This window comes from Sorex fumeus, unplaced genomic scaffold, assembly GCF_029834395.1.
Source record: "Sorex fumeus unplaced genomic scaffold, SorFum_2.1 ptg000002l, whole genome shotgun sequence".
Taxonomy (NCBI): domain Eukaryota; kingdom Metazoa; phylum Chordata; class Mammalia; order Eulipotyphla; family Soricidae; genus Sorex; species Sorex fumeus.
The window spans coordinates 32,367,717-32,511,895 of NW_026606059.1; the positions used below are offsets into that span (position 1 = coordinate 32,367,717).

Here is a 144,179-nt window from a genome sequence, read left to right on the forward strand (position 1 = left end):
AGCAATTCTTGTGCTTGCTCGGCACCCCTGTCCCATGTCGTTCTCCACTGTACTTGTTATATTACAAGAGCAGACTTCACTGACCACAGGAAAGACCCCCACAGCTGTCGCCATAGTGACGCCAGTGCCAGGCTCCACTCAGTCCTCCCTAAGTTTGGAGAAGGGACAAGTCTATACAACACATCTATTCTGCTGTATTTGGGCACTTAATAATCATGGAAATGTGGCTTACTGAAAATAAATTAGTGTTTTATTTTATGGCATAAGTATCCAGTATGTGCATTATCTAAAAGAAAATACCTCTCTCTATGATAGTTTTGTGAAAGTAACACAGATTTTTGAAGTGTGTGTGTGCGTGTGTCTGTGTGTGTGTGCTTCCACACCTGGTGGTGCTCAAATACTATTCCAAGTTCAGTGCTACGGTCATTCCCTGGTATGATCAAGGGCCACAGGGTACTGGAGAGCCTACTAGGACTTCAGCTTGCAAGACAAGCACCCTAGCTCTTGAGCTATCTTCCCAGCAATTTTAATACTATTGCCTTAGCAACTAAATTAATCTAAATTAATACATGCAAATGGAGCTGTGATTCCTAAGACCATCTCAATCTTTAAGGAAAATCACTAAAAAAAAAGAAAGAAAGAAATAAAGAAAGAAAGGAAGGAAGGAAGGAAGAAAGGAAGAAAAGAAAAAGAAAGAATGAAGACAAAATAAAAAAAGAAAGGGAGGAAAGGATTTGACCCGTTGACTTGGAAAAATGCTTTATTACCTCAGAAACCTCAAACTGGCTTACAGAAATGGGCCTAATTTCGTCTCTCACACTCTTTTGATAGCTAAGAAAGATATATTTTAATATCTTTTTGATAGATAGTCAAGAAACACATATTTCCTATGTTCTCAAGTTTTAAGGACTAAAATGATGGGTATTAAGATAAAAAAAAAAGTCTTCTTAAATCTGTCTGTTTAGATTTGACCTTTAAATTCTTCCCCTGCACAGTCATTAGCAGTCTGAACACCAAACAGTCCTCAGAGTGAGTCATGATTAGACATCTGGCTACTGGTCGTCAGACGTCAAGCATTTAAGAGAGTCAGAGACAGAGACAACATTTTCATATCAAATTATTTTACATTACATTTCCCAAAGTCATACCTCACACTGTGAGTAGGTCATACATCAAATTTAGTCTTTGACATTCAAACTAGAGGCTTTGTTTGAAGGATGTAAGGGTCAGATAGATCAAGGAATTAGAGCAAGGCCAGGGGCCTTGATCCCCAATTCCTAATGTCACATCATTTGGCAAACTATATTACAAATATTTGAACTCTCTCTCTCTCTCTCTCTTTCTCTCTCTCTCTCCCCCTCTGTATGTGTGTGTGTGTTGTTTTTGCTATACACAGTGTATTCAGAGATATTCATTAACAACTTTCATTAAAGTTTCCTGACAGACCTTAGATTGGTATGGTTTTGCTGTTCTATGATTTATTCACATAATTTCCACTTTCAGCACCCATAGTTCTCCTGAAAAGTTGAAGAGAATTTTGATTAGGTATGGTCTACAAGGCATAGCTAAAGGTCTATTGATATTGTCTTATGCTTGCTTTTTGGTCCTTGGTATAAACTATTTAAATGCTATTTAAAAATTAAAAATGTAATAGGACCATATCTAAATAAAGAAAAAGTATCTGCCATATATATGTATATATCACTGTATCACTGTCATCCCATTGTTCATTGATTTCCTCTAGTAGGCACCAGTAATATCTCCATTCATCCTAGCCCTGAGATTTTAGCAAGTGCCAAATTGGAGGCTCTTTCAGGGTCAGGGGAATGAGACTCATCTGTGTTACTGGGTTTTGGCATATCAAATATGCCACGGGGAGCTTGCCAGACTCTGCTGTGCAGGCAGGATACTCTCGGTAGCCATATTAATTCCTATATGCATATATATTTATGCATATATGTATATACATATGTTCATATGTATAAGTATATGAATATACATATATATTCAGAATGACTGGAAAAAGATATCTTTTGGGTGGATATAATATGAACAAATATTTTCTTTTTTATTGACCCATGTATTATCTGTTTTGGGTACTGAACATGTTTTACATTTATGGCTAGAGAAAACTCCCCCCAAATTACTTAAAAGTTGTTCTCAAACAAAATACTGCAAAAGAGAGTACAGCATGTAAGGCACTAATCTTGTATGCAGTAAACCTGGGTTTAATCCCCAGCACCCAATATGTTCACAGAGTCAGGAGTAAGCCCGAAGTAATCAAGTGTGGTCCCCAAATCCAAAATAAAGTAAAATAAAATAAAAGTCATTTTCAAGAAATAAAGACCTTTATAAAGTAGCACTGTAGCACTGTCTCCCTGTTGTTCATCTGTTTGCTCGAGCGGACACCAGTGACGTCTCCATTGTGAGACTTGTTGTTACTGTTTTTGGCATATTGAATATACCAGGGAGAGCTTGCCAGGCTCTGCCATGCAGGTGGGATTCTCTTGGTAGCTTGTGGGGCTCTTCAGAGGAATCGAACCCAGGTCAGCCGCATGCAAGGCAAACGTCCTACCCGCTGTGCTTAAAATCGGCCTGAGCAATTTAAATGGAACATTAATGTCCATTTAAAAAAATCAAATGTAATTATATATACATTGTTTATTTGACGAAGACTTTAATCTGATTTTTAAAAAATGAATAATGGGTGAGAGAAATAGTACAGCAGATAGGGTGCTTGCCTTGCCATATGGTCTCCTGAACACCGCCAGGAGTAGTTCCTGAGTGCAGAGCCAGATGTAACTCCTGAGGATTGTCAGGTTTGGCCCCCAAACCAATAAATAAATAAATGAACAAGACAATAAATAAATGCACAAATGCACTGAGAGCTAGACTGCCAAAGTTAGAGCAGTGTGGTAGCCTTAGTGATGAAAGATGAGTCATTGAAACTTCTGCTGCTGCATCTGGGAATTCAGAGGATCACGTCAAGTGGACCTGCAAGGCTGAAGTCTGTCAAGTGCGAAACTTTTGAATGCTTTTTGAAACTTTTTGCTTTTGAATGACTCTCTATTCTGGAAATTAGAAAAATCTTTCTAAATAGGAAATTAGTATCTAGGCCATTCATATTTTTTCTTAAAAGAGCAATCTATTCAACAGGAGAATCAATTTCTCCTATTTTATATTGTAGAATTTATTTTGCCTTTCAATCATTAGTTTCTCTCGTGTGGATTTTTTTGTTTATTTTTCTCCCTTTGTTTTTGGTCTCTGGGTCACATCTGGCTGTACTCAGTACTTAATCCTGGTTCTGTGCTCAAGGATCACTCCTGGTGGTGCTCAGGCAACTGTATGTGGAATCAGTGATTGAATGGGGGGTCAGCTGCGTGCAAGCCGAAAGCCTTCTATCTCCCCCACCCCCACTTCTCATATAACCCTTATACTCTCTGGCCATAATTACTTGTAATTTTGTAAAATAAGATGACTCTGACCTAAAGTGATATTTATCTCTTTTCTTAGACCTCTTGTAAAATTAGAAAACACACTTTTTTTATAAACAAATCCAAACAATGCTAAGTTCAAAAAATAAGGTGAAAGTAAAAAATATAATAAACATGTCCTCTTAATTTCTATGTTTTAAATTCCATTTCTCTAGTCATGTAACTTAAAATTTTGATATATTTCTTTTCTGTCTACATGAATTTTGATATAATTTAGAAAGTAAATCAGATCATATTAATAAATAATTGGTCTGTTCACTTTTTTCCAATTCAGTGAAGTATCATGAACATATTTCCAATAGATTCACCTCATTTTTTTCTCTCACTCCCTTCTTTTCCTTTTACCTTTGCTGTTAATGTTGTAATGCCCGGGGGTCACCCACTTAGGTTCAGCACTTGCTTGGGGTCACATACGTTGGTTGTGGTCCACAGAGATCATGTAGAACATGTAGAAACTTGTGGAGGTGCTGGGGATCATACCTGGAAGTGCCACTGGCATCATAGCAAGTGCTGAGGGAAGGAATCACAGTCGATCCTGTTAGGTAGGTGCAGGTCCACTGATCCACCTTCCCAGATACTTCCTTCATTCTTATTAAACAGCACTGAAACATTTCATTAATTAATATACTATGATTTATTTATTGCATACTTTTAGTAAATATTTAGGTTCTGTCAATTTGAATTATTGGATACACTGCAGCCAGAAATATCCTTGCCATTTTCTTTACATATCTGTGCTAGTATTTAAATAGCTTATTGGCATAAGATTATTGGTATAGTGTATATGCACTGGAATTTTTTTATAGATGCTGTATTATTACCATTTGGTATATGGTAGGGGAGGTGCAGTCTTCCTGATTGGGGGTAGAAATATGAACCCTTGAAGTCTTGTGCATGCTCTGATATACTGGATATTTCCTTGGCCCATTTTATGGAAGTGAGTTGACGCTGAACATCAGAGTACCTTCTGCTGGGTGTCAGTCACATTCACACTAGTAAGAGATGAGTTATGGATAAAGATGAGAAGACCTTGCTCTGACTAGATCAACTTTTGTTATTTAGTGTTACCATGACCAGTGTTTTTTGGCAACTCCCCAGTAATTCTTTCGGTGAAAATGATAATCAATAAAGTTTCATTGATGCTTCAAACAGAGCAGAAAGGTCCTCTTCTGACTGAGGGCGTGGTGCAAGCTTGGTGACCCTTTCCTGAAACAATAAACAGAAGGAGTTTCTCAGCTTTGGAAAGACAGTTTGTAACCTCAACAAAGTTGTGTAGATTAACTTGGTCTGAAGAATCAATGACTTGATATAGTACATATTTTTAAAAATCATGTTTCTTGTTTCATACTCATCTATTTCCAACTCAGATTTATCAAGTGACATCTTTTTTACAGCAAAGCTTTCAAAAGCCAAGGATTTCCAAATGCCCTTTGCTCTGGCGTTTGAGTTTTGCCCAAATGCGTAGAACCAAACCAACCTAGGGGGGGAAAACACCCCCTATAATGACTGAATTGTGTAGGTCAGTAACCTCCACCAGGTTCTCCCAGCAGAGAGCACTGTCCCAGGTACAACTTGTGCTGCCAAGAAAAACAAAACTACCAGGGACTTCAAAGACTGTTTTTCAACTTGGACTTAAGGAGTATTCAAAACGACTTCAGTAGGACATTACATTTCTGCATATGTACAATTAAGTCCTCTTTTTCTGCCCCCCAAATATTAACTAAGACTTTACCTCTACCTTCTCAAATGAATTGAGTGACTTATTTAATTGCTCCAGGGATTATTGAGTCAGCAAAACCTAGCCAAGCATAGCCTTTTACTACTTCAATTCCTATAATGGTTCCTGGATTCCTATGTGCCAATTTCTGGATCTAAGTGAAACATTTTATTTTATTTTTTTAGCTTTAACCCAATTCTTTTTTTATCCCCCCCCCCTTTTATAGTGAAATACCTTGAGATACAGTTACAAAGTTTTCATGACTGAGTCATAAAATGATCGAACACCCATCCCTCCACCAGTGTACATTTTCCACCGAAGTCCCCAGTATCCCTCCCCCCATATCCCACCATTCCCTCTTGCCTCTACGGCCGACAATTTCTTTCTTACTCTCTCTCTACTTTGGACATTATGGTTTGCAATACAGATACTGAGAGGCCGTCATGTTTGGTCCTTTATCTACTTTTAGCACACATCTCCCATCCTGAGAGATCCCTCCGACCATCATTGACTTAGTGATCCCTTCTCTATTCCAGCTCTTCTCCCCAGCTCATGAAGCAGGCTTCCAACTGTGGAGCAATCTTCCTGTCCCTTGTCTCTACTGACCTTGGGTGTTAGTCTCATATTATGCTATTTTATATTCCACAAATGAGTGCAGTCATTCTATGTCTGTCCCTCTCTTTATGACTCATTTCTAAGTGAAATATTTTAAATGTACAGATTTCTTTGGTACATTTATTCAGTTGGTTTGGTTCAATTTCCAAGGGTCCCTCAGTCTAGTTTCTTGTGATAAGCATTAATTTTGGAGCATATTTCCTAGAAGACGGACATTCTTTGAGGGCAGAATGTATTCAATTTGTGTCCAATGCCTGTCAAAGTGCCCGGCACACAGTACATACATGCTTATCAGTTATTATTATTTGGGTTATTGTAGATGGTAGGGCTGGAGCGATAGCACAGTGGTAGGGCATTTGCCTTGCATGCAGCCAGCCTGGCCGAGCCGGGTTCGATTCCTCTGCCCCTCTCGGAGAGCATGGCAAGCTACCAAGAGTATCTCGCCCTCATGGCAAAGCCTGGCAAGCTACCCGTGACTTATTCAATATGCCAAACACAGTAACACCAAGTCTCAAAATGGAGATGTTACTAGGCCCGCTCGAGAAAATCGATGAACAATGGGAGGACAGTGTTTGTTTGTTTTGTAGATGGTAGAATGGGGGTGAGATGGCACCTCACAATTTGTTTATAGTAGGGAGAGTGCTTTAAATTGGCATCTCCTATCTTACCTACCTTAGAAATAGCATTGAGTCACCCAGGCATAAACCTAGGCATTAAACTTGATTTCTAGGAGTTTAAACTTGATTTCTAAGAGTTAAATTTGATTTCTTTTTCTGTTGTCCAGCAAGTTCAACCCTTCAGTAAAGTTGGCATAAATTCAATCCTAATCCTCAATACCACCACTTACCCACTGGTCCTCTCTAATTTAAATAAAAGTCACCTTACTTTAAAGGTCTTTTAATGGTCTGTGACTACTTAAGAACAGGTCATTTCCTCCACTACAGCCAGTTATTTTTTTTCCCAGTAAAAATATGACCATATCACTCCCTTGATTAATATTTTCTGATGATTTCCACTGCAATTAAAACATGACCATTGAATGCCACATGATCTTTTCCTACTTCTTGTTTGAGCACTAACCCTTTCTCTATCAATTTATCTCATTTAGTCTCATCGGTTCACCCTCAGTCCAATGACAATTCTAATCTTCACACATTCTCAAGACCCTTCTTTCCTTCCTGGAATTCGTCTTCCAAATCTTCATATAGCCGCCTCTGGTTCTACTTAGAAGCTTCCCCTAACTACTCTTCCTGGAGTTCTCTCCACATTGTATCCCATGCTATCACTATGTCATTACTCAAGTTTTTTTCATACCACTGATAATTACCTAAAAGTAATTTTTATCTTTTTATCTTATTTATAGATTTGCTTAAATGTCCATGGTTTGTCTGTCTTCATGAGAATGAAAGTTATATGAGGGAGAGGTTTTTATTTACCTGCTCACACTTTACATTCCACACAATATAGAGATAGCAGAAACTCAATAATTATTTGTCAGGTAAAGAGAAGAACAAAAAGAAGGAAAGATGAGTAAAGAATTTACTCATTATTTACTCAATTTGTCATAGAATTTACTCAATTTTTCATAAAATAGCAGTAGATGTAAAGACCTTAACATAAAAGTTAAAACTTTATAACTATTAAAAACAGACAAAGGAAAATATTCATAGCACTGAATTTTTTAGATATGACATCTCAAACATGGGTAACGGAGTAAAAAATAGACCCAATCAGATGATCGCAAAATGAAGGCGTTTCACGCATATCCACCAGATAAGAAAATGGAAAGATGACTCATGAAATAGAAGACAATATATATATATATATAAATCATACATCTAACAAGGGTTAATATAATGTCAGACAAACTAGTTTGTAAATTGATAAGGGCTTTGAATAGATTTTTGTCCAAAGAAGATATATAAATAACTAATAAGCACAAGAGGAGATGTTGGCCCTCAGGAAAATGCAAGCCCAAATCATAGTGAGTATCACTTCATACCCATAAGGGTGTTTATTTTAAAAAAATTTAAAAATAACCAGTGATGGTGAATATGTGGATAAACTGCAATTGTCATGTATAATTGTTGGGAATGCAAAATGGCACAGCTAATATGGGAAACGGTTTGACTGTTCCCCAAAAGGTGAACATAGAATTACCATATGTCCCAATAATTCTTTTCCTAGGTACAGACCCAAAAGAAATGAAGCTCTGATCCAGAATTCACAGCAGCACTATGCAAAGTAGTTAGAAGATGGAAACAACCCAAGTGTACTTATTCAAAGAATTAATAAAAATAATATGGTACATAACAATAGAGTGGAATATTAGTCAACCACATAAAGGAAAGGAATTCTGACCCACTGAAACATTATATTAAGATAAATAGAGCAGGCAAGCAGTAAAGAACAAATACTGTTATGGTTCCGCTTATATGCGGTACTATAATAGGAAAATTCATAGGAACAAATACTGTAGCACTGTCCTGTAGCACTGTCCTCCTGTTGTTCATCAATTTGCTCAAGCGGGCACCAGTAACGACTCCATTGTGAGACTTGTTACTGTTTTTGGCATATTGAATACGCCACGGGGAGCTTGCCAGGCACTGTCATGCAAGTGAGATACTCTCGGTAGCTTGCTGGGCTCTCCGAGAGGGGCGGAGGAATCGAACCCAGGTTGGCTGCGTGCAAGGCAAACACCCTACCCGCTGTGCTATCGCTCTAACATAGGAACAAAAATAGATCAAAATATAGCAGGTGCTTTGGAAAGGAGTATGGGCGGTTATTTTTTCCATTAAGCAACAGAGCAGAGTTTTTATCTGAGATGATTAGAACATTCTGGAAACGGATCTAGTAATGGTTGCAATACATTGTAAATAAACTTAGTGACATTGAATCATACACATAAAATATATAAAATGGTAAACTTTGTTATATTTCATTACAATTAAATAAGAAAGAATAAACAGATAGGCAAGATATAGTGGACAATATTGATGAGTATAGGTGCAGATAAGGTAAATTCTGATTTATTAGTAGATTTCTAAGAGACCCTAAAGAATACTAAAATCTAGCAAGGCAGAGATTTTTTCTCTTTTTGGTCACACCCAGCAATGCTCAAAGGTTACTCCTGGCTCTGCACTCAAGAATCACTCCTGGCAGTGCTTCAGCCACTATATGGGATGCCAAATATTGAACTTGGGTTGGCCGCATGCAAGGCAAATGTCCTACCCGCTGTACTATGCTCCAGCTTGCAAGGCAGATATTTGTTCATGGTGACCTGTATGTGTATTTGTATGTTAGTGACAGGGTCAGAGTTCAGCTATAGCCAAGGTTTATCATCACATTTTATTTCTTTTGGGAAAGAATAGGGGACACACACAGCAGTACTCAGGTATACTCATGGCTCTGTGCTCAGGGGTCACTCATGGTGGTACTCTGGGGACCATATGTGGACCTGGGGAATCCCAGTTGCAGTTGGCTGTATGCAAGACAAAATGCTCACATTTTCGTATTTAGAATGGAAAAAAGACTTATCTGATTAGCTTAAAGACCTTTAAAATTATCCTGTCCATCACTGATGAAGCAGGTATAGGACTGTAGAAACACTTTGGACTTTTCTTTCACTTTTCCAATCCCCAATGGTTGGTTAAATGCGGATAAGGACATAAAGTATTTGCTATATACCCAGTCGTATCATCTGTCACACAAACGTTTCAGCAATGCTGAAAAAATTTTAAATTATTTATTTATATGTGTTTAAGACTGAAGGACAACTGATTAACCTAGGCATTGAAATAAATTCAAACTAATACCTTTAGCACATTAATAAAATAACCACATTTCAGCTGGCCTGCTCGCCAGGGAGTGGAAGTGCTCATTCTGGTAGACAGCTCTCCTCAGTAGTGCAGTGTTTTGATTTGAAATGTAAATGTTTCTTTCCAGAGGTTTCAGAAATCCAGCTTGGAGGACTAATTTATTCTTGCCTGCTCCCCGTGAGCCTGGTTACGGCAGTTGAAGCCTCTGTACACAGGGCTGCTATTTGCTGCCACCACTATGGGCCGCGGTGTTTGGTCAAGAATACTGGCCTGGTTGTTCTTCTCAGAGAAAACTGAGCCTGAACTGCTGAATGTAAAAGAAGCTTTATCAAATGTTAACTACGTGAAATAACTTCTTTAGTAATGTGCTTTGCAAGAAAATGTGTGTTCCTCTTAAATCTTGTGAATACTTACTAGAAGATACTACTAAGTGAGGATCAGTAAGTTACATGTATAAAATTCTGAAAGTGCCACAGTACTCCTGTAAAAATGTTCAGTTTCCCAAACAGTAAAAACAGTAATAGCAATAGCAGCAACAACAATAATAATAACCACCACTACCAAATACCCCATCGTAGTTCTTCATTTGTGAAATGAATAGTTTATTTCTAAGCGTTCTTCTAAAGTTGATGACATGAACTCTTTCTCTTTCTTCAAAATGGAATCCAAATAGAGCTAGTGCTATGTAATGAAAATAAACTGTTTCCCTTAACCATGGACACAACATCAAAGGAGGAAAAGGCAACACACAGATTAGAGTTGTTTTATGAACACAGCTTGAGGAAATCCTGGTTTCCCACTTTATGCACAAATCTTTCATTAAAAAGATTCAATTTTCCTAGCATTCTTTGTGAAACCAATAAACTAGTTTAATTAAGGTCTTGCTATCTATGATTTCCCAGGATGGTAGTATACTGAGGCATTCAGAATGATGCTTAATTTACTTGCAATGTTAGTGCGTGGTTTCAAATATTAGTCTGGGTTTGTTGCTGTCTGGAACAGGTTCTAAAAAGGAAAGTCTGAGCACAGTAGAGAAAAAACAATGTGGGCCAATGGCTGGAAAATGCATTGCCACGAGCAGTTAAATCAACAATATCATATAGCTTCACCTGAAAATCATGCATATGATTCTTAGGGGCTGACAGACACATTTTCCCTAAACACTTTTCTGGCTAGAAACAACTGAACTTTTCAGAGGACCTCTTGTATCCAGGACACGCTCTTTGGGACCACGCTATAACAGCCAAAGGCAGTGCTGGAATCCCGAAAACCACTAAATTTCTGGTTCACCTGGACAGGCTGTTGTGGTTCCACATTTAGCTGAGCCCTAATAATTATTTGTAAGAAAACTTAACAGGCTGTTACTGCCATTAAGACATCAGTCCTACTAGGATAGAAGTATACCCGTTCAATATATTTGCTACTCCAGGGGCACAGTAAAGGTGATGAACAACAATGAGGTCACTCCCCTCACACAATGTAATCTGTACTTTGGGTACACAATGTTTCTATTCTCATACCCTCATTGTATGTCTAAATGACCTTCGCCTCTACCATTTTGGATAGGACGGGAGATGTAAACACAGTGCACACCGAGCATTTGTAACTCATGTTATAAATTTATAACATTTGTGGCAAGTTGAAATGAACAACAAGGTTTTGGTCTATTAGAACAGGATGCATAAGGGTATCTAGTCTTAAATGGAGGAGAGATCCAAAGGGTGAGAAACTTAAAAAAATTTTTTTAATTGCATTTTATTTTAAGTACTGTGGATTACAATACTGTTAATGGTAGGATTTCTTGAATAAACATGCTGACTCTAAATCACTGTTTCCCAAAGTGGGTGATATCACTTTGTAGATGGTGCTGGAATGATGGGTGTGTGGTGGGGGGGTAGCATAGCCTCAGGTGCAGTTGCTTAACAAAGATAGATTTCCAGGGGACACTGAGTAATTTTTTTCCCCTGAAAATTGAGTGGTAGGCCAAATAACTTTGGGAACTTCTGCTCTGAATCTATTGAGATTCTACCAAATATGGAAGATGCTGGGCTGGAGCAATAGCACAGTGGGTAGGGCATTTGCCTTGCACATGGCCAACCCGGTCAACCCGAGTTCAATTCCTCCACCCCTCTTGGAGAGCCTGGCATGCTACCAAGAGTATCTTGCCCACACGGCAAAGCCTGGCAAGCTACCTGTGATGTATTCAATATGCCAAACATAGTAACAAGTCTCACAACGTTACTGGGCCCACTCGAATAAATCGATGAACAATGGAAAGACAGTGACAGTGACAGCGATGGAAGATGCTGTCACTGGTGGTGGTTTTGGAATTGAAATGTTTTATGTCTTAAATTATGTTATCAACAGCTTTGTAAATCATTTTAAAAGATTAAAAATTTTAACTTTAAATTAGCAAAAATATTTTTACCAAAAATGAAGCTCAGTTGGGGCTGGAGCTATAGCACAGCAGGTAGGGCATTTGCCTTGCACGCAGCCAACATGGCTGACCCAGGTTCAATTCCCAGCATCCCATATGGTCCCCCGAGCACCGCCAGGAGTAATTCCTGAGTGCATGAGCCAGGAGTAACCCCTGAGCATCGCCGGGTGTGACCCAAAAAGAAAAAAAAAAAAAGAAGCTCAGTTAAATTCTTCAACATCTTAAAAAATAGAAAGAAAACAAAACAACAAAGTGCCATATATGTATATACATACATACATACATACATACATACATACATACATGAAATATGCAAAAAAGTGATTCTGTAATTGGCCTAATTTAAAAGCCATGTATAGTCACAAAATAGCAACTTGTAACTCTTCATGATGGAAAATAACCTAGTGGCCATTTTTTAATAACTTCACATAGTTTTATTGGGAACTCTTGAAAGCACAGAAATGAAGGAAAAAAAACTTAAACGGTACCTCAAAATAAATTGGGTTGTTTCTGCTTTGAATTTGTATAAAGGATCCATTCAGTCACATCATAAAAGCTTCATATAAGCCAGTTTTGTGGAGGAATAGGAAGGTGGGGGAGCCTTGATCCTTTCGGGGACACTGCTGTGTGGTGGGGGGAGGAAGCTGCTCGAGGATTCTGGGTTTTCCTCACCCCTAATTCTCCCCAGAAGGAACCACATCTTTCCTGCAGATTTTTGCTTCTTAAAACGGAGTGTGGCACGTGACATCTCTTACCTGGGGCAGTGTTCCTTTCACCAATGCAGGAATATCGGTTGTGGAGTAACCAATGGCAGCCAGACCATTATCAACATCCAGATCGAATAAGAATTTCCGGAGTGCGTCTGCTAAAATAGGCCCAGCATCTGTGCTTCTGGCAGTGCGGGTATCAGCTCCTAGAAGACACAAAGTGCAGACTGTAGAGAGGTGAGGAAGCGGGCCCTGGGGAAACTCAGTCACAAGATAGCTGAATACACAGCCTACTGTCAGCTGCCCAACGCCAGGACAAGGGCGCTGCTGTGCCTCTGCATGGAGGCTGGCCCAGTGGTCAGCCCCGCAGATGGACTCTGCCAGCCTGAGAAACCCCGAGAGCCTCTGTAAGAGAGAAGAGCCTCCCTGATAGAAGGCAGCTGGGGGGAACATTGACTTGGCTCTCAAATTCCCAGTGGGCTGTTTGCCCTGTGCGTGGGGGTAGGAGGAGGCACTGAGCCAAAGAAGCCAGAAAAAGATGGAGAGAAAAGGCGAGATGAAAGCATCGATAAGAGGGAAACAGTTGATGTGCCCAATGCTTGGAATTTGCTGACCTCTAGAGGTTCAGGTGTGGGTTGGTTCTTTTCACACATCGCAGGAGACAGGCCCTTTGCAAACACCCTATTAATTGTCACTGTCACTGTCACGGTCACTTTCCTTCTGTTGTTCATCAATTTGCTCAAGCGGGCCCAGTAACGTCTCCATCATGAGACTTATTGTTACTGTGTTTGGTATATCAAATACAGGAAAACAAGAACTCCAAAATTAACTCCCGAAAAGAAAAAAAAAGCATGAAAAAAATGGAATATATTTGGCCAGGGATGGAAATGGTCCCGCTTGATAGTTACAAAAATTAAGAGTGAAAAAATTAATATTGGGGCCACACTCTGCAGTGATTAGGGTTTATTCCTGGTTCAGGTGTCAATCCTGGTGGGGTTCTGAGAACCATATGTGGTGCCAAGGATGAAATATTGGGTTAGTTGTGTGCAAGGCAAGTGTCTTGCCCACCGTATTATCTCCCCAGCACAAAACTTTTGATTTTGGACTCATGCCCAAGGGAAAGGCAGAGTCCTCTAAATAAATATAAAAGAACAAGTTGGACTGAGTTAAGAAAACAAGGGCACCCCAAAAAGAGTATTTATACTCTGCAGATAACATATTAGTAAAGGAAGAAGGTTGACAAGGGCAAGATTTGAGCATAACACATGGGATTGTAGCAGACAGCAGCCGAGTCAGAGGTCCTGCACTGAGACAGGGGGGTTGCAAGTCCCCAGGTGCAGAGACTGATCACTGGTCCTCCATAGGGTTAGGGAACTAGAGAGAGCACAGGGCAGAACAAACAAAACCTTGAACTAATCTATCATGTCAGTTATGTCATAACAGGAATGCTCTCTCAACAGAACAAAACACACCTGCCAAACAAGAAGGAGAAATCTGGGTGTGACCCAGCCGAGAAGGAGCCACCATCCCCATCCATAATATGTCTGGTCAATTTCCCAGAATCCCCCACGTCAGGATCCACTTCCCCCAAAGCATGTGTGAGCCATCCAGGAAGGAACCTAGGGCTCACCCCTCCGGGGAGTGGTCCCAGCTGATGAGAAGGAAACTCAGATACCAAGGACTGCAAGCTTGGCTCTCCAAACCCCACAACTGCACAGGGCGAGCGAAGCAACTACCCAGGGTCTCTGTGCCCCACTGCCCTCCCCTCCAACACTCTTCTCACTCTGCTTGCTCATTTCCTAGCATCATTTTTTCTTGGAGTGTCAGGCCTACTTTTGTTTCAGACCCTACTTTAATCTTTCTTTCAAGGGATCCTTAGGCAACAGCATAACTCTCTCTCCAACCTTTTGCCTAGCTGAACACATCACTAGGAAATGAAGCACCCTTCCAATGGAATGTTGCATTATATATTATTCAAAATGCCTCCAGTTTCGGGGCTGGAGTGATAGTAGAGCGGGTGGAGCGTTTGCCTTGCACGGGGCTGACCTGAGTTCAATTCCTAGCATCCCATAAGGTCCCCTGAGCACCACCAGGAGTAATTCCTAAGTGCAGAGCCAGGAGTAACCCCTGTGCATCGCCAGGTATGACCCCCAAAAAGAAAAAAAACAAACAAAAATGCCTCCAGTTTAAATCTGTGTCCATGTGCTCTATATTATACAAAGAGAGGTTCCATTGGGGCTAGCTCAGCTGTAGAGCACTTGCCTTGCATGTGTGACACCCTGGGTTCAAATTCCACTGCCAGAAGGTGGGGAGAAAAAGGTGACTATATGGTACAGTTTGTCTCCATACAAAACACATATCAAGTGATTTACTTTTTCTTTTCTTTGATAAACCAGGACTGTTATTGTAATTCAGGAAAAAGTATACATTATAACTAGATATAAAATTGGTTTACCTCATGGTGTCTCACTAATAGAAATTTTAAAAAAATTGGTTTGGAATGTAGCTGGAGGGAGCTAAAACTTGTCTGGCATGGATCCATGCCCCTCTGCATTATATGGAATCATAAGATGGCTAAAATATGGATTAGGTGGCGAGATGTCACATGATACCACACATGTAGGTTTTTATGGATTGTCTGGACTGCAGACGTGACGTATACTATCGAAAGCCCTGGATTTTCCTATGTTGTGTTTCAGAAAAAAATGAGAGGATAGAAAAGAGAATAAATTGGTCTAAAGTTAAGAAAATACAATTATATAGAAACATATTTAATGGTTTAGTATAGAATAATATTCAACAAATTTCCTCTCTAAGTATGAAAGAACTGGTATGAGTTTTTGGCATGGATTTTATCTACCAGAGAAATTGCTTTCTCAAGTGATTTTGCTAACTGCCTGGAATGTTAGCTTTAAACTCTCTAAGAAGTTTCCATCTATCAAACATCTAGCCTACTATTCGTGCTCCTTCGTATTTATTCTGTTTGAATATTGTTAATGGCTGCTGAGTCTCAGACATCTGCCTGAACAGCTGTATAGTCCAAAAGGACTCGGGGCACAAGATCCTTGGGAAAGAGGGCCCCAGGTTTCCAGCAGTCCTTGCTGGGAAATGGAGTCCCTGGCACCACTTGTCTGCAGAGTTTCTCTCATTACCATTTCCAGCCCAGCACCTGGAACTGGGGGAAAGAACAAACCTCCAAGTGTGAGTGCCGCATGGAGGGGGACGCACATATGCAAGGAGGTCTGCGGTCACTTCCACCTTCTTGGAAATCATCTTTCCAACGGTTGGTGCTGGGAGAGCACAAGGAAGTCTTCTGAGCCCTTCCCTTCCTACTCTAAATACTAATCTGGGGGTGAGATGTTTTGGAAGTTGGTCAAATACTCAAATCTACTTCAAAGAGTGCCCCTATTAGAAAAATACCAGAATTATACTTAGTCTTAAAGCTATCCTAACTTAAAATTATTTTAAGATTCAAAAGGTATGACGGGGGCTGGAGTGATAGCACAGCGCGTAGGGCATTTGCCTTGCACGCAGCCAACCTGGATTCAATTCCCAGCATTCCATATGGTCCCCCGAGCACCGCCAGGAGTAATTCCTGAGTGCACGAGCCAGGAGTAACCCCTGAGCATTGCCGGGTGTGACCCAAAAAGAAAAAAAAAAAGGTATGATGAACATTACAGATATTACTTATTCTCAGACTAGTAAATAAATGGTTTGTAGAGGACTTTTTATGGGTTTGGGGGGCAGAGTGGTAACCTGGCTGTACTCAGGGATTACTCCTAGCTTTTTGCTCAAGGATCACTCCTGGTGCTGCTTAGAGAATCATATGAAGTGTTGGAGTTTGAATGTGGGTCAGCCTTGTGCAAGGCAAACCTCATCTGCTATATTATCTCTCTGGACCCTACTTTTTATTTGTTTTTGTTTTGGGCCATATCCAGTCTCCTGCCCCCACGCCTGGCTATCCCTCGCCGGGACCCTTGGAGGGGAGCAGGTTGAGCTTTCCTCCCCGCCCTGGCCAGGGTCCCGGCAGCCGAAGACCTCCAGGACCAGCCACCACCATGCTGAGACCACTCTCCGCACACCTGACGGTACTGGCAGAGGGACAAAGCCACGTGGGTTCTGGGGCCGAGATCTCCAAGCCTACTTGGATTGGAGTCAAGCATCCTCCACCCAGATCCTCCAAATTCCAGTAGGCGGGGGTCACACCCACCAACTGGCCCCCTGGCGCCGTGTAATCCCATCAGTGGCCAAGACTCTGAGACTATAAAAACCAGCTCCCGGAACAGCACGGCCGCATTTGCGGTCGCGTGACATCTTATTATGACATTTCATTCCTACTTTGACAAACTGGCAGGCTACCGAATGTAGCCTGCCCACACGGCAGAGTCTGGCAAACTCCCCGTGGCATACCCAATATGCCAAATACCAGTAACAATGATGGGTCTCATTCTCCTAAAGAGCCTTGAATATAATCTCAGGGCTAGGATGAAGGAGACGTTACTGGGGCCTGCTCGAGGCAATCGACGAATAACAGGATGATCTGTGATCCATATCCAGTGATAGTTAGGGATTACTTTTGGCTCTGGGTTCAGGGATCACTCCTTGAAGAGCTTGGGTTCACATGAAGTGCCAGAGATTGAACCCAAGTAGACTACATAAAGGTAAGAGCCCTGCCTGCTGGCTTCAGGATTTTTAAAAAGGTAAAGTTTCTAGTTGTATAGAATCTCTATAACTGAGGATTTACTGTAACTTTCTGATTTAGATATATTATATGTTAAACATGGCAAAATTCATTTATAAGTTTAAACAAACAAACACTGTACTCCCGTTGTTCATCGATTTGCTCAAGCGGGCCCAGTAATGTCTCCATTGTGAGACTTGTTACTGTGTTTGGCATATTGAATACTCTGAGTAGCTTGCCAGGCTCTCCGAGAGGGGTGGAGGAATTGAACCCAGCTTGGCTGGGCTGGCTGTGCGCAAGGCAAACGCCCTACTGCTGTTCTATCACTCCAGCGCTCTAAGTTTAATAGTATATAAAAAGTTTTATTATTTTAGAGACAAAACCATTGGTAATACTACTATTCCACATTTCATGTAAGCAACATATGGCTGCATTTCATTGCTAACTGATTATTAGGAACAGAAAATGATAGATTTTAGAGTATTTTAGGCAGGTCATTAACATTTTATTATTAAACTATCTCAAAGCAACATTTCCCAGTATTTTTCTTTATGATTTACCTGAAATCTTAGTGTATGTGCTGCTGAAGTGAGCACATGATTTACCTTCAGGTGTACAACTAGGAAACCCTCCATCTATGTAGATTTATGATGGCTCATACCCAGGATTTCTGCTGTCTTCAGGTGCCGCTCCGGAGACATCTGGGCTGTGAACGTGAACACAGCTGGAGATGTGAGCACCACGGAAAGGCCGTGAGGCTGGAGAGAAATATAAATGGTCACCAGTGGAGCAAAACCGGCCTTCAACCTGCAAACTCTAGGCACTGAATTAGCTTATTTTGTACCCTAGGCAATAAAGAATGACAAAACATTTTAGGGCTTCACAGATGGTAAGCGGGAGACTAGAGCTCAAGTCCTTGTGTGTCGAACTGCCAGGTCTGACTGTTTGGGCCACAGCACAGTGGCTCTCTGCTCAAGTGCAAATGACTTGAGGTCAAACCTTTCAGATTTTTTTTCCCCTTTAACCTTTCAGATCTTGTATTCACTACAACTTGGTTGGAACTGGTGGGAATCATGCTAAGTGAAGTGAGTCAGGAAAAAAAAAGACAAATTCAAGATGACTCATGTGTGCAATAGAAAGAAACAAGGCTACGGACTATCAACCTAGTGCAAACAAACCCAGAGACACTGCAACAGAACTGAGAAAGCTAAGGGAGAGGAGGGGGAGGAAAGACCGTGAGGGGGGAGGGCAATCACAGAAGGACAGTGTGCATGGGGTGGGGGGTGCAAGAAGGCAGTAGTGGAAGAATATTGGCACTCTGTGGTGGTATGGTACAGAAGCATGGTAAGTCTAGAACATAAATATTACTACTACTAAAAATCATGGGCTGGAGCTATAGCACAGCGGGTAGGCCTTGCATGAGGCTGAGTTGGCTGACCTGAGTTCGATTCCTCTGCCCCTCTCGGAGAGCCCGGCAAGCTACCGAGAGTATCTCGCCTGCACGGCAAACCTCAATAAAATCATGAAACCTCAATAAAAAAATTTTTTTGGGCTTTTTTGGGTCACACCCAGCAATGTACAGGAGTTACTCCTGGTTCAAACACTCAGGAATCACTCCTGGCGCTGCTTGGGGGACCATATGGGATGCTGGGAATCGAACCTGGGTCGGCTCTGTGCAAGGCAAACGCCCTACCCGCTGTGCTATTGCTCCAGCCCCCTCAATAAAATTTTTTTGACTAAAGTAATGATTGTCATTTCATTTGGTAATGATTGTAGACTCATACAGAGTTGCATGAATTGTACTGAGATCCCATTTATCTTTTCCCCAGCTCTCAATGATGGCATTGTATATGACTCTAATATATTAGAGTATACAAAACCAAGACATTGGCATTGGGACAATACTATTAATTTGAAGCAGGCCTTGCTCACAGTTCACACGCACTCCATTATGTGTATGTCTGAGGTTAGTGGTATAGTGGTGAGCATAGCTGCCTCCCATTATGTGCATGTCTGCAGGAGTGTGTATCTGTGTATGTGCATGTGCGTGTGTGTGTATGTGTGTGTGTATGCACAAAAACTGTGTATGTAAATTGTAGACTGGCATATCCATCAAGATACAGAGCTATTCTGTCACCATAAATAATTTCCTCATACTGTTCATACCAGTCCTGCCTCCATCTTTAATCCAGGCAACCACTGATCTACTCTCTATAAAGTGACACCACTTAAAATTACCCCCTTGTCCTTCTGGCATAAAGGAAATATTACTGTCTCTGCTGATCACTTATGTTCCAAATATGCAGAAACAACAAGGAAAGTAAAGTATATTGCATCAGATGAGATTGCAGTATTTCTCTTATGAGCAACATATATACAATCACAAATAAAGAACATTTTGGTTAGCATTTAAAAATATAATTGACAAATTTATGAAAATTAAAAGAAATTTATAAAAATGTATTATAATTTTACCACCAGTGGGTGATCCACATTATAATCCTTTGCTTTATATGTCTTCACTAAGCCTGAAATTGGGTAAGACATTCCATGGCTAGAAAAGAAAGAAAGTTCTTATATTGACAAATAGCAGAAATTTAAGTTAATGCAAAGATATTCTTATGGGAAAGCTCTTCATAGTCTCTTGACTAATTTTCTTTTGTGTAACAGAGTCATACAATGTATTTTGTTTTCTTTGGTGCAAAGAGATGTTATTATAAACTTTATATTTAGTGTATTCATTAATAAAACCTCTGAAGTGTTCTGTTTCAAATGTTCACTTAGGTTGTAAAGGTGTATACTATTAAAACATGTTTATGCAAAAAACTGCTCCCCAAGTACATTGATTAATTATGGTATGAAAACCCACTTTTGAAATTTCTCTAAAAAACTTCAGGAACTGCTGAAGTTAATTTATTTTCTTTGAACTGCATTGGTGATGTGCTCCTGTAGGAACTGGAGATGTTGGTGGGAGTTTTATCAGCATCATTGTGCTGCATTAGATGTGCAAGAGTAACCTGCTAGTCATCTGTCTCAGCATTAGTTGTTACATTCTGTCAATCACAAATTATTATTCCAACTTGAATAATAAGCTACCAAGGAGTTGAATCATAAATTATTATTCTAACCTGAAGGCTAGAAAAGGCAACATATTTTAATTTTTTATATTTTTGAGGTTTGATTTAATGAAAAATGTTTATATAGTTCTTGAAATCTTAAAATTATATTAGATGAAACAGGATACACATTGTAAGAGGTTAATATTTTTATCATTAGCATGTTAAAATGAAATACATTATAAATGTCTACAGGTCTTTTAGAGGTTATTATTGGATGACTTTGGGCTTATCAAAAAAATTTCAATGATATATGATTATCAATACAGCCTCTTATGAGGAAGCTATCAATAATCTGAGTTGTTGAGCATTAAAGAATGCGGGGTTTTTTTTGGTTTTTTTTTGTGTTTTATAGTACTCACACAATGATTGCTTAGTGTGCTTTTTCATGAAGTGAGATGGTTCATAGTCTTCAAAAGTTAGGTCTCTAACATAGTGAGTTAGTTCAACTTAACAGCTATTTATATATTCTTTTTAAAATTAAAAAAAGATCTACAGTTCTATTTTCTCAAGATAACCACTGGAATACCCTTAAAGTCTTTTATATACATCATTGATTTATTATCATATCATCTATTTGCTTATTTACTATTATTATTTTTTTCGGGCCACACTGAGTGGTGCTTAAGGCTTATTGTTGGTTCATGTGGGAGGCCCAGGTTTGATCCCTGGCACCACATGGTCTTCTGAGCATTGTTTGGAGCAATCCTCAACCAATGAGTTGGCCTCTGAGCATTGCTGGTGTGGCACCAAAACAAAAACAAGTGGTATGTTAGTAAATGGAATGCTATTTGGCAATAAGAAGCAGTGAAGTACTAATCTACTAGTGGGTAAATTATGGAAACATGCTAGGTCAAAGAAACTAGACACAAAAGACAAGATATAACATCATTCCATCTATATGAAATATCCAAGATAAAGATAGAGATAGAAACATAGGGGCTGGGGCGATCGTATAGCGGGTAGGGTATTTGCCTTGCATGTGGCTGACCCAGGTTCAATGCCCAGTATCCTATATGGTCCCCCAAACATCTCTAGGAGTAATTCCTGAGTGCAGAGTGAGGAGAAACCCTTGTGCATCCCCACAAAAAAATTAGATCTGTGTTTCTTACACAGGAGCAAAGACAAGATTAGTGGGTAACAGCTAAGAGCACAGAATTTCGTTCCTAGGGTCATAAAATGTTCTAAATCATTGTGGTAATGGTTGTACACTACTTTGTGAGTAAATTGAAATGCTCTGAATTGCACATTTATTTATTTATTTATTTATTTATTTATTTTTAAGCCACCCCTGGTAGTTCTCAGGGCTTACTCCTGGCTCTGCACCCAGGGATCACTCTTGGGAGGATTCAGGGGACCATACATGGTACTGGGGATCCAACCTGGAACAGCTGCATGCAAGACAAGCATCTTACCTGCTATGAAAGAGCTCCAGCCCTGAACTCTGCAGTTAGTTTTTGGTACTTGAGTTTTAGGTATATAATATTTCAACACCAATCTTACCCTCAATGTCAACTTCTCTCCACCATGTTCCCACACTCACCACCACCCTCCGCCCCCACCAGGCTCCACGCCCCCCCACCGCCTGCAACTCTGACTGGTACTTTACAAAGTTCAGTGACTGCAGTTTAGAGCTCATATTTTCAGTGTCGAGTCTGTGCTTGGATATAGAACTATCCCACTCTCCCACATCAGTAGTATGACTGAAGCCCCGACTCCTGTTCCCCGTTACTTCCCTTTCTCACCTTCCTACTTCCCTTGATTTCTCTCCTTCTCTGACCTCTTCCCAAAGCTCTGGGGTCAAGGATCATCTGGGCATCCTCCTTTTACCACATTTCATTTTCTCATCCATAAACTGTACAATTTAAATGGGTGACATAGAGTACGTAACTTAAAGCTCAATAAAGCAGTTATGAAGGCAAACAAAATAAAACAATACAAACTAAATTCCGATAAAATTAAATTCCTAAAACACTTTTTTTTCCCATCTGAATGAAAGCATTTTAGGGCTTTAGGTTAGATTTCTTTTATTCATAGCTATTCTCATTTTATCACCTGCCCTAGACAAGGAAAATAAGAAAAACATCTAATGCAAGAATTTAGGTGAAGAAATGAATCTCAAATTTGCTCACCACAGATGAACACCAGCATTTCCAAAGCCAATGCCAGCAAAAGCACTTGCCAAATGCATATTAGATCTTGCTTCAAGATCATCAGGATTTCTGACAGCCCTGCAGATGACATAAATACTTAACAATAACACAGTGACATTGGCATTTCCTACTGAATAAAATAAAGCTGCCTTGGGGGAAAGATCTGTTTTTTTTTTTTTTTAAATACAACTTGGTAGAAGAAAAATTGGAAAAATTATTTAAATGACATCTGGTCATCTAAAAGGAAATTGAAGGGAAATATTTTCTTATCAGTGGTCTGAACCATGGCAAAATAAATATGTTGTCATGTTGCCTATGGAATAAAAGTGCCTGGGGAGTCAAAGTTCGTCCCTTGGCTTGTGAGTCCCAGTGTGGAAAAGCACCCGAGACTCATTCCTCTTCTTTCTTTGACCTTAACAGCAAATATGAATGGACCTAGAATAAACATAGACTTTCAATGTCCAGGACCCAGACGGCTTCACTGAAGTCATCCTCTGAGACCCAGAGCTACCTGCAGGCCCAAGGCAGCCTCACAGCCTGTTTCTTTGTCTCACATCAATCTTACAGGAGGCCTGTTTCAGGACTGGGGAAACGGCACATGGTAGCTTCCTGCTTATTAATGTGGAAGTGGGATGCTGCTGTAGAGCAAGACCTTTGCTTGCTCTAGCGATCCCCAGTGCCACGTTGGAAAAGTAAATCCTCAAAGATCCCTTTTAAATGAAACTCAGTCTGCCTGCACTCGCTGCTTAGAAACTCCAGCCCCAGGAGGGTGCCTGTCTCACATTGCCAAGAAAATCACTTCTCCCTGGCCTTTCTGCAAATTTGCCTGGAGTAAAGTTTCCTGTTACGAAACATGAATTTTTGGTTTTTAGTACGAGAAACGTTTCCCCCACACCCTACCCCTTTCATTTGGAATTGTTGGGCTCCTGGTTATCCTTTCTAAAACTCAATTTGTTTCCTTTCCCCCAAATAATAAGGTAAAACTGCAAATGAGGAGATGCCCGTCTTTCCTCTGTCCATTTTACCCCTCATCTGCTACTTTGCAAGTCTACCATCCCCGTTGTGCAAACTGGCAGGCCATTATCTGCATTTGCTTCTACCTAGGCAAAAGCTGTATGGGGTCTCCATGAGCCTGACAAAGTTCTGTGATTTCCCTGCTTTCTGAAAACTGCAAGCCAAGTCCACCTCTCCATGCAGTTTCCAAGCCAAGGAAGGCCGGGAAGGCATAGTGCTCACAGGAGGCTCCACCTCCTAGTGCTCTCCTCCCCTACATGTAAAGACAGAAATGAGTCAGACCTTCCACTGCCTTAATGTATCAGCAATCAGCTCATCTCAGCATCTCTTTGCTCTCTTCGGAGCTTATTATGGCTATGTCATTCAGAATCTATCTATCAAAACTTTTTAGGATGCCTTTTATATCTCCGGGGAGAGAAGAAAAATGTATCAGATCTAGCTCTTTGTGATAATTGCCCACTGGAATGACTCTGTGGGTCTTTGGGTTGGATGGGTACAGTCAACCTCTCAATGACTCTCATTTCTGTCCTTCATGGCTAAATCTCTAAGGACATTACCTAGCTTTGGTTCTGAGGCTTTGATGAAAAACCCTAGTATTTGCACCCATCATTCTCTATCTTTTCCCCTTGCAGTCTTGTTCATTATTGTTTGGGGGTTACACCCAGCAATGCGCAGGGCTTATTCCTGGTTTTGTGCCTCAAGTATTACTCCTGGGAGGCTCAGGGGATCATATAGAGGGTGCAGAGGATTGGACTGGGTCAGACATGTGCAGGACAAGCACTTTCCCCACTGTACTATCACTCCAGCTCCCTTCAGTCTTTACCTTTTCAGGCAGAACGATCCAACTTTCATGAGTCCTCCCATGAATTCTTCATCTCTTATACCTCTTATACCTCCAGAGATTGCTGGGTTCTAGTGCTTCTCTATGTCCACTGACTTGCTCAGGATAATTCAGAATCCTGAGCCACATTGTATGTGATGTTTCTGTTTTGTTTCTCTCCTCTCTGGATGACATACCTTTTCAGATACTTTGCAACAATCCGCAGGGCATGTACTGCCCAAATGTCGCTGATTGGATTGCTGCCCTGGTAGGCTGGGCGAGTGATGGGATTCGAAGGACAGGGGCTCCGCATGTGGTAGGGAAGAGCCGTGTAGGATTCCAGGGCGTGGCTAACAAGAGAAAAGTCAAAACACACGGATTGAAAGTATTGTCACTCTTCCCTTCAATTCAGGTTACAAACTGCCTTGGAAACATTTGTACTCACCCCATGGGTGAATATACTCTATAGCTCTGATAAACTTACTCTTTCCACAACTTAGCCTCTTGCCCAAGATAGTCATCACACTCTACAGAAATGAACACAGGATTATACTAACAGCATTGTGGCATTCTTCTTGGATCTGTGCTCTGGGATCACTCCTGATAGTACCCAAGGGACTACATGTGATGCCAAGAATCAAACCAGGGAAGGCCACGTACAAGGCAAGTGCTTTCACCCCTGAACTCTCTTTCTCTGGCCCAGAACTATGGTATGTATTATTGCCTAGTCTATATGAACACATAAGAATTTTTTTCCAGTGAGAATAAATCTTGGTGATATTGAATTTTTAGACATTTGAGTCATGAGGTTGGGTAACAGCTGAGGACTGAGCACAGGTTTTCATGCAGAGGGCTGGGTTTGAACCCCAGGACCACATGCCCTCCATGCACTGCCAGGAGTGATCCGAAAGCCAAAATGACAGTAGCCCCTGAGCACAGCTGAGTGTGCCTCCCAAGAACAGAAATAAACACAATCACGATGAAAATGTACTGAATGTAAAAATAAATTACCTCCTTATACTATGTTCACCATTTTACACCTGCCATTAATGAAACACCATATCATCCAAGGAGAGTCAAAATCACACTAAATCTACTAAGAATATTGTGTGTGTGTGTGTGTGTGTGTGAGTGTGTGCGCTATTTCCCTACCTCTGACTCAAAAAGGGTAATAAATAATAGTATGTTTTCATGGCATGACCAAGAAAATTAAATTAACACTTGTAGATTCCTTAGATTAGTGCTTGGCACACTGAAAAGTTTTATCATTCACCATTACTACTCATTCTTGTCCTAAAAAATATGATTATCCTTTTTCTCACATGTCCTAAACTCAGGGTCGACTATTTCAAGAATCAGACTTTAGAACTTCCTCCTCCTGGAGGCTGAAGAGATAGTACTGCAGGTAGGGTGTTTGCCTTGATGTGGGACTTACTCACTCAAGGACTGGAACCTGGGGAGTGGGGGGTACTGGCGTAAATGACTTGGGGTTCAGGAGCTGGCCTGTGGTGAAGGGGGCAGGGAGTCATCAGCACATCACAGTCAAGCCAAGAGACCCTGGGCAAAGTTTTTTCCCATCCTGAGATGGGTGGTGTCTCAGGGATGCAGTTAAATGCTGCCCTAGGAGTCCTCACTCTCTTCTCTTCTCTGCTCTTCTCTCTCCCGTGCAGTGGCAGCCCTGGGTCACAGGAGCAGACATGTGGGTTGGAACCATGGCATACCAGCTCTAGTCCTGTCTTTGCCCTGTCCCTGTGGCTGGAGGTGGCTGGGACGGTGTGTTCTGAACTGCAGGGGTGTATCTCACCCGGGCCCTCATCAAGCAAGCTCTGAGTGCTTCACACACACTTCTGGCAGTAAAATACCACCCAACAAATGCAGTACTGAAGACGCCTCTTCACGTGGTCCAGGTACTTACCAGAGCACATCGAAGCCGCTATAGGCGACCACCCGGTCAGGCATGTGCTGGGTGTGCAAAGGATCAATCAGTCCCAGCGTGGGTTTGATGGCTCGGGAAGCAATGCCTAAGTCAGGTAATTTCAACAGAAACTATAGGTTTGGACACCACTTACAGAAATAAATACAACCTTAGAATAATAAATTAGTATCCCCCCAAAAAGGGAGGGAGGCAAGGAGAGAGTTCAGGCTAGAGTGCACCCCTGGCAATTGTGAGGCCTTGAGTTGACCCAGTCATCACAAACCTCTCCCCACCTGCACTGCTGGGAATAGTCCCAGGGGCCACCAGCATCCTGGGTCCTAGCACTGAATATTGTTGGGAGTTGCCCTCGGTCCCCAGTCATTGCTGGAGAGACCTTCTCCAAGTTGAGGAACGGAGATGTGGTTCGAGCGGCAGAGTACATACGTTGCATGTGTGAGGCTCTGGGTTTAATCCAAGTGCCCCAGAGTTCCCTGAGTTTCACTTTGTGTGCCCCCACTTCCACACTACTACAACAAACAAAATAGAAAAGTGGGAGATAAGATTTATTCGCAACTAAGGAAGGTGGAGAAGGAGATTTGGAGTGAGAAACCTGTTTGTTGGATGGAGCTGAAGTCCCTTCTGTTTACAAAGGCCAAGTGTACATATTTTTTTACAACTCCAGACACTGGTGATGATGGGAGTATTTACACTCCAGAAATTGGTAAATGCTACATGTCAGGGCTTATTTATTCCAGAGAGCTGATTTATTAGCAGACTACTGGTTTTGAATTCTAGCTATGAAACTTACTATGTGGCACTGGACAATTTACAAGGACTCTGCGGAGCGATAGCACAGCGGTAGGGCGTTTGCTTTGCACGCAGCCAACATGGCCGACCCGAGTTCGATTCCTCCACCCCTCTCGGAGAGCCCGGCAAGCTACCGAGAGTATCTCGCCCGCACGGCAGAGCCTGGCAAGCTCCCCGTGACGTATTCGATATGCCAAACACAGTAACAACAAAGTCTCCAATGGAGACGTTACTGGGCCCGCTCGAGCAAATTGATGATCAACGGGAGGGCCTTTACTTTACTTTACTTTACTTTACTGTGGTTTAATACAGGGCCTCCAGCTTCACCGAAGGGGGTGGGGGAGAGAGAGAGAGAGAGAGAGAGAGAGAGAGAGAGAGAGAGAGAGAGAGAGAGAGTACAGTGAGTAAGGCACTTGCCTTGCATGCAGCCAACCTGGGTTTGATCTCTGGCACCACTAAGGTTCCCCTGAGCACCTCCAGGAGTGATCCCTGAGCACAGGTCCAGTAGCAAGCCCTATGCACAGCCTGCATGGAAACTACATACCACTCCCCGCAAAGAACAATACTGTAAAGCAGAATTTGTTTGATACTACTATTTTTATCTTGAATAATGTCAAAGGGTGATGTGATTTAATTTATAAAAGATAAATCTTGGGGCCAGAGTGACAGCAGAACAGTAAAACATTTGTCTCAGATGCAGCCACCCCGGGTTCAGTTCTAGGTATCCCATATGGTCCCCTGAGCACTGCCAGGAGTAATTTCTGAGTACAGAGTCAGGAGTAACCCCCGAACATTGCTGGGTGTGACTCCAAAAGCCAAAAAAAAAATTAAAATCTTAAAATAAAATAAAATAAGAATCTTAAATGTGATGAGAATTGAATGTCTAGTTATTTTACATGCTCCTAGAAGAACTGAGCCAAATTTAAAGAGGGACATTGTTAGCACATAGCACAAAAGATGAGGGTCAAAGAAGATAAGATGGGGAAGAAAAGAAAGCCTGGAAGAAGAATAGTGTTTTCTTGGGAAGAGGTGGTTATGCAGAGCAGTCTGGAAAGGAACATGGGGAAACTTCTTGGAACAATAGGAGTGTTCTGTATCCTGACTGGTTTGGTAGTTACATAGGTGTATATCACTGGCATAAGCATAGACCCATCAAATGAAGTTTGCATGTGCATGGCACTCATGACATGGGGGATAAAACCCACATCCTTATGCATGCAAAGTAAGTGCTCCACAGCTGAGCTACAATCCGTGGCCTCTAAATTAGACCTTCCTTCTTTCCCTTGCCCTCTCCTCCCCCCCACCCCCCAGTACTCTCTCCCCTTCCCTCTTATTCCCTTCCCTGTTGGAAATCAAAACCAGCACCTTACACACGCGAGGCATACACTTTACCACTGAGCCACATCCCTTAGCACCCTAAATGAGATTCTTAAAATGTATTTTTTATTGCGTAACATTTTATCTCATTATTTAAATTTATTTAAAATATAAAAAAGAGGTTTGAAAAAGAAAAACACCATCTATTACTGATAAATACAGTTTCTAAATTCAGTAGAAAATGACCACTCAAGGCTCAGGGCATTTCAACATGTTTTGAAGGTAATTGTCAGGGAAAAAAATTATTAAATTGCTCATATTTTTAATAGATATTTGGTAAAATAAAATATTTATATGTACATATCCTTTTCTTAACTTTAAAAACCCTTATTTTTAAGTACTAGTATTGAAGGAAAGGCAATAGAGTTGAAAGATAAAAGAAAATAAATTTATAGAAAAAATTCTCACCAGTTTTCACTTTCAAGTGTTCATAATCAAAAATGGCCACTCCGGTAGTTTCACTTCCAGTTCCTGAGGTAGTAGGGACTTGAAAAAAATAATATAAATTTTTAATAAGGCACCTAAATAATGACCAGTGGAGAAACATAAATCAGTATTTAGAATGAGGAAGCAGAGTTAGGCAAGGAAGATTTGCTGCACCTGATGTTTATACAGGTATTTACATGCATGCACAACAACAAGTCTCAAAATGGAGACGTTACTGGGCCCGCTCGAGCAAACTGATGAACAATGGGAAGACAGAGTTAAAAAAAATGCATGCTCATATATATGTATGATGTATGTTCAATATGCATATTGTGTCTATCTTAATATGCCTTTATGTTTAACATGTATGGTGTTTGTGTGTTACCATGCATGGATATCTAACCTGAACTTGATCTGTGTGAAATGGGTATCTGTTAACATGTATAAATGATGCTTGGTATCTGTTCTAACACATAGCCCAATATGCATCTATGATGCATATGTGTGATGTTTATTTCTGTACTAACAACTCTGGGCCCTCACATTTTTCTAGCACCAGAGTGGAAATAGCTGAAGCTGGGTATTCACGCATAAATTTGCCATCTCTAAAAGACATCTTTATTTCCTGCTTGTCTGCAAGACTGCAACTTCTGCCTTGCTGGGCTTGGGAGTTTTGTTATTCTGTCAAGTTTCTAAACTTTACTAATCACCCCTCTGTGTGATGCTGACACAGTTTCACCAGAGGGTTCCATTTGCCAGACATCAATTAGGCCATTCCCTGCTGATTGTTCATTCATGTCAAAAATAGTTCATCTGCCTTCAGCTCACTCCTCTCCCCAGGGCAGGCAGCCGTTAGCAAAAGGGGGCAGGGGAGGGGGCAGGGGAGGGGGGCAACAAGAGAGGGTGAAACCCTGAATTGATATTTTCCGCTTCCCAGTGAGTAGATTTAGGCCACGAAAATTTTAATAGAATATACTAACAGCTGGAAAATGGGAGGGAAGAAAAAAGGGGAAGATCCCAAGGTCTGAGTGGAACGAGTTATTGTTATTTGGATTAGTGTGCCTGTGCCCCCAGCAGCCACAGAGCATATGTCACAGGGCCAGACTGACCATGTGTCCCCGGGCAGAGACAAAGCCCCAGGTCAGCTGAAGAGCCTTATGCAGAAGAAAGGGTCTAATCAATACCACATAAATAACAGCAAATGTTCCCCTTAAACTCCACAATGGTTGGCAAAGTTGAACAAAGTAGAGAGGGTTGAAGACAAACCTCCCATTATAGAGAGATGCAATAATATGTAAACGATGACCTTGCCCTCCTCCATATAGTGATTTCATTCATGGCTTAAATCTGCAAATTTTCTGCACAGTGATCTCACTTGACTCTACCTAAAAAATGAGCCCCAGAATTTTAAGGACAAATAAATTGCTATCTTGTTCTTTTTTTTTTTTTTTTTTGGCTTTTTGCGTCACACCTGGCGATGCACAGGGGTTACTCCTGGCTCTGCACTCAGGAATTACCCCTGGCGGTGCTCAGGGGACCATATGGGATGCTGGGAATTAAACCCGGGTTGGCCGCGTGCAAGGCAAACGCCCTACCCGCTGAGCTATTGCTCCAGCCCCTATCTTGTTCTTCAAACAAGGTAATACACCAAAATGAAGCAACCATGCAGCTTTGGAATCATAGATCCTTACGTTATGAGTTTACATCTTTCCTGAGACTTTTGAGAACTGTGAAAGGAAGCCAAAAGTCTTTACCTGCGATCAGAGGCTTAAGAGGCACACTAACTGGCTGTCCCTTCCCAATGGGTGCATTGACATAATCCAGGAAATCAGATTGGGGGCTGGACGCATAGAGATTAGCAGCTTTGCAGGTGTCCATGGTGGAACCGCCACCCACAGCAACGTAGGCATCAAATGCTCCCTTTTTGGCAAACTCAATAGCTTCCATGAAGCTAGGAGAAGGGAAAACAGAACCATTAGGTCAAACTTGTTGTAAATAAATTTTGATATAGTGATAGTGTTGTCCTCCCTGAAAATAATAGCACAATCCCGGAGTACCTGCTATCAGTCGGCTCCACTCTTACACTGTCGTAAACCTTAAAGTTGATGCCATTCTTTACAAGAGAATCCATGACGGTTTGTACAGGAGGAAGCTGGGAGAGGTTCTTGTCTGTCATCAAACAAACATTTTTAGCCCCCATGTTTTGCAGGTCCTACAGTAACAGAAATAATTTGTTAGATTTGACTGCACTTGAAATGTGATAGTCTTCTGCCAAGCAACGTGTGTTTCAATTCAAAACTGTACATTTTACAAAACAAAAACAAGACAAGAATAAATACATATGACTCAGTTACTGTCATTTTGCACTTGTTTTTAAAGCTATGCAGTGTTTATAGACTATAGAAATCTCAGATACTTGCCATGCCCACTTCCTTTGTAACTCCGGCTCCATATCTAATATTTGAAACAGCCATCTAAAGAAAAACACAAAAACCAAAACAAAACAAAATCTGATTCAGATGAAGCATGCATTAGAGGGTTGATCATCCTGTTTCTAAAAGTTGAAATGGTTCCTCATTGTCCAGAAAATAAAATATATATTTCTTAGCTTGATCTTCCAGGCCATTCTCATCTGGAAGATCTCATCTCATTCTCTTCTCATCCTCAGACTTATATAGCTTTAAAAAATATATATCTGTTTTCTCTGGTGCTGTGGCTCTAATTCAGGGTCTCACACATATGAGATATGTGCCTTACCACTGAACCACACACACTGTAGTCACATCATCATGTTTCTTTAAACAAACTGAAATTCAGTTACTTATCTTCTCCCAAACACTCATAAACTCTCATCTGTTCTCTCAGCTTGAAACATGTCTTCCTAAAGTTGGCAACTGAGAGACGAGCTTATATATTTATGAATGCTGTGTTCACTTTGGGCCTGAAGACAAGTTTTGCTTGAGCAACATGTTAAATTTTTTTTGAATTCTTTAATAAGTAAAAACCAGGATATGAAAAGTAAAACATAAAAATTCAGATCTCTCCTGAATGATCAGGTAACCCCAGGCTTGCCTTTCCTTATGGCAGCAAACAGAGACTGAGGAGAGGTTGGTCCCTTCAGAGGGTCAAGAAGTAGTTCATTGTCTGGCACATGGTGACATTTTAATTTATGACAGGAGGAAAGATAGGGCATTAAGCAAAAAACTTTGTAATTACAGCATGATGAAAATCATCAGAAATAATCACACTTTTATTCTTGCTTCAAAACATGACCTGAATCTCTTTTGAAACTTATATAGTTACAAAAGTAAAAAATTGTCAACATGAAACAATACAAATTGAAGAGTTTGCAAACTGGAAATTAGTTCTATTTTAGGCTGTACAGAAGACAGCATTCAAGATATTATTTATATTAATAGAAGATTTGTTTTTCATTATTCTAACAAGATACTTTGTTGAACAGGAACATTAATTAATAATATATTTCAAATGAAACAATGCAAAGTTAGCAAAATTGTTCAGTTACATTTTTTAAAGATCTTTCACAAAAGAAAGGATGAATTAAATCTACCTCAAAAGCATAATCTGTTGTTTTTCCAGAAGCTGAAAGTCCAGGAGCTAGAAATGCAAAAATTGGCATCAGAGTAGGCCTCAAATACAAGCAAAAATAGTGTCATTTGATAATAAATTGGTAACTAAGCAGTGAATATAGGCATTTCTCTTGAAGACTTACTTAAAACATTTTAGGTTTCAGTTTTTTCTTATGTCAAATTAAAATTAAACTTTCATTTTAAGAGCCTTTAATGTTAACTTGATTCTGTTTTTGAAAAATAGTTTTTTAAATTATTTCCTCATTGAAACAAGAATACTCTCTTGAAAACATAATCTGCAAAAATTTTTTAAAAACCTTGATGGTCGAGGGTCAGTTTATGGAGAATGACTTGAGTTCATTAACTAGATTTGTGCTTACACTTCCTGTGATCACTTATTTGAATTAATATGCCCTCCCAGCCGCCTCAGTCACACACACACAGAGGTTATCATAATATAACCTATTTCTCAAGCTTAGCACAGTGGTAGAGCATTTGCCTTGCATGCAGCCAGCCCAGCCAAACCGGGTTCGATTCCTCCTGTATATTCAATATGCCAAACACAGTAACAACAAGTCTCAAAATGGAGAATTACTGGGCCTCTGGAGCAAATTAATAAACAATGGGAGGACAGTGGTTTTTTTTTTTATAGTATTTAGTATTTTTTTAATAGAGATTCAATAGAGGTTTATGGTGTCAGGGGCCCATATCTGGGTCCTGGGACTCTTGTACATGCAGGATCCCAGTTTAATTTCCCACCCCTAAGCCCTGCCCCGGTGACCCCAGCACCCTGGAGTTGAGCAGTGCAGCACTGTTGGGTCCCAGATTTGTACCGTCCTGCCAGTCAGCCATCCCTGGGCATCCCCACAAGCAAGCATGGTGGGGTTTGAGGACCAAGGTGTTCCCAGCAAAAATTCTTTAATTCCTACGGGCTGTAAAGAAATAATCTATTACTAAAGTTTAGGAGGAGACACAGAAAACGGTGAAATTATTATCTTTCTCTACTTATTTTATCACCTTGCCCCCATGGGAAAATAGGCTCTTTGTTGAAATCAACTCAAAATTAGAGAAAAATATTTGAAGGCAGAATTCTGCTCATTGAAGGCTGAATTCTGCTCACGAGCATCGAAAACCCTGGCCAGCTTTTGCTGGGTGGAGCGGCGCCTGCGCAGGAGGGCTGGCCTGGCCTATGGGGAGTCTGCCCCCAGTCCAAGGGCCCCTCGCTGGCTGACTCTATTCTACTCCCCATCAGATGTGCTTTTAGGTTTATTCTAGTTTTTTTTTAATGGGTTTCTGCTTTGGAGCCTGTAATGGCAGCCTCATGCTTTCCACCCCTTCTTGTATTGTTTAGATTTGACCTTTTCCTCCAAATGGTGAGATCAGTTTGTGTGTCAGTAATTCAAGTGACAGTGTGGGTGACCAGGCACTTCCTGCAGCTCTGGAGACAAGAGGATCAGTGAGGAAAAGGACATTTGTGAAAACCAAAATCTTGAGCTTTTTTTTTAACTATTAAGAAAAAAATGATTTTAAAGATTAATACAAACAAGTTTTTGTCCCTCTTTAGATATCACTTTATCGGTTAGTCTTTTTTTTTTTTTTTTAAGAAGGATCAGAATCTTCCAAAGATTTCATCTTGATTAATTCTCTTTGATGAATTTACACTATTCTAAAATCCTAATCATGCCACGCTTTTCAATTTTGGTGAATAATTCTATTTAAACAAGAGAAAGTCATTTAAACCGCATCACGGTCACAATCACAGTCCTCCCGTTGTTCATCGATTTGCTTGTGCGGGTCCAGTAAGGTTTCCATTGTGAGACTTGTTGATACTGTGTTTGGCATATTGAATACGTCACAGGGGAGCTTGCCAGGCTTTGCCACGTGGGCGAGATACTCTTGGTAGCTTGCCTGAATCAAACCTGGCTTGGCTGGCCAGCTGTGCGCAAGGCAAACGCCCTACCGCTGTGCTATCGCTCCAGCCCATAACATACATAAAATACAAACACATAATTCATAGCATACATTTGGTTAACACCATATAAATAGACCCATAAGTGACCAATTTCAAGTGAAAAGATAACCATTTTTATCAGCCCTTCTCTCCATGCCTTGATTTACTGGTTTTCACTTTTTGCTCAAATGTATCAGAAACATCAACCGTGGAAACAGAAATTGTGGCTAGTTTAAACACAGAGAACATGTTTTTACCTTGGGAGTAAGTATGAGAATGTGTTGGGCACTGGCATCTACGGAAAAGAAAAAACAGAACAATAATAAAATGAAACCTGAACAGGAAAAGGAGCCTGAGAAGCACACACATGGCATTTTAGTAGCTGCCTTCGGAGTAGGAGCGACTGAAAACGGTAGAATTGAAAAAATATCAGAACTCATAGCCTGAAAGTTCGTTACAGCTATGGATCATTTTTACACAGATCATTCAAACAGAAACAGAATCTACTAAATCCTTCTGGGAGCTGAGCAGAAATTGTGGAGATCTAATGGGTGGGTGGGGGGAAACAGAAGGGAATGCTAATGAAGGGTGTGGTGTTGGAACATTGTATGCATGAAACTCTCATTCACGTTATTGTGAATCACTGTGCCAAAAATAAATCCAATACAATAAAACAGGATGCGGGGTCATTAGCAATTCCATTCAAGGAACTTTGCATTTCTCCATTTTTGAGATGTTTAATTTTTCCTCAGACAGGTTCTAGGCCATTTCCTCCAGGAAGTCTTCCTGGCCTCTCTGGTCACCACTTTTCTTTGCCAAGTTTCAGCAAGAAGCCAAGTGGCACTCAGGCCTCAAAGACCTTTAATTTCAGTACAATTGTCACATTTTTCTCATCCAAATGTCTCTTTTCAGGTCTCGGTCCTGAAAAAGCCCCACATTTCTTCCTGCTTTCTCTCTTTTGACTTCTAGATTTCTTCCCTTATATAAAAGCTTTTTTTTTTTAGGATAGTTCCTTCTCTGAAGTCTTTTTATTCTTCATATTGAACATGGGGGGGGGGGGAAGACTTCCTGTTTCTCTTTATTGCTCATTTATTTCTATTTATTTGCTTTATTTACTGTAAAAGGTTTCCAAAAGTTATATTAAAGCTCTGATCTTTATGCTATTTCTCCTCTATCCCTTTCACATATTGAATTAAGACATTTAAGGGAAGGGGAAAAAAAGGTTATGATTTTCAAGGTCACAAAATTTCTGAAAATTTTGGAGGCGGAATTTTGACACCTGGGAAATGAGTGATGGGGGACTTCCATGAATCAAGACTGCCATCTCCTGGCCATAGCTGAGAATAGCATGTACTTTATTTTCCTAGGCCATTCCCGCTAAAGGCTCTTCACGGGGAATGAAAAGGCCAGGGTGAGGTGCCCCAAGGGTAGGCCTCGCTTTTCAAAACGGTCCCTGCTACATTTCCTTCAAGGTCAAGAAGAGATGTAACTGGAGGAAGATCTGAACTTACAGCTTTTCTACACAGAGGTCTATGGGAATGTGGGAAGTACATGTTTCCTAAGATATGTCCCTTCTCTTTCTGTTTTGTATTTTTCTTTATTTGGGGGTGGGGGTTGGGGATTGAGAGCCATCTGGTGTGCTCACAACTTATTCCTGGCTCAGTGCTCAGGGATCACCCCTGGAGATTCTCGGGGAACCGTATACGGCTCCATGTTGTCTGTGTGCAAGACCTACCCCTGTATGATCTCTCTGGCCCATTACATAAATTTCAAGTTCAGAGCTACCTTAATTCATCATCTCTATTTCGTATTTGGGCTTTGACGCACACCTCTTTTGCCTGCTGGGGGACTTGCGTCTGTCCCTCATCTCTTGGTCTTCTTTCTCACGCAATCCTTGTCATATCGAAGAGTTTGAAACCTTAAGACTCTTTACCTCTTGTCTCTTCAACTTGCTTACACACTAGTTCTGCCCACCCCAGCCTGTATGCTTCGGCTCTCTCCCCTTCACCCCTATACATTCCTTGGTTGTTCAAATCCGGTCTCTTCCTCCACAAGTCCTAGCACTTGGGCGGCCTCCTGACTTTTCTCCCAGGGCTGTGCTCTGCGGAATACCCCTTTCTCAGGTGGGCAAAACACTGCTGGCCCCAAGACTCTCAACTCACCAGGATTTCTCTCATTGTTCTTTCTTCAGCTTCTTTTCCACTGTGCCTGTTCTTATTCTTTCTTTTTTGTTTTTTGCTGTTTTGGGTCACACCGGGCGATGCACAGGGGTTACTCCTGGCTCTGCACTCAGGAATTACTCCTGGCGATGCTTGGGGGACCATATGGGATGCTGGGAATTGAACACAGGTCTGCTGCATGCAAGGTAAACGCCCTACCCACTGTGCTATTGCTCCAGCCCCCAGTTCTTATTCTTTCCATTGTTATGCAGGCACCATGACTGACAATACCATTGCTAAGAGAGTTTTGGGCTCTACGCAGTGTTATTGTACACCAAGTGCCAACTCCATACCACCAATGTGGTCAGTGGTCAGTGTCCCTCTACTGATGTCCCAAGGTCCTCTCCCTCTTCCCCCAGACCCACTAGGCAGACTCTAAAAGAAGAGTTTGATGGCTAGAGTTTGTGTCACATGTTAATAAGAGTGTTATTGCTTATGGTTTTTGATGTACACAGTTCCTTCACCTCTCCATCACTGAAGTGGCCAAGATCCTTGACTATGAATGACCTTAACGAATGACCTCTTTCACCTCATCAGTCTCCTAGCCCAACCACCACCCTTTCCAACACTCTCCTTCTTTTGCTGGGCACTCTCAGTTCTAGGTTCTAGAATCATGTAAGCATATCATTTGGCGCCTTCAGTGCTCCTGACTTGTCTCTCTGTGTACCATAGCTGAGTGAGATCATCTGGCATTTTTTTTCCAATGTACAAAATGAGTTTTATTTATGAATTAAAGCTTTTGGTTATTGAGCTTGTAATTGTTTCACTTCCAGTTTTATAGAGATCCTTTATGGTTTTAAAGTATTCTAGATAATGAAAAAGTCTGACTTGTATCAATTCCAAAGCAAAAAGCCTTTCCGTATTCTACTTTTAATTGTAGTATTGAAAAGTATGATTGATATTTTGTTTGAAAAGACATGCACAATTTTAACAACTCTTAATAAAAATATACATTTAACAGTGAAGTACACTAATGTAAGCCTTTTTTTTTCTCTTTTTTTGTAGGAGTACTGCTATTTATTCAGCCACTGATTAGCTGATTGAATTGTGCATGAACTCCACCTTACTTTTTTTTTCTTTTTCCATTTTTTATAATTTTATTTATTGAATCACCGTGAGAGCAGTTACAAAGCTTTTGGGTCTAAGTCTCATCATACAATGAAACACCCATACCTTCATCAGTGCCCATTCTCCATCACCAAAAACCCCAGCATACCCCATCCCACACCCTCCCCCTGCCTGTGGGGCAGATGATTTCTACATTACTCTCTCTCTACTTTGATCACATTCACTATTTCGACACCAGACCCACCATTATTTGAGATTTTACCCCAACACTCAGATCTGCTGAAAAGGCAACAATAGACAATTTGTGTTCTATTGCTGGTTATGAATAACATGATGTCGTGTGGCTGCAGTAGGGCCATGTGGTTTTGAAATTCTGAAATTTTAACACTTAAATCTGGAGGGATTTCTGCCAAAAGCCACTGGGTTTAGAGATCTGCTCCTGAGTCTCTGGGATCATGGCCGTTGAGCAGCTTGATGAGGAGCCAAAGAGGCCATTCGTGGGCGATGACTTGGGGTCTCATTGGGGTGGGGAAGACAGGCCCGGCTCCACCTCCCCCCCCATCCTGTGATACCCAACAAGTTTCGTCACTGCGGGTCCAAGCCTGACTGTCCAATGGCCTCTGGAGGATGACAGCCACCAAGTCGCCAAGAGGGAGCAGGCGGGGGGGACAGCACCCATTCCCCCCTGGGGTGGCCCGGCGACAGTAACCTACTGCGGGGTCCGGACACATTTCTGACAAAAGCCACTGGGTTTTGAGATTTGTTTCTGAGTCTCTGGGATCAAGGCCATTGAGCAGCTTGATGAGGAGCCAGAGAGGCCGTTTGTGGGCGATGACTTGGGGTCTCGTTAGGGTGGGGAGGACAGGCCCGGCTCCACCTCCCCCCTCCATCCCGTGAGACCCAACAAGTTTCGTCACTGCAGGCCCAAATCTGACTGTCCAATGGCCTCTGGAGGATGACAGCCACCAAGTCGCAAAGAGGGAGCAGGTGGAGGGACAACATCCTTTCCTCCCTGGGGTGGCCCAGCAACAGTAATGTACTGTGGAGTCTGGATGCATTTCTGCCAAACACCACTGGGTTTTGAGATTTGTTTCTGAGTCTCTGGGATCATGGCCATTAAGCAGCTTGATCAGGAGCCAGAGAGGCCATTTGTGGGAGATGACTTGGGGTCTCGTTGGGGTGGGGAGGACAAGCCCGGCTCTACCCTCATCCCGTGAGGCCCTGTGTGTCTCGTCACTGGGGTCCCAAATGTGACTATCCAGTGGCCTCAGATGGATGGCGGCCACTGGGCCGCCAGGGGGAACAGGCCAAGGCACAAAACCTATTCCCACCTGGGTTGGCCCAGCACCGGTAGCCTACTGCAGAGACCAGACGCGTTTCTACCGAAAGCCACTGGGTTCTGAGATTCGTTTCTGAGTCTCTGGGATCATGTCCATTAAGCAGTTCAATCAGGAACCAAAGAGGCCTTGCCTCCAATTATATAGCTGAGCCGGAGGTGGTTTGTGGGTGTGTTCCCCACATACCTAACTTTTGGCTGTTTACTTTCTTCGTAAACTTTGCCCCAAGTTTTTGGGGTCTGACCAAAGGCACAGCAGCAATTTTGGGGTATCTGGAAGTCTGAAGGCGCCATGAGGCTGCTGATGCACTCGCCTCACAGGTACAATTGGACCTGCTGGCGGCACCATACCCCCATAATGTAAGCCTTTTACTTTGCTAAGATTTGTTATATATAAACCTGAGAAATCATCGCAGCAGTCATCATGAGCAATTTGGTAGCACTGTAGCACTGTCCTCCTGTTGTTCATTGATTTGCTTGAGCGGGCACCAGTAACATCTCACAAGAAATTTTGAGACTTGCTGTTACTGTTTTTGGCATATTGAATACATCATGTGGGAGCTTGCCAGGCTTTGCTGTTCGGGCGAGATACTCTCGGGCGAGATACTCTTGGTAGCTTGTCAGGCTCTTCAAGAGGGGCGAAGGAATTGAACCCAGGTCGATTTGGTATTCATAAAAATTTAGTTTTCATATGAGATTTGTTTCTGAGTCTCTGGGATCATGGCCATTAAGCAGCTTGATCAGGAGCCAGAGAGGCCATTTGTGGGAGATGACTTGGGGTCTCGTTGGGGTGGGGAGGACAAGCCCGGCTCTACCCTCATCCCGTGAGGCCCTGTGTGTCTCGTCACTGGGGTCCCAAATGTGACTATCCAGTGGCCTCAGATGGATGGCGGCCACTGGGCCGCCAGGGGGAACAGGCCAAGGCACAAAACCTATTCCCACCTGGGTTGGCCCAGCACCGGGCCAACTTCCTCATACTTCCTCATACCATCCTCTTGGTGACCACTGAAGTTACATAGCCTATATAGCCTATATATTCTGTCTAGCTTCAGTCTCCAAAATCATTAAGATACATTTGTCATTTTGAGTATAATTTTTGATTATTTGCTATGTAATATTATCTCAGATGCCTATAATAATCTATGTTTACCTAGTTCTCTGTCATGAACATTTGGATTGTTTCCAATTTTATTTTATTTTTTTTACAAAGTTGTTCATGATTGGGTTTCAGTCATATAGTGTTTCAACACCCATCCTTTCATCAGTGTACTTTTCCCACCACCAATGTCCCCATTTTCCCTACTGCCCCCCACCTGGCCTGCCTCTTTAACAGTCACTTTCTCTCTCTCTCTCTCTCTCTCTCTCTCTCTCTCTCTCTCTCTCTCTCTCTCTCTTTCTCTCTCTCTCTCTCCATCATCATCTGGCATTCGTATTCCTCCCCTTGACTTACTTCACTTGACATCATGTCCCTAGTTCTTTCCAAGTTACAGTGACCTGCATGATTTCATCTTTACTTTGGCCCAAATCCAGCTATACTAGGAGTTGACTCCTGGGTCTGCACTTAGGGATCATTCCTGGTGGTGTTCTGGGTGCTGGGGATTGAACATGGGTCTACCATGTGCAAGGCAAGAACCTTACATGCTGTCCTATCTCTCCAGGACCAATCTCATCATTTATGCTTGCTCTCCCCATATCTTAGATGACTGCCTCTAGCCATCCTGTCCCATTCTTACCCTTAGAGTCCACGAGGCCCACATGAATAAGATCCCAAATATTTCTCTATCCAAATCTATACGCTTTCTTTAGGCACATACTCTGACCTAGTTCACTGCCTGTGGACATTACTGCTCAGGTTCTAACAGGCTTCTCTTGGCTCCACCTTTGTCGCCTCTATTCCCCAGTGGTCTAGTTTCACGGACACCATTCTCTTGTTTAGAAGTACTTTGAACAGAATTCTGACCCTTTCCTGCCTAACTCCTCAGCTCACTCTATGCCCAGGGTTAATCTCTGAGAAAATTAATTTTGTTCTTTTCCTTAAGTGGGCCACATACACTCTCTCTCCTCTCCTTCTTTCTCCCTCTCTCCCTCCCTCCCCTACCCCCTCTCTCTCACTCTTTCAGGAATATTATTGCTATTTTCTTTGCCAGGAACATGAGTTCCCCTCTCCTCTTTTGGGTGATTATCATCTTTTCTTGGGTCAGTTTAGGCACAATTTCCCCTGGGCAGTGTTCCCTCAGTCCTGAAGCCCACATGAATAAGGTCTAAATTTTCTTCTGAGTTCTAGAATAATGATTTTTTTTCAGTTTCCTGCTAGGCTCTCCATGTTGATGTACCTGAGTCATGTACAGATACAAAAGCTCTACCATCTCCTGCTGAAGCTAATCCTTTGGCACAGTCTATAGTCTATACTTAGGTAAATGGCCCGACACCCTGATATCCCAGTCAGGAACAGTAAGCTTTCTGTCCCACTAAATAAACACAGCTGATTCTAACCCACTCTTCATTATTCTTCATTTTTGCCCCCTGTACTGGCTGTCTCTCCTTGTTGCCTGAATTTCTCACCTTCCTGATGGAGAATGTTACCTCTAGTCCTTCCTCTCTCTCTACTGCCACTGGAAAGTGCTAAGATGTTGTGTGTGACACTGGTTGCAAGGGATAGAATTGGTTTTACTTGACAGAGTTTCTATGATGATTTAAAGCAGAGTTTCAATACAGCTGAAATTGATTCTATTTTGCCTTCAGATCCTCATAGAATCCTGGATGTACGTACCAACATGCATTCTGATTCTCCAAGGGGGCCATGGAACACGACTATCTTCCCAAATTTGTTTGGCTACAGGATTCTTATTGGTTGTTGGTGATTTTAGGGTCACATCTGGCAGTGCTCAGGGACTACTCCAGCAGTATAATCAGTGCTCTCTCTTGATGGTACTCAAGGAACTGGCCTGGTGCCAGGAATCCAGCCAGGGCATCCTCCATAGCAAGCATGCACTCAGCTTGTGGAGCAATCTCTCTGGTCTGGATTGTCATTAGTGTTTTGCCATGAGAACTATTGCTTTAATAACTTTCTATAATCTAAAGGACATGGAAGCATTGGAGCGAGAGCGGTGATTGCAAAGAAGGGCATCTGAGTTCGAATCCTGGCTGTGTCACTTGCTTGCTGTGTCAGATTATTTATCTTATTTATCCATCATATGAGAATAATAAAACACTATGTGGAAGTGTTGTGGTAAAGATTACTATTAACAGTATGTATTAGATGGGTAGTACCTGGCACATGTTAAGTGCCCAGAATTAGTTTCTTTAATGTTCATGGTCTTTCACAATTTCTCCTTTCTACCCTCACCATTGGAGCAATAGCACAGTGGTAGGGCATTTGCCTTGCACGCAGCCGGCCCGGCCGACCCGGGTTCGATTCCTCCACCCCTCTAAGAGCCTAGAAAGCGACTGAGTATCTCGCCCACATGGCAAAGCCTGGCAAGCTCCCCGTGATGTATAAAAAATGCCAAACACAGTAACAAGTCTCACGATGGAGAGAGATGTTACTGGGCCCACTCAAGCAAGTCGATGAACAGCGGAAGACAGTGAGTGCTACAGTGCTACCCTCACCTCCTATGAAGTTAGGCCCCTGGAAACTTATTTTTTCCTCTAATGCTGCTTTTCCCTTTGGCTGAAATTCTACTCCTGAAGTCTCCTTCCTTTCCTATTTTCCTCCTAGAGGGTCTTCCACCCAAGCTCAAAAATCTCCCAGCTGATTTGTGCACTTGCACATTCCACAAGTATATCACGCATGATCATGAGCTCCACAAGTATTTATTACGCATGACCAGACGCATAGGCCGTAACATTTAATTTTCTGCCTCCGCTGCTCACTGCTGGGGTTGGAGCTTCTTGGATTTCTCATACCCATCTTTTCCTTTCACACCCTCGATCCCTTGCCTTCCTTTTTACCACAGTCCCCTCACCCGAAATTCTACTGGCCTGGAAACTGCTTCCCGGCCCACTGATCTTGGAATCCTTAGCACTAGTACCGTTTACGTCTTGGGACACACACCCAGGAGTCTCAATGTGCTTTGACTCGGTGCCAGTCCCTCCATGGTATGTCCCAACCGTGGGACCAGGCATTGTAGTCCCGGGCTTTAGTTTCCTCCACTGCACTGAAGCCGCAAATGCGTGCTCGGATGCACTCACACAGCGTGGGTATCCTAGGGCATGCACTGGCCATGCACTTGTGGTGACCCCACCTCCTGCAGGTTCAGGTTCACGCTCACACACACAGCGTCTGTCCCACTTGGCCAGCGGCGGGTGTCCTAGGGCATGCACTGGCCAGGCACTTGCAGTGACCCCTCCTTTCCGCAGGTACACACACACACACACACACACACACGCACACACACACACACCGTGTCCCACTTGACCAGCGGCCAGTGTCCTAGGGCATGCACTCGCCATGCACTTGCGGTGACCCCCTCCCGCAGGTTCACGCTCACACACACAGCGTCTGTCCCACTTGGCCAGCGGCCGGTGTCTTAGGGCATGCACTAGCCATGCACTTGCGGTGATCCGCCCCCCCGCCCCCCCCCCCCCCCCCGCGGGTTCTTTCAAGTAATAGGCTGGAATGGGCCCAGCCCAAGGATGCTACGTGCGCGCGGTGGCGCCTCTGGTCCTCCGCCCGCCCGCCCGCCCGGGCCCGCACTCACGCTGCCCGCTGCAGTTGCTTCAGCAGGTCGGCGACCCGGGAACGGGCAGCCGCGGCCATGGTCTGTCGGGTCTCTGCGGCCCGCCCCCTTGCCGGCCAATCCGGGCCCCGGCCTCCCGTCCCCGCCCTCCGCGCGGGCGCCCGCTCCAGCTTAACTCTAGCCTAACTCTAGGGAGCTCCACCTTTGAGATTGCCACGAAAGCGAACTGCTTCACTGGGCCTAGGGTAGTTTAAAATCCTCTCTTCATTCTTTAATCACTCCCCTCGCGCTTTTTTTTTTTTTTAAAGAACGCTATTTTGCTTTTTGAAAAAAAAATTGGAATAAGTTAAGATTTGTAATAAACAAGAACTTGGCAAAAATCCCAAGTCCAGGCTGTGTCCAACTGCTGTAGCAAGAACATAAAACCGGGCCAGAGGGACAGCACAGGGGATAAGGTGTTTGCCTTACACATGGGCGACGGGGCTTCATCCTCCTGCAAGCCAGTAATGACTCCTGAGTGCAGACTCAGGATTAAGCCCTGAGCATGGCGAAGTGTGAACCCCCCAAACCAAACCCAACAAACACAAAAAGTACAGTCCCCTCCTCCCAATACAACAAAAACCAAAATAACCAGTTGAGAATCAAAGTTTCAAATGAGTTGGTTGGCTTTTGATGTTTTCAGTAAACCATTTATTTATTTAGGGTCACACCCAGCAATGCTCAGGGGTTACTCCTGGCTTTGCACTCAGAAATTACTTCTGGCGGTGCTTGGGGGACCATATGGGATGCCGGGGATCGAACCTAGGGCTGCTGCGTGCAAGGCAAACGCCCTATCACTCCAGCCCCTCAGTAAACCATTTAATAGTTGTAACAATAGTTTAAAGTATCTCTATCTGGAAGGGCCTAGAAGAATCAGGTACACATTTCCAAGAGGGAAATTTGATTATGGAAATATTCAACTTTATTTTTGCTTTTTGGGTCACACCCAGCAATGCACAGGGATTACTCCTGGCTCTGAACTCAAGAATTACTCCTGGCAGTGCTCATGGGACCATATGGGATGCTGGGCACAGAACCCGGGTCAGCTGTGTGCAAGGCAAGTGCCCTGTACTATTGCTCCACCCTTAGAAATGTTCAACTTTAAACTGGGAAGTATTTTAAGGCAGTAACAAATGAATATTTTTTTTTTGGTAACCAATTATAAGTTCATAGCAACTTTTAAACAAGTGATTCACAAAATAACAAAATTAATTTCCAACTTTCCTATCAAGGTTAGAAGGTATGGCAGAGTGAAACTCATCCAAAGAAGTCTCTGGATTTTTGTATCTATCTGGGTCACACCCAGCAGTGCTTAGTGCTTAGGAATTATTCTAGTTTATGTTCAGTGATCACTCCTGGTAAGGGAACCTAGGTTGTGCCAGGGATTGAACCTGGGTCGGTGTGCAAAGCAAACACACTACCAGCTGGACTGGGTCTTACTATAAAATCTATTCAGAACACATCCTGACGGAGATAAATTAGGAAAAAAAGTCTAGGGTAAAAATACCACCGCTTAATCAAACCAGTTCAGAAAAGGCAAATCAATCACAGATATTTCAATTAAGGGTTTTGTGGATTTCTCACATTCCAAACACCCCAAAAGAAGCTTAAAAAAATCAGGGACATAAATGTTGAGTTATATATTTTCTGGGATGAATAAGGATTGCCATTATTTGGCAAAGTTCAAATTTATCACAACAACTCATGTCTGTTGAAAAGCATGTAATATTCTTTCAGGTATCTACTATTAAACATGTTCAAGATTATAACACACCAAATGAGTGTTTACAATAAAAGTGGCCTTGTTGACACCATTCTTCTGGCTGCTTTTTTTTTAAAAAAAAAATAATCCGTGCCCTGTAATCAGGTAAGATTTCTACCAACAGTCAGAGTTTAAAGCAACATTAGACAGGCTTTTATTAAATAATCTTTACAACAGTTATGTTCAAAACTATATTTTGAAAATGTTCTCTTTCCTTTCCCTGCTTTGATAAACACACAAGTTTGTTATAAAAATAATGCATTGTAATTCAAACCATTACAAGAAATATGACCAACTTTTCCTCAAACCATACCCAAAGTTTTAAAAACAAACAAAACCCACGACTGCTATGAAGTCCTTTTCCTAGTTTAGACACATTCTTGCCCTGACTGTCCATCAAATACACACATAAATCTCCAAGGAATTTTTTTTATGGGGGGAACCCCAATAACTTAAGCGTTCAATAATACACCATCTGAAGAGAGGACAATCCCGTCCCTTCAACCTCAAGGATGTCTATTTTCTCTAGCATCACCCGTGCTCCCTCCCCCAGAACTTTCACAGTGCAAGAGTCCTCGGTGGGCATTTCCGGAGGGAAACTCACTTCCTCCTCTTTCCTCCTTGGTGCTGTCCACCCTTCCTCCTGCCACTCGGCCCAGGAGGCCCGGGATGCATCTTGCCTCCCAAGCCCCCTTTTCTCTTACCTCCCTGACCGGGCGGACCCCCTTTTCTCTTGCCCCCTGGCCCTTGCCTGCCCCCCTTTCTCTTGCCCTTCTGGCTCATCTTCCTCTTCTTGGCCGCCTCCTCCTGGTCCTCCTCCCTCATCTGCTTGTTGGTGGCCCTTGTCACGTCCAGCTGCGGCTTTTTGCTGTTCATGACTCGCAGCAGCTCCAACTGGCTCTTCTTCTCGGCCGCGAAGTCCCCGAAGAGGGGCTGGAACTTCCTCTTCTTGCCGGTGCCCCGGGGGGCCTTCTCCTTGGGCAGGCGCTCCTGGAAGCGCCCCACGGACGCGGTGGACACCTTGGCCACCTGCATGGCGCGGCCCAGCTCCTCCTTACTCTGGTGCCCGGTGGGGTGCAGGCCGGCGGTGCTGGGCAGCTGCGCCTTGTGCGCGCGGGCCAGGTTGCGCAGCCGGTTCAGCTCGTTCTTGGCCACCCGCTCCTTCTTGGCCTGCGCGCGCTTGGCGAACTGGTCCTCCAGCGGGTCGGCGTTGCCGGGCACCTCGATCAGCCACTCCTTGGTGTCGTCGCGGGCGCGCTGGTAACCCCAGCGGCGTCGCCACTGGCCGCTCACCTCGTCCCACACCAGGTTGGTCTTCTTCTTGGGCTGGATGCCCTTGAGGCGCGCGAACTGCTGCCAGCGCGTGAGCGGCCGCGGCCGGGGCAGCGGCTTCTCCCGCGGCAGGCGCGTGGTGGGCTCGGGCAGGCGCGCCACCAGCGCCTCGTCCACGCGCTCCGTGGGCAGCTGCCACAGCTGGTTGAGGAGCAGCTGCGTGTTGTCCCGAGCCAGGGCCCGCAGCTCGCGCTCCAGGGCGGGCCCCGCGCGCTGCACCTCCGTCGGGGGGTTCCGGTCCGAGGCCAGCAGGTTGCCCAGATCGAACTCTAACTCCAGCTCTTTGTGCACCGTAATGAGCTGCAGCTTCTCCGCTTCGTCCCGCTCCGCCTGGGCCAGCAGCTCCTCAACGTTCTGGCCCTCCATGGCGCCGGCTCCCCGCGCTCTCACGGGTGGGAATCAACTTCACCGCGGCCCGGCTCGGTTACACCCACGTGTGCGGCTGCCGGGCGGCTTGACCCGGAAGAGAAGGCTCCGTTTCCGGAACACCCGGAAGTGGTTCCCGCGCAGGGCGAGATGGGACGCGGCCAGCAGGGGGCACTGTGGGAGAGCTAATGGGATTGGAGGCGGCCCTGGCGGCTCCTGCAGGGTACAGGCGGGGGAGGGCGCCAGAAGCTCGTGTCTCGGCTTAGATCCCCTTGGTGCCTTCCTGGGTGCCGCAGGTGGCGCCTCTTCCCCAGGATCGAGTGGTCCCTGCGGGGGCTAGGTTCCAGTTTCTTTTTCTTTTTTTAATTTTTTATTTTTTAATTTTTGTTAGTGAAACACCATGAGGTACAGTTGTAGACTTAGAAATTTTTGTTCTTGGGTTTCAGTTATACAATGATCGAGTAGCCATCCCTCCACTAAGTGCCCATTCAGGCTCCAATTTCAGTGTCAGAGTTTTGTCCTGATGGTTTTTTAACCAGCCCTTGCCAGGACTAGGTGCATTATACCAGACCCGTGGAAGGAGAACCTAGGGATGGGTGGAGTAAGATTCTGCACAGTACACAGACCTGCCACTCAGTGTCCAAACAAAAGGTTTGCTTTCGGCAGTGAACCAGGCTGGTGGTTAGTAGGTGAACATAGTTACACTCCCTCCCTTCCAGCTAGTACCTGGTAGCTGGATCATCATCTCCTGGATGTGGCCCAAAAGCTCTGACCTTTGCAGCTAGCTAATTAGACAGTCTGGCTTTCAGTTCTGACTGTGTCACTGTTTGGGCCTGTTTTATTTATTTATTTTTTTTACTAAATTTTTTTAAATTGAATTACAGTGAGGCACAGTTACAAAATTGTTCATGATTGAGTTTCAGTTATAGAATGTTCCAAACATCTGCCCCTTAAGGAGTGTACATTTCCCACCACCAATGTCCCCAATTTCCCCTCCTGAGTTTGGGCCTGTTTTCTAAGGGCATGATGGTTATGCTAATTGTATTTACGCCCCAACACTATTTTAAAAATTTACAGATCTGTTTACAGATAAATGGGCTAATGTTCCCCTTTGTTAGATTGAGGTTTTTCATACTAAACAAAAGTGTATTTTGTTCAGCACCAGCACCTAGGCACCTGAGAGCTTGTTGGAAATGCAGAATCACCTCACTGAATGTACTGAATCATAGTTTTCACTTTAACAAAATCTCCAGATGATGAGTATGCAGTTTGGGAGGTAATACTGATTGTGTGATTTACAGGAATTATAAATTCTTTAAGCAGAAGTTGTGAATAGTAGAGAGAATTTAGTCACAGAACAGCCAGTTAGAAATAGATTCAGTTCAAGTTTTTTGTTTTTCGACCCCCTCCCTCTGCTGTTGTTGCTGTTGTTGTGATGACCAGGGGGTCAAACACATGCTTTATTGTGCTTGCCAGTGGTTACACATCTGGTTGTAGTGTTCCCTAGGGATCACACATGTTAGTGGTGGTGCTTATGTGTATTCTCTTTGTAGTGTTCATAGGAGGACACTGTGTTGCTCATCTTTGCTTGCGGGATTTAGGGTGTATGTGGGTGACTGACACAGGTCACACTGATGACCATGATGTTCATACATATTTAGTTGCAGTACTCCCACTCAGTCGTCTGTGGTATTTCAGAGGTTGAATGTTTTGTTTTATTTTATTAGTATGTTTTTAGGTTTTTGGGCCATACACAGCATTGCTCAGAGGTTACACCTGGCTCTGCAACAAGAAATTACTCCTGGTGGTGCTTGGGGGACCATATAGGATACCAGGTATTGAACACAGACCAGTTACATGCAAGCAAGCGCTATACCTGCTATACCATCTCTAAAACCCCTGAATGCTTTATTTGGGCACTCGGTATCCTAGAATGCAAAGCCCCTGGCATCATGATTCCTGTATGTCAGCAGCACCAGGATATAATGTGGCTTTGCTTTTGCAAGGCAGTTTTCTATGACACTGAGGAATTGTCTTTTTCTCACAGTTGAATTTCAGCTAGAGCAGATTTTAAGTGCAGCCTCATCTGTTATACCTGACACCTGAATTTGATCTTGTTTTGAGCTCACTGTATTTACTCAAATCTCCTTTGTTCATTCCCTTATCAAAGAGTTAATGAGAATGAGCACAGTGGATATTTAAGGTATTATGCCAAAATCTTCTTACTTACTCTTTTCTAAGAGAATTTTGAATTTTTTTTTTGGAACGTTTGTGATGCCAGGAATTGAACCTACATTGGCCTCATGCAAGGCAATCACCCTACCCACTGTACTATCTCTCCAGCCCCTCTAAGAGCAGTTTTAGATTTATTGGGTTTTGTTGTTGTTGTTGTTGTTCTGAGATTTTGTTGAGTCATCTGGCACCAAGTCTTTAGTACAGATTAATTCTAAACCAAGGGTCAGAAAGATAACTGACTTGAACCCTAAAAACTTTTGGGAATATAATAGAAGAGTTAAGTATTCTGACACTGCTCTTCTGGACTCCCTTAAGCTTCTGATTCATTGAACAAATATTTGAATGTCTACAATGTTCCAGACTCTAGATTCAAAAGATTATAGAGAATTTATGAACAGGAGGGAGGAAAGAAAGGTAAAAAAATTACATTATAGCATGTAAATTTGAGCCTTTAAAAGGAAGTACATTTTTATTTTTATTTTTTAATCATTTTTTTTTATTAGTGAAACACCATGAGGTACAGTTATAGACTTATAAATTTTTGTGCTTGGGTTTCAGTTATAAAATGATCAAGTACCCATCCCTCCACCAGTGCCCATCCTCCCCCACCACGGGTCCTAGCATCCCTCCCACCCCCCATATCCCCCCCCCCCCCCGTCCCACCCTGCCGCTGTGGCAGGGCATTCCCCCTTGTTCTCTCTCTCTTCTTTTGGGTACTGTGTTTTGCCAGAGAGGCATTGAGTGGCAATCATGTTTGGTCTATAGACTGCTTTTAGCATGTCTCTCCCACCCAAGGAAGTACATTTTTATAGGATTTAGCTCCTGTGTCAATTCTGAAGTTTAAAAAAACAGTCGATTTTTATGCGTATGTTGAGTGGGTAAACTCTGATTGGGTAAAATGCTAATGGTTTGACTCATATAGGTCCACTCTTAATTGAAATATAACCATTTTATACTCCATATTTTTTAAATTGTATTAATTGCCTCAATAATTTGGGACTGCTTTTATTCTCACTTTGCTGTGCATGATTCTAGATGCATAATGGGTGCATAATATATGGTTAATTGGAAAAGTAAGTCAAATAAGTAGACATATTTTAATGGAAAAGATTAATGTTGGCAATGTTAGGTTAAAGGTGAGTGAAACTCGTGAAACTGGAACTTTAAAGTATTCTATTGAGGGGCTGGAGCAATAGGACAGCAGGAAAAAAACTTGCCATGCACATGGCTGACCTAGATTCAATCCCTGCTTGGGATTTGAATTTGAACCCCATATGGTCCTCGAAGCTCTGCTGGGATTGATCCCTGAGCACAGAGCCAGAGGTAAACCCTGAGTATTGCCAAACCCTGAGTAAGACCCAAAATGGAAGAGTGAAGTTCTATTGAGACAGGTTGGTAAGCAGTGGTTTCCAACTTCACTTTGTATTGTCTTTGTGTTAGTCAGACTACTCTGTCAGTAATAAAAAGAACTTGTCCTACAGGGGATGTGTAAATATATGTGAAATTATTTTAACGGAACACCCAATCATTATTTTTCCTTTTTTGTTGTTGGCTTCTCTTCATTTTACCATACTTCAGGAATTTCATTTTTTATGTATCTTCTCCGTGCCATTTTGTCCACTCTTGTGGTGTCAGCTACTGATACTGACTTCTTTTTTTTTTCTTTTTGCATCATCGCTGGCAATGCTCAGGGATTACTCCTGGCTCTGCACTCAGCAATTACTACTCCTGGTAGTACTTGGAGGACCATATTCGATGCCGGGGATCAAAGCCAGGTAGGCCGCATGCAAGGCAAACTCCCTACCCGCTGTACTATTGCTCTGGACCCAGCTACTGCGTTTGTGCAGGTGGTTCTTTTTCTTTTTCTGTTTCTTCAAAGATCTAAGATTTAAAAAAAAAATTTTATTAGTGAAACACCATGAGGTACAGTTGTAGATTTACAAATTTTTGTGCTTGGGTTTCAATTATACAATGATCAAATACCCATTCCTCCACCAGTGCCCATTTTCCACCACCATGGATCCCAGTATCCCTCCCACACCCATCCCCCCATCCCACCCCACCTCTGTGGCAGGGCATTCCCTTTTGTTCTCTCTCTCCTTTTGGGTGTTGTGGTCTGCAAAAGAGGCATTGAGTGGCAATTATGTTCAGTCTATAGTCTACTTTCAGCATGCATCTCCTTTCCTGGGAGGATCCTCCAAACACCCTTTATTTGGTGCTCCCTTCTCTATCTGAGCTTCCCTTTCCTCTAGAATACCCGGCTGGCCTCTAAGCCATGGAGTAATTCTCCTGGTACTTATATCGGCTATTCTTGGGTGTTAGTCTCCTATTTTGTTACTTTATATTCCACAGATGAATGCAATCTTTCTATGTCTGTCCCTCTCTTTCTGACTCAACTCACTTAGCATGATACTTTCCATGTAGTACCACTTGTATGTAAATTTCATGACTTCATCCTTCTTAACAGCTACGTAGTACTCCATTTTGTAGATATATGAAAGTTTCTTTAACCAGTCATCTGTTCTTGGGCACTCAGGTTTTTTCCAGATTCTGGCTATTGTAAAGAGTACATACAGGTGGTTCTTACAGGTAGGTACATCTTTATATTTCTTCTTTTCAGACTTAAGGCTCAAATCTTCAAGAGCTAGCTGATCTCTTTTGTCATATTCTGATCTCAATATGTCTGAATCTATATAACACATCATATCTCAAATTCGCTTATACATACCCAAAATTTTTTCCTCCTAAAAATGTTTATAAAGCTATATTTATAGAGCTTTTCATGCTTAAGGCAAGGTGCTGGATATTGGGAATATGATGGTTGGTAAGAGCAAGCTCAGTTGATCTTGTCATCATTCTTATCTAGTAACTAATGTCATCCTTGACTTTTCTTATCTCCTCTCCAAAACTGTTAAATCTAAAAGCCTTGTTAGATTTGTCCTACCTCACCCCTAGTTTGGATCCTTTACTTCACAAGTACCTCTGAACTGCCTGGGCTTCCAGCTGCGTGTGGCCAGTGATGGTGGGTGGTCCAGGGGGCAGAGACAGTGAGGCAAGGCCAGTATCCCTTTCTTGCCTCCATGCTGTAGATTATTATGGGTTGGCTGGTTCCTCTAGAGGGCTATAACTTCAGTCAGGCTCCCATATGGTTCCGGAGCCTGCTAGGAGTGGTTCCAGTGTGCAGAACAGGAGTAACCTGGAGTATTGCTAGGCATGGTGCTGGATATTGGGAATGTGATAGAATACTATGGTCCCCAAACCGAATAGAAACCAAACTAAGCAAACAAACAAAAATAACATGTCCACATCTTTGTCGTATTCCCCTTATTGATTTTGAACTATCCAGATCGATTGATTGCTACCTGCACCCTGGCTTATATTTAGAGAGTAATGCTATAGGAACAGTTACCAGTTTTGTGTTTCCATTCTCTCTTCAGGTCATTCGTGGACCTTTATTTTTCATGGATTCGGTCTTGCTCTCAGAGATCATTCTTTTTCTTGGTCCTTTATATTCACTCTCTGATCCCCCAAAAAACTCTTTTTATTCATGTGGTCGGATAGTGCTTCTTATGCTTACTTTATGAGCATTTCTTTCTTGCTTTTCTTTTCTATCTAGAGCCTTATTCTTTTGCTATAGTTTTTGGTCTTGTTTGTTTTGGGATCACATCTGCCTGTGTTCAGGACTTCCTCCTGGCTCTGTGCTCAGGGGTCATTCCTGGTGGACCTATATGGAATGCCAGGGTGGGCTGTATGCAAGGCAAACACCTTATTGTACTATCTCTCCAGGCCATCACTTTATAATATTTTAATGAATGAAAGAAAAATAGCAACGATACGAAGTCCTTTTGTGTCTTTTTTTTTACAGTAGAGTCTGAACAATGATTGCAAATAATTAAAAAAAAATTCTTGAGTAGGCAACTACATTTACATATGTTTCCTCTCAAAAAGGCAACTAACTTCATAGCCACAAAGCCCTCAGTTTGTCTTTGTAATTGGAGGCCAAATATTGAAACATATAAATTAGGGCTTTCTTCTAAATTTTCAACAGTAACACTCCTAAGTAAAGGAAAGTTAGTGCCATGCCAAAGAAACATTAATTCTTGGTCTTTCTTAACCAAGTATTATTTACAAACATTAATAACCCATTGTGCATTTTAGAGTACATTTATGAAAACTTTATTCAAAACAGTAGATAACAATGGAGAGAAATACTCAAAGTATGACCACATTTCTGGTAAGTTCTGTTTTTAAATTATGTTTGATTTTCAAACTATGTTTGGTAGGTGTTTTCACCTTGCTGAAGGAAGAAACAAAGAAAGAATCTCTGAGTGTTAAGTAGAAGAGTCAGTGAGTGTGTATCCCTTGTGAATATTCAAAGGTACAGTCTCTTCTAGAACCCTGAGGGCTCCCCTCCTCTATTTATTCACATGCCTCATTAATTGAGAGAGTATTATTTTGATTTGGGGAAGCTGACTTCTTATAGTGGGTCTCAACTTCCCTTTTTTGGAAGCCTATGGAGTTCAAAGGAGATGCAGTTTACTTCTTAGACATAAATTTATGCATCTGAAAAGTGAATGTCTCCTTTATGATTCATAGCAATAATCCTTTTCTTTGTTAAAAACCAATCCAGTGCTCTCCAGGGGCTGCAATATTATTTTCTTATAAAGAACATTCTTTCCTGGTTCTTGATTAAAATTTTTGATGGCTATATCCCATCCTTCAAACCTCCCCCTCTTCCTGAATCAGTTCTCTCATTTCCTATGCTAGATGTATGATTCTACCTAGTGAACAGCTCCCTGTGTGCACAAGGAGACTGCTTAAGTGCTAATCAGTCTTTAATAGCATAGAGCTTGATAATTGCGTTTTGTATTATCCATGATGTACTTTTGTCTTTTTTTTTGGTTTAACACTTATACTTTTTTGAATGCGCAGGGAATAATTAATTTCACTATTTGTTAGTTGGATTGGATCACGATCACAATCATCATGTTGTTCGTCGATTGCCTCAAATAGGCACCAGTAATGTATCCTTTGCCTTAGCCCTGAGATTTTCAAAAGTGCCATATTCAAGGCTCTTTCAGGATTAGGAGAATGAGACCCATCATTGTTACTGGTATTTGGCATATTGGGTACACCATGGGGAGTTTGCCAGACTCTGCATGGCAATGTAACCTGTGTGGGCAGGTTACATTCGGTCACCTGTCAGGTTGTTCAAAGTAAGAATGAGATAGTAAGATGTTGCGCAGCCGCAAATGTGGCTGTGTGCTTCCGGGAGCTGGGTTTTATAGTCTCTAGGTCTTGGCTGTTGATGGGATTACACGGCGCTGGAGGGGGGGTGCAGGGGCAGGGGGGAACAGTTGGGGGGTGTGACCCCTGCCTACTGGAAGATGGAGGATCTGGGTGGAGGATGCTCAGCCCCGATCTGAGCAGGCTTGGAGATCTCAGCCCCGGGACCCACACGCCTTTGTTCCTCTGCTGGTACCTTCGTGCGTGTGGAGAGTGGTCTCAGCATTGTTGTGGTTGGTTCTGGAGGTCTTCGGCTACCAGGGCTCTGCTTGGGGCAGGGAAGGAAACTCAACCCACCCCCCTCGAAGGGGCCCCGGCGAGGACAGCCAGGCATGGGGGCAGGAGAGTCTGCACTGTTCTCTTCTGGGAGCTGGGTTTTATAGTCTCTGGGTCTTGGCCATTGATGGGATTACATGGCGCCGAGGGCAGGGGGGCATTTGGTGGGTGTGACCCCTGCCTACTGGAAGATGGAAGATCTGGGTGGAGGATGCTTAGCCCTGATCCGAGCAGGCTTGGAGATCTCAGCCCTGGAACGCTCATGCCTTTGTTCTTCTGCCAGTACCTACATGCGTGTGGAGAGTGGTCTCAGCATGGTTGTGGCTGGGTTGGAAAACTATCTTAAAAGAAGATATAAGATATATTTGTATAAAAACAATCCCCTGGACTTTGACTAGAGGGCAGAGTTTAGTGGGTTGAAAAAGCATACATAGTCTAATGGGTGGTTAGAGGAAAATATACTTGGGTGGTGGGCATGTTGTGGTAGCACTGTAGCACTGTCCTCCCATTTTTCATCGATTTACTCGAGTGGGCACCAGTAACGTCTTCATCGTGAGACTTGTTACTGTTTTTGGCATATTGAATATGCCACAGGGAGTTTGCCAGGCTCTGCCGTGCAAGCGGTATACTCTTGGTAGTTTGCCAGGCTCTCCGAGAGGGGTGGAGGAATCAAACCCAGGTCGGCCCATGAAAGGCCAATGCTCTACCTGCTGTGCTATCACGCCAACCATATGTTGTGATAACATAGAAAATTGTGCCCCTAAAACATGGAGTCTTGTAAACCATATTATTCCAATAAAAGTTTTAAAGAGTTCTTAATAAAGAGTCCGGAGTCTGGTAGTATAGCATTTAGGACATTTGCCTTGCATGTGGTTGCCCCAGGTTAGATCCCAGGCATCCCATGTGGTCCTCTGAGCACTGCCAGGAGTTATTTCTGAGTGCAGAGCCAGAAATAAGCCCTGAACATTGCTGGCTATGTTCCCCACTCCCCCCAAAATGTTCTTAATAAAATAAAGTATCAAAAAATATATCTTTATGGAATATTTATAAAGTCAGGAAAGATTGAAAGATGTTACTTTGTAACATCTTTGTAAGATGCAAGAATATAATATTGGGGATTGGCTTAATTTGTGTCTCTCTTGGTTCAAGATCTAGAACCAACTGTATTGTGTGATTATAGTAGTTACAGAAAAGTTTGTTTAAAAAGCATTAAAACAGACCTCTTCAAATGATAAAAATTGGCAGTTGTGTGTTATCCTAGTTTGTTGCTGCTTTATTTCTTTTTCTATTTCTTTTTTTTATCTTTTTGTTTCTTATTCTTTTTTATTGAATCACAGAGACAGGAGTAAGAGCAGACAGGAGTAAGAGCATTACAAAATTGTTCAGATTGTGTTTCAGTCATACAATGTCCCAACACCCATCCCTCCAGCAGTGTAATTTCCCAGCACCAGTGTCCCCAGGTTCCCTCCCACACCTTTAAGCCACCCCCTATCCCAGCCTGCCTCTATGGAGCACTTTCTCTCTCTCTCTCTCTGCTTTAGAGAAAGCTAGCAAGAATATTGCAATACAAAGAAGGCAAAGTTATTATAATTAGTAATTCTGAGGTTAAGTCTTGGTGACTTGTTTAACCTGAATTACTGAGGAACAGACAAATTACCTAAGGGATTGTCCATCTGAAAAATGGACTGATAATTACTTTCAATTTAGAGTTATGTGCATTTGAATAATAAGTTAACAAAATGATGTTTGTTTTACTTTTTAATTTATCCTTGAGAAGCAGCCAGGGGTAGTTTTTGCTCCATCTTCTTAACACCAAATTTGTGTGTAGGTTTGGTAACTTACTTCTCTATATGTCAGTTTCCTTATCTTTGAAGTGAGCGTCTCTCTGTGCTGTATCTGGCTCCTAGTAGCATTGTAGGTCATTGTTAAGATTTCCTTAAGAGAAGAGAAGAGTGGGTCATGGGGAATCTTTGCTGGAGGTTTAATGCAATGCCCAAAGATGAGGTGCTGCTTGGGCCCTGTGAGCTAGGAATTATCTCAACCATCTCAGTGCTAATATGTGGGGGCTTCCAGGGCTACACCGGATGATGCTCTGGGGACTGTGTGTACTGGTATTGAATTAGTATCAAAGGCATTCGCCTTAGCCCCTAGTATATTTCTTCAGCCTGAGTTACTTATGAATTGGGGTTCTTCTATGAAGAATTTCAAAGAGATACACTTTAATGAATAGATTTCCCACCATTTGTATTCTTGGAGGCATCTGTGACTCTCCCCTAAGGCTAAAAACCACTGTATTATAGAAGAGGGGGAATTAATGAAGACCTCAGGGAGTAATCCGTAAAGCTTATGTAAGAAGATAAACTAGGGATCATCTTTGAACTTGGGTAGAGTTTGAATATGTGGGAGGTAGAAGAGGGGAATTCCAACAGATGATAAAATATGATAAATGCTTATTACCAGTATTTATGAAACAAGTTCAATGAATCAGGCACAAGTAATTCTCTCTCTTTTTTTGCAGGTGAAAATTATTCTTTTATTTGAGCCCAGTAATTTTTATAAATCTTCGTAATACTTACCTTGTAGGTAAGTATTATTATTTTCCTCATTTTATAGGAGAAGATTAAAGATCATAAAGGTTAATTAACTTGTTTAAGAACATTCAGTTTGCAAATAATGGAGCTAAGATTTGATCCTTGGCAGTCTAATCCTCAACCCAAGCACTTAAAAATCCTATATCAAACATCTCTGGGCCACCAGTGGCTTAATTTGCCTGGGAGAGATGATTTACTTTGGTGACAATTTAGAAACAAACTTTTTCTTTTTTTTTGATTTATAGCCAGATGGGATCAGAGCTTACTCCTGTCTCTGCACTCTGGTATCACTCCTGGTGGACCCTAGGAAACCATATATGGTGCCAGAAATCAACCCGGGTGGGCTGCATGCAAGGCAAGTGCCCTTCCCACTATATTATCTTTCCGCCCTACCAGGTACTTCAGGAGAGCTCTTAGTTAATTAACTCATTGCATGTGTATGAGTCTAAATCTTATCAAATAACTTGTGAGGTAACAGAATAGAAGTGGGTGAGAATTTTTTTTAATAGAGTGGTCTCATCAAAGATTAAAAATGTGAAAGTGTATTGTGTGTTTGTAAACACACACTATTTGGAACTGTTGAATCATTAAGAAATGATTTCAGAAAATATATCTATGAAGACTGAGCAGCACCAATTTTTGAGGGGAGTTACAGGTAACATTTTTTCCCCTAAATTTTCAGCCTACTTTTATTGAAGTCCTTCTGCATGCCAGGAGCCAGCACTGGCAATTAAAGAAACAAGAGGGACAGTGTTTCTGCTCTCCAGTAGCTATAGACATCAGGGAGCTGATGAAGTGAAGTGATTTAAACCTGTGATTTGGTGGAAAGTTTACTCTAGATGCACTGAAGGGAAGGGACCTTGAAACCAAGGGTTCAGATAGAAGAGAGTCTGCTGCCTTAGTTTTAGGAGAAGCAGTGTGAGTGATGGATGTTGGTAGAGCAGATAGAGATGCACGTAAGACAGAAAAGAGGTCAAGAAGGCAGAACGTAGAGAAGAAGGCAGGTCAATGACTTCTAACTGCATGCTTCTTTGTCTGACCATAAAAATGGTGTGGAGGGGTGCAGAGTAATATAGTACAATGGGCAATGCACTTCCCTGGCACGAGGCCAACACAAGTTCTAACCCTAGAACCCCATATGGTCCCTGTGGCCTGCCAAGAGTGATCTCTGAGCACAGAGCCAGGAAGCCAGGAATAAGCCCAGAGCTTATTCCACTTAGATGTGGCCCAAAAATTAAAAAAAAAAAAAGATAGTGGTGCATGTTCCTGGGGCTCAACTTTAAGAATCTGACCAACCATCTTGCTCCGCATAACTTAAAACCTTTTATCAGTATTTTCATTAAGCATATGATGTTCTTTTCTAGATTAGAGTTATAGACCAGCTAGTTCATTGTAATTGACTTATTGGGAATGCTTCTGTGGAGCAATTCAATTATATTCTAGATTTTTTAATAGCACACTTAAGAGATGCCTTTGATATAATTCTATGAATGATCTCACATAGCTATTCTAAAAGGAATTGCTAAAATAAAGCAATATTGTATCATTGTATATAAAACTATATATAGCTTGAAATGTTTGGAGGTGATAAATTTTTGTTGTCTTCAGCATCTCTTTACCACTATAAAAAATAAGGGGGGGGGGAACCTTCCCTCCTTTTTTCTTATTATTGGCATCTTATTTATAACTATTTTCTTACACAATTCAACAAAAGAATTCATACCCTTGACAGTATATTTAATAACAGACAATTTAGCAAACACCATTAATATCCTTTAAATTGTAATTTCTTAGTTTCTTCTAAGCAAACAAGTGCTGAGAACATTTTGTTAAATTATGCTTTTCTCACCATTTATAGCTCCCAGATTAGCCGTATGTGTAATCTGCACACTGACTCTTTTCTACTAAGCTTCCACAACAATATCTCATGCTGTTTGCAGCCTTGAGAGTGTTATTTTCCTAGTTTCTATTTTTCATCAATCTTGAGTCAACAAATATGTGGTGAATGCCTAATACCACAGAACACATAGTGCCAGAAAAATACAACAGGATGTCAAGATTGCAGGGACTGATAATCTAATCGAAAAGATAAAGAGACACCAGGATAAAGCAACTGCAGACATCGTGATGTACCCTGATACCTAAATTTGATCCCTTTCCATCATTCTCGCCCCCCATCCCCACCCCACGTCCCACCCCCATGATTCTGGTATCAGTGCAATTTGTGGCCATGTGTTTCCTACTCATTCTGTTTACAAAAGAAAGAGAAATTATGTGCCTCAGTATTTGAGAATAAGACACAGTGCTCCCAAGGAAGAAACAGAATCTGAATTAGTGCCAAATTAAATGTCATCAAAAGCAGCATTCTTTAACCTTTTTACTCCTGTGAACTGACACCTGTCCTGCAGACATTCTAACCAAGGGGGTAGACTCATGGTTTCTGACCTTTCTACTCTTGCACCAGTCCATGAGTGAAGATTGCTGCCCTAAATAATGTGCCTGATCAAGTTTGAAGGCACATCTCTATTTATGAAATCTTTTGTGATCCAAGTGGTAACCAGTGGGGAATAAAAATGATACAACTCTCAGATTTGCTGCCTGCCAAGAAAGTATTAAGCTGATAAATTGAATTTGACAAAGTCAGTGTTTTTTTTTATTTGATGTTACTGTTCTTCCTGGCTTACATTCAGAGATGAGGCTTCTAACTTCCCCAGAGAACCTTTCCACGGTTGTCTTTGAACTGGGACCTTTGCTGTGCTCCTTCCACTAGCACTAGGTGCAGTGGCACTTCGGACGTTACCAGTGAGCCACTGAGTTGGCACTTTCTGCCCCTGCACCCATTTTTCTTCCCTCACTCCTGAGTCTTGTTCTCTTTGCATAATAGATGTCATGCCTGAACTCATGTTGAAGAGCTATGGGGTCAGTGAACTTGGACTCGGGCTCTTTCATTACCAGACGATCATGATTTTTTATGAACTTGTCTGTTCTGGACTCACCAGTCCTTGTACATTATCATTGAATTTAAGAACAACCTATCAATCAAACTTACGGATGTTGTGCATGACTAAATTACAGAAAAATGTCACTTTAGAATTGAGACCAATGAAAGTGACAGCTACAACTTAAAATGCAAAGTTTTTGCCCAGCATAAACATTCAGAAGTTTGGAAAATAAATTTAGCATGTCGTCCAATGCCAGATTCTCTGCCTTTTACTAAGTTAAATAGCTTTTTATTTTTTCTTTTTGATGTAGTAGATTGAAAGTGTAGCTCCAGAATTCTGTCTTAGTAACTCCAATTCATAAAAAGGCCAGGCAGGAAATGTTTGTGAGTGGTACCTACAGCTGCCATATATTCTGACAAAATACTTGCAGAGAGCTTCAGGGTGTGTGTACTATTTTCCTGAAAATTTCAGAAATATTATTTAGTCTTATAGTTTCTTTCAATAGCAAACCTAACTATATGTTAATCAGGACCTAAAAATAATTGCTCAGGAAATCTGTTGGGGGCCAGTGGATAAGGCACTTACCTTGTAACATAGCAGACCTGTGTTTGATCCCCAGAACTCCATATGATCCCCGAGTCTTCCAGGAGTAAAGGAGTTATCCCTGAGCACAAAGCCAGGGATAAACCCTCAGCACTTCTGGGTGTACCCCCCCTCCCCAACAAAAAAGTAAGAAAAGAAGTCTGTTAAATGTAGTTGGCACAATCTCCCTTAACTAGCATTTCCCTGAAAAGGTACTTAGGTAATCCTTTCAAGTATTGTTGTGTTTGTTTCTCTGAGTCTAAATGACTCTGTAAAGTCTTTCCAGTTTATCATACTGTAAAATAGCATTCATGTGCTCATAAACGTCACCATCAAGGAAAAGGTAGTAAAAGAGAAAAACATCAGAATTACAAGAACTAAAAAGCAAGCTGTCATGGAGACACAGGTTTCTAATATTGATAACAGAGAATCAGATGCAATTGAGAAGCAGCAGTGTGTTTCCTGGAACATCTTACTCTTCACATCAAAGTTTTTATCACTCATAGCAAGAGAAATCCATTTTAAAGGAGAAGAATCAAGTTACTATGGAGATGCTGCAGGAAATGATTCAGAAGATTGCCCAGAAATACATTTCCTTGAATACTAATAAATCCCATGTAGTATGTATCAGTCTATAACTCTCTTAAAGTGAATTGAGTATGAGGGATACCTATGACTTTGTCCTTGGCTGTGCATCTTATGTAACATACACTCAGATGCCAGAGAAGAAGAAGAAGAAGAAGAAGAAGAAGAAGAAGAAGAAGAAGAAGAGGAAGAGGAAGAGGAAGAGGAAGAGGAAGAGGAAGAGAAGAAGGAGGAGGAGGAGAGAGGAGGAAGAAGAGGAGGATGTTTGTTATATTTTCTTCATAGATAAACTTATTTTACTCTGAAAACCATTCATTTATCTATAAAATATTAAGACGGGGGGTGGGCAGAATGATAGTTAAGCAGTTATGTCATTTGTCTTTCACCTGGCTGACCCAGGTTTGATCCCTGACATCCCATATATGTAGTCCTTGAGCCCCACCAGGAATAATTTCTGAGTACAGAGCCAGGAGTAACTCCTGAACATCACAAGCTGTGAACCAAAAGTGAAAAAAAAAATTAGAATTCCTTATACCCTGGAGAGGCAAAAAAAGTATAGTCGAAATGACATCTGCACTTATCTATGTTCATTGCTGCACCGTTCATAATAGGCAAAATCTGAAAAAAACCTTAGTGCCTGAGAACAGATGACTGGTTAAAGAAACTTTGGTCCATCTACATAATGGAGTACTACGCAGCTGTTAGAAAAGATAAAGTCATGGAATTTACATACAAGTGGTACTACCTGCAAAGTATCATGCTAAGTGAGTTGAGTCAGAAAGAGAGGGACAGACACAGAAAGATCGCATTCATCTGTAAAATATAAAGTGACAAAATAGGAGACTAACACCCAAGAATAGCCGAGATAAGTACCGGGAGTTTCACTCCATGACTTGGAGGCCAGCTGCACATGCTAGGGGAAAAGGCAGCTCAGATAGAGAAGGGAACACCAAGTAAAGGGTGCTGGAAGGATCCTCCCAGGATGGGAGATGCATGCTGAAAGTAGACTATAGACCAAACATGATTGCCACTCAATGCCTCTTTTGCAAACCACAGCACCCAAAAGGAGAGAGAGAACAAAAGGGAATGCCCTGCCACAGAGGCGGGATGGGATGGGGGGAATGGGGGATGGGAGGGATATTGGGATCATTGGTGGTGGAGAATGGGCACTGGTAGAGGGATGGGTACTCGATCATTGTATAACTGAAACTCAAGCAAAAATCTTTAAGTCTACAACTGTACCTCATGGTGTTTCACTAATAAATTTTTTTTTAATTAGGATTCTTGAACAAAATTATTTTATCATTGTTAAAAGCTGCTTAATCTAGATGGCTTCAGAGTTTATATGCCTAATTAAAAAGTTTTCTTCAAACTCAAGTGTTCTAGATCCAGTTTTATGCTGAATATCTGAATGTCTCATAATCTTATCTTCATACCGTCTCACTCAAATCCCACAAAAGTCTCCATTTCAGTTCCTGGAAATACCATAAAATCAGTGCTTTCTACTGATTTTAGTCATTGAAATATATCCAGTGATTGGCCAGATGCTCTGGCCAGTAAATGTGGAGTTATCCAAGAAATGCTGATTCTTTTTTTTTTTTTTAAATCTCAGTATTCAGTTGATCAACAAATCCTTTCATCTCTGCCTCCCAAGTAATATACAGAATCTAATAACTTCCCCCAACTTTTGTTCTATTCTGGTTCAACTTTTAACTATCTCTTACCCAAATAATTACAGATCTCCTTAATAACTGCCCTGTTTCCATTCTTGTTCTCTAATAACCTGTTCTCAACAGCAGTCAGAGCATTCTAAAACTGAAAGCTCATCCTATGCTCTAAGCCTGGCTCTAAGCCATGCCACTCAGAGCAATGGGCAGAGAACTGAGATTGACCAACAAGGTTTGAAATATCTCTGATCTATTTTTACCACTTTCTCCAACTGCTTACTCCCCTCTGGCCTTTTCACACTTTTCACGCATCAGAATGACTGGAAATCTGAATGATTGGAAATCTGAATGACTGTCTTCCTTATCACCTTCAAGTCTTTTATCAAAGATTATTTTCTCCAAGTGCTAACTCTATTTTCACTGTCACTGTCCTCCCATTGGTTCATCGATTTGCTCAAGTGGGCCCAGTAACGTCTCCATTGTGAGACTTGTTACTGTGTTTGGCATATCGAATAGGTCACGGGGAGCTTGCCAGACTTTGCCCTGTGTGTGAGATACTCTTGGTAGCTTGCTGGGCTCTCGGAGAGGGTTGGAGGAATCGAAACTGGGTTGGCTGGATGGGCTGTGTGCAAGCCAAACGCCCTATTATATATATATATTATATCACAGTCTCGGTCCTCCTGTTGTTCATCGATTTGCTCGAGCAGGCCCAGTAACGTCTCCATCATGAGACTTGTTGTTGCTGTGTTTTGGCGTATTGAATAAGTCACGGGTAGCTTGCCAGGCTCTGCCGTGCGAGCAAGTTACTCTCGGTAGCTTGCCGGACTCTCCGAGAGAGTCGAACTAAGGTCAAACTAAGGTCGGCCATGTTGGCCGCTTGTAAGGCAAACGCCCTACCACTGTGCTATCGCTCCAGCCCCCACATATATTATATATATATTATATATATATATAGGCTGGAGCGATAGCACAGCGGTAGGGCATTTGCCTTATAAGCGGCCAACATGGCCGGCCGACCCGAGTTCGATTCCTCCAACCCTCTCGGAGAGCCTGGCAAGCTAGCGAGAGTATCTCGCCTGCACAGCGGAGCCTGGCAAGCTACCCGTGACGTATTCGATATGCCAAACACAGTAACAACAAATCTCACGATGGAGATGTTACTGGGCCCGCTCGAGCAAATCGATGAACAATGGGAGGACCGTGACTTACCGTGAATAAAGGTGAACAACTAATGTTAGAAGTATGTAGTAATAAATTCTTATTTATTCACTTCTGGCATATGGTTTAGCGTCTATGGAAAACAGTGTGGTGACTTCTAAAGAATAGAGCTCCTATATGATCATGTGCTCAGCCGACCCGGGTTCTATCTGCTTCTTGACATATGTCCCCAAAACACAAAAACACTCATTTGAAAGGATATATGCACACTTAGAATCAGTGCAGTGCTAGGTATAGTGGCCAGGGCATGGAAACAACCCAAACACTACGTGACAGGTCAATGGATAAAGGAAATATGGCATATGCACAGACAGACATATGCACAGAACTCTAATTTATTTACTCGAAATTGTGACCCACTTTTCTCCTGCCCCACTTCTCTGCCACAAGCTCCTCATTGTTCTTTTGTTCTGCTTTGATTTCCCATATCTCCATATACCTGCTGAATTACTTATTTTTTCACTGATTGATTTTTTGTTATTGATTTTATTTATTCCTACCAAATAAAATGAGTCACAAAGAAGTGAATTCTACTGATTTTATTCACTGAGGTGTACTTAGTGCTTAGAAAAGTGCTTGGCTGGGTGTTCAACAAATATTTTCTGATTAAATTTAATGAATGATTTTATGGAGTCATTACTAAAAGCCAAGCACTTTACTAATCTCTAGGAAATAAGCTCTGCCTTCGTAGAGTTAATGTTCCTGGGAACTGACTGCAGAATGACAGAACCACAGAGTGCACGTTTTGTGAGAGGACAGCAATGTGGGGCCATTAAATCAACCCCGGTGGTCCGAGATGGTCAATACCAAGCAGTGACCTTAAGCAAAACTGGAGGGTTTTGCAAAAGGTATGGTGCACAAGAAAGGAGAGCTTCCAGTAGACAGATTATCACAGGAATTACAAAAGAAAGTGAGCATGAAGAAGAAAGCATATGTATGGGGAAGAATATCAAAGTTTAGGTATATATATTTTAATTTAAAATTTTAATTTTAGTCACCATGTTTTCAGAACTGTTAATATTAATGTTAGAAAAAGCAGTATCACAGTTACAAAATTAGTATTCAATACCCTCTATCAGAGTGACCGCTTCCCTCCACCATTGTCTCAGGGTACCCTCCCCTGACAAATCCGAACTCCCACTGTCTCCCTGTCATTTAAGCTCAGTTCTATAGACCAGTTTTCAGGTTTTGTTGCCTTTGGCCATTTGTTATTCCCTCATTATCTCCAATGTATATCCCATACATGAGAGAGAGCATTTCTGTATCTGTTCCTCTTTTAGCTGTTTTCACTCAGTCTGATACTTTTCAGTTCTGTCCATGCAGTGGCAAATAATTCCAGAGTCAGTCAGGTGTTGGATGGAAGCTTTATGAGCTCACCAGAGACCCCTCATCTTATCTCTTTGTTGCCTCCATTTTTTAGCACATGTCCTCTAGCCTTACAATCATTTCCTGAAAGAGGCAAAGGCTAAGTCAAAAGGAACTTTCCACAAAATTCCCATGGACTCAAATTTGATTGTCTATTTATCAAGACAGACTGCAAAAAATCTAAGGAATCATGTCTTTTAAACTGGGACACTATCACCATAGATAGCTTTGCCATAATTATAAATGAATGTGTTATAGTTTGTTAAAAGAGAATTTGAAATTGAAAAACAGAGAATATCAGGGGCTAGAGGGAGAGAGCATAGTGAGCAGGTTTGATCTGGACATCCCAGATGGCCCCCTGAGGACCATCAGGAGTGATTCCTGAGTACAGAACCAGGAATAAGCCCTGAGCATTGCTGGCTGTGATCCTCCAAAAACAAAACAAAAAAGAAAAACAGATCAGAACCTGATTTAAGTATGCTTGGAGAAAGAATGAATTTTCTTGCCAGTTAAAATTGTATTGCTTGAATAATTTTATATAATTTTCTCATTATATTTGTGTGTTGAGGGGATGATTAGGAAGAAAAGTGATATCACAGTTACAAATTTAGTGTTCTCAGAAGAATGGTGAGAGTTTCAAACTGAAAAGTTGTTCAAGTAATATTAACGATTATGACATAGAATTTGACTATTGTTGCACCCTTTTGATAAAAATATGTAGGAAATGGAGATAATTGGTGAATATTTCAGATTACCAAGATTTAGGGACTCATGCAAAGATTAGGAGCCATTTGTTGTAAAAAAAGTATTTCAACATTAATGTTTTAAACAAGAAATATATAAATGTATAGTGAAAATTATGTCATTTCCTACCCCAGTACAATAGATTCCTAAACCACCAAACTTGCTTGCCTGGGCAGAAAGTTCTCTTACTGGATTTTTGCATAAGAAGTCATACAAAACTGAATGTTTGATTATTATCACTGACAGTGAAAAATTCTATTTTTAAGCATTTAAAAGGGGAACAAATGCAAATAATACCAATCTCTGTGAATCTCCTGGTTTTAATCCAGTGAATGTCATTGCTTCTCCAAGTACTTTATATCTTTTTTATGACTATTATTTTGTTTTGGGCTGGAGCGATAGCACAGCAGGTAGGGCGTTTGCCTTGCACGCAGTCAACCTGGATTCGATTCCTCCGTCCCTCTCGGAGAGCCCTGCATGCAACCAAGACTCTCCCGCTCACATGGCAGAGCCTGGCAAGCTCCCCGCGGCGTATTTGATATGACAAAAACAGTAGGAAGTCTCACAATGGAGATGTTACTTGTGCCCGCTCAAGCAAATTGATGAACAACGGGAGGACAGCGCTATTATTATGTTTTAGTATAACAAGTTTATATAACAAATTTTTCATATTAAGTGCACAGTTAGTGACATTAAGTATACTCATATTTTTGTGCAGTTAATAACCACTGTCAATTTATAGAACTTTTACTTATCCCAAACAGAAATTCTATACCTATTTAACACTATTTCCCTATTTCCTCTTTCGGTCCTTGATAATTGTTAATTCATTTCCTGTCTTTATGAATTTACCACCATCAGATACCTTATATCAGTGAAATAACATTCAATTTGTCCTGACTTATTTGACTTAGCTTAATATTTTCATAGTTTGTCCATGATAGGGCATATTCAGAATTCCCTGCTCTTTGAAGGTTGAATAATATTCCATCGTATTATTATATCAGTTTTGCTATCCATTCATCTGTGATAAGTTTTGAGTTGTTTCCATCAGACTATGTTGCTATTAACATCGGTGTACAATGACCTGTTTGAGCTCCTACTTTTAATTCATTTGTATCTTTTAGTGTGTTTTTGTAATATACTGTGTAGAGATGCATTAAGTTTCTTATCAGATTCTAAATTCTTTTTTTTTTTAATTTTTATTGGTGAAACACCATGAGGTACAGTTGTAGACTTAAAATTTTTGTGCTTGGGTTTCAGTTATACAATGATCAAGTACCCATCACTCAGATTCTAAATTCTTGAGAGCAAGGCCCATTTTTTTTTCTCACCAACTTGCTCATTCGGTCACTCAACAGTTGTATATTGGTCATGTATTAAGTACTGACACTGTGGTTTTTTTTGGCTTTTTTTTTTTTTTGGCTTTTTGGGTCACACATGGCAATGCACTGGGGTTACTCCTGGCTCCACACTCAGGAATTACTCCTGGCGGTAGCTCAGGGGACCATATTTGATGCTGGGAATTGAGCCCGCATGCAAGACAAACGCCCGACCTGCTGTGCTATCACTCCAGCCCCGACACAGTGTGTTTTTTTTTAATTTTTTTTATTATTATTTTTTTTAATTTATTTTTTTATTTTTTTATTTTTATTTATTTATTTTTTTACAGTTGTAGATTTACAATTTTTTTTGTGCTTGGGTTTCAATTATACAATGATCAGATACCCATCCCTCCACCAGTGCCCGTTTTTCACCACCATGGATAATATCCCTCCCACCCCCATCCCCCCATCCCCCCCTGCCTCTGTGGCAGGGCAATCCCCTGTGTTCTCTCTCTCCGTTTGGGTGTTGTGGTCTGCAAAAGAGGCATTGAGTGGCAAACATGTTCAGTCCATAGTCTACTTTCGACATGCATCTCCCCTCCTGGGAGGATCCTCCAAACATCCTTTATTTAGTGCTCCCTTCTCTATCTGAACTGCCCTTTCCTCTAGGATACCCGGCTGGCCTCTAAGTTATGGGGTAATCCTCCTGGTGCTGATCTCAGCTATTCTTGGGTATTAATCTCATACTTTGTTACTTTATATCCCCCAGATGAATGCAATCTTTCTATGTCTATCCCTCTCTTTCTGACTCATTTCGCTTAGCATGATACTTTCCATATTGTACCACTTGTATGTAAATTTCATGACTTCATCTTTTCTAACAGCTACAAAGTACTCCATTGTGTAAATGTACCAAAGTTTCTTTAACCAGTCATCTGTTCTTGGGCATTCAGGTTTCTTCCAGTTTCTGGCTATTGTAAAGAGTGCTGCAATGAACAAACAAGTGCAGATGTCACTTCGACTATACATTTTTGCCTCTCTGGGATATATTCCCAGGAGTGGTATTGCTGGGTCAAATGGGAGCTCAATTTCTAATTTTTTGAGAATCGTCCATACTGTTGTCCAGAAGGGCTGAACCAGTGGACATTCCCACCAACAGTGAAGGAGTGTCCCTTTCTCGCCACATCCACGCCAGCATTGGTTGCTTTTGTTCTTTTGAATGTGGGCCAGTCTCTGAGGTGTGAGATGGTATCTCATTGTGGTTTTGATCTGCATCTCTCTGATTAAAGACCTCAACATCAGACCAGAAACCATAAGGTACATTGAAGATAAAGTTGGCAAAACCCTCCATGATATTGAAGCTAATGGTATCTTCAAAGATGCCACGCCACTGGCCGAGCAAGTGAAAACAGAGATAGATAAATGGGACTATCTCAAACTAAGAAGCTTCTGCACCTCCAAAGAAACAGTGACCAAAATACAAAGACAGTCTACAGAATGGGAAAGGATATTCGCCGAATACACATCTGACAAGGGGTTGATATCCAGGATATACAAAATACTGGTTAAACTCCACAAGAAGAAAACATCCAACCCCATCCAAAAATGGGGCAATGAAATGAACAGAAACTTTCTCAAAGAAGAAATCCGAATGGCAAAAAAGCACATGAGAAAATGCTCTACAGTGTGGTTTTTATGCTAAACTTTAGGGACAAAGAATATAATGAAGAATTTGACCTTTGTCCTCTTGTAGCATGTGTCTGGTGAGAATTTTGTTTTTCTCATGATTCTAGGACAATGTTTTGAACTTAGTTTTCAACAAAGATTTGATGACTTATGGTGTTCTTGGTACATGAGAGTGTCAATTTTATGACTGGGTAACAGTAAAAATATTTAGAACAAAATGAAAACTCTGGGAGATTAAGAATCATACTTTTTTTCACTTATATTTCTAGAAAATATGGTGGTATCACTTATTTTATTACTACTCAGTACAGACCTGATGGGCTGGAGAGATAGCACAGCGAATAGGGTGGCCAACCCAGCTGACCCGAGTTTGATTCCTCTGTCCCTCTCAGAGAGCCTGGTAAGCTACCAAGAGTATCTTGCCCGCACGGCAAAGCCTGGCAAGCTACCCATGACGTATTCAATATGCCAAACACAGTAACAAGTGTCACAATGGAGACATTACTGGGCCCGCTTGAGCAAAATCGATGAACAATGGGAGGACAGTGCTGCACTGCTACAGACTTGATAAGTATTTTTGGAGTGGGGAGATGTTCTTAGCCAACTGGACTTTGGTTTGGTGCTGCTTGGACTCTGCAGACCCAGGATCCCCTGGACCACCTTTGGTGGAGACCTCCAAGGGGTTCACCCTGTGATGCTCTGGGAACTACGTGGTGTAGGAATTGGGCCCACGTGGGCACATGCCAGCATACACCCTAACCGCAATCCTATCTCCTTCCTCCTAGACTTGGTAGTTTTAAAATAAATTATGATGACTTAATTTGTTCTAAAAAACTCTTATTAGTTTTAATGAACTCTCCCCATATATTATAGATGGAAAAATGAAGACATTTAAGAAAAATCTAGAAAAGTGGTGACCAAGTCAGAAATAGAACTTTGGGTCCCTTGACCTACAATCTGATGTTTTATGCCCTCTATCACACTAATATATAAATTTAGAACTGATGTTCCACCTTTCTGCGAAAGATGTGAACCTTAATTAAGTGTAATCACACACAATATGGAGAAGGTTTGAGACTTTAATTTCCTAAAAATGATAATGAATCAGATTCTAAAAGGAGCTTGTTAAATGCCGTTCTTAAATAAAAAAAAATATAGTAGCATATGATGATAAATTGCTCTTTCTTCTGTGAGGAGTAAGGTGTTACTGTGCGTCTGCTTCGGACGACTTTCGTCAAGCTGTGTCTAACTTTATAAATCATTTCTCAGCTTACCCCTATTCTTGGGGTTTAGAAATGATATCCAATTTTTACTGAAAATGAATTATTTAGGTCTCTTGGATTTTTTTGAGCAGTCTGGTTTGGAAACATTTAATCTGATGTTATATGAGTTAAAGTTCAAATCACTTTATTTCATTAGGAATTCTACCTAAATTTTTTATGAAGAAAAAGATTTAGGTCTTCAATTATTAAAAAAGTTTTTGGATTATTTGGATAATAAAGTCAAACTATTCTGAAAATTTTAGGTTTTATAATTTCAAATCCCATCCCTGTTTTGAAATGTGTAAATTTCTTTCAAAATAAAACAAGAAAAGCACAGATTAGGAATTTAAAAGTGCTTAGTCTAACTTGATACCCAATTTTAATTGGTCATGTTTCTAAGCTATAATTTGTCCATTGATAATACAGGTGAAATATAATGTAATTTTATTAGGAAAGCAATTTCACGTTTATATATAAAGACTTCTTTATTTTCAGAAAAGTGAATTGAGCAAAAATTCTCCAGAAGAATTTAGAGTGGGTTATTAGTGGTAGCCCCAAATTTTAAAAAGATTTAACTATTGCTGGAAAGTAATAAGTCTGAAGGTAACACTTATTGATACCTCCGTTTTATTTAAAAAATTGAGATATGATTGGCATAATTTAAGGTGTTCAGTGCATTGATTTGATGCTTTTACATATGATTACCTTTTACATATCATTACATAACACCTCTATCTTGTCACATAATTACCTTTTTTTGTGATGAGAAAAATTAAGATCTAATTTTTTTGAAGTTTTCAGCACAGTATTGTTGATTACTATCATTGTGCTATGCATTCGATTTCTATGACTTATCTACCACTTGCAAGCGTGCATCCTTCAATAACTCCCATTTTTTATATTTTTAGCTCCTGGAAGCCACCATTCTGCTAGTTTTTTTTTACAACTTTAGTTATTTTAGAGTACACCTGTATGTGATATTATACAGTATTTCTATTTCTCTTCCTGATTTATTTTTCTTAGCACCTTAAAGATTCATGTTTTGTAAGTGATAGAAATTACTTTTTTCCTCATGGTTGAGTAATGTTTATATTTATACATTATTTGTAAACAGTAGGATATAAATATATAGAATACAATTTCTATAGTATATAAAAATAATATATGTGTTATATGTATCTTAATTCATATAAACACATGTTTTATATCTATTAATATATTTATGGACACATGTTGTTTTCATATCTTGTCTATTGTGAATAATGCAGTAAAAACAAAGAAAGGCAGGTATTTTTTCAATATCACACTTTGATAGTGATTCTCCAATATCACGCTTCTTCTCCAGGTCAGAAGACATAGGATAGTATCTCATTGACTTTAATCTTGTTGATATTTAATTTTTGATCTGGTACCCAAAACACAAAACAATAAAAACAGAAGTAAACAAGTGGTATTTATTACATCAAACTAAAAAGCTTCTACATAGCATAAAAGACCAAAAAAAAAAAAAGTAATGATATTTTTCCCCTTTATGACAAAAAGTGCTCAGAAGCCTTTAGAATAACTATAATTTGTCCCAAGAATGTAAATAAGGGGCCAAGGGTGTGGCAAGAACACCTGTCTTGCATGTTTGAAGTCCTGGATTTGATCCCCAGCTCTGCATAGCCACCTACTGAAAGCATCACTGGTGTGTCCCCAACTTGCATTCCCAACAAGTAAAAAGAATATTATGCAGATATTCCATCAAATTCGTGTGCATTTTCTGTCATATGTTTCTACAGTTATGGATTGGAAGATAAAATGGCCACATGCTATTTCCTTCTCTAATAACTTCATGTGATTTTATATGAAATGTGTATGTATTGTCAAAGGAAAGGACGTAACAATAACTAGAGTCATGTGGTAAAATCAGAGAAGTGAAAAATGAATTTTGGCTAAAAGAACCCATCCTAGAAAGTACTTGGTTTTGATGTTTTGGTTTCCTTGGTGATGCTACTGCTACTGTCTATATTTCAAAGAATGATCGGGTTTCTTCCTCTAACATCTCACCTTTCCTCCCCACACAAGAAAGACTAAGAGCTGAAATGAGAGAATCTCCTTGTTGGTGAGCTTCTTCTCCCTGCTTGCCAGACAATTGTTAGTAGATTCTATCATATAATTTTTTACATATATCCCTTGGAAGAGGGAAGCAATCAGAATGTGGAGTACTGAGTCTGGACATTGAGCACCATAAGAAAGAACAAATCTCGGGGTGACTTTTTATCACCAATACCTAAGACAGTGAATGAAAATCCAAAATCTGGCAGTTTAGCCTCAAATAATAAACAACACACTAAGGACTATACACTATGCTAAGAGTTTTATAGTTAATACCACATAACATTCTTTTTCCCTTTTTTAAAAAAATCTGGGCCACCCCTAGCGGTATTCTTGATTTACTCCTGGCTCTGTGCTCAGGGATCACTGCAGGTGGACCATGCTCAGGGAATGATACGTGGTGGCAGGAATCAAACCTGGGTTGACTGTGTGCAAGGCAAGCACTTGACCCAGAGTACTACTGCTCTGGCCCTGTTCACACAAAATACTTATGACCCCCATGAAGTGGGCAATCTTTCGTTTCCACTTTAAAGGCACAAAAACAAAGAACCACAGTGACACAGTGAGTGAGTAAACTAAATAAGACTAGGCAGCTTGGAAGAGCAGAAACCAGAATTCAAGTATGGGTGTGGCCTGCCTCTACAACCATGCTGCTGTTCCACATCTCCAGAATGGACTGTGCCTTCTCTCCACCCCCAGGGTAGAACTACCGGAAGTCTATATACTGCTTCCTTAAGGTTTGTTAAAATGGATGGCTGGGAATTCAACCCACTGCAATTTCCTAAAAGATTTTGGTAGAAATAATGACTAAGTACAGACCCTGGGTATTTGAATTTTTCAATACACAGTGGGAACGGTCTTAGAGTTATAGTCTCTTGTGTTTAGCAGAGACTGTGACAATGTTACAAGAGAAAAATTGGCTGGATCACCATTTTTAACAGTTCCACATATTCTTATGCAGTTGTCATTAGTTGTTATTTTAATACCATGGGTCAATCATATATAATGTTACAGCAAAAAACACCTGACATGCTCATTAAAACAAATACCACATTTGCATAGTCACTGTCAAAGCACACTCAGAGCCAGCTAGAAAACTGATGAAGCTGATTTAAATCACAGGCACGCTCTCTGTGGCTTCCATGTTCCAGGAACACTCGCGGGACGCCCCAGTCTTTGTCTTTCTGCCCTCATTTTTACTTTTAGTAGCACTGTAGCACTGTCCTCACATTGTTCATTTATTTGCTTGAGTGGGCACCAGTCACATCTCCATTGTGAGACTTGGAGACTTGTTACTGTTTTTGGCATATCGAATATGCCAAGGGGAGCTTGCCAGGCTCTGCTGTGTGGCCGGGATACTTTTCGTAGCTTGCGGAGCTCTCTGAGAGGGAGGGAGGAATCCAACCCAGCTCGGCCATGTGCAAGGCAAATGCCCTACCTGCTGTGCTATTGCTCCAGCCCTACTTTTAGTACAATACTAAAAGTCTTTGGTATTCTACACTGGGAAATAGCATAGGATGATGGAAGGGATCAATGAGAGAAAGTGTTATCACCGAGGAAAAGTAGTATTGAAAATGGGCATGGCACTCAATAGGAGATAGACCAAAGGAGAACCTTTAGTCAGGGCTATCACCTGATATGGTGATCTGGTAGTTTCCTGTATTTGAAGATGGGTAATTCATTCAGCACTGCTTCCAAGGGAATGATGGAACCAATCAAACAGGACCCTTTCACTGTGGGATAGGATGGATTGTTCAAAGCTTGCAATCTGGCCCATGCTCAAGAATGGGAAGTGCAGAATTCTGTAATATTTTCAAAGTAATATCAGGGAGTCACCTCATTTGATCATTCTGACAGTGCAGCAAGATTAATGTTTTTATTCTACTATTTCACACATATGAGGAGTAAAAGCTTCCAAATAGCAAGCAACCTCCTGAGTTCACATAACTAGGAAGAATTAAATTGGGGACTAGAATGATCAAATACCCATCCCTCCACCAGTGCCCATTTTCCACCACCATGGATAATATCCCTCCCACCCCCATCCCCCCATCCCACCCTGCCTCTGTGGCAGGGCAATCCCTTGTGTTCTCTCTCTCCTTTTGGGTGTTGTGGTCTGCAAAAGAGGCATTGAGTGGCAAACATGTTCAGTCCATAGTCTACTTTCAACATGCGTCTCCCCTCCTCCAAACACCCTTTATTTGGTGCTCCCTTCTCTATCTGAGCTGCCCTTTCCCCTAGAATGCCCGGCTGGCCTCTGAGCTATGGAGTAATCCTCCTGGTGCTGATCTCAGCTATTCTTGGGTATTAATCTCATATTTTGTTACTTTATATCCCCCAGATGAATGCAATCTTTCTATGTCTATCCCTCTCTTTCTGACTCATTTCGCTTAGCATGATACTTTCCATGTTGTACCACTTGTATGTAAATTTCATGACTTCATCTTTTCTAACAGCTACATAGTACTCCATTGTGTAGATGTACCAAAGTTTCTTTAACCAGTCATCTGTTCTTGGCATTCAGGTTTCTTCCAGTTTCTGGCTATTGTAAAGAGTGCTGCAATGAATGAACAAGTGCAGATGTCACTTCGACTATACATTTTTGCCTCTCTGGGATATATTCCCAGGAGTGGTATTGCTGGGTCAAATGGGAGCTCAATTTCTAATTTTTTGAGAATTGTCCATACTGTTTTCCAGAAGGGCTGAACCAGTCGACATTCCCACCAACAGTGAAGGAGTGTCCCTTTCTCGCCACATCCGCGCCAGCATCAGTTGCTTTTGTTCTTTTGAATGTGGGCCAGTCTCTGAGGTGTGAGATGGTATCTCATTGTGGTTTTGACCTGCATCTCCCTGATGATTAATTATGTAGAACATTTTCTCATGTGCTTTTTTGCCATTTGGATTTCTTCTTTGAGAAAGTTTCTGTTCATTTCATTACCCCATTTTTTGATGGGGTTGGATGTTTTCTTCTTGTGTAGTTCAACCAGTATTTTGTATATCCTTGATCTCAACCCCTTGTCGGATGTGTATTCGGCGAATATCCTTTCCCATTCTGTACACTGTCTTTGTATTTTGGTCACTGTTTCTTTTGAGGTGCAGAAGCTTCTTAGTTTAAGATAGTCCCATTTATCTATCTCTGTTTTCACTTGCTCTCGTGCCGAGATTTAAAAAAAAATAAAATAATTTAGGGAAGGTTGAATTTTGATTTCCTTTGAAAAGAATTGGTTCAACATTGGGATAGGGATGGACTTACTGTGGCAGTAGTAAGGTACCATCTGCCCCAGAACTGAGGGTATGAGTAGATCATTGCAAGACCAAGGGAAGGTAGATGGGCATGGGTGCTGATATCCCTAACACCACTGCCTTGCAACGAAATGAGTTGTCTGTATATCAGATTGGATTCAGGAAGTTCAATAGCAGAGAATTTGTTGGGGGTGGTAATACATTATATATACATTGAAAATTTCTCAGCAAATCACAGTATTTAGAGTTCTATAAATAAAATGCTGCTAATAAGATCTTTCTTTATCAGGTTTTTTGGACACCTACAGATGCCTCACTATAACCTTACTTAATTCCCCAGCCCCCCACAATCATGTAATGGCTCCTCAGAGGCTCTCAGACTTCTCCAAAGCAAGTTGCCATATAAAAGGTTGATAGCCCCATCCAATCACACTTTTACAGGTCAGTGCATTATGAATGGGCATTTTCCTCTATCTGATAAATTTCACAGGAGCTTGGACCATACCTATGGTGCTCATCACCGACTTATCTGTGCCAGAGCCTGGCTTAAAGTTAAACAATTGGATTGCATGAATGAATGAGTGAATAGATGGATAGTTAGATGGATGAACAAACAGACAAGTAAGCATATAAACAAACAAGTAAAGCTGTTAAAGAAGACATGGGAAAGGCAGACAGTTTTCTTACTAGGTAATTTATCCTTTTAAAAAAATATTTATTATGGAGGAGGGTGGTGTCAAACTCAACACTGGTTGGGAAGTCATACAGTGGTGGAAATCAAATCCACATGCAAATCCTGTGCTTCAGCCTTTTGAACTATCATCACATCTCCCTCTCCTACTCTCCTAAATAATTTTGTCCTTTACAAGGAGCTTATTGAACCCAAATCCAATGATTCTGATTAAAAAAAAGTCATTTTCCCTTTGACTCATGTTTTGAACAGGGAGAGAATAAAAGTGCACTCCTACGTAGAAAGTCTCCCAGGGTAAATCTTGCAAAGTTAAAAGGCTGATCTATTGACCTTTTCTTTATTTTCCAGCAATTGTATAGCAAAGAGGATGTGCTCCACAAATGTATTGTGATGGTTACTTAATGCAAAACGCCTTTGTAGTGAGACAGTTTGATGTATTCATCGATTTTTTTCTGTCAACATTCTGAAGACCCAATACGGTCTAAAATCTATCAGGATTGTGGATATGAAGGCCTTTTCCAAACCTTATACTAAAATGGAAAATAAATTCTCTACTGAGAAGCATTGCAACTGAAATTGCAGAAGTGCATTGTGGCCTTATTTGAAAAGTAATTTTGATCTTTAATAGGACCCTGTGCAGAAGTTTTTCCAAAATTAGTTTTTATTAAAAAAAAAACTGTGTTTTGCAAAGTTCTTTGCAGAATTGAATCTTGCTTTTTCTCCTTTTAAAAACATTATTTATCCAGGTATTTTTTTGTGACTTTCCTCTACAGAGGATTATTCATCTTGTTTTTAAGGCAATTGGTTTTACTAAGATAACCACATCCTGATTTACATCTGTTCCCATTACTTCTCTCTTCTTGGTCACTTTCACAGGCCATGTTTCTATTTAGTTTTGTTTTAGTTGCTGCAATTTTTGAGAGCTTGGAAATCTGCCCTTTTCTTTTCAGTTTCTATACTTGTTCCGTACCATGGTTTGAATTGTCTTCAGTATGCCAATGATTTTCACATTTATTTCTGCAGGTTAGATCTTTTTTCTAAGCCTCAGATACATCTACAGCCATGTTACCCCAATTTAGATATTTTAAACTCAATGTATCCAAAGTGAAACTTGTGACAAATTGAACCATTTTTCTAAAACAATTCTCATCTGCTGTTTTCTCTTCCATTCAGTGGCATGTCTACCCTGCCTGCTGCTTGAACTGTCAATTTAATATATAATTATGTGACCAGGAGAGCAGCACAGAAAACATGAAAGAAATAGTGTATGACAACTTATTCAGCTCTAGTGAAGCCATTAATTTTACTTAATTATGTTCTTTTTAAAAATTCAGGATATGGTCAGTCTTGTAAAACTAATAATAGTGTCATTTGGGGGTCGAAAAGTCTTTAGAATATTTTCAGTCCATGACATCATATTTGAAAAACGATCCTATATTATCGTTGGCTAATAATGGGACGATAATGTGAAGTGAAGATTAAAGGTCAGTTGTCAAATATAACGTTTAGCCAAAAAGTCTTCAGGACAGTGAAAACTTTTGAGCCCTGACATAGTTGATAATCTGAGTGAGTTTGAGCCATGAATCATCAGAGTCCCTGTCAAACAGTGTTGCATTGGGTAGCAGCCTCAATGTGTTTAAGCTCTGAGTTATCTGATGTTCCTTTGTGCAACTCCCTTGCGGTATACTTTGTCATTCTATTATTGATGGAAGCCCAAAATGACAGTACTCAATTTTGAAAAGCTTTGGGGACTATTATGGGGAAGTGCTTATTTCATGAATTAATTCCCTTGATGCCATGGAGACCTGAGCTAATACTTTCACTCAATTGGGAAGATGTGGGAAGTCTATAGGAATGATCTTGAGGTGGGAAATGAAGAAATAATCATTGTCACAGTGTAGTGAATGTCATATTGTGAATAGCTGTGCTCTATTTAAAGAGTCCATGTCCATTAGACATAAGAGAGAAAAGCATTTTTAGTCTCTTTATCCTCAGTTCCTTTATTCTTTTTTTTCCCTTTAAACTCTAGAGTTTTAAAGAAGTATGAGAAATGACCCCACCAAAGTACTTTCTGAGTTTTACAAAGATTACCATGGCAACTAAATTTAACTTGACTCAAGGAAGAATGTATAAATGACGTTTCTTTAGCCCATGGATGAGTTTCCTGTCTATTAAAGAGAAAGTTCCAGGGGTTGAGACTGTCATGTTCTTTGTTAAAGAAAAGGATGCAGATTTTTCTGGAGGAAGTTTATACTCTTAGCAAAACAAAGAAAGTGTATCAAAAGGTTTCATCTTCATCTTCAGAAGAATACTGGACTACATTTAAAGAATGAAACTGTTTATTGGAATACCATTGTTTCTTAAAAGAGAAAGAGGATGATGGAGTTTTAACTATAGGAATCTTGGTATCATATGGTGGTAGCTTCTTTTCTGCATATATTTTTTAGCCTATGCTGTATGCCAAATAGCATATCCTATTGGGTGATTTTTTCCCCTTCCTAATCTGAAAGGGGACAGGAACCCTGTCAAACCTTCTTAGACATTTCCAAGGGCATTATATAATCTTGCCCTGGGGTTTCACTTCAAGTTTCCTAGATTAAGATTTTTCATTTGTCATTTATGTATTTATTTGTACAAGACTCCTTGTTTCTTTGTAATTACAGCTAGTATTTATAATTAATATTATAGTTAAAATATGCCAAGCTTTGATGAAGAGATGGCAACAAAAAGTTATTTGAAATTAAAGATTTTGTTTCATTTTCTAAATTAAGTTTTCATGTCAAGTATAGGTTTGTATCATTTTAACCTAGATTCATTTTATAATATGTCACTTGAGGATTTTTCTTCCTTAACTCTATTTGAAATTATCATACCAATGTACACCTAAAAGCACATATTTAGAAGTTTATATTTTTATGGTTGGTAGGGTGTTGAAAATTAATCCAGTTTGATACTTACAACTCTTTCACTAACAGTGCCATCACTGTCTCCAGAGACTATAAAGCATAATGGTTTAAAAATTATTTATAAAAATTCCTTATTCCTTTGGGAAATTCAAATACAATCTGCTGGTAATAATACATATGATAGATTTTCAATGGATTAATGTCACTAGTTAGAGTATGTTACAAGTTAAAAGCTTGTGCAAGTGAGAGAAGATTCCTTTATACGGAAATTGGGCTTAATTTGGTCTAGAAAGTAAATGAGGTAATATCCTTGTTTTGTGTTCATGGCATTCTCTCAGTCTTTGAAATGGAAAGCAACTGATTATTTCAGTTTTGTAAGAGGAAATAACATCAATTTGCACAGAAAATTTAGGGCTAGGGTTGAAAGCCAAAAATTATCTTGAGAATTGAAGATAATAGGACTTTGATCCTTCAACTTTAATAACCTTTAATTGACTAATAAGTTGAAATGTTCATAGAGCAACCCCACAAAGTAGAGGTGCATTAATAGACTTCCATAGATCTGTAGAGGTGCTTCAACGAGTTCCATAGATCCATAGACAGTCAAGGTAGTTATGGAACTTATTGCTATGAAATTTGCCACTTCCTGTGATAACAGCTTAACTTTTGAAGAACTCAGCAAATAGTTTTTCTGTTGAACTAGAAAACAATTTCCTTCCTGTAACTTGGATGCAATAGTTTTCATTCTTTGACCTGTGTGACCTCCCTTAAAGATGTGACGATAGCAATCCATGCCCTTATATAGATGATCCAGCTAAATCTAATTTCTAATATTCTGTCTCTATATTTCTGTATCTCTGTATCTATCAATTTTATTTTCATCACCATGATTTACAATAAAGTTAATGATATGGTTCATTCAAACAATGCTTCAACACCCACATTCCAACAGGATGTCTGCTTCCTCCACTTGAGTTTCCTTCCCAAAACATTCCTCTCTACCACTTTTTCCTCATCATGGTAGACTCAGTTCTATAGAACATTTCTCAGGGTTTGTTGTTAAAGACTATTACATTACTGATAGACCATGTCTTATTATTACCCAAAGAAAATTTATTGTTTTGTATCACTTATTATAATCTAAAATGTATAAAACATTTTATTTTGGACAGTCTTACTTTTGCTGGGCATTGCACTTAACATATTTTTTTAGAGCACAGTAAACATCACTAGATATTTTCTCATTTAATTCTCACAACAATCCCATGAACTATTGTTAATACTGCCATTTGGATAAATCCTGGAGTGGTGAACCAATATGCCTGAGTTGTTAAAGCTGATATTACATTTTACATCTTTTGAATTCTGGGTTCCATCCACAGAATTCAAAATCTACTGTGGTGATTGATTTAATCACCACAGTAGATTGTTCTAATTTACTTATAAGCTTACTAAGGGGCCTTATATTACATCAGTCATACGGCTCTAGGTATGATTCTACCTGCATATAGCAGAGTAGAAGTCTCTTTATTTTGGAAAAGTTTCTGGTAATGTAGCCAAGATCTTATTGTTATTTGGTAAGTATACCACATTACTGATAGTCAAGCAATTCATTGGTTTTAAAAGTATATAGTTTTAACAGAATGTTTCCCTAGTTATAGTAATATGGATTTTTTTTGGACTTGAGTATAGGAATTTCCAGCTATGTTTATTATCTTTTATCTTGTTATGTTTGGCTTATATTTTAAAATCTAAATTCTTCAACCAATACCGTTAGCTTTTATTCTGTTTTACAGTTATATGCCAGGGTTCTCCCGAAAGTTTTGGTAGTGGGTTTATTAATATATTTTCATTGTAATGACAATTTAAGAATTAGGAATAAGTATTTTGTAACTAATTTGTACTATTATTATCATAGATAATTATACGTATTGCATATAGCACACATATACAATTTCAGAGTATGCCTTTGTGCTAATAATCTAAGTATCATAAGCTGATGAGAAGGATTGGAGGAAGACAATACACAAATGATGCATTTCATTTTATGAAAAAGTCCTAGGCTTCATGGTATTCTGAACAATTGCCATTTTCCCAACTGCTGGAATCCTGTGGATAAACTGAGTGAACAGAACATATAGATAAGGACTTCTTAAACTTTTCCCGCTCACGGCCCATTTCACCTCACAATTTTTAAAAAAAATTTTATTAGTAAAACACCATGAGGTACAGCTGTAGACTTACAAATTTTTGTGCTTGGGTTTCAGTTATACAATGATCGAGTACCCATCCCTCCACCAGTGCCCATTCTCCACCACTACTAATCCCAGTATCCCTCCCCCCACCCCCATCCCACCCTTCCTCTAGGGATAAAGGCAGCTCAGATAAAGAAGGGAGCAGCTCACAAATTTTTACAAGACCTTGGGAATATAAAATATGAAGAGGGGAGGAGAGAGATACTCATTTTCACTTCCCCACTTGTTAAAAAATGCTGAGTTTCTAAGGGATTGGGAAAGGATATAATTCTTCCTGGTTATGACTCCCTTTCTGTGGGCTCTAAAGTTGGAAAACCAGCACTTCTTTTAGACATTTATCTTCTACCTGGTTTTCACCTTCCCGGATTATTTTGAAATCTTTCAGATGCTATTTTCTACCCTTCTGCTCTTACATTCCTTCTGCATAGGTACTATTGTCATTCTTAAAACTTGTATTTAGCAGTGGATGGGGTAGAGGTGGTGGGAGGGATACTGGGATCATTGGTGGTGGAGAATGGGCACTGGTGGAAAGAGGGGTACTCAATCATTGTATGACTGAAATGCAAGCAGAAAAGTTTGTAAATCTGTAACTGTACCTCATGGTGATTCATTGATAAAAAAATTTAAAAAAAAAAGTAAAATAAACGACAAGAAGAACAAAAAAAAACCAAAAAAAACTTATTTATAGGTTTGGAGAAGAAGCAGATATTAGTGAGAATGCTATATATTAGTAGGAATTCTACCACACCTCATTTTTCTGGGGAAGAAAAAGCAGCTCTGGGAAATTAGCAGACTTTGTAGCAGAGTAAAGAGCAAAGACTCTCCTGATACTTATCTTGGCTATATTGGGTGTTAATCTCCTATTTTATTACTTTATATTTCCCAAATGAATGCAGTATTTCTATGTCTGTCCCTCTCTTTATGGTTCATTTCACTTAGCATAATACTTTCCATGTAGTACCACTTGTATATAAATTTCATGACTTAATCTTTTCTAATAGCTGCATAGTACTCCATTGTGTAGATGTACCAAAGTTTCTTTAACCAGTCATTTGTTCTCGGGCACTCAGGTTTTTTCCAGATTTTGGCCATTGTGAACAGTGCAGCAATTAACATAGAAGTGCAGATGTCATTTCCATGGCTTGGAGGCCAACTGCACATGCTAGGGGAAAAGGCAGCTCAGATAGAGAAGGGAGCACCATGTAAAGGGTGTTGGGAGGATCCTCCCAGGATGAGAGATGCATGCTGAAAGTAGACTATAGACTGAACATGATTGCCACTCAATGTCTCTTTGGCAAACCACAGCACCCAAAAGGAGAGAGAGAACAAAGGGGAATATCCTGCCACAGCGGTGGGGTGGGATGGGGGGGATGGAGGGGTGGGAGGGATACTGGTATCATTGGTGGTGGAGAATGGGCACTGGTGGAAGGATGGGTACTCGATCATTGTATAACTGAAACCCAAGCACAAAAATTTGTAAGTCTACAACTGTACCTCATGGTGTTTCACTAATAAAAAATAAATAAATAAAAAGCACATTAAAGGTAAAAAATTAACTAAATAAAGAGCACAGACTCTGGATTCAGTCTTAATTTGGATACTGTATCAGTAGCTTACAACTTTTTGACTCTGGGAAACTTAGTTAAGAACTCTAAGCCTCAGTTTCCTCACCTTAAAAATAGGGATAGTAATAACACCTATTTTAGGGTTCTTATGAAGATTAAATGAATAACTTAGAAAGTGCTCAAATACAATACCTGACTGAATAATATGTACTAAATAGCTGTTTGCTGCAATATTATTATTATTATTATTATTATTATTATTAACTTGTTTGGAGGTTCTACCAGGGGAGCGCAGCTACTTGTAAACCCTCGACCGAAGACCAGTCCATCTCTGTTCGGGGAAGGCCGTCCTCTTCAACCAAGCACACAGCTTCAGGAGGGACGCACATGGGGCGGTGAGAGAGGAAGGGGACACCCGCCTAACCAGCCAGATCAGCCGAATCAACCGGTAGGGCATAGCCAGTAGGGCCTTTGCCTTGCATATGGCCGACCCAGGTTCGATTCCTCCGTCTCTCTTGGAGACACCGGCAAGCTGCCAAGAGTATCCCGCCTGCAAGGCAGAGCCTAGCAAGCTCCCCGTGGCGTATTCAATATGCCAAAAAACAGTACCAACGTCTCACAATGGAGACATTACTGGTGCCTGCTAGAGCAAATAGATGAACAATGGGAGGATAGTGCTACAGTGCTATTACTAACTTAGCCTGATGTTTCTGGCTTAACAATTACTATTAGGAACAGAGTGTTCATAGGACATCATTGTCATTTTTCTACCATTAGCATAAGCAGTATACATTTTCTCTATTTACAGATATTTTTTGGAGGGCAACACACCTGGAGGTTCTCAGGGCTTGCTCCTGGCTCTGCATTCAAGAATTACTTCTGGCAGTGTTCGGGGGACCATCCCATATGGATTCAATTCCCAAATGGGAATTGAACCTGGGTTGACCATGTACAAGATGCATGCCCTACAAGCTATACTATTGCTCCAGTCCTTCCTTCTACTTACAGGTATTAACATAGCTCGAGCTATCCCTTTTATTGAGTCAATAATAATTTATTTTGAACTTTTGTTTTAAGAGTAAATATAGGTATATTTAGGCACACTCTAAACCAAGTGTGCTGAAGAAAACATCAGGCATGAAAGGACTTGGGTTGAAGCTATCCCTCACTTTTAGATTTGAGAAGTGGCCTGCTTTTTTTTCGCAAAGTCTCAAATGAAAGAGGGTGTTTTCTTGTGTAAGTTGTTTCCCAGGTTGAGCAGTCTGAGGGTGTAATAATTAGACACTCTAGGGAGCATACTCGAACATTAGCACTTGAACTCTCAGGGTGTAACTGAGGTTGGAGGAGATCCTGGACACCTAACCGGGAGAATTTATTCAATATTCGTAAAAAAAATAAATAACCGTCTCTGAGACTATCTAAAGATCTAAAACAGAAATAAAATACTCTGACAGTCCACTGAGTCAGGTTTCCCTTTTACCTAAAAAATGTTCTAATTCATTTAATCTTATCAGTTTGCATTGCTTAATGATTCCAATCAGTCAAATAAAATGAAGTTTTAAAGTTCCAAAATCAGATTTACACATCTCATCATTATATCATAAAAATAAAATTAAAATCATATGATTACATTAATACTGTGCATCTAATCTTGTATGAAATTGAAATATTATAGTAAATTGGTAAAATTAATATATAAACATTTAATAATCATTAAAAAAAATGTTTCCCCTCAATGACTCCTTGGGGTTGTTCAATGGATGCAATAAAAACCAGTTTGCTAGGGAATGAAAGTACTTTGGAGATGCAGAAAATGATATGTAAGATTATGAAATCAGAGACTCAGCAAGCGAATTAGGGGTAGGGTACTTTTTGCTCACTTTCTTATTTACTTTTGTTCCCATTATTTGGACTTTATTCATCTTCCCAAGGTGTTTTACACTAGAATGATCTCAGTGTCAGAGTGTTTCAGTATTCTCTTGAAATTGAATATCTATATCCCCACCCGCTCCCCTCAAAAAAACTCAACCCCCCATAAAATAAATATAATATCTAATTTCCCTTTTCTTTGCCAGAATATCTTCTAAAGCCAATAATAAAATTCTAACAAAATCAGAACTTTTGTGTTAAACATGTTCCATATCTTCAAGTAATCTTGAAATAGTCCTTCTAAAATGAAATAATAATTGACATACTTCACATTCTTTGCTTGTCACTTGATATCATGTGATCCACTTGGTAGCAGAATGTACTAATAACCTCTGCATAATAGAAATTTTAACAACTCCTAATAAACTGAGCATCACATCATATTCATAGTATTATTTAGAAATGGGGCTGGAGCGATAGCACAGTGGGTAGGGGTGTTTGCCTTGCATGCAGCCAACATTGCTGACCCAAGTTCGATTCCTCCGCCCCTCTTGGAGAGCCCCACAAGCTACTGAGAGTATCTCGCCCACACAGCAGAGCCTGGCAAGTTATCTGTGACATATTTGATATGCCAAACACAGTAACAAGTGTCACAATGGAGACGTTACTGGGCCCGCTCGAGCAAATCAATGAACAATGGGAGGACAGTGACAGTCACAGTTCTAAATTATAAGAGTCTGTTCCTAATGCATGTGAATTCTTTTCATAAAGTAATATTTAAGGATTGATATTAAGACACTTATCCATAAGGGTCTTTAACCTAATGATTGATAACCGCTCATTTCTACTGTTTTTAAAGACTCTCAATGAAAATTTAGGGATCACTGGAGGTTTTTAGTTTCTGTAGCTTTGAATTTTTCAAGTTTTATTTGAAAACCACTGAGTATATCAAATAAAGCTCTTTAAATTTCATTCATGACCGAATTTGAAAGAATCATACCTTCATCTGAGAAGAGGCAAATTACCAGTGACTATGATACTATTAAATAATCAAATAGGAAGAATTGTTAGAAAAGGAATTGGGAGGGGCAGTGAAGAGATATAAAAAGGAGAATCTGCTCATGATAAAGACAAATTACTTCTTTCCAGTTATTTAGTCACTGAATAAATTTTCTAGTGTCTGCTGTGTCCTAGGCAGGATACAGATACTGTGTGCTTGGAGGAATAGAATATGAATAGAATATGATTTTTTTGGAAGATCTTATGAGCAGTGAGGGGCTGCTGTGGGCACATGTACATACTATTATAGTCATTGTAATAAATGTAATATATAATAATGTAATAAATGTACAATGAGTTGTTTGTATGTTTACATTGAGGTGACATTGATGTGAAAGACTTGCATTTAAACACTGACCTTAGGAGTGGCAAAAAAAGGAAGTGATCTAAGAGACACTTTGGATGATGAACAAAAAATATACTTGATCTTTAATTTATACTCCCTTCAAGCCTACATTTATTTATTGCTATCAATAATCACAACTAATTTTTATTGAGTTCCTTGGTGTAAAAGGAATTGTGTTTATTACTTAATTTTATATTGAAGAATTTTTTGAGGTAGTGCTGTCATTATCTTCATTTTGCTGTATGGTATTGTATCTGATGTTTAGCTGGCTTTGATATTAGTTTTTCTACTTAATTTTTTTACTTGATATGATGTTGGTTTATAAAGCCGTGTATATTTTGGTGAGCTATTTTACCACCCTCTAGATATATACTACCATATTACACCCACCCCCAAAGTTCCAATAGCCCTCAGCACAATAGGCTTCTACTCCTTAATTCTTTCATCCCCCTCTTATAACCTCAGTTCTGGGGTCAGAGTCCAAAGAATTGTTTTCACTTGGCTTTGTCTATTCTTTTGTTTTACTTCTTTATCTCCTGCATGTAAGTGAGATCCTTTGGTATTTGTCTTTCTTCTAATTTTGCTTATCTTCATGTTGTCACAGAAGGAAAGTTTCATCTTATAGTATTTACTGTGTATAAATACAAAAAAAACCATTTTCTTTATTGACATTTGAGTTGTTTCCATATCTTGGTTATTGCAAATATTGCTTCAGTGAATAGGTGTGCAAATGTCTTTTCAAATTAGTGTTTTATTTATTTATTTATTTACATTTACCTTGGAATGAAATTTCTAGTTCATAATGATAGATATATTTTAAATATTGTGAGACCTCATTTTTGAGGGAGGTTGGGGGGTACTGGCAGTGCTCAGGGGTTACTATTGCCTCTGCACTCAGAAATTCACTCAGGGTCCAGGGGACCATATGGGATGCCAGGGATTAAAATTGGCTGCAGGCAAGGCAAGTGCCCTACCTGTTGCATTATCACTCTGGCTGCAAGACCTCTTTTTTGGTTTGTTTTTTGGACCACACCTCAGGGATCACTTTTGGTTGGGTATTGGGGACCTTATGGGGTGCCAGGGATAAAACCTAGGTTGGACACATGCAAGGCAATCAGTCTACTTCCTGTACTATCACTCCGGCCCCTTGAGACCTCTTGATACAGTTTCCAGAAGGCTGGACCAATTTGCATTCTCCAACAATGTAAGAAGGTACATTTTTTTCTGTCACTGACAGGTCTTGTTTTTATCCACTTTGATTGAGGCCGTTCTCACAGGTATAAGGTAATAATTCTGTCATTTTTATTTGTATTTCCCTGATAATGAATGATTGTGATTCTTTTTAAACTTGAGTTGCTATTATATTTAATAAAGTTAAGAGGATTGAGAAAATACTCCAGTGACATGCCCAAGTCCTATTAACAGTTCCTCAATAAATATGTGGGATGAATTGGAACTAAGCACTTCAGCTTAAAAGCAATTTCAGAAATGTTGCTCAAAAATGGGAAAAATGTTTAAAAAGAAAATTTTAATTTGTATTTATTTATTTATTTATTTATTTATTTAGGTTTCTGGCCACACTTGGCAGTGCTTGGGACCAGAAGATACCAGAGATCAAACCAGGATTGTCTGTATGCAAGGCAAGCTCCTTAACCCTTGTTTCATCATTCTGACCCTCACATTCCATTTTTTCTTGTGCCAGCTGTCTGTTCAGCTCTACTCCCCATTTATTGATGGGTATACTGTTTTGTTGTTAAGTTTGTATTTAGATACAGTCACTGTAAGTAATCAGACCATTTAGATAGAAATATATATTAGGCTGGTATGCAGACTTGTGGGAATTCATGCACCAGAAAAGAAAATTAAAAATAAGTTTGCACTGATAAAAATGAAATTAAAGAATAAAACATATTTTATTAAATGACACTTTGAGATAAAATGTGAACTGCAAATCCCAAAGTAAAATTTTCATAATCTGTTTATTACTTTGAATTTTATTCAGTTGAAATGACTGAAATGAACCACATAATTATATGCTTAATGCTTCACTTGCTCGTGTGTCTGGTCTTATTTCTTTACTCTCTCTAAGAGTGACTAAGCTAAAAAGTATTATACCTACTTATTTTAAAAATGCATAAAATATCACTTGCTAGTCAAAATGGAATTAATGGAAAACAACATAGAGTACAGAGTAAAAGGATTTTCTTCCCAGGTCCTGTCCCATATTACCCACCATGGCTAATGAGCATTAGCATTTGGTGTGTATCATATTGATCTTTTCAGTGCAAATATAAATGCACATTTGTTTATTTTATGTAATTGAGTTCATCATATATATTGCTTTGCATCTTACTTCTTACACAGAAGTGTACTTTTTACACAAGGTGCATATTTTGCTTTGTTAAAACATTTTTCTTTTAATATCTTTAATAATATACAATATAAACAAGCACTGTAGCACTGTCTTCCCATTGTTCATTGATTTGCTCAAGCAGGCACCAGTAAAGTCTCCATTGTGAGACTTATTACTGTTTTTGGCATACTGAATATACCACAGGGAGCTTGCCAGGCTTTGCCGTGCGGACGGGATACTGTATCTGATGTTTAGAGAGATTATATATGATGCTAAAGTTTCATGATTAATAAACAATACAGCAGAATTCGAAGCAAGTTAAAACCACTTTTTCTTTTTTTTAATTGAATCACCATGAGATAGTTACAAAGCTTTCATGTTTCATGTCATACAGTGATAGAACACTCATCCGTCCACCAATGTACATTTTCCACCAATGTCCCCGATAGCACAGCGGGTATGGCATTTGCCTTGCACACAGCCAACCCGGGTTTGATTCATCCATACCTCACAGAGAGTCCTACAAGCTACCTAGAGTATCCCGCCCTCACGGCAGGGCCTGGCAAGCTCCCTGTGGCGTATTTGATATGGCAAAAACAGTAACAAGTCTCACAATGGAGATGTTACTGGTGCTCACTCAAGCAGATTGATGAACAACAGGAGGACAGGACAGTGCTACAATGTCCCTAGCGTCCCTCTCCACCATCCCACCCCTCCTTCTGACTCTATGGTAGACAATTTCCCCCTTTCTCTCTACTTTTTTCATTATGGTTTGCAATACAGATACTGAGAGGCCATCATGTTTGGTCCTTTATCTACTTTCAGCACACATCTCCCATCCCAAGCGATCCCTCCAACCATCATTAACTTATTGATCCCTTCTTTATTGCAGCTGTCTTCTCCCTCAGCTCATGAGGCAGGCTTCCAACAGTTCAAACCATTTTGAACTCATACCCTTAATCACTCATAGCCTGTCAAAGACAAAAGACTACAATTCTGCAGGCTGCAGACTCTAAGAACTATTTTTTGGATCCAAATTTGGTTCTTATCTTCTTGGATGTTAAGAAAAAAGTGATATAGCCAGTTCCATTGAACTAATGTTAAAGATTCTCTTTAATTATATTTTAGGTCACATATTTCCAATAATGTTAACACTTATGGTTTTGATGTAGACTACTTCTTCATCCCACCACCACCACCAAAATGCCCAATACCTTCCTCCAGTGTCTCCCTTTTACTTTCAGTTCAGCTTCTCAGCTCTTGACCCCTCATCCCTTGCTCCCCTTACTTGGTATGCTCAGTTCTGTAAGCCAAGACCAATTTATTATGATTTTATATTGTCTATTCCTTAGCATTGTTTCCCACAGATTGTGAGAGCATCTTGTTTTTGTCCTTATTCCTCTGACTTATTGGGCTTAACATAATATCCTCCAGTTCCCATGTCTTCTACTTCACATTGCACTGAACTGCATGATTTCATCTTTTTTTGTTTTTCTTGTGACTGAATAGCATTACACTGTGTATATATACCACTTCTTTATATCCTCACTTATTGTTGGACATTGGGTTGTTTTAATATCCTGTTTTAATATCCATAGTACATAATGAACATGGTTGTGCATATATCCTATTGAATTGCTATGTTTTTTTGGGGGGGGGTAGATGCCAAGAGATGAAGTCTCTGGGTCATAGGGAAGCTTTATTCTTATATTTGAGAAATCTCCATACTATTTTCCATAGAGGCTGAACTAGACAGCATGTGAAAGAGCGTTCCTTTTTTACTACATCCTTGACAACACTGTTTCCAATATTTTTGATTTGTGTTATTCTCACAGATGTGAGATGATGTCTCATTGTCATTTTTATTTTGTTTTTTGGGGCCACACTTGGCAATTCTCCGAGATTATTCCTGACTCTGGCCTTAGGCATCATTCCTGTTAGTGCTCCAAGGACTACATAGGATACTGGGGTCAAACTGAGCTTGTCCACGTACAAGGCAAGTGCCTAAACCACTGTACTATCTCTGGCTCCTCACATTGTCATTTTGATTTGTATTTCCCCGATAATAAATGACCATGAGAACTTTTTCATTTGCTATTGGAAGTATGCATGTACTTTAAGAGCAAATGTCTGTTCATCACTCCCCACTTTTTGATGGGGTTATTAATTTTGATGTTGTTGTGTTTTGTGAGCAGTTTATAAATATTAGATATTAGCTCTTTATCTGACGTATTGTATGCAAATATTTTCTCCCATCCACTGGAGTGTCTTTATTTTAGTCTGTTTCCATTGTCATTTGAAAACTTCATTGATTCATTTATTTATTTTTGAGTTTTGGAGCCATACCTGGCTGTGCTCAGGAATAACTCATGGTGGTGCTTGGGAGGCCATATGTGGTGACAGGGATCAAACCATGGTTGGCCACATGCAAGGCAAGCACCTTAACCAGTGTACTATCTTTCGGTCCCTACCATGTAAACAATGTTTAAATTAAGTTATGCAATAAAGATATAGTAGTCATAACAATGTGGTACTGAAATAAAGACAGACTTTCAGACCAATAATATAGAATTGAGAGCCTGGAGACAAGTCTTCAGATTCATTGATAGTTAATCTATGACAAAGGTACTGAAAAGTATGAAATATAATCCACATTTAACACCATACACAAAAGGTAATTCAAAGTAGATTAAAAACTTAGGGCTGGAGCGATAACACAATGGGTAAGGTGTTTGCCTTGCATGCGGCTGACCCGGGTTCAATTCTCAGCATCCCATTTGGTCCCCCGAGCACCACCAGTAGTAATTCCTGAGTGCAGAGCCAGGAGTAACCCCTGAGCATCACTGAGTGTGACCCCCCAAAAAAGTAGATTAAAAACTTAAAGGTTAGATCACAATCCATAAAATACATTGAGGAAAATATAGGCAAAACTCTCCATGATATGGACATCAGAAGGGTTTTCAATGAATTGATTCCATTGGCAAAGTTAACAAAAGCAAAAATTCACAAAGTACTATATCAGATTAAGGCTTCTTTTGAATCAGTCATTTCTCTGTGCCTATAGCTTTTCAGCTATCTTGTCTTGCATACTGCTTGTGAGAAGTTACAGCAACACCCTTTACTAAACCTCTCCCCTAAAGACCCAGCTTCCTGAGGGACAGCTGATGAAAGCAGCATTGGTCACATTTCCTGTGAATATCTTCAATGACTGCTGACAGTGGCACAGTTTGTATTCGTTATGGTGTGACAGGCCACCTGGGCAAGGGACTGAGGAGAGTACTGTGACTAAGACCCCAGAGCTCTCCTCGTGAATCTTTAAATGCCATTTCAATAGATTTCTTTTTATCCCCTAATTTTCTATGATGACAGCATAAAACTACTTGTCTCATTTTTCAAATCAAAGCTTCCTAAAGCAAAATAGCCTGCAAGCTGAACAGCTCTTGAGACTTTATTAATCACAAGGGAGAGGGTGGGAAGTCCAATAAATTGTTCAAGGACTGGAAAAGTACTCAAGGCTCAATACTCCACCTCTCCTTTCAGCCAGCCTCTTCACACTATTTCTTTGAGGCTGGTTTCTTATGAAGATTATTATTATTTTACCTTAACATCACCTCTGAAATACCATTTTTTAAACACACACACACAGGCATGCATATGCACACAGCTAAGCCCATCTGGTGTGTCTGTTTACAGAGTATGTGACTCTGAGAAAGTATTATGAATTGAGAGCTGTATCCTGCACCATAGCTATTTTCTTCTCTAGCTTTAGGATATGGAGTGATACGGATTGGAATCCTGCCGCAAGTTACTTTTGTGACATTGGGCAAGTGAATTAACTTCTCTCAGTTTGCTCCTGTGAAAGCCTGACTATCCTAACTGCGTGAATAAGAACTGTGTCCCAGGGTTGCTTTCAGGATGAATGATAATAGTTTCTCATTGTCACTGGCAAATCATACCGCAGAGTTGTCGTACATCTACTGCGGCTGTTGTGGAAATTCTGTGAAGTTGTGGCTGGGATGATCATATAGTTATATGGTCTGGGTTTGGCAGGCGTTAGGATCTGAGGGCTACTCTCTTGGACTCTTTATTTAAGGCCTAGAAACACCATTACTCATTTCAAAGCTTGGAGTAGGATGATGATGATATAGGATGAAAATATGCAAGGCCTCTATAATCTCTTTTGTGTGTCTATTACTCATCAACTTTTGCTCTGTAAAACTTGGGCAGATTACTTAAATTCTTTCTCTCAAGGCATGTTTTTTGTTTCTTATTTGTGAAAGAGGATAATAACAGCCTCATACATACAGTTGCTGTGAGGATTCTTGAGGTCCGCCTATCCCCTTGTCAATTTAATTTTTGTGTTTAGATATTTTTCACAATCTCAGTTCCTTGAGTTTCTATTTTTCTATTCATTACTGTTCACACTTTCAGAGATTTGGTGTGTTTTGCTTACTACCTATTATTTAGCTTGGCTTGGTGCCTTGATATAGCAGATACTAAATATTTTATGTAATTAATGTAAGATGTATAGAACAGTACGTAAACTATTAAATATTACATAAGTTTGAGCTTTTTTAACCAAACCCTGGGGGTGGGGGAGGAGAGGGAGGAATGATGACTAGGTTAAGAGGTGACATAGGTTCAGTGGTGGAGGACTGTGGGCACTTTGGTGGTAGTGGGGTGCAGTAATCTGTACACCAACCCCACGTAATTTGGCACTAATATAACCATATTACTCAAACTATAATGAAATTAGTTAAAAGAGAAAAACATTATCTACTATATAGAAACTGGGAAGAATAAAATCTCTTCCTCATGTGTTAGAAGATCACCTAGTAAACCTGCTATAGCACTTAGTAGGCACCCAATAAATGGTAACTAGGTTATGTCTGGCTAGTAATCCTTTTGAACTTAACTCTTTTGTGAGAAAAATATGTAGGAGTTAAGTTTTTTCTAACTCTATGTGTGCACTTACTGTTTTTGAAACACAGGTGCAAGGAAAGGATTGAGCAGGCTGTGTGTGTAAGGAAGTGGTGACTCTTTTTGAACAGAATTTAGTATATGAATAGTGTATTGGCTTAGGGATAATAACAAAAAGAGAAGAGAATTGTTTCTTTCATGGACACTCAGGAATCAGAAGCTTTACAAAACTGAAATGTTAGTTCTCATGACCAGCTGTTAGACGTACTCTTTCCAGAAGACTTAAAGACTTAAAGACAGAGGTTCTCATGTAGAATTTATGCTTTATGTACACACAGTCATCACAACTTAAAAAAAATAATTCAAACTATTAGATGTCCTGAAGGAATGAGATGTTTTTGTTGGAATAATAGGTATTGAATGGTATTCACAATATATTTGTATTTTAAAAGTTACATTATGATATAAATTTTATAAAATATATTTGAAAGTAATTTATAGGCATAGATATTTAAGCGTTTTGAAATTATTTTGTCTTATTTTCTATTTTTAAGTATACATAGATATTAGTTTAATTATATAAAAATTTGAAATAGTATACATCCAAATAGTAACAGAATCAGAAAAATGTTACTGTTGTCTTCTAATGGTTATTTATATTTAAAAACTTTTATAAAATAAAAGTGTTTTCAATATGTAGTAAAAAATACTGCTCTGCACCAGATAAAGGATGTTTGGAGGATCCTCCCAGGAGGGGAGATGCATGTCTAAAGTAGACTATGGACTGAACATGTTTGCCACTCAATGCCTCTTTTGCAGACCACAACACCCAAAAGGAGAGAGAGAACACAAGGGATTGCCCTGCCACAGAGGCAGGGTGGGATGGGGGGATGGGGGTGGGGGGATATTATCCATGGTGGTGGAAAATGGGCACTGGTGGAGGGATGGGTATCTGATCATTGTATAATTGAAACCAAAGCACAAAAAATTGTAAATTTACAACTGTAAAAAAAAATAAAATAAAATAAAGGGAAAAAAATACTGCTCTATAATTTTTCCAAGTAATAATGGAAGAAACAGGTAAAAAATTGTTTCTCCAAGGGAAAAGACCTGGGTGTCTGGGGAACAGTGACATGATAATCTTTTTAAAAGTGTATAATTTAGATAATCATTTATTGTGGAGCACATGTTTACAATATTGTTGTCTCTTAAGCTTTTACTATATATTGTTACCTTATCTGTATACCAATGAAATGTCCGAGAAACTTGATCAATTAAAAAAGGTTTTTCGCTGTATACCATCTATAGTTTTGGAATTTCAAAATACTTGACTCAGCAGTTCTCAGGGCTTGCTCCTGGCTCTGAACTCAGGGATCACTCCTGGTAGGGGTAGGAGGGACCATGTAGAGTGCTGGGGAATGAACTGGGCTCAGAGCGTGCAAGTCTAGCACCTCCTCCTCCTCCTCCTCCTCCTCCTCCTCCTCCTCCTCCTCCTCCTCCTCCTCCTCCTCCTCTTCCTTTTCCTCCTCCTCCTTGTCCCTTTCCTCCTCCTCCTATTCCTCTTTTCTCTTCTTCCTCTTCTGAATTAGAGTGATATTAGAGTTATAAAATGTGTTTGGTAGTGTCCTTTGATATTACGGGATATTATGGAACAGTTTGAGTGAAATAGTTATTAATTCCATTTTGAACAATTTGTAGAATACACCAGTGAAGCCATTTGGTGCTGAGCTTTGTTCTAATGGATTGACTAGTAATAGATAGAGCTTGCTTACTGTCATTGTAAACAAGCTCCAGTATTTCTAGCTGTTTCATATTTCTGTTTTCTCCCATTGTTTCTGCCATTCAAGAGGATGGTAAGTCCCTTCATTTCTTCATTGTTTTTCTTTTAAATGTCTCTGATTCAGATTTTTGTTTTATTGTGACCACGAGGATTATATCATACCATCTATATCCCTCCCAAATATTTTTATATACTTATAGCTGATCTTAATTTGACTGTATCCCTTCTAATCTTTTCTTTATTTTTATCTTTTTATCACATTAATTAAAATTAGTTTGGGACTGGGCCTCCTCCACCCAGCTCCTCCACCTTCCAGTAGCTAGACAGTTACACCCACCAACTGCTGTGTAACTCCATCAACGGCCAGGATCCAGAGACTCTAAAACCAAGTTTCTGGAAGCATTCTTTTTTTAAATTTAAAAAAAATTTTTTTAAATTATTTATTTATTTATTTATTTTGTATCTTTAAATTCTTTTATTTTTTAAAAATTTTTATTAGTGAGACACCACGAGGTACTGTTGTAGACTTACAAATTTTTGTGCTTGGGTTTTAATTATACAATGATCAAATACCCATCCCTCCACCAGTGCCCATTTCCCACCACCACGGATCCCAGTATCCTTCCCACCCCCCCATCCCCTCCATTCCACCCTGCCTCTGTGGCAGGGCACTCCCTTTTGTTCTCTCTCTCTCCTATTGGGTGTTGTGGTTTGCAAAAGAGGCAATGGGTGGCAGTCATGTTCGGTCTATAGTCTATTTTCAGCATGCTTCTCCCTTCCTGGAATGATCCTCCCAACACCCTTTATTTGGCGCTCCCTTCTCTATCTGAGCTCCCTTTTCCCCTAGCATGTGTAGCTGGCCTCCAAGCCATGGAGTAAAATTCCTGGTATTAATCTTGGCCATTCTTGGGTGTTAGTCTCCTATTTTGTTACTTATGTTCCCCAGATGAATGCAATCTTTCTATGTCTATCCCTTTCTTTCCAAGTCATTTCACTTAGCATGATACTTTTCATGTAGTACCACACTCTTAGAGAACCCGGCAGGCTACTGAGAGTATCATATCCACCTATATGCCTGACTAGGAACACCTGTAAAGGCGATTAGAGGCTGCCCCAAAAGCTTCCATCCCTCTCGGAGAGCCCGGCAAGCTACCGAGATTATCCCGCTCACATGGCAGAGCCTGACAAACTAACTGTGGCGTACTCGATATGTCAAAAACAGTAACAATGAATGGTCATTTCCCTGATCCTGAAGGAACCCCCCATATGTCATCGGGCTACACTAGCACATGATAGGGATGAATGGAGATGTTACTGGGCCTGCTCGAGAGAATCGATGAACAATGGGGTGATAGTGATAGTGATAGTGATAATGATCACATTAGTGTTGTTTTTGTTTCAGTTACTATATTTCTATTTGTGCACTCAAAATTTTGTAATGTTCTATTCTTTTCATGTAGAAAAAGAACTCTGTTCAATATATACTTTCTTTTGGGAGAGAAAGTCTGGTAGTGGCAAATTCTATTAGTTTTTGTTTGAAAAAATTTTAATTTCTTAATAATATTTGATGATAATTTTTCAGAATGCAATACTCTGGGGTAGCCATTTTTGTCTCTCAGTATGTTATGTCACTCTACACTATTCTAGCTTGTAGGGTTTCTGCTGAGAAGTCTGAGGAAAGTCTGGTAAAGGTGGCTTTATATATCATCCTTCATTTCTAATACAGTCTTTAATATTCTTATCACTGACTATTGTAATTTAATAAGCATATGTGTCAATATAAGTACTTTTAGATTAAAAATTTGGGTATTTTTTCTGCTTTATGGACATCAATTATTAGTTTTTTCTTTAGGTTTGGGAAGTTCCCAGATATTCGGTTAATATGGTCTCCTCTCTTTCACCTCTCTTCATCTCCAACACTCCCATGACTCTGATCATTTCCTTTCTACAACATCTAATACTTCTTGTTGACTTAATTTTTTTCTGTCTTGTTTCTTTCCCCTCTTTCTTTCATGTCATAGTTGTGATTTTATCTTCAACTTCTGATATTTTTTTCTTTGTGTGATTGTCTACTTTTTATACCTTCCCTGTTAATGTGGTGTTTATTTTGAACATTCCCAAAATTTATGTTTTGAATTTTAAAATATTCTAAATCTCCTTGATGAAATACTTCTTTTGTTTGGTGGCTGTTTTTTTTTCTATCTTTCACTTGTTTCTCTGTGATTAGTTGAGATTCTTTAAGTTAATATCAGATGTCCTTACGGGGGGCCCTTCTCTATTCTTTGTTACCTCCTCCAATTCTGTATCTTTAAGTTTGCCCTGGAGACTTTTTTCTTCAAGAAATGAAGGTTTTCTTCTTATGCATTTGTGTTAGCTTCTTTTGTCACCCCTGCAGGTGGCACTGTGACTTTAGTGTTGGGATTCTCCTTTTCCCTTTGGGCTGGACTGGGAGAGTAAATGTGACTGTGATAGCACTGTAGCACTGTTCTCCAGTTGTTCACTGATTTGCTCGAGCGGGCACCAGTAACATCTCACAACATGAGACTTGTTGATACTGTTTTTGGCATAGCGAAACATGGGGAGCTTACCAGGCTTTGCCATGCAGGTGAGATACTCTTGGTAGCTTGCCGGGCCCAAAGTTAAACACATTCAAACTCTATTTGCCATTTCAGGTAAAGCCGATTGTGTTGATTGTGATAAGGAGATAAAGAGCTCCCAAGGAATGCAGGATTTTCAGTGGAGGGTAAACTGGAAGCAACCCAGAGGTAGAGATACACATGCGCTAGGACATTTCTATGGCCATTCTGGCCCCTCCCCTTGTTGTCAACAGTCTGCCTCACAACCTTCACATCTGGGCTATCTTGATGCCGTGTGTTAATCTCTGATTGGGGCAGGTGGGGTGTGGGGGGTGGAGCATAGGAAGCTGAAAGGGCAATGTCAGGCCACTGCAACTAGAAACTCCAGTACTGCTTTTTATTTTTTTTTTGTCCTAACGCTTGAATTGACAATTTTTTATTACTAACTGCTTTGGACTCCTTTGGATCAGGTCTGCCCATTGTATTGGAAACTTGTATATGCTGTGCCTGTAGGGAAATACTTCACTAATTGACCATATCCTTCCAATTCTTTTCTGCATCAAGATAACACACTTTCAACTAAATGAAGTCACAGTCTTTCAGGTAAACCAGGCTTTAAGTAGGTGAGGCCTTCTGAACATTTAATTTATTGCTGATTGTACTTTAGTAGGGAACTTTCCTTGTCAGCATTTCACTGGAAGTTCTCCATATATTTTAAAAGTCAGGGGACTGGATACGATGTTAAGTTCTTATTATTTGTGATAAACGTAATACTTATGTTCTATAAAGCTGCTGTGAACACTGAATTGGCACTGATTATACCATTGCCCTGAGGGGAAATAAAGTTAGAGCCTTAGCACACATTTTTATACAGCAATTAATACATAGTCTTTGTGTGCGTGTTTGTTTCTCTTTAAAAACATATTATATATCTATAGTTGGATCATTTATATTGAATTCATGGCAAAGAGCACCCAGGACTTAATGAATGAATAAAGCTTAATGAATAAAGCTTAATAAGCTTAATGAATAAAGCTTAAATATTTATGTGCTTAGTCATAGTATATAGCACTATATTTTGTAGTGAATTTTCAATTTTTATAATTTAATTTTTACTTAGGCAGCATAGTTTTCAAAGCTATTCATAGTTGAGTTTCATGAATTTAATGTTATTCCCTCCACCAATGTCTCTGGATTCCCTCCTTTCCAACCAGCCTGACTTTTGATATGCACATTTTTCATGTTTGGTTACTGTAGTTTGGATCTCATACTTTCAGTTTTGTTGCTTCTATGGCTCAGATAGCTACACAGTACCTCTTGACCACCAGTGTGTCCAAGACCTCTGATCCCTCTCCTGTTACCTTCTACCTCTTCTTATTTTAAGGGCAATGTTAAATAGTGAAATAACACGGTCACGGTCACGGTCCTCCCGTTGTTCATCGATTTTTCTCAAGCGGGCCCAGTAACGTCTCCATCATGAGATTTGTTGTTACTGTGTGTGACAACAACAAAAAACCTTAAAGTGCAAAAAATGTGATACTAAATAGACTTTAAAAAATACACTTGTTTATGATATAAGCCATGGAATAAGAAAGAAAAGTGTTACCCTGTTTGGGAATATGTGCATTCTAGAGCACCAATTTTTCACTGTCTACCTAATGTTCAAGAAGGAACATGAAAGTTCTGCGGTATTTATTTTGGAGTTACAAGTAATTTTATTGAGTAGACAAATTTGTACATATGAAATCTATAAATAATGAGTGACTATTACCAAGAGAAACAAGGGGTTTAGTCTTACATTTGCTGTATGCCATTTGTAATAAATTTTTAAATGAAACTGGTATACCTATTCTCTTTTTCTATTATCTTCTATTATTTTTACTATCTGTATTTGCTCATTTATAATCTATCTAATAAGATATTTCAGCACATTAAACAATATAATTCTGTATTTCACTCATTTCTTCAATGAAAATCTATCTATCTATCTATCTATCTATCTGTCTGTCTGTCTGTCTATCTTTTGTTCTTTCAAGTAGTGTTCTGGAGGTCCAGGGCTTTTCTCATTGATTATTGACCAACTGAACTGGAGGTTCAATGCAAAGACCCAAGGATGCAATGGTGCTTGGACCCTATGGTTCTGGGTGTTACCTGGGCCACCCTGGCAGTGCTTGAGATTAGGGGTTCCAGGGTTACTCTGAGAAATGCTCAGGGAACCATGAGGTGCCAGGGAGTAAACAGGAGTTGGATACAAGGCACTGATAAAAGGCATGCAAAGCACATACCTTAACACCTTTGGCTCCTAATGCATATTTTTTGAGCACCTCTTCTATAGTAGACATAGGATGTGCACACTTCAAGTATACTGTATTTTCCCCAAATTTTATTTCATTAAAGCACTGTGAGTTACAAAGTTATTCATAGTTGGGTTTTTGACATATAATGTTCTGTCATCAACCGTGCCACCCGTGTCAACTTCCACCAGTGTTCCCAGATTCCCTTTCTTACTCTCCCACCCCCACCCCAGTCCCAGCCCCCTGCCATCTTGATAGGTATCTTTTAAGTTTAGTTATTAAAATTTGGATTTCATGATTTTAGTATTGTTGACTGTGATTTGGATATTTATCTATTATTCCTTAACACTACTGATGCACATGAATCCCCTTGACTCCTGTCCCCATTGATTTTCATTTTTCTCTTCTCCCCTTCCCCTATATTTTATTTCCTACCTTCTCCCTATATTCTGGGGCCTGATCCAGGTATGCCCCCTTTAAACCATTGCATTTCCTCATCTAACTGCTCAAAATACCATATGTAAGTGATAACCATCTTGTGTTTTCCTTTTCCTTTTTATTTCCTTTAGCATAATATCTTCTAGTTCCACCCATGTTGTAGCAAATTGCATGATTACATCATTCCTTACAGCGGTGTAATATTCTCTTGTGTATATATACCACGTCTTCACAATCCACTGATCTGTTAATGGACATGTAGGTTGATTCCAAATCTTAGCTATTGTGCTCAGTGCTACAGTAAATACTGCTGCGCTATATCTTTTTGAATGAATGTTTTTTTTCCCCTGTCCTGAGGAGGTATGCTAATTTTTAATTAAAGATTACTGCTGATCAATGTGAAACTCAATAGTGAGAAATCATTGGGAAAACACATCCTTTATGACAAAGAACTATGATTTTACTCTCAAGCGGAAGAAAATTAAAAAATGAACAAACAAAACATAACTAACATTTAAATTATGAGAACAGAATGATCATTACAGAGAGGAAGGGGGAAGAGAAAAATGGGCAAAAAAGAGTTAATTGTAAAGTGGTGTATAGAAACTTAGGCTTTTGGTGCTGATTACAATACAATATATACAAATGTTGAAATGCAATGTTTTATTCCTAAAACTTAAGTTCAAATCAATGTTGTATGAAATAAAAGTAGACTTGTAAAAAGGACATGTAGAACATTCCTGAGAAAATTTTACATCCCTGCTCCCAATATCTATGATTAGGGGAATATGATAGCTATTGAAGACATTATAGAAGCATTATGTAATTTACTTTAGTAGGCAGAACAAATGGAGATAAGATCTAAATGACCCTAAATTTACTGAAGTTCAGATAGTATCTGGTCTTCAGAAACAATAAATATAGAATACTGAGAATATCTTGTTGAAATTATAAAAGTTTTCACTTGTTTACTGGTTATTCATTTATTTTTGCAATAGTATCGATTATTTTATACTTGCAGTGCTGCTTCACTATGCCCATCAATTACTGAAACTTAATGTTAAGAGAAGTCTCCTATCACCAACCAAGCAAATAAAAGTTGTTTTTTTTTTTTTTTACATCAGACAAAATTCAAGACTGATCCCACATTGTCCACAGCAATTGCTTTTGTTTTGTTTCAGGGCCACACCTGGCAGTGCTGAGGGCTTACTCCTGGCTCTGCACTCAGTGTACACTACTATGGGCTCAGGGGGAACATATGGGATGCCAGAGATTGAACTTGGGTTGGCCATATGCAAGTCAAACAAACGCCTTACCTGCTGTCCTATCGCTCCAGTTCACCACAGCAATATTAAATGCCAGGAAAGTACATTAATTTCTATAAATAGTGCTAAAGGTAAGAACGTAGTTTCCACCCAAGTTAGCTTTTTTACAAGTAAATATATTATAAAGACACTTATGTATAATCTTGGGTAGTAATGAGTCCTCTTTGTTAAAAGAAAATTAATGATAGAATATGGATCACTAAATGATGCATTACAATTTGAAACAATTGAAATTGGAAACAATTGAAATAGGAAAGCTATGGTACGCACTGACAAATGGTAGCACTGTAACACTCCTGTTGTTCATCGATTTGCTTGAGCAGCCTCCAGTAACATCTGCATTGTGAGACTTGTTCCTGTTTTTTGGTATATTCTTTGGCATATCGAATATGCCACAGAGAGCTTGCCAGACTCTGCCGTGTGAGTGGGATACTCTTGGTAGCATACCAGGCTCTCCAAGAAGGATGGAGGAATCAGAGGAATCAAACGTGGGTCGGCCACATGCAAGGCAAACGCCCTACCCACTGTGCTATTGCTTCAGTCCAAATGGTAAGCACAAAATACATTTAAATAGCTGCCTAAAGCGTTAGAAAAGTAATCCCTTTTTTGACAGGAAACTTCCCATCTGTGTTCTATTGATACATTGCCTAGTGGATCTGGCCTAGTGATGCAGTACTAAGGACCACTAGGGCCACCAATGGTGGTGCCTAGGGAGTGTGCAGTGCTGGAGAGCAAAATTTGAGGGGTATAAAGCATGCAGAGTCTCCTGCCCCCACGCCTGGCTGTCCCCACCCGGACCCCTTAGAGGGGGCCGGGTTGAGTTTCCCTCCCCACCCTGACCAGAGCTCCGGCAACGAAGACCTCCAGAACCAGCCACCACCATGCTGAGACCACTCTCAACACACATGAAGGTACTGGCAGAGGAACAAAGGCATGTGGGTCCCAGGGCTGAGATCTCCAAGCCTGCTCAGATGGGGGCTGAGCATCCTCGACCCACATCCTCCATCTTCCTGTAGGCAGGGGTCACACCCATCAACTGGCTCCCTGGTGCTGTGTAATCCCATCAACGGCCAAGACCCAGAGACTATAAAACCCGGCTCCTGGAAGTGCTGACATCTTATTATCTCATTCTTACTTTGGACAACCTGGCAGGCTACCGAAGGTAACCTGCCCACACGGCAGAGTCTGGCAAACTCCCCCTTGGCGTACCCAATATGCCAAATACCAGTAACAATGATGGATCTCATTCTCCTAACCCTGAAAGAGCCTTGGATCTGGCTCTTTTTAAAAATTTTAGGGCTAGGATGAAGGAGACGGTACTGGGGCCTGCTCGAGGCAATCGACTATGAACAACAGGATGATCTTGATCTAAAGCATGTATTCCATCTCTTTGAGCTACCTGCCTGGCCCTAAAAAGTAATTCTTATTTAAATAAAATGAGTGTAGCAATAGTAATTTGACATTCAAAAGGGATTTGAGGCAAGAAGATGGCTCAGAAGAGTGGAGTGTTTGTTTCGCAAATGGGAGGCATTGCTTGAGTACCCAGCATTGCCTGGTCACCATGTGCCCCAGGGCCAAACCCCAAGCAATGGCAGTGAGCTGCAGTAGCCCCTGAACCCTGCATGTAAATGAGCTCACTCATGAATTAAGAAAGCACAAGGATTTATTATGAGACTCACAATATTTGTTAAATATACACAGAGAGTTAAGAAAATGACGATCACATGTTTTATTGTATCTTTTGCTTTTAATTAGATAGCTTGTTAATTAACAAGTCTCACAATGGAGACATTACTGGTGCCCACTCAAGCAAATCTATGAACAATGGGAGGACAGTGCTACAGTGCTATCTTGTTAATATGCTCTAAATTTATATATTAATCTTTGAATTTTGAATATCTTGAAGAAAAAATGAGAACCAAAAATGAGAAACAGAGCATAAAATTTTCTGCTTTCCAAAAGTTTCTAGAAGACTAACTTTGAAACTGTTTCACTGGAATCTGGTATGTTTACATAGAACCACTTTTCTTAACCCTTTCTCTTCACCCTTGTAATGACATAAGCTCCAATAAAATTTGCAGGCAGGGAACATATTTGTGTATATATCCAGGATTATATGTATTTTCTGAGAACTGTTCATCTGTTTTTCTCAACTTTTGAAGAAAGCCTCTTAAAGTGAAATAGCACATCAATTAGGGTTTCTCAGTTACAAATGTCACTCAAAATTGCTAAAATAATAAAGGTAATTATTATCTCATAAAGTGGAATCTACAGTTAGACTGGGATCAGAATTGGTTACTTTAGCAAGTCAATAATATCAAGACTCAGAGAACCAGCCGCTTGGAGCAGAAAAGCAAATGGACTTGTGTTGATCCGCGCCACCAAGCCTGCCCGGAGGGGGAAGGGCGTTGACCAGCCCGCCCGCTCCTCTCTGGAAAGAAAGATGGCAGCCGCACGGGAGCCTTGTGGAAAGCGGGTTTGAGCCGGGCTCGGGGAAGCGGCGGGGACCTCATGGGAAGGGGGGCTTTGTGGGCCGTCCCCCATGCCCCACCAAGGTCGCCAGCTGCCCCCCACGAGCGGCTCTCCGGCACGGCCACGGCCCCGGAGGCACAAGGACTTAGCACAGAGTACCAGCCGCTTGGAGCAGAAAAGCAAATGGACTTGTGTTGATCCGCGCCACCAAGCCTGCCCGGAGGGGGAAGGGCGTTGACCAGCCCGCCCGCTCCTCTCTGGAAAGAAAGATGGCGGCCGCACGGGAGCCTTGTGGAAAGCGGGTTTGAGCCGGGCTCGGGGAAGCGGCGGGGACCTCATGGGAAGGGGGGCTTTGTGGGCCGTCCCCCACGCCCCACCGTGGTCGCCAGCTGCCCCCCACGAGCGGCTCTCCGGCACGGCCACGACTCCAGGGCACAGAAATCAATCTCTTAACTAGCTAACTTTTAATAGAAATTCTTCCAGGGTCAATAAGTAAAATAGCAGAAATTCAAAAGCCGCGCGACATCATTTTATTCTTAAACCAAGTTGTAGAAAGCAAATCATTTCACAACGCTGTTTCAGCATGTCTGATTGGGGGGGGGGGGTGGGTCGTAAACTCTAAACAATAATTGTGCATCTTCTATTGAAATAATCTATCTAGTCAAAGTAGATAGAGTATTAACTAGAACTCATCTGCCTCATAAGAATTGGGAGGGGTGGGAGGTGGGGGTCTATTGGGGTTCGGGGTTAAAAATGAGTATTGGTAAAGGGAAATGTGTTCGGTATCTACATGACTGAGACCTAAACCCGAAAGCTCTGTAACTTTTCCCACAGTGATTCAATAAATAAATAAATTATATAAAAAAAAAATAAATAATATCAAGACTATGTTCTTTCCATCTTTGATATACTTGCTTTTGTCCTGATATATCCCCTCATAGCCACAAGGTGATTATTACAGTTCTAAACTTTAAATCCTTACATAGTCAGGCCTAAAAGTATAGAGGATGGCTGTTCCTTTTTTGTGTCTCTTTTTGGGAAGAAGAATCTGATGGAATGTCCCCCAAAAGACTCTCTTATATCTCATTGGCTTGAATTCTGCATGGCTTAATTTGTCAATGAAACTTTAGAGGTATTCACATCTTCAGAAGCGAGAAATTTGTTAATAGATAAGAAATAAGTAGGCAATCAATAACGTCTGCTTGAATGAAAGTGACTTGTTGTCAGCAACATTTAATTGACTAATGTTTATATAAATACATGAAAAATGTTCTTTATACCACAATAGTAGTTGTTGCAAACAATATTCTTATATGAATATTAACATGTAGGTGAAACATTAAGATAAAACAAAATATTTGCATAGCCTGAAAGCATTTTATCAATGATATTTATTGATTTCTATGGTTATTTTTGTATACATTCTGGAAATTATCCTATCAGGAAGTAGAGCTTAATTGTATTCCTGATTGTGAATTTGATTTAGAAGCCTTCTTTTAAGGAATATGGTACAAGAAGGGGAAAATAGCACCTCGTAGGTACCACTTATGCAAATTATTAATAGTTAAACATGTTAAGTTAATAGTATTACATGTAATAAGATATATTACTATAGTCACTGTCACTGTCCAATAAAATATTTTAGTATGTTATAAAATCATGTAAATTCTGTGATGTTCTTTTCCCAATCCTACAACCTCAATCTAAAAATGAGAGTGCATCAAACTAAAATTGAACAATAGTCTACAAAATACCCGATATGTATTATTAAAATTTGCCAAGATGATAACAAGGGAATGAGGAAAGACTGAGAAATTTGGAGAAGATTGAAAAGACAAGAAAGCTCAATGAAATATGTTTTCTAGGATTAGATCCTGGAATGCTAAAGAGTTAGTTGAAAAATCAGTGAATAAAGTCAATATTTATTTATTTATTAAAATTTTTTTTGTCAGGGCTGGAGAGATAGTACAGCAGGTAGGGTGTTTGCCTTGCATGCGGCTGACCCGGGTTCGATCCACAACATCCAATATGGTCCCCCAAGCACCACCAGGAATAATTCTTTGAGTGCAAAGCCTTGAGCATTGCTGGGTGTTACCCCCCCAAATTTTTTTTGTCAATATTTATTTATTGACAATAAAATAGCTGCCAATAGGAACTGAAGGATGTGGCTTAATGGCTTACAAGTATGAGGCCCTGAGTTTGATCCCCGGGAAAAAAAAAAAAACAACATATGCTGATCGTGATCCCAGGGCCACAACAAACTGTGATTTTTGGTGCAATGAGACCAACTGTTACCCCCAGTAACTACAACATCAACAATGGGAAGGGGGCAATAAATAAAACTAAGCCTTGATTCCACACCAAAAAGATCTAAACATAGAATGTGATTCACTTCACAGATCTCAAAGTTCAAGCTCTGTTTCTACAGGGGTAGGAAAAAGACTCTGTTTCCAGTTTGGGTCAAAGGACTATGAGTTGCAGACAGACAGGGGCATGATCTTTTCGCTCAGCACACTATAGGTGCTTACTCATGTGTATTGAATAAACAAAATAAGCAGTTCATCTAAACTAAAATGATGTTTACATCATGAAATATAGGAGTTCCATACCTGTTATGAAAAATATTCAGAATAAGGAAAGTCTTTTTCTCTGATAACTAATTCTTACATTTTTTTTAATCTGGACGTGACCTTTTTGTTTAGAGGAATGTTAGCATGACCATAAAGGCAGCTCCATATACCCTTCACCCAGGTTCCTTTAATTTAAAATCTTGCGTAATCATGGTATGTTTATAAAACTAAGAAATTAACATTAATATGATACTATTAACTGTTTAAAAACTTGCCACAAATTGTGAATTTGTTCTCTTTATGTTTGAGTATCTCATTTTACTTTTGCCCAGGAACCAGGGTAGGGATTTTCCTTGCATGCTGCTGACTTGGTTTGATCCCGGCACCCCATATGTCACCCGAGCCATGCCAGGAGTGATCCCTGAATAAAGCAAGGAGTAAGCCTGAATACTACCAGGGGTGCCCCCCCTCAAAAAATTAATTATGGATCATTTTGGCTGAAGTATTTATCATATAGATGAGTGATTGAAGAGAGATAAGAGAGATTTTGATGAAAAGTCTTATGTTATTTGATTAATTACATTGACTGATGATAATAAATATGAAGAAGATTTTTTTTCTTTTTGGGTCACACCCGGTAATGCACAGGGGTTAATCCTGGTTCTGCACTCGGGAATTACCCCTGGGGGTGCTCAGGGGACCATATGGGATGCTGGGAATCGAACTCGGGTTGGCCACGTGCAAGGCAAACACCCTACCTGCTGTGCTATTGCTCCAGCCCCATGAAGAAGATTTTTAAAAGATCAATAAAATGTAATAGAAAGGGAATAGAAAAAGACTTAAAATTCTTATCATCAGAGAGATGCAAATCAAAACAACAATGAGATATCATTTCACACCACAGAGACTGGCCCACATCCACAAGAACAAAAGCAACAGGTGCTGGCGTGGATGTGGCGAGAAAGGGACCCTCCTTCACTGCTGGTGGGAATGCCGGCTGGTCCAACCCTTTTGGAAAACAGTATGGATGATTCTTAAAAAAATTAGAATTTGATCTCCCATTTGACCCAACTATAGCACTCCTGGGAATATATCCCAGAGAGGCAAAAAGGTATAGTCGAAGTGACATCTGCAATTGTTTGTTCATTGCAGCACTCTTTACAATAGCCAGAATCTGGAAAAAACCTGAGTGCCCGAGAACAGATGACTGGTTAAAGAAGCTTTGGTACATTTACACAATGGAGTACTATGTAGCTGTTAGAAAAGATGAAGTCATGAAATTTACATACAAGTGGTACTACATGGAAAGTATCATGTTAAGCGAAATGAGTCAGAAAGAGCGGGATAGACACAGAAAGATTGCATTCATCTAGGGAACACAAAGCAACAGAACGGGAGACTAACACCCAGGAATTGCTGAGATTAGTACCAGGAATTTTGCTCCATTACTTGAAGGCCAGCCACATGTGCTAGGTGAAAAGGAAGCTCAGATAGAGAAGAGAGCACCAAATAAAGGATGTTGTGAAGACCCTCCCAGGGTGGGAGAGACATGCTAAAAGTAGTCGATAGACCAAACATGATTGCCACTCAATGCCTCTCTTGCAAAACACAGTACCCAAAAGAAGAGAGAGAGAACAAGGGGGAATGCCCTGCCACAGCGGCAGGATGGGAGGGGGGGATGGGGAGTGGGAGGGATGCTGGGACTCGTGGTGGGGGAGGATGGACACTGGTGGAGGGATGGGTACTTGATCATTGTATAACTGAAACCCAAGCACAAAAATTTATAAGTCTATAACTGTACCTCATGGTGTTTCACTAATAAAAAAAAATTTTAAAAAATTTAAAAAAAAGAAATAAAAAAAATAACAAAGTAAAGATAAAAGAAGCTCACTTGAGGGGTTGGAGATGTGTCAAGTGTCAGAGGACAGGACTAGCACAGAGCAGATCCCGAGTTCTATCCTTGGCATTCACTGGTCTCCTTAAAAATGTCAGATGATACCTTGGTGGATCCAAACACCACAGGGTGTGATCCTTATTCAAAAACAGGCTAGGGGCTGGAGCAATAGCACAGCAGGTAGGGCATTTGCCTTGCATGCAGCTGACCTTGGTTCGATTCCCAGCATCCCATATGGTCCCCCAAGCACCGCCAGGAGTAATTCTTCAGTGCATGAACCAGGTATAACTCCTGTGCTTTGCTGGGTATGACCCAAAAAGCAAATAAATAAATAAATAAATAAATAAACAAACAGGCTAAGGGTCAGGGTAGTTCAGAAGAATATACTGAATGCCTCGCAGGTATGAGACCTGGAGTCCCATCCTGGACACTTTATGCTGCCTTTACCCTTGGTGTCATGTAGTAGAAGCCCTGGCATCCCCCAGCACTGCTAGGCTGAGCAGCACCATAGGGTTAAGTATTATTGGGAGTGGGACCCGAGATCTTGAGCACTGATGGAATGGCCCCCATTAAAAAAAAATAAGGCTAATTTAAAAGGGACCCAAGAATTCATGGTCTTTTTACCATATTTTGCCTCATGCTTGCTGAATTTTTCTTGCAATTACCTGAATGAAGGATGATCTTAAAATATATGAACAGGACATTGTTGCTTTCCTAAGGCAATGTTGCAGCTATATAAAGATACGTGTAGGAGGTTGTAAAAAAATGCTGGGCCAACTTTTATTCAAAATTTATTTAAAAGTATTATGTTAATTCTTCATAAACAGCATCCAGAATAATATGAAGTTATTTCATGCTTCACTTTGGTTCTGAACATTTAAGAAAAATTTGGAGGCCACACAAATATACACACAAAAAAGAAATAGAATTACTGGAGAACAATTTGTCTCAAAAAATTGTGGTCAAAATTCATCGTTTAGGATTCCAAAAATATTTTCTTGAAGTAATAGAAAAGTTAATTTCAAGGAACATTGCCTGAGTAAGATCTGCAAGTTTTCTATCTACTTTGTTTCTCTTCATTGCATTTTCCCCCAAAATGAACTTTCACAATATTTATCATTGCCATACTATTTATTTGGTGATATTGGACCAATATTTCTTGCTTGTTTCTGGGGCCACCCCCAGTAGCACTTAGGGGTTCTGCGTGGCTAAGTACACACGGGGTTGTTGTGGTAGCACTTGGGGGAACGTGTGATGCCCCACATGAAACCAGGCCTCAAGCATGCGCTCATCCTGCTGAACTAGATTTTGGGCTCCCAGATTTTTTTATTGAGAGTTTTTTTACCTGCAGATGTACATTTCTTAAGTGATTCAGTGAGTTTTGACAAATGTATACAGATATATAATTGCCATACCAATCAAGTTATACAACATTCAGTCACTACAGAAAATTCATGCATGCATCCTGCAACCCCCTACCCTCAAAGACAGTGAGTGTCTTCATTTCTATTTCTATTACCATAGACTGTTTTGCCTGTGTTTGAGTTTCATATACATGAAAGCCTGGCAAGCTACCCGTGACATATTTTATATGCCAAAGACAGTAACAAGTATCACAATGGAGATGTTTCTGGGCCCACTTGAGAAAATCGATGAACAACGGGAGGACAGTGACAGTGACAGTGAAATTATTTAGTATGCATGTATTTATTTATGCGCACTGGCTTCTTTTGCATTATGTGTTTTTTAGATCCATTGGTTGGATGTATATGTATCAACAGTTTGTTTTACTGTTTTGGGATTTTGTTCTTGTTTGTTTTTATTTTGGGGCCACATTTGGCAGTGCTGGGGGATTATGCCTGATTCTGCACTCATGGATCACTCCTGGTGGGGCTTAATGGGTAGATGGGTTGCTGGGGATTTAACCCAGGCTGGTTGCATGCAAGGCAAGCTCTGCATCAACTGTGCTTTCTACTTAGCCCCTATTTCTTTTATTGTTAGCACTGCACTGTAGCACTGTCCTCCCTTTGTTCATCGATTTGCTTGAGTGGGCACCAGTAATGTCTCCATTGTGAGACTTGTCACTGTTTTTGGCATAAACAATACATCACGGTTAGCTTGCCAGGCTTTGCCTTGGGGGGCAAGATACCCTCAGTAGTTTGCCAGACTCTCCAAGAGGAGTGGAGGAATTGAACCCGGGTCAGCCTGGGCCGGGCCGGCTGCGTGCAAGGCAAGTGCCCTACCCACTCTGCTTTTGCTTATCTCCTGAACATTTGAATTTTTCTAGTTTATTTCCTCTATGAATGATATTGCTATAAATATTCTTGTAAGCATCCTTCTGTATATATAAGTTTCAGTTTCATTACATGAATATCTAGAACTGGAATTGCTTAATCATAGAGTAGGTGCATGCTTAATTTTATGAGAAACTGACAACTTTTTCCCCAAACTAGCTGTATCATTTTACAATTCTGCCAGCAGTATATATCTCAGTTGTTCAATATCTTTGTCAATATTTGCTACTGTCATTTTAATTTTAGCCATTCTATAGAGTAGGAAATTGTGTGGCTTTCATTTCATTTCATGAAGACATTGAGGAGAGGCCTGGAGATGGCTGAGAGGAAAGGAGTGGTGGGAGTTGTCCCTCCCAGCAAGACCAAAATAGAGGGAGAAGTTGGGGGCAGACCCTGATTTGAGTTCCCACACATGGATGTAGGCACTCATCTGAGAGTGGAGATTCCCAGGGGAGGTGCAAATTGTGGGGAGACAAAAAGGGGAGCATGGGTGGCTGAGGAAATGGGAGGTGGAGTGCTGGAGAGAGCCAGAGAGGGGAAAGTTTGTATGACTAAGAGCAGTGACAAGTGTCGTGAATGAAAACTTTCCACTGAGGAGTCTCAGAAGACAGAGATGCTGTTGGTAATGAAAAGTATCCTATAGATGCCAGGAAGGTCACTAATGTGGGTGAAATTTGTTGTCTCTGACAGCAAGGCTGGGAGAGGGCAGGGTGGGGGATCCTGCTGCTGCTGTTATTCTGGAGTTGAACACTATTCACTAGAACAAAAGCTAAGTCAAAACTACTGTCTTGGGACGGGAGCAATAGCACAGCGGGTAGGGCATTTGCCTTGTACGCTGCCAACCCGGGTTCGATTCCCAGCATTCCATATGGTCCCCTGAGTACTGCCAGGGGTAATTCCTGAGCACAGAGCCAGGAGTAACTCCTGTACATTGCCTGGTGTGACAGGGCAATGTCACAACACCCGGCAGAGCCCGGAGTAACCCCTGTGCATTGCTGGGTGTGACCCAAAAAGCAAAACAAACAAACAAAAAACCTGCTGTCTTACCCTGCCTAGATAGCTGAATACTACAGTGTTACCTGCTGCTTAGCCTCTAGTAGCTCACCAAGTTCACTAGCACATAAAACCTGATATGCAAGCTCAAAGGGAACACTTTGGGGTACCAGGGATTGAACCAGGTCAGCTGCACGCAAGGTAAGAGCCCTATCTTCTGTACTATCTCTGGCCCTAGCCAACCCCTTCTTGAGTGCAGAGTAAGACCTTTCAATCTGATTTCTGCCCTGTCTGTTGTCCCCACCCCCACCCCATCAAAAACTTGTAAACCAGCACAAGGAACTTATAACTAGATCCAAGAATCATGACAAGGCAGACACCAGACTAATAAGCTTCCCCCCCCTCCTCCCCGGCTCGATCTGCTGTTCAAATCTAGGCTCTGGAATTTGGGGACATTTCCAATTTGAATCCCAGTCATATAAAGTTGGGGCCGAGACCTCCAAGCCTACTCGAATTGGAGTCGAGCATCTTCCACCCAGATCCTCCAAATTCCAGTAGGCGGGGGTCACACCCACCACCTGGCCCCCTGGCGCCGTGTAATCCCATCAGCGGCCAAGACTCAGAGACTATAAAATCCAGATCCCGGAACCGCGCGGCCGCAAATGCGGCCGCGCGACATCTTATTACCTCATTCCTACTTTGGACAAACTTGCAGGCTATCCGAATGTAGCCTGCCCACAGGGCAGAGTCTGGCAAACTCCCCGTGGCCTACCAAATATGCCAAATACCAGTAACAATGATGGGTCTCATTCTCCTAAAGAGCCGTGAATATAATCTCAGGGCTAGGATGAAAGAGACGTTACTGGGGCCTGCTCGAGGCAATCGACGATTAACAGGATGATGAAATGAAATGAAAAAAAAAAAAGTTGAAGAACTTTTGCTTGATGCCACTGTTAGCCACATACAGCTCACATTCTCTGGTAGCCACTATCTATGTGATCCAATACATGAAGAAAGGGCTTTAGTAACTTTAAAAACCAGCATATACGGTAATCTAATAAGACCTTTTAAGACCCAATGTAGGCATGTCATAGAGTCGTAGGAACTATGCACTTCATGGTTATCTTTAAGATCTATTTAAACATGACAACTAAGCATGAAATAGTTCAGCTGTAAAGCAGAAAACTACCCACCTGAACTTGGTGACACATGCTTATGTAGAGAGAATAATGTCAAACCACATATTGCCATCTAAAATGGAACTTTGGCTCTGCTTTTGCAACCTGAAACTGACAAATGGAAAGCCTTCAGTATTTGGAAAAATCAGTTTGCTGACCAGTGGTGACTGGGTATTTGTGACTATAATTCTCAGTTGCTGTCAAGGCTGGCTGAACTATGTATCTGTCTTCTTTATTAGCATTCCCTGGTCTAGAGCCCATATCAGCTAGACCTCAGAGTTACAACTTCAGAGCACTAGTGACCATAAAAACATAGTGGCCACCTAAACCCTGACAAACCTGATGAATGTGAGCCCTGAATTTACTAGTCAAGCCAGCTTGTGCTCAGAACTATAGTCCTAGGCACCAAATAGTACCTGGAATAATTAGAAAAATAAGGAATTCAACCACATTGATGGATGAGAACAAAAGTCCAAGCCAAGCCCTTCTCTACCTCAGAACCTTGTAAACAGCCCAAGGAAGACTTCAAAGCAACAATCATTGTAATGATTAATGAAAAGAAAAAAATTAGTGAAGAGTCCATCAACAAGATTGAAGAAAAGTTAATGGAAATATTTACTAAGCAGAAACAAGGCACTAAAGAGAAAAGTTGCTGAGCTAAGTTACTTAGTAATAGACCTTGAAAGAAACATGAAAGAAACAAAACTGGCATCAGTGATGTGAAGGACAAGGTACATGGCATCATCAATAAAGAAGAGGGAATGATTAGAAACCAAAAAAGATCAATCAGCTAATCAGTGGCTGAATAAATAGCAGTACTCCTACATAAAAAAAAACGTATTTGAGAATTTGATAAAAAATAATATTTAAGAATATAACAATGAACCTACCTTTATTATGGATGTTAATATGTTGCTTAAAGGAATTTTTCCCTTATAGCATTCTTTCCTCTCATTTAAGGAAGAGATTTTTACTAGTTTGTAAAAATGGAGATAAACATACTTAATACAAATCTTTAGTTGTTCCCGATAGTTTTAAGTAAGTTTAAAATATCTTTTTTTTGTCAAAAAAAAAGAAACCAAAAAAAGAAATGAAGATAGCCTAAAGAATTTATATGATAGCATGGCAAGCAGTAGCCTTTGCAACATAGAAATACCAGAAAGATAAGGAAGGAGTAGGGAAGAATTACTGGAGGGGAGAAATAATAGCCAGGGACTCCCCCAACCTTAGAAGAGAGGAATGTGCTCTGGTCCAGGAAGCCCAAAGAATTCCAAGAAAAATAAACCCATATAGAAGAAAACAAAGAAACACTATAATCAAAACTGCAAGAACTGAAATGAAAGATCTACTAAAATCAAGGCTGGAGAAATAGTACAATGAGTAAGGTGCTTGCCTTGCATACTGTTGACCAGCGTTTGATCCCTGGCACTACATATGGTCCCCCCAAGTACTACTAAGATGATCCTTTTGTACGAAGCTAGGTCTAAGCCCTTAGCCCAACCAGGTGTGCCCTCACCAAACAAACAAATAAAATAAAAGTAGTAAGAGAGAATCAAAGACTTCAAAGGCACTGTCTTCGATTTTCCCTGAGATTTTAAAAAGTGCCACATTCGAGGCTCTTTCAGGGTCAGTAGAATGAGACCCATTATTGTTACTGGTTTTTGGCATATTGAATAAGCCACGGGGAGTTTGCCAGACTGCTGTGTGGGCAGGATACTTTTGGTAGTCTGCCAGGTTCTCCAGAGTAAGAACTAGATAATAAGATGTCGCCTGCGGCCTCGAATGGGGCCACACACTTCTGGGAGCAGGGTTTTATAGTTTCTGGGTCTTGGCTGTTGATGGGATTACACGGTGCTGGGGCAGTTGGTGGGTGTAACGCCTACATACTTGAAGACGGGGGATCTGGAGGGAGGAGGCCCAGTCTCAATCCGAGCAGGCTTGAAGATCTAAGCCCCCGGGTCCCGTACACCTGGGTTCCTCTGCTGGTTCCTTCATGCGTGAGGCTGTCCACGGCCTGTGTAATCCCATCAACGGCAAAGACCCATGAATCACGACCGAATCACGACTGTCCTGTTATTCGTCGATTGCCTCGAGCAGGCCCCAGTAATGTCTCCTTCATCCTAACCTTGAGATTATATTCAAGGCTCTTTAGGAGAATGAGACCCATCATTGTTACTGGTATTTGGCATATTGGGTACACCACGGGGAGTTTGCCAGACTCTGCCGTGTGGGCAGGCTATATTCGGTAACCTGCCAGTTTGTCCAAAGTAGGAATGAGATAATAAGATGTCATAATAAGATGTCGCGCGGTTCCGGGAGCTGGTTCCGGGAGCTGGTATTAATCCCATCAACGGCAAAGACCCAGAGACTATAAAACCCTGCTCCTGAAAGAGAACAGCGCAGAGTCTCCTGCCTTCACGCCTGGCTGTCCTCACCAGGGCCCCTTGGAGGAGGAAGGGTTGAGTATCCCTCCCCACCCCGAGCAGAGCCCCGGCAGCTGAAGACCTCTGGTTTCAGCCACAGCCATGCTTAAGACCACTCTCCACATGTTCGGATAAGCCTCTCCTATTTTATCATTATCAAAATAACCCATAAACCAAGGTAATATATTCTAATTCCATTCAATACCTTTTTCCAGTCAATAATTATTGATAAATCTGGCAGATATTTTTTGGCAAGATCTCTTTAGATTTTAGATTCTTGCTTTTTTTTTTCAAGTTCTTTCAAGTTCAAGAGGATATGCTTAAGCTTGTCTAGTTCTGTTCTAATCTCTCAACCTATGCTGTTTCTCCTAAAGAATCAGCAGTAGAGGGAAAAAAAAAACAGAAAGGATTAATTTCATTAGTTGGAAGAATCAGATTATATAAATAAATCTGTCTTTTTGTAGGGTAACACAGTTATATCCAATGATATAAATAAGTTTCAAACCCAGAGTGATGTTCCTTTACCCTCTTCCTTTGCTCCCCCTATTAGATTATATCATGTCAGAAACACTGAGTTAGAACATGATCTCTTGTTCTAGCTCCACTGAAAACAAACTGCACAGGGAAAGCCATAGTTCTCTGTGATATGTTGAGTCCCTGAGCTCTTGAATAAATTATCAGTACAACATGTGAGAAAGAAAGCCCAACTTATTCATTACCTGGTACCCTACACTGTTCAGCTAATGGCTAAAGCTTGCATCAGGCCTAGAGCCACAGTAATGCTTCCCAGTCAGTCATAAATTTAGAGAAGTAATCCCAATGGAGTCTTGAGAGACTGCTTAGTATGTCTTGGCTAAGCTGCTCTCCTAACAGGAGAAAACTTTCATGGCCTCCCAGGGTACATAAAGGAGATAGATCTCAACAGGGCTACGTAACGATTTCCTTTCTGTCCTTAAAACTGAGTTCAGCTTCTCTTTGTGATATACATCACTTCTTCTACCAGCTGTGAGGGCAGGAGAAAATGCAATTAAGAGCATTATTAATCACCAAGATCCCACTGAGAAGGGTCAAACAGTAGCAGGTTTTGACAAATCAACAACAATTCTATCACCAACGGAGTTACAAAAGTTGATAGCCCAATGTCTTAAAGCTATATTTGGACTTACCCTTTCTTAGTTCTAAAAATCCTCACTGAAAGTGAGCATCCCAGAGGTGATTAAAACTTGTTGGCCTTTGAATTTTGGAATCAATTGAATTCTAACAATATTTGAGTTTGGCAAGCTTTAAGTCTCTTGTGGGAAGTTGAAGCAAAACAGCTTATGAAATGAATCTGTGCTTCCTCTGAAGAAAAGGGGAAAGGTCTCTTTTTTATTATAAAGTTTATATTAGAATTTTTTCTTCACTGAAATCCATGGAAAATCATTAAAATGCTTTATGAAATTATTGCTTGTCTCTGTCTCTGTCTCTGTCTCTCTCTCTCTCCTTCTCCCTCTTATTTTTCTTTTAGGTTCTGTGGTTTGCAATACTTTAACTGAAAGAGTTATGTCACTTTACTTCCTTTAAGCACTCAGGTTTTGTTAACAAATGGTCTTGATTGAAAAACTTGTTAGCCTTCTGCAAACAAAATAAAATTGGGCACTTAGACTCCTATCTCACAACCATTAACTCAAAAATTAACTCAAAAGTTATCAAAGATTCTATATTAGATTTGAATCCATTTGAATCCATAAATCAAGGAGCTAGGAAAAACTCTTCATGATTTTATATTTAGAAGTATTTTAAATAATTTGACTCCACTTTCAAGGCAAATGAAAGCGAAAATAAAGAAATGGGATTATATCAAACAAGAAGCTTCTCTTCTGTGAAAGACACTGTGGCAAAATAAAAAGACACCCTACTGAATGATAGAAAAGATTGTCTCACCATATATCTGCAATGATCTAGTATCCAAGATATGCAAAGTATTCACAGAACTTAGTAACAGCAACAACCTTCCCCCCTCCCCCAAAATATACCAAAAATAGAAAGAAGAGCTCAATGATCTCTTCTTTGAAGACATACAAATGGCCAACAGTCATTTGAGGTCCATTATCACTGCTTATCAGAACAAGCTAAAATGATCACTTCACTCCAGTGACAATGTCCTATATCAAAAATCCTTGAAGCAATCAGGGTTGTCAGATGCAGTGAGAAAGCAGTAGTACAGTAGGTAGGGCACTTGTTTTGCACACAGCTGACCTGGGTTCTGTCCCTAAATGGTTCCTCAAGAGTGCCAGGAGTGATTTCTGAGCATAGAGCCAGGAGAAATTCTGAGGAGCATGGCCAGGTGCTGCCCCAAAATAAAAAAGAAAAATAAATTTAAAAAAAGTAACTCACATTCACTGTTGATGGGAATGTTGTTTAGTTTGCCCTTTATGGAAAAAAGTGAAAACTGTATGACCCAACAATTCCACTCCTTGTTATCTGCCCCCAGAATGCAAAACACTAATTCAAAAAGATATGTCCATACAGATGTTCATTGCAGCACTTACATTAAGACCTGGAAACAAACTGAATGTCTAATGACAGATATGTGGGTAAAGAAACTGTAGTATTTATATACAGTGGACTCTGACTCAGCTATAAGCAAAGATAAAATCTTGCCTTCTGCTACAATTTAGATAGAACAAGAAGGTGCCAGCTTAACCAAAATAAGTCAGTAGGAAAAAGCCAAATATTGGATTATCTTACTCAAATGTGGTAGCATTGTAGCACTGTACTCCTGTTGTTTATCAATTTTCTTGAGCGGGCACCAGTAATGTCTCCATTTTGAGACTTGTTGTTACTGTTTTTGGCATATTGAATACATCACAGGTAGCTTGCCAGGCTTTGCCATGTGGATGTAATGCTTTTGGTAGCTTGCAGGGCTCTCTGAGAGAGGTGGAAGAATGGAACCCAGGTCAGCCACGTGCAAGGCAAATGTCCTACCTGCTATGCTATTGCTCCGGCCCACTCAAATGTGGTACATAAATAAAACAAACCAAAAACCCAGTAAATTTCTCTTCTGTGAAAGACACCGTGGCTAAAACATCCTACCAAATGGGAGAAAATATTAGCTCACTATGCATCTGGCAAAAGACTGTTAAAAATATCTATTAGGGAAAGGACAGTTGTAAATTAAAAAAAAAAAAACCCGCTGAAATCTGACAACAGTACTACCAAGAGTGGGTGTTTCCTAAAGGGAGTATTTAACAGGAAGAGGGAGAAATGGGAGGGACTGAAAGTGACATGGGAGAGTATTGAGTACTTTTTGACTCATTGGTTGTGATGGAGGTGCATAACTTTGTACACAAGAAGTATGAACACTAACTTTATTATAAAATTAATGAATTGACAAATTAAGAGAAGTATACAGCGGGTAGGGTGTTTGCCTTGCATGCAGCCAACATGGTCCACCCGAGTTCGATTCCTCCGCCCCTCTCGGAGAGCCCGGCAAGCACCGAGAGTATCTCGCCCCCACAGCAAAGCCTGGCAAGCAACCCGTGACGTATTTGATATGCCAAACACAGTAACAACAAAGTCTCACAACGGAGACGTTACTGGGCCCGCTTGAGAAAATTGATGAACAACGGAAGGACAGTGACAGTGATACACAGAAATAATTTTAAAAATTAAAAAAATATATATTGTTGCATTGATTAAGGGCAGAACCCTCAAAGTAGATTTAATTTTGATGGAACAAGAGGGTTGGTTATTTCCACTATTTCTCAGCTGTGTGATCTTGGGAATGTTAAGTTAGCCTCTCTGTTCCTTGATTTCTTTATTTATAACTTTGGTATCATAATAACTACATGCTATAGAATTATTCTGAAGAAAAAATAAATTGTGTATATTAATATATGAATAGAACAGTGCCTGGCATGTGGACAATCTCTAATAAAGCTTAAATATGATTTCATAAGGACCATTTCACTAGTTTGTAGTTAAGTGTAGTCCGTAGTCTCTTTTAGGACTCACCCAAGATCACTTCAGATTAAGAATATTTATGTGTGGCTAGAGAAATAGTACAGGGTTATATGCCTTGTATGTGGCCTATGTCAGTTCCATCCCCGATACTATGTGGTTCCTTGAGCATTTAGGCTGCAACCCTAGAGACCCCTGAGCATCATTAGAGAGACTCAGATAATACAGCTTGAGCAGCACTGCATCTTTGAACACACACATTGAACTGCTGGCCCGAATTGCCAGGAGCTGCCCACCCTTTTTCTCTATCCCCAACCCCCCAAAATACTTATGTGTTGGGTACTTTATTGGTATCATTTTATTAAATCATCACAATTCAATGCAGAAATATTACAAGCGATAGCACAGCGGTATGGCGTTTGCCTTACAAGCGGCCAACATGGTTGACCTGAGTTCGATTCCTCCACCCCTCTCGGAGAACCTGGCAAGCTACTGAGAATATCTCGCCTGCACAGGAAGAGCCTGGCAAGCTACCTGTGATGTATTCAATATGCCAAACACGGTAACAACAAGTCTCATGATGGAGACGTTACTGGGCCCGCTTGAGCAAATCGATGAACAATGGGAGGACCGTGACTGTGATCCCGCACTTTATATAGTGGAGAAAATAGAGGCACTGGATATTACTGAATTAAGTCCTCAAGTTTAAATAACTGGAAAGTGGTTAGTGTATTTTCAAACAAACACGGATTTTCCCTGGGTTAAAATCAAGCTGTCAGTAGAACTATGTCAATTCTGAGACTTTAGGCAGGACTATCTATTTCCTTATCTGTTCCATCTTACTAGGGTTCCTGTGATTAGGAATTCCTGTTTAACACAGGGTAATTTCTTAAAGTCAGGGTCCTTAATTTTAAACAAATCCCGTTGTCATGGAAATTACTATAACCTTGGGTTCCAGGGATTAATGCATGGGTTGGCCATGTGCAAGGCAAACACTCCACTGTTCTGGCTGCTGGACAAGGACACTTTTGAGAGGCCTTTATTCTTTGACTGCCCGGATGAAACTGAAACTGAGCATCTGGTAGCATTAGTTTGGAAGACATTCTCCAATTAATTTGATCTACAATCTCCTTTCCTGATGTCCCCCTCCCCCAATTACTCAGCACCCCTTGTCTCAAATATGCCTTCTTTAATCACACTAATAAAAAGCGAATCATCACCACCACTGCATCTTACACTGGAGGCTAATATTGCTAAAAAACCTCCCAGGGTTTGAATGCTCCTCCCTTGTATGTGGGGGAGTGGGATGGGTGTGGGTGGAGGGGTGAAAATAGCTCCCACCTCTTGTTCAGCTGGAAGACCTAGGTCTGGGATCCAAGTTGGGGAGGATTTTCTCCTGTGCTTAATCCACGAACCCTAGAGACTTAATTTAGAGCCTAACTTCTCAAACTATGGGTCATAACCCCATGTGAAGTCACATAACTGAATGTGAGGGTTGGGAAAATATTTTGAAAAAAAAATAATCCAATTGATGTCGGTGGGCCCCACGGGTGACTTATGTGAAGTGGGGAGGAGAAAGACAGCCACTTTCTCCTCACCCGCCTCTGCCACCCGGAACCCTGGGTAGGCTAGGACCGGTAAAGTCTGCAGTGAGCACCTGCTCGGCACGGGCCTGAGCCCCGCCAGCCCCACGAGGTGGCCGTCAAGCCACACCTGAAGTCCGCTTGATCTTCTCGGCACGGGAGTTAATCCCCGCCACCCGATTGCTCGGGGAGCCACGGACTCAAGCTGGGGCGAGAATTTGCTCTTTGCAGGAAAGGAGAGACCAGTCCCAAGCCTTACCCGAGGTTTCTGGGGTTCTTGTCTCGCTCGCAGAAAAGAATTTCAGGAGTAGACGAGCAGTGAAGTAACAGGTTTTATTTGGAGGCTTTTGGAGAGGGAGAGGAAGGGATGAATGAGCAGATAAGCGGGGGAATGGAGAGTAAGAGAGAGAGAGTAACGCGTCCAGAGGGAACGCGGGCTTCTTCGAGGGTGGAGAGAGCGCCAAGTGGGCTCTCGAGCTGGTTCTTATAGATCCTTCCGACTCAGAATGTTCTGGAATCTCCTTGGGGCTGGGTCACTGGAGTCAACCGGATAGAAAAGCGGGTTTCGGAAAGGAGGAATTTCATGGGGAGGAGGCCCATATTTTCAGGGTCTGGGAATGGTCTTATCAAGTCTTTATTCTCTGTGTCCACAGAGTGGGTTGGTCCTAGAATTCTTCTATGAGACTTTGTTTCATTGCAGAGAGCCTTTCCCTATCTACCTGCCTACATCACAATGACTGATTATCAGTAAATGTTTGATTATAGCACAGCAGGTAGTTTGCCTTGCACGCGGCTGACCTGGGTTCGATTCCTCCGTCCCTCTCAGAGAGCCTGGTAATCTACCGAGAGTATGCCGCCCGCACAGCAGAGCCTGGCAAGCTCTCCGTGACATATTCGATATGCCCAAAACAGTAACAAGTCTCACAATGCAGATATTACTGATGCCCGCTAGAGCAAATTGATGAACAATGGAGGACAGTGCTACAGTGCTACCAGTTTTACATACCTGGGGTCACATAATAATTTATTCTTGGGTGAAAAGGGGTCAAGGGTGATGGTTAACCTTGGTTAATATTGTCTTGTAGGGAGGAATGTGGTCATTTCCTTAAGAGTACTTTTCAAGCCTATTACTGCTACCACGCCCTAGCATATCCCTGTGCCAGCAGTGGCATCTTACCCTCTTCTGCAAGGACTGTGCTTCAGAAAGCATGTGGGATTAAGTTGCCAAATTCAGAACTCACTGCCCTCTGCTACTGCTGCTTTAGGGGACTGGGGACTTGGGGACTCAGAGGAAAGTAAATGCCTCCCCAGACAGCTACAAACTTGGTGATTTTGTTGAATTGAATTGCCTTTTGGTCTGTTGAGTCCCCATTTTAATAACCTGACTTCAGAGTGAAGGTGACAGGTACTGTAGAGCATCCCAGCCTTCCAGCAGAGTTTGACAGTTAGAACTTTGAAGCCAGAAGAAAAGAGATGAGGATTTCGGTTTTTCCTTCTAGGCCCCCTCCCAACCCTCATTTACAACCCTTATTATGTAAATTTACTGACCTTCCTGTGGGAGGGTGATAACTAATCTTTAAGCTTCCATGAGGGAAGGAAGTGAGTTGGGACCCTATAGCCAGAACTCAAAGGCTTTTGGTGATTTTCCAGGAAAAATGAAGACTTCAAGGCAACTCCATGTTGCTGCTAGCAGAAATAAAACAATATTAAAAAATTCCAAATAGTAATTAAAGCACTGTAGCACGTCCTCCTGTTGTTCACCAATTTGTTTGAGTGGACACCAGTAATGTCTCCATTGTGAGACTTGTTACTGTTTTTGGCATATGGAATATGTCATGGGTAGCTTGCCAGGCTTTGCCGTGAAGGCAAGATACTCTCGGTATCTTGTCAGTCTCTCCGAGAGGGACGGAGAAATTGAACCCAGGTCGGCCACACGCAAGGCCAATGCCCTACTTGCTATGCTATCGCTCCAGCCCAATAGTAATTATAGTTATGAAAAAATATTTATGATCCCATTTTGCTAAACATCATACAATGGTAACAATGTTCAGATATTTTTCAAACCTCTGCTAAATTCGTAAAAATTATTTAGTCTCTAGCTTATGGTTTATGTGGAATTTTTCCAATATTTTGTATGTTAAAACATTTATACATGAATTTATATGAAACTATGCATTAACCCATGTATTAATAGACCCATTACATATTAATATAAAGAATGCATTTTAATGAAAACTATTTTTTTGAGAGAGAAATCATCTTGTGGCTTTTTTTTTGGTTAGTGTCTTATACTTTGCTTAATAGAAGATGGTTGAGTTTTTATATCAACGACTTCTGCCTTCACAGGCTCTGTTATCACACTTTGGAATGGATACCCTGAGGTAATTTCGAATCATATGTGTGAAAATGCTTTGGAAATGGTAAAGCACCATAAAAAACAGTGCTTGCTGTTTCTATACTGGGATGCTAAAACAGGAATTAACAGGAAATTCCTCCTTTGAGGCTCATCACACCTCATTGACTTAGACAAGACAGAATTCTTGAATTCAGAATTCCAGAAATGAGGTATTTGTTTCTTTATATGGAATTTAAGAAATAACATTCTCATAGAAACTTGTAGCACTGTAGCACTGTCCTCCCGTTGTTCATCGATTTGCTTGAGCAGGCCCAGTAACGTCTCCATTGTAAGACTTGTTGTTACTGTGTTTGGCATATCGAATATGTCATGGGGAGCTTGCGAGGCTTTGCCGTGCGGGCGAGATACTCTTGGTAGCTTGCTGGGCTCTCCAAGAGGGGCAGAGGAATTGAACCTGGGTCAGCGGAGCCAACCACGTGGAAGGCAAATGCCCTACCTCAGTACTATTGCTCGGGCTATAGAAACTTATGTTTCTAGCTTATAAATGTATGTTTATAGCTCAGGCTATAGAAACTTATGTGGAAAAAATTTATTATTTTACCAAATACCCAAACATATATGAGTTCATACTTGACAGACCCCAGAAGTCTACAAGATATAGTTGGGAAAGCTGTATATGACCTATAATACACTAAAAATGTTCTCACACTTTTAAAAAATATCTAATCTTTATCCTTTTGCTAGCTGGGTTTTCTGAGGCTCAGAGAAATTAATGAAATAATTGTCTAATGTTATACAGTAATAAGTGGTGAAACTGGGAACCAAGCCAAGTTTTATGCATCATGGGGCTCTAAAGAAGAGGGAAAGAAAGATGTTTCTTATTTAGGAAAGGAGCTAGGAAGATATAGGTAAATTATTTTCATTAATTCATAGACCATAGAGCCATAAGAACTCTTTTAAAGATTATGATGGAATGAGATGGAATAAGAAAAATGTAGAATATGAGATACTTATCAAACATTAGAAGATAAGGACCCTTCAGTGAAAGATATCTTCCACAATTTTATTCGGCTCTGTCTCTGATTATAACATGGTTTCTTTAGACATCTTTCACAGAGAAAGAACCAAAAGAGAAAATTAGTTCATTATTAGATATCATTATTTGAATTCCCCTAAAAAAAGTTGAAAATATCCTTTTGATGCATCTGACACCCAAAGATTAGAAGGGACTTACTATTCATCCATCCAGAGAATATGAGGAGCTTATTATTCATCCAATCAGATCTAGTATAGTGCAGACAAGAAATGATTGCTTGATGACTTTTTCTCTTATTTGGCTCCCTGTTGTCTATTAAAATAGTCCTTAGAAACAAGCATTTGCCTTTCCCATGTAGAATTTAAAAATGTGTGTTTAGTAGTTACTGTTTTAACTGACATGTTCAGAACACAAAATTGTAAAAACAACTTCTTTTAGTTTTGCTTGGGTTGCATGGTACCCACTTGCTTGAACTCTTTACTATCTCTCTAAAGTATTCTCTCAAGTTTAATCACTTGCTCTTTTCAGTGAATAGTCTCATCCTAAGGTTTTCTAGGGGCCCATTCTAAGCAAAGCAGGTGTGCTTGAAACAGGCTTCTTATAAATAACAAAATACATATTTGTGGCTCAGGAAATTTGAAACTTTTAAGAGCACTATGGCAAGAACAAGGGCAAAGACTCTCTCTATATATATATGAAATATATATTTTATTTTTATTGTTGCTGGTCATACTTGGCAGTGTTTGAAGCCACTCCCAGTTCTGTCTTGTTTACTGGGAGAGGGTCACTACTAGAGGTCATCAGGAGACCACACAAAACTGAGGATTGACCCTGGACTTCCTGCATGCCAACCATGCTCTCAGCTTATTAAAACAGCTCTCTGGTCCCAAGACATAATTTTTTCTATAACACTTATTTCTTATAGTCATTCACCAAATTGAGTTCTGGACTCCATCATATTAAGCTAGTTTAAAGCAGTGACTCCTAGGTTAGAGAAAGGATCTCTTCAATCTTCCTCCCACCAATCTGGCATAAATATTTTTGCATTCCTAGGCAAATCTTTCTACTCTGCTTCCTAAAACTGAATAGGTCTTCTTTACTTTTAGGATATATTGTTTTCCCACTACAAATCTTACCATTCTATCCTTAAATTCTATATACCAAATCATACTTTCTAGAATAAACCATGGTTTTTTGCTTGCCGTCTTCTTTCACAAGTACTAGTATCCCCCTTTAAAACAATTTCCCTCTTTCCTCTACCTGTGCACCTATCCTACTCATTTTTAGGTGTAAACCAAAATATCAGTTTTGAAAGTCTCTTCTGCATTAGAAAGGAAGGTTAAATACTGCTTCTAAGTGTTTTCATAGTAATTTAGTCTTTTCTTTTTTAATTGAATCACCATGATATAGTTACAAGCTTTCATGTTTGGTTTACAAACACACAATGATCAAATACGCATCTCTCCACCAGTGCACATTCTCCACACCAATATCCCTGGTATACCGCCCCCCTTTCCCACCCTCCTCCTGCCTCCATGGCAGACAGAATTTAGTCTTTTAATGGACTCATTTCATAGTGGGTTGCAACTAGCTATTTAGTTGTGTGTTTTTTCTTTTGGTGTATGTTCACTAATGGCAACATACTTCATTAACTGGTTTATAGTTGTATCTCCAGAATTTAGCACTAAGTTTGAGATACATTATAAATGACCTTGGCAAGTTATTTAGCCTCCTTGTGTCTTTCAGTTTACCATACTGTAAAATGGGAATAGTAATAGCATTGATCTTTGCCTACATATTTAGAACTTATGGTAGAATACTTACAGGTGACCTTAATAACCAGGTTTATTTATAGACAAAGTCAGTCATATAACTTTTGAAATATCCCATCTTGGTTTTTAATCAATATAGAGATAGCAGTGCCTTCTGGTTAGCTCATGGATTCCAAAACTAGGTTGCCTGGTTCAAATGTGTGTTCTTCCATTCACTAGCTGTACAGCTTTGGGTAAATCATTTAATTGCTCAATGTTTTCAGGATTATCTTTATACAAAATTGGAATAGAATTTGTATTAATCTCATAGAATTCTTATGCCTGGCACATGGTGAAAGTATTAAAACGAGTTAAAATAAAAGTAGATCAAGAATATATAGTCATTAGGAACCATTGGGGATTACCAGTGACAGTTGAGACAGAATTACTTTTCCCTGAATTAGGGCCTCCAAACATGATACAAAGCATGCCAACTTCAGTGGCATATTTTCCAGCGATCCACATCTGCCAATGAATTGTTTCTAGGAGACCCCAACTGCCTACCAGAAGCAGTCTATTCTTTCAGAAGTAAAATGATTTTGAATGGGGTCCCTGAACATTGATGACTTTTAGAGCAGAATTCACATAACTGCTATAATTTGGAGTGCCACGAAATATGAATAAGTGGCCATGGCAGCAGGCAGAGAGGTTAGGATAGATTTGAAAAGTCTAACCACAGGTGGGTTCTCCACAGATGTGTGTTTTGTGTCTGGAGTCTGACAGACTTTGGGATTACTTATGACAGTGAGAAGAACAAACAATTGCCCTTTGCCTTGTCACACTTTCTGAAGGGAAATGTTGACAAATTTATGATACTCAATTCATTTATCTTGCAAAGCACAAATGTCCATGGTTAGACCCCAATTTAAGCATGTAGGTTCTCTGCTGTTCTTCCTGCTGCCTGGCTTTTGACAGCTTCTATATTAGGTCATGCTTAAGAAGGGATCAAATAAAATATGTTTATTCTACTAATCAGTAAACTCCCTGAGAAAAGAGTTCTAGGCCAGCAATCTGCAACTATTGGCCAAAACAAAATGTTTAAACTAATCTTATGTTATGGGTGGAATTATGTCCACCCCAAAGATATGCTCGGATTATCACACCAGTACTTCAGGATGTGGTTTTATTTGGAGATAGAGTATTTATAGAGGTAATTAAATTAAAATGCAGCTATCAGAATGGACACTCAGTCAACATAATAAGTCCTTAAAAAGGAGAAATTTGGGACTGGAAAGATAGTGCAGCAAGGAGGGCACATTCTGGGCTAAAAAACAACAACGACAACAAAAAGAAGGGGGTGTATTTAAATTCAGATGCAGACATACTCCACACTCAGAGTAAACACTCTTCAAAAAGACACAGGAAGAAGACAATCATATATAAGTCACATACAGAGGGGTAGAGTAGTTATTTTACTCATAGCCCACAGAAGACATCACCAATGCCAAGTCTTGATCTTGTACTTCTAGTTTCCACTTCTCACAGGAATGGTTAAGACACAGAGTTTGTGGTACTTTGTTAAAGCAGCCATAGGAACCTTGTACTGGATTTAAATTCCTACTTAGGCTTTTAGTGTTCCTGGTAATTGTTAATTGTAACTTTCCTCATTTTTTTTTTCAATCAGCTGCCTTGGTGAAGATAATAAATGGGTCTGAGTAATAACAGTGATTATTTGATTATAGATTCTATCAACAGAATTGCCAGGCTTCAATTCTCCTTGTAGACCTCATTCATATTCCCGCCCCCCTCCCCCCGACCTATTATCTAACCCATTGTTATTGACCTAGTCAAGTCCAAAGAAGTCCTAAATGAAAGAAATCTATCTCTGTTTCACTCATATGTGTGGAACTTATTTAATCAAAGAAAAGCTTTGCTATGTAACACATGGTATATCTTTGGTACATTATTGCCTCTGGTAGATTTAATCTCCTGTGAATCAAGAAATTATGATTACACACTTGGTTGGGTGAAAAAAATCTTGCTTTGAGATGAAAATATATTAGTTTAAGGATGGTGACAATATCTGACATAATCGGATAGTTATTTTGTATTTAAATTTTCATTGTTTTATTAACTTGTCCTTGGTTTACAATATTATAGAATAGTGGGTGTTCAGCTTCATACCTCTATGCATGTGAAATTGTTACTATTATTTCATGAAATTGTCATAGATATTTCTTGTATAACTTCATATGCACTGGGCTAGAGATACAAAAAAAGGGGCAATATAAGCTCTTTACTAAGGGTCAGATATGGAGGGAAATGTCAGGACTGATGGAAAACAGTAATATGTTCACTCCATTGGAGATAGGGATATCTGCTGGGGGAAGAATTTCTTCTTCATTGAGTCAGGAAGGATATTTGAAAATTTGAGTTGAGTCATGGATCATGTTAACTTTATATATGTTAAATCAAAGGGCTGGAAAGATAATACACTTAGGTAAGGCACTTGCTTTGCATGTGGTACCTGAAATGATCCTCAGGGCCCTGCAAGGAGTAATCCTGAGCACAGAGCTACAAGTAAACCCTGAGCACCTCAGGATTCCAAAACAAAATCAGACAAACAAACAAAAAAATCAAGATGTTCAACCAGGAGTAGTGCAGCCATGCTGGAAGGAAGAGGCACTATAAATAGTCATGGAGAAACATTATGCTTAAAAATCTACATATACCATTGTTTGTACTGTTAAAAAAAGTAGGACAGGCAAAAGGTGGGAAAATAAGTAGTAAGTGAATTCTAAAACAAAATTGTAATAAGCCATTTGTGCAGGCAAAGGTAGCACTATAGTACTGTCCTCCCATTGTTCATTGATTTGCTTGGGCAGGCCCAGTAACATTGTGAGACTTGTTATTACTGTGTTTGGCATATCGAATACATCATGGGTAGCTTGCCAGGCTTTGCTGTGCGGGTGAGATACTCTTGGTAGCTTGCCAGACTCTCCAAGAGAGGTGGAGGAATCGAACTCGGGTCTGCCAGGTTCACTGCATGCGAGGCAAACGCCCTACCCACTGTGCTTTTGCTCCAGCCCTGCTATCGTTCCAGCAGGCAAAGGTATTTATTATTAATTGCCTAGAGTATTGAACATAGGATTATAAATAGTATGATACGGAACTTTTGAGAAAGACCAGTGCTTGATTGCAATCTGAAAGGCTTTGATTCAAGTGGGGGATAAGTCTTGAACTTCAGTATTGTTTTCAAACATTTTATTGGAATTATATATACTTAGAATGAAATATGCTTTAGCATCAAAGATGAAAGAAGGCAAAGGAGGAAAGAGAAACTAGCATGGGTATTCAACTTCTATCCAGTCAAACCCGATTATTGGTATCTTCAAATGTGCTATGCTTTGTTCCACCATATTCTTTATTAATGCACATAATGTTTCTAATCTAGCGTTACTTACTTTAGGAAGACTTCTCGAATCTGTCCTGATAGAGTTGTGGATTCTTGCCTGTATTTTCGTAATATATTGTTTCTTCTTCTTTTTTGTTGTTGTTGTTGGGGACACTTGCCAGTGTTCAGTGTTCAGGGCTTAATCCTGGTTCTGTGCTCAGGGATCACTCTTGGAAGTGGTTGGGAAGCCATATGTGGTGCCCAGAATGGAACCCCAGTCAGACTGTGCAAGGTAAGTGCCTTCCTCTCTGTCTGGTTTCTATAGACCACAGATATCTCTATGGTTCATCCATAATTTTGTACAAAATTCTCAATGATTTTTACTTAGTTGTCTTAGTCTGGACCTTGTGCAGAATATCATGACTAGATGGTTCCTCTCAGGCTGAACCCGCTACTGAAAGCAAAATTGAATGTCAATATCAGAAGAGAAAAGGGTTACTGGATATCAATAGCAATGTATTTCTAAGACTTGCATAATACTTCATTATTCCTGAAATGTTTAAATTGGTTGGCTTTCTTTTAGTCTGAGTTTTTTACAGACAAACTTTAATGTGGTATGAGTCTTTGTCTACTTAGTTCTGAGTCAAGTTTGTGGTTCAGTGTTTGTAGAATGAATGGTTCTTGCCCTTAGGTTTTGTTTTGGAGGGGGGTTGTGGGATGGTGGTGGTGATGGTGGTGGTGGTGTTGGAGTTTAGTTTACCTCGTGTCCTCAGAGTTTAAGCCTGACTCTACATTCAGGGATCACTCCTGGTGCTCAGGACCATATGTGGTACTGGGAATTGAATGTGGTCAGCTGCTGCAAGTCAAGCATTCTACCGTCTATATTATCATTCTGGCCTCTTGACCTTAATTTTGAAATTAGGATAGCCGTGCTCATGGTGAGAAGTGCCGAACATGTATTGATCTGATTGATTTTATATGGAGATAGAAAATGTTGCTTTTATTTTGCTTTAATGCTGATATTTTATTTTTATTTATTTATTTATTTATTTATTTTTTTATTAGTGAAACACCATGAGGTACAGTTGTAGACTTACAAATTTTTGTGCTTGGGTTTCAGTTATACAATGATCAAGTACCCATCCCTCCACCAGCGCCCATCCTCCGCTGATATTAATGCTGATATTTTTTCTGATGATATTTTGCTTTAATGCTGATATTTCTTTGCAGGAGCCTGCGGGCTGCGGCCTGGTTTGGGAAGGGTGGTCCTGAACAATTCTAGTGTTCCTGAAAGGGAGCTCAGCAAGTCCCCAGCCTCTCCTCAGATGGGGTTCACTTGGGCTGGGGACCCAACAAAGGGACATGGGCCAAATGATTCCCCCCCTCCCCCCCCCGCTTAATTATTTGTATTATTTTGGATTTATTTCTGGGTCACACATGGTGATGCTCAGGGGTTACTCCTGGCTCTGCACTCAGGAATTACTCCTGGCAGTGCTCAGGGGACCATATGAAATTCTGGGAATTGAATATGGGTCCGCGGCATGCAGGGCAAACGCCCTACCTACTGTGCTCCAGCAAGAAATTTTAAAAAATTTTCTTTATCTCATCATGGGCTGGAGCAATAGCACAGCAGGTGGGGCATTTGCCTTGCTCACGGCCAACTGGGGTTCGATTCCTCTGCCCCTGTCAGAGAGCCCGGCAAGCTACCGAGAGTATCTTGCCCCCACAGCAAAGCCTGGCAAGCTACCCGTGATGTATTCCATATGCCAAATACAGTAACAACAAGTCTCAAAATAGAAACATTCCTGGGGCCGTTGGAGCAAATCGATGAACAACTGGAGGACTGTGTGACAGTGTGTTCTTTATCTCATCACGGAGGCGAGTGATGGCACAGCAGGTGGAGCGATAGCACAGCAGGTGGGGCGTTTGCCTTGTGTGCAGCCGACCTGGTTCAATTCCTCTGTTCCTCTTGGAGAGCCTGGTAAGCTACTGAGAGTATCCTGTCTGCACGGCAGAGCCTGGCAAGCTCCCCATGGCATATTCGATATGACAAACACAGTAACAAGTCTCACAATGGAGATGTTACTGGTGCCCACTCGAGCAAATCAGTGGACAACGGGAGGACAGTGCTACAGACAGTGCATTTTTTCTGAATTTTTCTTTTAGTTAATTGATTATAATTTTGGATGGAAAAATATCTTGCAGTTCAGGAAGTGTACGTTTAATTTTTGTTTATAAACAATTTCCCTAAGTCCTTAGGAACAAAGTTGTCACTTAATGGGTATGTCATATAATTTCCCTGGAGAGAGTAATGTATTACAATCTCACCACTCTTTTAAAGACAAACTTGGATTTTGTTTAATGGATGGTAATACTTTTTTTGTAAGGCCCATTTTACTTCCATGAAGAGTGGTATGATTCATAAAATAAAGCTGTTATGACTTAGCTGTTTCTTCCAAGAATAAACTCCATTTCCTGACACTTTACTTCTTATCATAAACCAGCAAGCTCCTTATATGATAATAGTTCAATTGCTTATTATTAAATGCCACAAAATGCTTTAGAATAGGAGAGAGGACCACAGAGGAGAAAAAAACTGGCAGAATAGTGCCAGGTGGGGTTGAACTTGTCCCCTTAAAAAAGAATGTCCCGTTATCCAGATATCCATTGGAACTTGGTGAGAAAGTAGCAGAAGGCTGAACATTTTTCTTTTTCTTTTTTATTCAACTGGCCTCTTTATAGAACATTTGTCCTTAGTGATCACAGCATTCTTTACAGTGATGAGAAATGAAGGACTTATCTCATAGCTACTATACCCTTCCTTTCTTAACTCCTTCATTGATGAATACTTATCTTGGCAGCTTGGATTAACTGGACTACTTAATAAATTCAATATGTATAATGCTGTAGTGGCTGACTAACATCCATTTATTTACTTTTTTAACTTCACCATGGTAACATTTGAACTTACTTAACTATTTCATCCTTCTTCACATTTCTTTACATAAAATCTACTTCCTTATATAAACTTATTTAACAATAAACTTATTTAATCATGCTTATATACATTTTTCCTATTTGAGACCTCATGCATTATATCTTTTTAAACATATTATTCTAAGTGACCAATATAATTTTTATGTTCTTCAGAAGTTAGATTAGGTTATTTTCAGAGCTTTAGTGCCTAGCCCTTTTCTGTACAGTAGGCATCCTGGTTTTCCTAGAATTCCGTGAGGCTTCTTCTCATGAATCTAGGCTGCACAAAAGACATAACTAAGACATAGTCACAGGCCAGAAAGATAATAGAGTAATTATAAGCTCTGAACACAGCTGGGTAGGGCTTAAACCGATTCCTTCCTCTCCCCCATCCTCCCACTAAAACATAAAACCCCCAAACGTAGCATTGTTTGCTGAAAGATCATTTCTCCACTGTTGTGTAGTGTCTTCTATGTCATAAATCAAAAATCCACGTGTGTTTTTAAAATTTTATTCTATTGTTGCTTTGTCTTTACTTTTACTGATATATATGGTTTTAATTAACTTGAAGCTTTATAACAATTATGTTGTGTGAGTTTGTTTTCTATCTGGAACATTGTCTTGGCTATCTTGTTTCTTTTCTCCTTTGAATTTTCAATAGGTTTTAGATATAGCCAAATATTTCCATGAATAATGGCTAATATTATGATTGTTATTTCATTTAATCTGTAATAATAATTGGGCTGGAGCGATAGCAGAGCAGTAGGGCATTTGCATTGCACGCAGCCAACATGGCCGACCCGAGTTTGATTCCTCCGCCCCTCTCGAAGAGCCCGGCAAGCTGCCGAGAGTATTCGATATGCCAGACACAGTAACAACAAAGTCTCCAATGGAGACGTTACTGGGCCCGCTCGAGCAATAATTGAAAAAATTTCAGAATTTACTTTTCAAGTCTATCATCATGGAATTTATCTCTCTTAATTAGACTTTCTTGGCATGACTCTTACAGTTGGTAATTTTTTTTATAATGCTCCAGATAACAATTTTTAAAAATATGAGGCACCATGATTTATAATACTGTTCATGATAAGTTTTTATATATACAACATTGCAACACCACACCCTCCACCAGAGTCTAGTTTCCTCCACCATTATCCCAGGGGCCCATCCCATTGTCCCTCCCGCCCCAACATACGCACACACACAGATCCTGTCTCCTGCCCTTGGTAAAATCAGTTCTGTAGATCAGTTGTCAGCTTCTGTTGCCTTTGACCATTATTATTCCCCTTACTATGTTTCTTTGTATTCCATATATGAGATCATTTTGTATGTGTCCTTCTCTTTCTAATTAACTTCAAACTTCACTTAGCATGAAACACTTCTACAAAACTCCTTCTGACACACTTTTCTTTTAATTCACAATTTTGATGCTTTTATAATTTATGTATCTTGTACTTCATTTTCTAATACTTTGGCTGTATTTAGGAATACAGTAGCTTTATTTATTTTTTATCTGCAACAATGCTATTATAATATTCTCTCCATATTATAAGTTATACCTCAATTTTACAGATTTTCTATGCACACAGTTGTGGCATATAATAGTGGAAATTTTGTTCTTTTGGAACTCTGATTAAATATAAGATTTAGTCATTAGATTTACTCACCATAGCTTCCATTTCTCTTCATCTTTCTGATTTTCTTTTTTTCTCTTTTCCTATTATGGATGATGTCCTCTGATTTATCTTTGGGTTCATGAACTCTTCTTCAGTTCTAATTGAATGTTAAACCCATTGATTGTGTTTTAAGCTTTATTATAATTTTCTAGGAGTTTCATTTCATTCTTTGTCAAGTATTCTAAGTACTTTTCTGTAATTTTTATATTTCTTGCAAATATTTTCAAGTTTTATTTTTTATTTAAAGAAAATTAAGTTTTAATTGTTTTGTTTCTATTACCCCTTTATCTGAAGAATACAATATATTTTTATTTATATAATCTAATTTATTTGCTGAATTTTAATCATAATTTTTCTTTATATACTTTGTAGTTAATAAATAAAAGCCATCTATATGTGTAACTGTGTTTAAAGACTTATTGAAAAATTCTTTGAGGTGCAAGATGAAAGCATGTTCTCCAGAGAGGATTTTTTGTTGAATTCTTTATTCAGAAAATTGACTGGAAATAGAATTTCTCAATCTGTAGAATGTTAAGAACAAGTTCAAATGAAATAAAATAAACTTTTCCTACTACTAGGGAGAAATATCTTGCATGATTCTAAGCAGGAAAATACCGTGTATTTTGAGAGGATGGCCTATTAAGTAGTACTCTTCTATAATTTGGGAGAATAAGGTCTTATCACTTCAAAAAAGGAGGTAAATCATCCCTACATCCAAGTGAGAATTATCTGTCTAAAAATGTGTTGCTCCTAATACTGGATTAATTCTTATCCTGAACCGTGTGTCAAAATTGTTATGTCTTATTTCAGAGACACAGAAAATTTTCAGTGAAAGATGATTATGTACTAGTGTAATCAAGAATAATGGCCTCATTGTCTCCTGACTCTTGCTTGAACATCCCTTGAAACATGTGATTATAAGTGAAAGCAAGAAAGCCAAGACCTTATTTTAAGATTCTTGGCAATATCATATGAAAATAACAATTTTTTATTTAAAAAATTCTATCAATTACTACTTGATTTCAATGATATCATGCCCAGTCATATTAATTTTACTGATAACTTTACAATGCTAAAATAGTGACAAGAATTTTACATATGCCAACATATTTATTCCACCATTTATTATATAAAATTTTAAACAAAAAGAAATGAAGGAATTTTATAATGAATATTCATACTTCTGCCAAATGAACTCCACATTTGCTATTTGAAAATTTGCTTTATTACCTATCCATTTATTTACCTCTATATCTCTTTGCAACAATCTGTGTTACTGTTTGATGATTTTGAAGGTAAACTGAAATCAGCATACTTCACCTCTAAATCTTATTTCACCTCTAAGTATTTCCACTTGGAGTACATAAAATTAACTAGAATTCAATAGTGTTTTATAGCAATTATATATTAGGAGAAAATCAAAAATCTTAAATGTAACATTCAACAAGTTTTGATTAGTGCATCTATCTCAACATTTAATAAGAGTATTGCTATCGCTTCAAAAGCTTCATTATGGCTCCTTTATGATCCTTTCGTATGACTGCACCTCAGATGATGTCAATTTTGATCTTTTTCTGATAAATTATATTGTTTTTTTAAGATTTCCATAGCGCCTCATACAGAAAATTTTATTTTTATTTTTAACTTTATTAGTCTATAGATGTAATTTCACAGTTATAGGAAACAATAATTTTAATATGTTGTTCATCCAGTTCGCAATGTTACCATCCTGAATCATTGTGGTATAATTTCACAACCAGGATATTAGTTTTGGTACAACCCATTAACCTTACTCATGTGTGCAGCACGTGTGTGTGTATGTATGTGTGTGTGTATGTGTGTGTGTGTGTGTGTGTGTGTGTGTGTGTACATTCAGTGCAGCATTATGACATATGTCAGTGTGTGACCACCATCACAGGATACAAACAGGGTCCACTTTCTGCCATACTTTGTATTTATTTAATTTGGGGGCAGCAGAGCTCCAGTTGGTGCTCAAGGGAGCCCAGAGCCACTCCTGGCAATCTGGCAGGTAGATTAGTGCTAGGGCTTGTGATGTGCTGCTGCTCCAATTTTACACTGCTGAAAGTCACCAGTTTTGCTCGAGTGGGCACCAGTAACATCTCACAACAAATTGTGAGACTTGTTACTGTTTTTGGCATATCGAATACGTCACGGGTAGCTTGCCAGGCTTTGCCGTGCGGGTGAGATACACCCGGTAGCTTGCCGGGCTCTCCAAGAGAGGGGGAGGAATTGAACTTGGTTCGACCGCGTGCAAGACAAACACCCTACTAGCTGTGCTATTGCTCCAGCCTACCAGAATCATACCCAGTGATGCCCGAAGGCCACTAAAGTCTTCACCCTGCAATGTTCTGGACACTGTGCTTCCAGGCATCACCTTGCATGTGCTACCTCCCAAGCCCCTTGGTGATATATTTTTATCACTACGGTCACCTCCCTCCTCTCTGTACAACCTCTGATAACCAGTCAGCTTTCCACTCTTTAATTTGCAACTTGAACAATGTTGCATTAAAGGAATCACAGAATTAAGTTTTTTGAAATTTGTTTGTTTTCACTTGGCATGCTTTCCCAGAATGATCCAGGATGTTGTGTGTATCAGCAGTTTTTTTTTTACTGTTGAGTAGAATTCATTAGTATGGTGATATCACAGTCAGTTAACTTGCAGCCCTTTTCTCTGCATACTTGCTTTGCCTTTCTGCCTCCACATGCTTATTGAGCACCTGTTTCGTGCCATTGCTATTCTAGGCACTGAAGAGCATGTCTTATTCTCAAGAAACTTGCATCTTAGTTGGGGAGACAATGAACAAGAAAGAAGAGGAAGGAGGGAGGGTGAAAAGGAATAAAACACAACAATAAACCAGAAAGTATGAATTTCTATAGGGAAATAAATAAAGTGATGGAGAGTGTAGGATGTGAGGGAGGCTCAGTCAACAGTAAGTGAATTTTGCATAGAGTTCATGCCAAATCCCTTTCTTTGTCCTTATTTGTTGTAGCTGTCATTGATAATCAAGATGATGGGATTTCTCTTCTCTCTGAACTCAACATTTTCTGCTTGTGGTACCTAGCTCTTGATGCCTTCTATTTTATTCAACTTTCCTGTTTGATTCTAAATTTCTTGATAATAGGGACTTGAAATTCTTTTTCATGTTCAGAATTGCACTAGGGTACAGTGCTTTGAAATGCAAAACTCATATCATATTTCCCCCTCTCTTTTTAGGGAGTGGTATGGGGGGGACACAACTGTCAATAGTCAGGGCTGAGTTCTGACTCTGCACTCAGGAATTATGTCTGGTGCTGCTTGGACCATATGGGATGCCGGAGATTAAACCTGGGTTGGCCCCTTGCAAAGCAAGCACCCTACCCACTGTACTATCTCTCCAGCCTCTCATATCTTTCAAATGAGTATCATTGTTCAACAACTTGGTGAATTACATTTTCTTGGTTTTTATTTTTTCACTGTATCACTGTCATCCCGTTGTTTGTCGATTTACTCGAGTGCCCACCAGTAACGTCCCAGCCCTGAGATTTTAGCAGCCTTTCCTTACTCATCTTTCCCAATGATTAGAGGCTCTTTCAGGGTCAGGGGAATGAGACCTGTTATCGTTATTGTTTTTGGTATATCTAATATGCCATAGGGAGCTTGCGAGAATCTACCCATAAGGGTGGGATACTCTCAGTAGCTTGCCAGGCTCTCTGAGATATATATATATATATTTTTTTTTCCGGGTCATTTGCATGAAGCATGTCCTCTGTTGCTCAAGAATTCTTTTGCTCCTGCTGAGTGGTGCCCATCTGCATCTTTAATTCTTGGGGGTGACAGCTGCATTGTTTCACTGGAGATAAGATGAAGGGTCTCTCTGCTGTATTCCTGGCTTCGTAATGAGAATTAACAGCAGGCCTGGATGGTTTCCTAAGTAATTTGAACCTTTTTTCCTGCACATGTCTTTAATAATAAATTCTAAGAGAGACAGAATGGAAATTTCTTTTTTTATAATAGAAAATCAATGTAATTTTTTAGTGATCAAATTTGAATTTTTAAAAAAAGGAAAAAACTGTCTTTTTAGGTCTTTAGTTGCATATCATGAAAATTTTAGTTTCAAATGAGATAATGACCCTGAGAGTAATTTCCAGAGATCTTGCAGTTATCTTATTGTTGGGTTTAATTGCAATGTCAATGAGGGTCCTGGGGATCGAACCCAGTACATGTAAGGCATGTGCTTTAAGGCTCGTACTATCTCTCTAGTCACTGATATCAAGATCATTGGATCTTCTAAAACTCCATTCTTTCTTAATCCCTTTAAAAGAAACAGAGTTCGTGGTTGAGAAAACTTGGAATTTACCAAGAACAACTTTATTTTTGCTTCTATTGACCTTTTATTCTATTTTGTATTTTGCTACTTCATGCTTATCCTATTCCATGACTGAACCTAAAAGTTAAACTCTACAAATGCCTGAGATTCTATGGTTATCTTAGATAAACTGCATTTAATGTGCTTTTTTGCTGTCTTTATTAATTCAACTTTTAGGCTTGACTTTAACTTTTTAGGAAAACTTTCTTGATGTCTTCTTATAATCTTTCTAGAATATATTAAGTCTTGCATTATGATAATTATAGTAAAGTTTTTGGTTATATACTATTTATATAGATCTCTCTCTTATTCGTTCCATCTTTTTTTTTCTTTTTGGATCATACCTAGCGATGCACAGGGGTTACTCCTGACTCTGTACTCAGGAATCACCCCTGGTGGTGCTTGGGGGACCATATGGGATGCTAGGAAACGAACCCGGTTTGGTGGCGTGCAAGGCAAATGCCCTATCCGCTGTGCTGTTGCTCCAGATCCTAGTTCCATCTTTCACTCACTTCCTTTCTAGAGATAATCAGCAACTCCATATTGATGACTTTCCGAAGGCATTTGGGCATCTGCTGGTGGGCACAGTCAATTTAAGTCTTCGAGGGAATAATGAGGATTAAGATTAATTTTTCTTCCATAACCCCCTTCTAAATATTTTCAGTTGAAGTCCCTTGGTACCAGTTTGTTGACTGCAGGAGCACAAGACGAATCATCTCCAAACCTTCATCAGTGAAGACGGCATGAAGCTAGTTGCTTGTCTTCTAACTACACCTGGAAATACCAAACTCTGCCTCTAGGAGAAAATGTTGTATGTTACATGCCCCAGAGAAAGCAAGAGTCCTTTGGGGTTTATAAGGTCTAGGAAGCACAAAGAGCCTTTGTAGAGTTCTGGGGAGATAGATAGACTTGAGGATTCTAACTGGAAAACAGCTAGTCTCTAAAATTCCCAGCAGTTTTTTCATAAGAGTTTTTTTGAGTCCTTTTGAAGATGTTTGTCTATGGGGTTCAAGTTCATTCTGTGGCTAATTGCTGCTGATAGCTACTCAGTTGTTAGTGATAGTAAGTGGACTATCCTGGAAGCAGCAAATACATGTCTTTAGATAGTAGAAATGTAGAGAGAATGGTGTAAATAGTACTGGTGTGCCTATTCTCAGAAGTCAGGTAAATGACCAAACAAGCCACTTAGCTGGAAAAGTCCAGAAGTAATAACTTTGCCTGGGAACCCAAGAGCACTAAGAACATGAAAACAGAATGTCTAGCATGAATCTGACAAGAACTGGGATTCCACTATGTTAACTTTCATGTACAATGGTGGGTTGAAGTTGACCATCAAAATTGAGAAAAGTTACTTCTCAATATCTCAGTGTCATAATTCTGTGGGGGTTTTTTTTGTCTGGGTCTGTACCGAGTAATTTTCAGAGGCAACTCTAAGCTCAGTGCTTAGGGGCTACTCCTGGTGGTGCCCAAGGGACCACAAGGTGCCAGAAATGGAATCTCATGTTCCTGCATTAAAAGTATGCCTTTGACCTAGCTCTTTAATTCACTGTCACACTTTTAAAGGAATCAAGGGTAAAATATGAGATGCACTCCAAATGGAAATTGTTTTGGTAACTGACTGAGATTAATGTAGGCTATGCACACAGCATGTAACAGGAAAGTAATCTAGGATGATTAAGTTTACCTATTCATTGTTTGGTTTCTCTCCTTCTTTTACTAGCATAGTTAAGAGATGACGTGGGATTTGTCTTTTCACTCTTGTTTTTCCTTCTCTACTGGGCTGGTTTGGGGATGAGGGCAAGAGGAATCCTCTTTCCTTTCATAAGTTGGGTTCATAGCTAACAAGACTTTAAGAATATTACAGAAACTAGATAGGTTAAAAATGTTTTGTCCTAGCACAAAAATTTCTAAGTCTATAACTGTACCTCATGGTGTTTCACTAATTAAAAAAATGATAAAAAATAAATAAAACATTAAAAAAAATCTCAGGGCTAGGAAGAAGGAGACGTTACTGGTGCCTGCTTGAGGCAATTGACGAACAACAGGATAAAAAAATAAAAAAAATAGTTTCTAAAATTCCACAAAAAAAAAAGTTTTGTCCTGCTTGATATTTATTCCTCTGAAACTTTAAACTACTTTTTACTCTACCTGGATGCTTGATTTTTGGTGGGGAAATGCTGTGTGTGTATGTTGTGGTGTGTGTGTGTGTGTGTATTTGTATGTAAGCAAATGTATGTGTGCACATGTGTGGGTGTCTATGCATGTGCCAACTTGCATAGACATTCACATACGTGCTGCAGTCACCTGAGGCTGATAACTGATAGTATAGCAACAAAACTAGGGTACTTCCTTGGTAACTTGGTAAGGGACATAAAAGGAAGAAAGATTTTCCTTCTTTTGACTCAAAGGATGGAGGAAAATTACTAAAGTCACATATCTCCTGGTTACCCTTCAGTCTGCTTCCTGGAGGTTCAGGAAGATTCCCTATCTCTATCTCTATAGAGAGGTTATATTAGGTTGGATTAATTTTTAATTTCTTTTTTTTGATAGGGTTATTAGATAACAGGTGCAAAAGGTGGTCATAATGTGCACTTGGTTTTGAAATATTCAGTTCTATAATAAAGATGAATATGTTTGCAACACAGGTGAAATATATTTTAGATATAGATAAAAAGCAAGTAGAGCATATGTGTATCACACATAGAAGGGAAGGAATAAAAGGATCAAAAGATATCTAAAATTCATGAGGTACTGGGAAATAAATATTCATTATATGCTAAAAATATATGATATATGAAATAATAAATGGAAAAAAGGCCCAAAGTATTCAGTTTACTAAATGAACACATATTTATGAAGCCCTAACTCATAGCACTCATACTGGTCCCATGTGTCTCCTGCTCAAGAGCCAGAAATAAACCCAGAGCTATTAATCAGTTAGCTGGTGAGCTACAACTGTAGCCAGAGGTTTTTGTTCCTGTTCTGTCCAATGGAGGCCAGTGTGTGATGTGTTCAGGGCCCTCTATCAATGAGCCCACTTGTTAATTTCTCAAATTAACCTTTCAATTACACCATCTGTAGGAAAGGTTGGAAGGTTAATTGTGTGTGTGTGTGTGTGTGTGTGTGTGTGTGTGTGTGTGTGTGTAAGAGAGAAGGAAAGAGAGAGACAAACAGAAAGACAATCAAACAGACAGAGAGACAGACAGAGAGAGACAGAGACAGAAAGAGACAGAGACAGAGTCAGAGACTGAATACAGGTAACCAGGATTTAAGCGGTGAGAATCCTTCTACTTTGTCTGTAATCTATTTAAAGTATGTGTGCTAATGCATTCTGGTCTGCTTTCCTTTATTTCTCATTGTGTGGTATAGATTGATATTTAGGAAAACATTTTTTATTTGTTTGTTTTGGGGCCACACCTAATAGTGTTCAGGGGTTATTCCTGGCTCTCGACTCAGGGGACTGGCTAGCTCAGGGGACCATATGTAGTGCTGAGGATAGAAATTTGGTTCTGTCCTATGCAGGGCAAGCGTCCTCCCTGCTGTACGATCACTCTGACCCCTAAATTGATATTTTAAACACAAGTTTTTTTTAGTAAGCCATTTAATGACATCCTGGTAGTTGTTTCTGGCATCCTGATACTTCTAATGAAATCAGATAATTGATAGGATAATGGTAGGTGTAGGCTATTGGAAGATACTATAAACAGGACTTCTTGCCAAAATATTCTGTGCTGGCAATTTTCAAGAATCAGTGCTCCAGGAAGAAGAAAGTTTCTGGTGATACATCTTTCTGGTCTGTTCTAGTAATTAGGTAAAGGCCACTGTAGCACTGTTGTCCTGTTGTTCATCGATTTGCTCGGGTGGGCACCAGTAACGTCTCCATTGTGAGAATTGTTGTTACTGTTTTTGGCATATCAAATATGCCACAGGTAGCTTGCCAGGATCTGCCATGCGGGCGGGATACTCTCCTTAGCTTGCCGGGCTCTCTGAGAGGGGCGGAGGAATCGAACCCAGATCGGCCACGTGCAAGACAAACTCCCTACCCACTGTGCTATTGTTCCAGCCCAAAGGCTACAGGCCAGTTAATAAAGTATAGAGACATAGTAAATATTGAAGAAAATTGTGTGAAAGTGTAATTTTATCTGTTCTGGTTCTATGAGTTCTGGTGTAGGAAGCCAATTCCATTTGAGTCAGGTGGTGTGATGTGAGTGAAAGGGGAATGTAAGAATGAGAAATGGAAGGGAGTTCAGTTGGGTCCTCAGAATACTCTCGTGTGTGTATTTGCTGACTGTTCTTATCCCTGTGGGTAACTATATCTATGTACATATATATGTATGTATATATATATTATCTT

General features: G+C 40.1%; 2 protein-coding genes across 2 annotated transcripts; both read right to left on the bottom strand.

The window, feature by feature from the left end:
• Window positions 1-4,115: 4,115 nt before the first annotated feature.
• Window positions 4,116-44,066, bottom strand: ADHFE1 (alcohol dehydrogenase iron containing 1). The gene is made up of 14 exons (XM_056110087.1): window positions 43,962-44,066; window positions 34,896-34,933; window positions 32,669-32,715; window positions 31,518-31,571; window positions 31,155-31,309; window positions 30,852-31,048; window positions 29,080-29,157; window positions 26,488-26,593; window positions 24,770-24,922; window positions 22,718-22,816; window positions 19,945-20,023; window positions 18,131-18,227; window positions 12,837-12,994; window positions 4,116-4,700 (listed from the first exon to the last, which is right to left on the bottom strand). The coding sequence occupies exons 1-14, from the start codon at window positions 44,018-44,020 to the stop codon at window positions 4,617-4,619; spliced, it is 1,404 nt and encodes a 467-aa protein (XP_055966062.1). The 5' UTR covers window positions 44,021-44,066; the 3' UTR covers window positions 4,116-4,616.
• Window positions 44,067-45,708: 1,642 nt separating this feature from the next.
• On the bottom strand, window positions 45,709-47,491 carry RRS1 (ribosome biogenesis regulator 1 homolog). Its single transcript, XM_056109918.1, has one exon. The coding sequence runs from the start codon at window positions 47,437-47,439 to the stop codon at window positions 46,342-46,344; it is 1,098 nt and encodes a 365-aa protein (XP_055965893.1). The 5' UTR covers window positions 47,440-47,491; the 3' UTR covers window positions 45,709-46,341.
• Between the last annotated feature and the right edge of the window lie 96,688 nt (window positions 47,492-144,179).

What these genes read in the sequence shown, in the direction of transcription:
- RRS1 (XM_056109918.1), bottom strand. Translation starts at nt 47,439, where the DNA reads ATGGAGGGCCAGAACGTTGAGGAGCTGCTGGCCCAGGCGGAGCGGGAC.
- ADHFE1 (XM_056110087.1), bottom strand. Translation starts at nt 44,020, where the DNA reads ATGGCCGCGGCTGCCCGTTCCCGGGTCGCCGACCTGCTGAAGCAACTG. An exon ending in TTACAAAGGAAGTGGGCATG is followed by an intron (nt 31,310 to 31,517) that starts GCAAGTATCTGA and finishes CTGTTACTGTAG; the next exon opens with GACCTGCAAAACATGGGGGC. An exon ending in AGCGGCTTCGATGTGCTCTG is followed by an intron (nt 24,923 to 26,487) that starts GTAAGTACCTGG and finishes TTCTCTTGTTAG; the next exon opens with CCACGCCCTGGAATCCTACA.